Below are 115,799 nucleotides of genomic sequence, written 5' to 3'. Positions count from 1 at the left end.
GAGCGAAACACCGAGGTACAATGGCACCTACTGTATCCGTTGGCGTTCTTCTTCTGTTCTGGAGGTCTATGGCAGCCCAAAGATCCATTTATGGGAAAGTTATGAAAATTGGCATACAGTAAGAGGACAGTCTGATCTGTTACCATAGTTAGTTTGGAGTCTCTAATGCAATCCCTCTAGCACCACCAACTGGACAAAGTTGCACTTCTATTTATGCTAAGAACTTTTGAGCTGTAAAGTTTAGATTAAAAATTATTGTTTCCTCTGATTCCTTGGCTCATTCAGAATCGAATGCACACTAAATGTAAAAAATGTACAGGTCAAGATTTTAAGCAGATTTTAATAGTTTGAAAACTTTTTTGAACTTCGTCGAACTTGTCTGATTTTCACCTAAATTGACTCGGATCATTTTCAGACCATGCTGACAAAAACGTATGGAGTTCAAGTTCATTAGTTATACTGTTCTTGAATAACACACAAACGAAAAAAGAGCATGCCAAATTGATGTCAGGCTATATCTCCACATCACTTTAGCGCATTGAGACCAAACTTGGCCTGAGGCTACCTGCACCGTTTCTGCACAGCACCACCTAGTTGTCAGAAGAAAAACTATTTTTGTGTAAAACGTCCCATGTCGTTTTGGGCATTGTCCATTGTGCTATATTTTATGAACACATTGGCGTATCGTTATGAAACATATGGGTCTTCGTCACCATGGCCTGATGGTGCGCAAAAAGTTTCATTTCATGTTCAATAATATTGTTGCATTATATTGTTATTGTGTTGACACAAGGCAATTTATGAAAATGTAATATTTATTTATACATTAATTTGTGCAATGCCTTTCACTATAAATATGGTTACAAAGCAATTATACATTTAAACAATATTTCCCCCTCTCAAATCTTCCACAGACTCCCTACTATAACAATGGTGGCCACTGGGGCCCTGATCTAGAACCCTAACCCTGTTGGTGACAAAAAGCTTCCTGAAATAAACCATGCATCTGAAGCACAAGGAACTGCAGAGCAATCAAACACCTTTTACCGAATCTCTGCCGATAACTCCCACTTGTGTGCTGCATATCTCGGGTGAGGCGGCATTAATGTGCAAGGTGTGACCTTTTCCAATCAGACAGCCATTATCCTCTCATCACAGTGAGAGCTCCTCTTTCACAAGGCAGGATAAACAAGGCTTGCAAACTGCACTGTACACTCACTAGGAAAATTAAGCAAATGGCTGCATATTCAAGCCACACAAATGAATCCAATTAGGCATTTGCACTCCACTGAGTGGACTCTGCTGTCAGCTGCCCCCAAGGAGGAGAGAAAACAACCTGAATCTCACTTCAACATGCACACAGACTTCCATAATCACCTTCCTCTCAGCTCCAACACACCACTGACTCAGATAAAAAAAGACAGCGGCTTGAGGGACAGACAGATAGACCATGAGACGTGTCCAAAGAGCTGCGAGGCAGTGTCAGATCTTCAGACAGACAGATGGAAGCGGGGGATTCATTTCCAGGTGAGCAGCCCTTATCTCACTGATGGATTCTGAAGAACTCCCAGAAAACCACAGAGGTCATGATAAAACAGACTGTGTCTAAACTCCTGGACTTACTTTCATAGTATAGGCCTACATTGAAACTAATAAACAGCTCGTCTCTTGACCACTGATGAAGTTTTAGCCTTTTTCTAAGATTTTTGTTTGGTTTGATCACCGTTTCAAAAAAATAAAATAAAATAAAAAAGAAATAAAGCAGATGCAAATGCTATGAACATCCACATCTCTAAATAAATATTCATTAGCCACACTGATAACCTGCCAGCTTTGTGAAAATCATGGTGTACATCACTCCACCAATTAACATTCAATACACTGATACCTTGTCAGCTTTTTAACAGATCAGTTGTCACTATTGATTGAACACCACAACGCCTTTTTAATATTTATGAACCACGGTGACACAGGGCTTGTCACAGTACCCACACAGAAGATCTTTGTCAACTTCTACTGTATGAAGCCTTTCCTTTATTTGGCCAAAGTGTTAAAGCGGACATGAAGACTGCAGTTGTGTGTAGAATGTTTAATTCCCTGAAGGTACAACCTTTTCATTTTTACAAAGCTTTATTTAGACATTTATACTCCAAGCCCATTAACATTTATGAAAAAAATAAATTATTAAAAACACATAAACTGCAAGATATGAGCATAATGTCTTACAAATTTGTCTTTTGGGTTAATTCACCCAAAAATTACAATTCTGTCATCCTTTACTCACCCAACTGTATATTACCAATATTCTTCAAAATTATATTATTTTGTGTTCACAAGAAGAAAGAAATTCCTACAGGTTTAGTACATGAGAATGAGTGATGAGTTTTCATTTTTGGGCAAACAATCTCTATACAAACTTTATTTTAACAGATTGTATAGTATGATACCTAAAAAAGTCTGGGCAATAAATCAAAACATATTCTTGGGTATAACTCTGCCTTTGACTCCTGATTTTTGAGTTACGACAAACTAAAACCACAAAAATGTAAAATGTTAAAGTCAAATTTAACCTTGACGAACAACTTTCTAGGCACATACACTTTAAAAGAGTCCACCCATTTTTCCACCAACTTGTTTTTCAACAAGACCTGACAGTTCCTCAGCTCCTGTGGTCTTATGGGATAGCAAAGCATCCACTGGTTGCATCCTTCAAAATTTCAGCAGTACAGTACATCGGTCATCCGGGTTTTGTTTGCTTACTGTATGACATGAGACAGGGAAGTATGCACATTTAGATGACCAGTAAAAGGGCTTCTTGGACATTAGCATTGCAGGATGACTCCGGTATTGATTGTGGCTTATTTGAGACTCATGTATGCAGGAGGGACGTGTAGGACAACCCAATGGCCAGAATTACATAAAGCTTAGGAATATTTTGTGACACTATGGTATTACAGAGTGGCGAGACTAGACTGTGAATGTTCATATCTAATTCACAACTGTACCTACAGCCAGGTACATGCAAGGATACCAATGCTTTCCCTGAATACACGATAACCTTTTTAAACAGAGCTTTAACAGCTGGAAGGAACGTGCAATTATCTGGTGGCCTTCAGGGTTATAGTGATAAAAGACTAGCGAGAGAGAAAGAAACAGACAGCAAACCATGAAGCAGAGAGAAAAAAAAAAAAAAAAAAGATGATGAAAGCTGGGCAATAAAAATAGGATTGTGGGATTGACAGGCCCAGGCAGAGAACATTGATTCATACATCTGCTGATAAGACTGTCAAAGTGCCTCAATAACTGCAAAATGCCACAAGTTAAACTCTCTGCTCCCGAAGAGCAGCTAATAAAGACATAATCCACTGTTTTTTTTTTTTTCAAGGACATATGCCACATTCACACCTACAGTTGGGTCATATTGGTATGTCTCATAAAAAAAAATGAGATTTTATTTAATGCTTCCGAGTCATTCTTCCCCCAATTAAACACCCCTACTGTCAACATGAGATCCATCATATATGAGACTGACCAACACAAAAAAACAAACCCTGCAGAGTTTCATCCAATATCAATCCATCAGCTGAGCGAATCAACTCACCGCACACTCGCTGCCTGAACAGAATGAGCATATGGATGCACAGGGCTCCATCCATCTTTCCTACATTATCCCACAATCCTATACCGCGTTTTGCCACAAGCGCACCAATATGGAGCCATCAGTCAGCAGTATTGTTGGCAGGCTAACTATCCCTAATCAGAAGACTCTAAGAAGCTAATGAACATAATTATTCACATGATGGATCTTCCATTACAGATGGTTTCTTGAGCCACATGTAGCAGATAGACGGACAATCAATGGCATGTGATGTCATGAGATCACCTGATCACAGATATTGAGCTGAATGGAACCCACTCAAACAACGATTCATAAAAGCATCATGTCAAGCTATTTTTACATTGTGGTTTGCATAATCACATGTATATTGACTACTTGAGAGTGCAAATCGAACAATTGCATCACCACATGTTTTATTATTGATTTAGATGCACAAAATTCTAAAATATCAAACAGGACACTGGAGACAGACGGTTATATTCCTTTTATTTATATATATTTTCTCCAACATTTTTCAATGATAAAAGAACACACACAAGGGTATGGTGCATTAGTATTTGCATATGCTATATTTCTCATTATCAAAACAGATCGAAAGAGATGAACTTCACAGAAAAACCGGCATTCAAATGGAAAGATAACGAATGCCATTAAAGGCATCAGATCCGAAATGTCACACAAATTAGTTCCAATTCCCTTCAGAAGAATCCCAATTTCAAAAAAACAGTGACAATCTATGCACAGAAATATTTACCCTGTCGAAATTCAACTGTTTGAGTTAATGTCAAGTACCTATTCATCAGCAATGTACGATGCTATATTAAGACGCATGACCCATTTAACAACAACTTTGATAAATACTGAATTGTTGTATTGGTGGCATGAAACAAAGCCAAGCATCAACCACTTCTCGACTCAAAAACCCTCATGGAACCGCAGAGAGGGTTGCTGGCTTGACTGCGCTGTCAGAGCTGAACTACGAATGGTTCTCCAGAGATGACTTGATGTGGGAACCAAATAAAAGTCCAAAAGCCAACAGGAAGCTTCCCTCTCCCAACAAATCCTCTAGTTTTGTGCCTGTCACGATAAAGTCCTTTGTGCTGTGCTCGTGTAAACTGAGATGACTGCGGTGTAAAATCTACATCTAAAAAACATTAGCTCCATTTTAATGGCAACATCCATTTAAAGGGACGATCATCACATTTATGGGCCTGTATGGTTCACACGGATAAAACACCACGCTCTAGTCTCCACCTTGGGATGCTATGATGAACGATGAGAAGATATCCACGGTGCAGGCTATTGGTCCTCATGAAGAATTGGTCTACTTAGAGTCAAGACTGTTAAAACCATATCAGACGCAGCCCAATGGACCTCTTTTGCCCCAACAGCCGTGCGTCTCGTAGATTTCAGGCTGAGTGCTTTCAATTACTCGAATGCCGTTGAATTAAACCTCTCATTATCTATTATGAATTACATCAGTCGTGTTCAACAAGGGAAATTAGAGAAAGCTGGAGAATAAAGCCATTCGGTGTCACTACAGCAGCCACGAGGCATCTGCTGCAAAGGGGAATGTAACAGGACAGTGAAATAAATTCACATTAAGAGAGGAATTGGTACACAAGCAAGAGACGCGCCCTGGGAAAAGGACGTTCCCCTAAAGCCTGTGTTCCAACTCAATGTGAAGCTGCTGTGGAGTCTATAAGTGCTCTTGAATATAGAGTCATCGATCCTCGTCGGCCTCAGTGGAGCTCACTTCAGCCCAAACCACCTGGGTAACTATTCTCCACCTTTACATGATTCACAACTCAAGTGTAAGACTCAAGAGACGAGGTCGGATCCATTCTTGCATTTATTTTCCCAGCAACAAAGCAGGCCATTGGTCAGAATGTTGGGTACGAGTGACATAGCTATTTGTCTTGAAATAAATTGAATTTCACTTTGTAATTCAAGTAAGATAGTCTGCACCATAAGACTTTTAAGGGGAAGGGAAGGATTGTGCATGTTTTTTTTGTTTTTTTTTAAATACAATTTTTTCCAGTTATAGTGCTTTAGTTATAATTTATGTAAACGATCACGACCAAAGTTGTTACTTAATGTGACTAGGAATGCATCTAATTAATTATGTCTCTTTCTATCATTAATTTATTGCTTGTTATATTTTCAGTGTAAATCTTTTAGACTTGAACTACATTCATTAATACTAATTAAAGACTGACAAACATTTCTCGGACAACAGCATAAGACTAGCTCACATCCTCATCACGTCTAAAGTGACTGAGGATCACAAAAGCACATATGACACTAAAGTCAAAGTATTCAAGCTTGAAAGTTAAAATGTTTTCAGATTCATCCATCATTCTTTGAGATTCTGTAAAAATAAGCTCAATCTTTCTCCCTTAATATGCATGCTGCTTCAAAAAATTGACAGACTTTATATGTAACTGAGTGTGTGTGTGTGTTTAGCCTTGCAGGGATTGGCAGTGGTGATGTGTTATTCCCTGCTGTTGGACTTCATGATATCTATTCAGTGATCTCCAGAATAAGATCGTCTCCTTCCAGAGTGCTGTCGGTGGTCACGTAGATCTTGGCCACGGTGCCGGAAAGCGGCGAGTTCACCACCGTCTCCATTTTCATGGCACTGAGGACGCAGAGCGGTTGTCCTTTCTCCACCTGCTGACCCTGCTTCACTTTGACCTCCACTACCTTACCAGGCATGGGAGCCCCAATCTGGCCACGAACGTCCTTCAGCGCTTTAGGGTGGAAATGCATCTCCTACAAATACATGAAAATTGATTTAGCAGGGACATCGGTTTCGTTTACACAACTATTCCCAAGAAATATATCCATGCTGAATATAATAAGATAATTTGTGTGTGTGTTCTGGTAAATGGTTTATGAGGACACCAATGTGTATAGTGACATGGATACTACAATATAAACATTGTTTATGAGAACATCCATACAAATTTAAATACATTTTATATAAATTGATATAAATATTTATATACATTTATTATATTTATCCATTAAATCTGTGTTTGAGATATATATATATATACACACACACACACACACACACACACACACACACACACACACACACATATATATATATATATATATATACACACACATTACATTATTACATAACGCATTGGTTCAGTATTTATTTAGGAAACTTAAATTGAAAAGAAATAAAAAAATTAAAACATAACTGCGAAAACCTAAAAAAAAATATATATATATATATATATTAATTGTATTTTCCAAATGTTTCAAAACTTACCTAAATTATATAATGTCCACAATAATAATAATTTAATTACTTTTATGCATGGTGTATTAGAAAACAAAAATTAAAATGCCACTAGACAGCAATTACACTAATTTGAAAGTGAAATTTAACACATACATACTGTATGGAGATACATATGAAGGCTACACAATCAATTTTTTATTAACAAATATCAGTTAGCACATTAATTATGGCCGCCTAAATCGCCAAAACAAGCTAAATAAACTGAAACAAAAACTGAAAACTGAAATAAAAACTACATTTAAAAAATCAGAAACTTTAATAACATAACTAAAACTAATGGCTGGTTTCATGCGATAGTAAAATGTGTACAGAAAAATCTCAATTTTACAGTAATGCTGTCTGGACGCTAGACGTGACATATAAAATCATGAACGTACCAGTTTTATTTACATTGTTTACATAAATGACCTTTTGTCAGTCGACCCTCAAGCAGTTGGAGCAAAACTGCCAAAAATAAAACAAGAAAACCCACCTTCATTGCCACAGTGTCTTTGACCAGAACAGATCTCAGCTGACCATTGAGCTCGAAGAACACCTCTCTCTGACCAGCTTTATTAAGGTCTCCTAGAGCCAGAGCCTTGATATGAAGCGTCTTGCCTCGCTCCAGCTCCACCTGAGACAGACAGCAGACATACGAGGAGAGGAAATAAGGAACTTATGGCTGGAATGTAGGAATGACACATACAATCATGGATGACAGGAAGATTTATGGCACAGCAACAGCAAATAAAAATGTGATGCTACTTTGGTTTAATAATAGAAAACGTTATATATATATATATATATATATCCTTCCACCTCGAACTCTTCAGCAATCTTGGGACCATCCAGGAAGAGTCTAGTGTCCAGACAATCCACAGGGCCAAAGGTTCTGGTGAATTCTTTGAACTCCTGGAACACTTTGGGGTACATGGCCGCAGACATCATATCCTCCGGGGTGATTTCATCACCGTGAGCGTCTCGCAGCTGCTTCTCCAAGACCTGGAAATCCATGGGGGGCAGGGAGGCTCCAGGACGCCCTTCCACACGGGGAAGAGACTTCAAAACCTATGCCAAAAACAAGTGATGAGAACCTGAGAAAAGAGCAGGTGCCTGAACACACAATAAACGTATATTTCCTCGTTGTATTTTCAATCTGCTTGTAAGTGGATGATGTAGAGTGCTGGCAATCCCCCTGAGCCCCGCAATGAATCTGCGAATATTTATAACCGATCCTTATCAGGAGCAGGATTAATCTCTCCCTACTGCTTCATTTAAATGAATTTAAGCGGATGAAGAATCAAGTGCAAGTAGCGTAGAAAAATCTAACTTGAAATGGCAAAATGTACATTTTTATTCATCAAAACAAAGGCTACACCGCAGACCTAAATAAAACACTTTTTATGCAATCAAACGAAAGCTTGCATAATGATGAACAATATTAATGTTACAAAACAGATGGGAAAAAAAAAATAAGGCCACTTTGCTCAAATGTTTGTTATCTGAATTATATGCAAAGCAGATGGCCTACTAATTCTGAAAAAGAGAGGTTGTAAATAAATTAGCTGCATACACACGCATGCACGGAGAGGCTTTAACGCAAGCATTGTTCATTTCTGATGTGAGACGCATTTGTCAGGGAAACGGCTAATCTTGCACTGGAATGGCTGCAGGGTAATTGGGGCGTTCAAGACAAAAGGAATGACACGGTTTTGCCATGCGTATCTCTGACAAGCACAACACAGCGTTAATGCACTCTAGAGACCGTAGGGAAACCCTCTCAAGGCAGACTTCACTGCGATCAACCGAATATCTTCAGCGAGAGAGCTAAAGCTTATTTTGCTCACCGCAGAGATGTTCAATAACTCGTATTAATGCAATACTGTACAAAACAGGTCCTTCTCTTTTTTCTTTAAACTTAAGTTCAACTTTAGTCATTTAAATAATCAATTCTTAATCCTTCATCTGACCCTTTGATATTCATCCCAACCCCATACAAGACATTCATTCCATATTTCTAACCCTGGGGCAGTATTACAGTATTATTAACTTGAACCCTAAACACTATTCCTACTATCAAAATGTTTGTATTAAAAAACAAAACACTGGACCCCATTAACTTTCATTGTATAGACAAAAAATATTTAAAATATCTTGACATGAGGATGAGTAAATGCTGACCGAATAATTTGCCCACTGTTAGACCCTGTACAACATTTAATTGTAGTAACTGTATTTCAGCAGCACTGTGCGGGTTGTACCTTTGACCTGAAGGGCTCCGGGAAACCTCCATGGGGGATGCCGATGTGTCCTTGCAGGAACTCCACCACGGAGAGGGGAAAAGACAACTCGTCCGCTCTCTCCTCCACCTCTGCCCGAGTCAGAGCGTTCTGCACCATGAACTGCGCCAGATCGCCCACAATCTTAGACGAGGGTGTCACCTGAAGAAAGGGGAAGAGAAGAGAAGGACAGATAAGCAAGATAGGAAAGACATGCTTGCTTAGGCCTCCATCGATACATCTCAGCTCTCCGCCAGGCTTATCCACCCTCAGGCCGTCTGGCCAATATAAACTAGGAATTAGAGAGGAGACCGAGTGCAGTGGCAAACAGAAACACAGCTAAGGGAGAAGATAACATTTGTCGTAAGGACAAAAGGGAAAAAGAATGGGAGAAAGAGAGAACGGAGAGGCGCTGATGAAACCCAGCGCTAACTGTTAGCTCGGCCTACGATATTGACAATATTAACAGCGAGGGGACTCTGAGAACAGAAAGCCAACTATCTCCGATCATTTAATTAAGCCCAGGGAAATGAAAAGCAGCAAGGCGAGACCAAACGCTCACAGACGCCTTTGATTGCAGGAGATCAGTCAGAGCCTCTCTGAAACACAACAGATAAGCTTTGCTTAAAGCTCTTCCCAGTTGATCTGTCTCTGGGCCATATGAGACGGGGACAGGATTATTTATTCGCTCCCTCTTTCTGCCCCTCTTTTTTGGCAAGTTATTTTTATTAAATTTCATCTGGAGATTGAGACGGTTGCAACGGAATAAGAGGGATGAGGAGGTGGAAGGAGAAAAGAGAGAGGAAAGCAGGCAATTAAATCTGCGGTTCAGAGAGGAGCTCTCGGGTCCACGGTGCTCATGATCTTGTGAGCGTGAGCAGATTTCAAGAGTGAGGGTGAGACCCTTCTGAAGGCAGGGGGTGATAATTAAGCCCTATTTAACCTGGGAGAATGCTGCATATGAGCGATTTAAACTGTGTTGATCGTGGTGGTCACGTGACGTGATTACAGTGTATGAACAATCTTAAACGTTCCATTCATTGATGGAAAAACGGGGAAAAAACCCAGCACTTCTGCATGAATCTAAGGAATAACACATATTTGCTCATCTCAAATGACTGGCTTCCAACCTTGAATGCAATGAAGGGGTGAAATGTGTTTTAAATCTCTGAAAGGACTGATTATAGACATCTAAAAAAGATTTCACATTATACAGGAAGTACAGAATATGAAATTGGATTTCAAGTCAAGAGAGCCAGCCTGAATGCTGCTTAACCACTTAGTTCCACTATCTAGTATCTAGCTGAATAGCCGTGGTCGCACATCACATTATTTGTGATCAGATCTTCCAATGCAGTTAATATTCGAAACAGTTATTCCTAGAGTTTTTACATTTTATGAATAAAGCTAAAAAGCTGAATTATTTTGTAATTATAATACATGCAGTGTTTATGAGCTTATGAGCTCATATTAAACAAGAGACTATATGAAATACTTTAAAAAAAAAAAAAATTATAATACGCAAGGCAATATTTATTAGTAGAAAACAACATTTCTGAAAGTCATATTAAGTGTTAAAAAGGTGCTATATAAATAAAACACTTCTCTATTATCATCATCATCATCATCATTCAAATTTTAATTTGCCACATCAAAGAAACATTTAAAATAACCTAGTAAAGGATAAAATAATTCAAATGGGGGACAGATTGAAGAAAAACTGTGAAATTAAAAATATATATTGCATATGAAATATATATATTTTTTCATGGACATGAAACTATCTTTTCTTTATATTTTACTTTATCAGTTTCTACCTACTAAAGGCTTGAGTGGATTCTATGCTGTTAATGATATCTTATGACAGATTTCTCAGATGACTGATTTTTTTTAAAGCTATAAGCCATGTTTTGAAGCGATTATGTGCCAGGAACTGATGTTTCAAATGAACTAGTATGGACAGAAAAAAATAAAAATAAATTCAAGTAAAATGAATCTATTCCAGTGCAAAATTATAGGAAAACAACTGCAAAACTCTCGGACAAAATCATCTATATTTTATATCCTCCAAGGGAGTTCAAAGTGGTAGCTGTCCAACGCAGTCTTTGAATAAATGACCTTTGATGAAAGTGTAATAAGAACTGAATATTTTGTATGATAGAGGAAGTGATGTTACATGTCTGCACGTTACATTTGACATAAAATAAATCTAATTATAACAAAATACTTTTGAAGAATTCTAACATCAGATTAATATCAGCAAACTGGGAAATGGACATGCTTGACAATAAAAGGAATGACTCATAAAACGTGAGCATTTGACAACATCACGACTCGACGAAGCGTGGGAAACAACATCTGAGGAAGAGACGTCAACCTAATTAGTTAAAATGTGTGATGTCTGATTACATATAAAGACACCAGACTACAGAAATGTAAATGTCTGTGTGATTTCAGAGAGACTGAAGATCTGGATTAATATCAGCAATAACAGACATGAAGGGTTGAAGGAGTTTATCAGAACAGTTTGCACATTATTATTTTTCTATTTGAGTCATCATGTCTAAAACCTTTTAAGTATTATAACATTTCATAAGAAATGAGCTGACCTGATTTCTCATTTGGCAATCACTGAATAGTGTAAAAGGGACTGCATATTTTTAAGGATCCTTGGTTCGGACAGCTTTTTTTAAATTAATTTTCTCTAAATTCAATTCCTATTAAAGAATTCTATGCAAATCCAACTCAGAGAAGAATTACAAAGAATTCAGAGGGGAATTATAAAATTGCTAATTTTGATTTAAAGTAAAAAAAAAAAAAAAATTAGCAAAATACAATGTTCGACAAAGTATTCAAAATGATATAAACAAATACATTTGCAATGCTTCATAGGAGTCAATCTTTGCCCATTTTTTGCTGTAATTTCTAACCCATCTCTTATTAATCAATCCAAGATTATGGCTGTAGTTTGTCACAAATGGGACAACTTGACTGTTGCATTATGGGCACGAGTGAATCCCTATAAAACAGAGCTCAAGTCTACAAAGCCCATCACAAATAACTAAAAATAGGATTAAATTGCTCACTTTGATGAGGTCACCGAGCAGCTTGTTGGCCTCTACATAGGCTTTCTTCACCTCCTTAAACTTGTTCCCCAGCCCCATACTGTGTGCTTGAAAGTGGAGATTGGTATACTGGCCGCCTGGGATCTCGTTCTCATAGACATCAGCATTCCCAGACTTCATGGTGGCAGTGCAGTCAAACGGAGCATAAAGGCCTCGGGTCACCTCCCAATACTCACTGTAGTCAAATACCTTCTCAAGAGAGATGCCTGAGAAAGAGACAAAAGTGGGTGGAGAAAAAATGAAACATCATTAGTCTACCAAGAGGAATAAGCAATTGGAGAACAAGTAGCTCAACAAATGACTATCTGACTAATATTTAATCAAAAATAATGAAAGTCCTTGTCTCTTAAACAGACTGCAACAGCTAATCAGGCATTCTTCCAAAGCTTTTAATCAGTCATCAACAGCTCAGCACACAGAGGCCTGTATGTGGTAGAAGCAGGGAATTGGTGGCGGAGCATAGATTGCTTCCTGCCACTCACGGCTTCGTCGTTTACCAGCAGCAGTCAGTCAATTAATCAATCAATGAAGCGCGCCACTTGCAACAGAGTTTATATGCTCATTTGGCTCCCTCAATCTCACTAATTGCACATCACTGTGATCACAATAGTTTTACACGCGCACAAATCTGTTCAAACGTGCGTGCACATATTCATTATACCAGAGAACAACTGTGGAAATCACAATAACACTCACAAAACTAGCTTGCATGCATTTTTCTTCTCCTACTCGCTGCGACCCTGACTACAGGCTATTAGGCGCTATTGATGTTACGATGTTAAAAAACGGAGCGTCCAGCTCGCCCCATGCAGACCAATCTATCAGAGCACGTCAGTCAGTCCAGGAATTGATCTCTGGCCACACAGCCTTTATCGTGATGAACTAGCTTGAAGAAAATAGAGAAAGAGAGATACTCTGGGAGGGACCTGAGCAGGACAACGAGAGATTGATAGAGTGAGCGAGAAAGGCAGATTAAATAATGACAAGGTGAAACAGAAAGTTGAAGGACAATCGGGAAGATGACAGGATTCTGTATCTATCTATCCGTCCATCCATCCATCTAGATGGACTGATAAGCAAACTGGCTTGGTATCTCTCATTTCACAATAAATCCTCACTCACGTCTTGGTATGTTTTATAAGGGCACTTTTAACCTTCATTTTCTCCTTTTTATTCACTTTAATTCTCTATTATGGAAATTAATCTAAAATAGGGAAACAATAGATTTATTTTAGTTGTCAAAATGATGGTTAAATGATGGAAAAGTTCAAAGATGGATGAAAAATATTATGGATGGGTGAGGACGGGTGGAAAGAGAAATTCATAAATGGATGATGGGAAGAAATTCATGGAAGGATGGTTAGAAAAATACAGTAAATGATACAATGATAGAAAGAAAGATACAACAATACAAAGAATTACACAAAACGATACGATACGATACAATACAAAGAATGATACAACAATACAAAAAGCGAAACAATGATAAATAATTATAGAAAGAAAGAAAGAAACTATAGGATGTTATTCAGTTAACAAACTTTTGCGTTTAGTAGATTTGCAACAAATAGTTTCTGTTTGATTTTGAACAAAGTGCCACAGAGTAAATTTGCAGGTTGTCAAAACACTCAGCAGTTCTTGTTTTTGTCAGCTGTGCATGAGAATCAACACAAAATGTGATACTTGTTGCTGTGTAAAGGTGGCTGAAGGGTTAAATAGAAGCATGAAAGAAAACACCAATCACAATACGGCACGCAAACAGATGAAAGAAACAAGACCAATCGGAACTCAGTGTACAACTCGTTATCGCCTTTGGTTATATTTTAAATGTTAAACATTCCATCAATGCAAGTTCATTTGATTTTTGGTAAGTATGTTGAGAGGTTCGGAGGTTCAGGAGGAGGAGAGAACAAATGGAATGCTTGGGGAATATTAATACAGTGCCGGCTTGCGAGTGCTGTAAAAAGTATTAAGCGTTTGTCAGCACTGTCTCTTTCTCTTCACATCAACACATACAGCAGCTTGTTTTAAAAAGCTGTAAACAGGTGATTAATACTGGATGTTGCATATGGCAACAAAACAGTGCACAGAGACTGCAATAACACTGCCACAGGAAACCCGACAGCCTCCAAACAATTCAATTACCTAGGCAACACCTCCAGGAGCGAAAACCAAAGAAACGCAGGGCACCGAGAGCGAGGGGGGTACGGCTGAATCTTGTGGGAATAAAACCAACTGAATCAACAAAGGTGTGAACACCTCCTCATCATGTGAGCTCTGATGCATCGCGTACCGCCAAAGTCACACACCCACACCATGTGGAGCTCCAGAGGAGGGGGTTGTATTTATACATAAAAGATGGACTTTCATAGAAACAACAACCAGGGTTTTCCGGTATTTTAGTGCCACAGCTCACATCTCTGTGATTCATCAATGTGATGTTTGGTGGCTTAATTAAAAAGTCTAGTGTGTAAATGATATAAGCTTACACAGCCAGAATTTTAATAGCCGCTTTCTATATTTGCCAATTTCAAGATATTCCTTTTTCTGCCATGAGTTCAACATTTAACGCCATGACTTCATTAATTTAAGACGTTCTGCTCTGATTTCAGACATTTTTAGCCCTTAATTTGTGCCATATGAAAACTTTATAAGAGCTCTATAAGGCTCTTGACTGGACTTTTTAATCTATCAGTATTGGTCGATATTGAAAACGATATTGTAATAATCCATTAGTTGTAGAGAAACAATATCCACAAATGAATGTCAATATTCAGCACAACAGCACTTTAACTTAAGTGATGTTAATTATACAGTCAACAAGGATGTCAGAAGTGTTGACATTTGCTGTGGCAGTATGAAGCATCCTTAATGAAGTAGATTTTCACGCCACTGGTCACTACAGCTGCAGGTGACACAGTGACCCAGGGTTGGACAGATGGTCTCCCACACGTCTGGCCACAAACACACACACCCTACTGCGAGAAGGCCCAACGGGGCACAAGACTCATCAGTGAAGGTTAAGCACCAGCAGACACAGTAATGTCACAATTAAGGAAAGGTCTAGGGGTCAGCCACCAACATCCAAATGATGCCTGTCCGCTCTGACCCTTCTCTCTACTCTTTTCATTCGCCCCAACATCAATTTATTTCTCTTCTCCTTCTTTCCAGAGCTGACTGGCCATGCAGTTATCATTTTTTTCCAATTTCTTTCATTACTACTCCTGCCCTGCTTTGTTTGCTTTTATTCTTCTTTTAGCTGACTTTATGAAAAAGGGAAAATAAATATTATTAGTATAAAAACGTGGGAGAATTTGCTTAAATTGAGCTACAGCAGGTGAAAAAATAGTGTAAAACAGGTGTGTTGAATATTAAATACTGCGAAGAGCATTTTGGGTTGCAGTAAGAGCTTCACAACTGCAGAAGGATGAGAAGTAATTGTTCATGAAAATAGTTTTTATAATAGAAGAATGTTTATATCATGTTCCCTTTAACATACGACCTGGAAAATGAGTGATGGGCTGTATCATGGAAACTCAGGAAAACTAAAATAAACGAGGAACTGTTTCATATGCACAGAGAACAACTGAAAACAAAACAACCAATTAATCACTCTAACATAATGTCCTAACTAGGATGAGACAAAGTTGCCAGAAACAATTTTGCTTTCTACAATTAATTAACCTGTCAATCACAGTCATCAGGACATATGCTATTATTGAATATATCTATATATCTGTCGACACTTACATCTATCTATTTAACTGTTCATCCACCCAACTGTTTGACTATCTACCTGTCCATCCATCTATACAACTGTCTACATATTCATTCATCCATCTGTCCATCTATCAGTCTATCATAACTACATATTTACATACATACATGCACACGTATGTATATATATATATATATATATATATATATATATATATATATATATATATATATATACACACACACACACACACACACACACACACACACACAAACACAAACACAAACACACACACACAAACACAAACACACACACATTACAATAAATGTCATATTTAGGCCTACCTGTGCCCTTCAGCAGAAACATACAGAAATTGAAATTGAAGTTATCAATCAGGTTGTGAGGTCGAGTCTAGGGCCGGCAGGGATTGTAGATGGGGGAGTGAATGTGCTCTCTCCACCCTCAATACCACGACTGAGGTGCTCTTGAGCAAGGCACCAATCCCCCAACTGCTCCCCGGGATCCACAGCAAAAATGGCAGCCCACTGCTCGGGGTCTGTGTTCACTGAGTGTGTTCACGGAGTGTGTTCAACACCTGTGTGTGTGGACTTTGGACGGGTTAAATGCAGAGAATGAATTCCGAGTATGGGTCACTATACTTGGTTGTATGTCACGTCACTTTCACTTTTATCTCTTTCATCAATCACTAAATTCTAAATTAAAGATAAATGAAAGCTGCCGCTCCTGTACATCATGCGGATCTGACACGCATCATATTTTCTCACAACTCTCATTACTGTTTCTGACTCACCTCAGGTCTTAAAGTCTCAATAATGAACTGACTAGTTGAATCGAGTGTATTAGATGAGTGAGACAGTGCTGGGCTGTTCCAGGACAGTTTTGCAAACCATTTCAGAGACATATTCCTAAATGTGACTCATATAAAATATATTACATGCAAAGCTCAGTTTTAAGGCAGCTTTAATCGTCTTTTTGGTAACTTCATGACTTAGCTGACCACAACATAGCATGCATTACTCTTTGATATGAAATGATAAAGGCTACCGTGTGCACAGGCATCTTTGTGCGATTGAAGAGAACGCTGCAAGAACAGTACTGTTTCTGCACTCATTTGACTCATGCCTAAGTGGAGCGCGTGTCTGAAACATCTCCGGTTTGATGTGATTGTAAGGTCGTTCTGTGACTGAATAAATGCACTTATTGTCAAGACAAAAATGACAGAAACAGCAGTTGTGAGTGGAATTGCGAACCCTGGCCCCACCCCTGCGTTAACTGCGTTAAATATTTTTAAAGTGTTAAACTGAAAAATGAATCCCCTGCGTTAACGTGCTAATTTTGACAGCACTAATATAAATATAATACATATAAATAATATAGTGTCTATAAGCTCAGTTTTACAGCCCTCACCAGTATTGAGTTTGGTGCCTTTGGCACATGCCACAATGGCACCCATGCTGGGCTGTGATGTCATTCCCGCCATGGAGTCAACTGCCACATCCACAATGTCTGCTCCTGCCTCTGCACACGCCAGCATGGCAGCCACTCCGGCCCCTGCGGTGTCATGAGTGTGCACATGGATCGGCACGGTTGGGAAACGGTCCCTCAATGCACCCACCAGCAAACGGCCAGAGTCCGGCTTTAGGAGACCCGCCATGTCCTGCAGAGAAGAGAGACAGAGGGAGAACGTAAAGAAAAGTGAGAGAAGTGCACTAGAAACATACAGAGACAGTGATGCAGAGGTATTTTATGTGTGGGTGGAGGCAGAGTGGGAGCAGCAGTTGAGATGAAAGAGTGAGCAAGAGTTGAGGTTAACAAAACAGACAAATGGACAAAATAAAAAAAAGGAAAAAAAAAAACCCACACAAAAATAAACAAACAACCACCTTGATACAAAGGATGTGCGTTCCAGCCTTGACCAGTTCATCTGCTAGTTTGAGATAGTAGTCTAAAGAGTATTTCTGCCTCGTGGGGTCAGAAACGTCGCCGGTGTAGGAGATGGCCGCCTCCACCACTCCTCCTGCTGCACCGGCTGCCTCCATCCCCAAGAACATGTTTGGAAGATAGTTCAACGAGTCAAACACGCGGAAGATATCCATACCGTTTTCTTTGGCCACCTCACAGAACCTAACAAAAACAGAGGAAATGATGGAATGAGTATCGATATATCACAGAGCTGTTTGATTCGGTGTTATATATTGTAATAAATAGATCTATTTTATATAATAAGATTAAAAACTTAAACTACACTGGGTACTTGACTGACAAATTAAAGCTGAAGTATCATAAAATGTCACTAAAATGACAAATTATACTGAAATAAAAAATAAACTGAAATAGCACTTTTATAAAAAACAAATAAAATGACAAAAGCACATTACAAAATTGATTAAAAAGAAATTCAAACCAAACGAAACGACAAAAAAGCTAATTCAAAATATTCACATATAAATACTATTAAAGATTCCTGTTAGCTTTGCTCTCCGACCTGATTTAAGCAAGTATTAGCGCCCATCAAAATGTCAGTTGCTTATGTTGCCTACAATTTTATGCGAGATGTTTGGGCCATAAGACTGAAACAAAACCATTAAATGAGCACAAATGCTCCCAGTTCCTCATTCTAATATGAATTCAAAGCCATCTGAATGGTGCTTGGGGCCAGAGTCAGTGGCAGCAAGAAACAAATGGAGAAGACAAAAGCTAGTGAAGACAAAGGGTTTTTCTAACAAATAGTGGAACTGAATGATTTTTCAGTTTGTTCGTTAATGTCTACATTCTTCCGCTGAAGTGGGCGGGAAACCATATTAAAATACTGTTTCATGTGGCACTATTCAGCAGCAGCATTGTGCTGTTCCTGAATCTACAGTGTAATGGCTAAATCATTTACTATTCAATGCAACACAAAGTCATAGTAAGCAATTCATGAACAAATTACTCTAATGAGCCGGTTCTTTTTAATATTGGCAAAAAACTAAAAGAGTAATTTTCAATTTGATTCCTCACGTGCTTCCTTGAAGGTATGAAAATAATCGTTACTGTAAGTGGAATCTGAATCAGAACATTTACATGCAATGTAAAAAGATTAACATTTGAGAAGTTCATTCAGACTGTGAGCAGGTTGAGCTGTAAGATGCCACATGACTCACTTGAAGACGGCATTGTCGGGGTAGTTGGTGTATCCAACGGCGTTGGCACCTCTCAGAAGCATCTGAAAAGGCACATTTGGCATCAGAGCCCTCAACTCTTGAAGCCTTTTCCAGGGACACTCACATAGGAAACGCATTGCCACATCAAAAGTAGCGCCTGGTGAAGACGAAAAAAAAACAGAGGATCAGTTTAAAGGTGGAACAGATGTGGAAAACTCAAAAGAAGTGTGTAAAGCACCTTCCTACTGGAATCATGATGCAATCCCACACTTTGATTCCAGAAATGAATTTAACACACAGTTTAAGAAATTTGTTCATATTTGATTTATTTAAAGTTTGGTTTTATTATTAGTTTTATTTTATTTGCCAAATCGACATTCCGCATTTTCATTTACTTTTTCATTTCAGTTTAGGTTTCTCGTCTAATATTTATATTTTCTTTCACTGAAAATTTGTAATAGTTTCATGTATCCATAATTCATATGCCAACATGTATCTAAAAATTACATTGTGTTTTGCCAGTAGTAGTTGCTTACTATTTCGGTTTTATTTGATTTATGATACAAAGGAAAAGGCTGTGAAAACACACCTTTTGAAAAAATGGTTTTAAACGTATTAATTAGTGAAATGATCAAACAATTTAACAGTGGAATTGCATTTTTTTTTTAAATAAACATTTATACCTTAAAAGTACTAAAACATCCAGTGCTACTAAGAGCAATTAAAACCAGACCCTGGAGAATAGCATACTGGAGAATAGTATGCTGGGTTTGCTGCCAGAATGCATGAGAGCGATAAAGCAAAAAATAGTGAGGGAGGAAGAGAAAGAGAAAGAATGAGAGGGAAAGAAAACAACAGTGTCGAACTAGTACCACACCTCCCCAGTTTTCCACACTGAAGAGGTTACTGAAGCTGTGAGCCACAAAAGGTGCGATCCGTTTGAGGTCGTGAGTGCGTACGCGAGTGGCCAGGAGGGACTGGTGGGCGTCTCTGAACGTAGTGTCCATAAGCAGCAGACCCTGGTGGGAACGTACCGCCTTCGCAAAACCATCTGGACCCTCTCTCAGCAACACATCCCTGAAACCCACTGGTGGCTCACCTGCAGAGTGCATTCAAACAAACTGCCAATTAATAACACGGAGATCATTAACACCAAGCTGCGTAGGACTACAAACGGCAATTATTCACAGAAGACTGTGCATCTTAAAAGACAAAGTTTTACAACAGAAAAAAAAATGAAGTAGTTTTTCTAGAACACAACGATTGATTTTCGCTCTTGGCACATGTCCAAACAAATCCATACATCTCGTATGGATTTGTTTGGACATGTGCCAAGAGCGAAAAGAGAAGTAAAGTAAAAAAGTGAATGAAAATGTGATGGAGGGGCTCTTTTGCAAACAAACGTCTTAATGTTATGTTCCTCCTGATGTAGATTATAATATAATATAGTCAAGGGTAACTTCATGATACGCTCAGGGGGAAGGATGAATTATGACCACCTTGAAAGATGTAAACATACTCTACATCATGCTTTCTGCAATGCATCAATGAAATATCACAGCAACCAAGTGAAAAGGCAGCTTATATTGAGTTTGTAGTGTGAGAAACTGACAGCATGTGAATTTCAGATAAGGAAAGTGTGTGTGTTTCTCACCGAGGGGTACTGGTGGGATGACCGGATCGATGGGGGAAGGCTTAGCCTTGACAGGTATCGGAGTAGTCGGGCCGTTCACCATAACATGCCCTGAATGACGAGCAAACGCAATCACACACAAACAGTCCAAACTGCTTCAAATCCACCTCTGCTGGTATAATACACTGAGTGGATGGGTCAAGTGGACTGGAGACTGCACAGCCCACGTTACCTAAAAGGTTTTGGCTCTTGGCTTGATTTAAACTTTGTAAAGGGCTGCTGAGAAAGAGCAGGGATGGTGAAAAGTACACTTTTTTGTTCATATGCACAATACCTTTCAATTTCTTTCATTTTATTATTCTTATTTTTTAAATAAATATCTTCTCATCTTTCAGAAATCGTTCTAATATTGTGCTTTTCTAATATTTTTTTTCCAGAGTCCACTGCTAAATAGAAACTTCAAAAAATGTCTTTACTCTTTTTTTTACTCTCTCACTTTTGATCAAACTTAGTTGAGTATTGTATTTCTTTCAAAAAAGTCTTACTGATGCCAAGCTTTTAAATGGTTAAAATCTCTCTGCACTGCACTGATGTTAAGCATTCATAATAAAAACCCAGAGCGGTTTATAATCTGTAATAAGATAACTGATGCATTAAACATGCATTCAGTCATTTTACTGCACCTCAATAAAATTAAATAAATAAAACGTTTTACACAGTGAAAGTGATAACAATTTCCCAGATGTTATCAATGTGGGGTCAAAAATGTCCTGTGATATATTCTATGGACTTTAATTTTACCTGCTGTCTGACCTTCTGTTCTGTAATATTCTATTTAATAATGTGTTTAGTTGAAATTAGTGCAATAAAGGCTTATTGTTTCATGACATCTTGTGTATTATTTAAAGCTACTTGATTAGATTTTTTATATTTAGCAGCCATACCTGGTCATACTGAAAATTAACTAACTCAACTGAGTTTTTGTCATAAATGGACAACATGCTGTGTTTTATGGCTTGCAATAAATATCCTCATTAAGTTATAAATGCCTCTGATAAAAAAAAGTTAATTTCTGACTCTAAAAGTAACTAAATGCACTTAAGAAATGAATCAAATATAAAATATGAAATAAACATAAGAAAACAAATTTGGACATTCAAATTCAGTCAAACAAAGTGTGAATTACGTTCACTGAATCAACTGTTCAACAAAGGGTTACCCAGGTAGTGAAGCAGTTTCTGGGCTCGGTTCTGCACCGGTTTGAGGTTGAAGAGATCTGGATTCTCGTCGATGAACTGAGTATCTACCGTCCCATTCAGGAACTGATTATTACTCAGCACGTTCTGGAGGAACGGGATGTTTGTCTGGGGAGAGAAAAGAGAATAGATAAATACATTTTTAACTAGTTCTGTGCAACCGATGAGCTGAAAACTGGAGAGAGCCTAAAGTGGGTAGCTCTTGAGAGAGGAAGACTGTGCTCTCATATGATCTGAGCTTAGGTGCTAATGGTCCTACACGGGGCAGATGGGACCATTCGGTAGGCAGCTCTAAAATCAATACCATTATCTAAACACTCAATACTCCCTTCCATCACCATCAAACCTGCCTTTGAGTGTGTGCAAATTGGGCTCGGGTCACTGAGGAAACTGTGCTCACTGTTACAGCATTAAGAAACAACTCAATATTCTGAGCTGACATACAATACATTAAGTCCTGTATTCTTGATATAGTCTGCTACATGCGTTCCTGTACTGCTCTGAGCTGAAACCAATGGCTGAACATGAGGGATTTTTCCAGAATCCATTATCCTGACTGTTGATAATGGACTCCAATGGTAGCCAGAGAAGGGGAGATAATAAAGGTTCAGACAGGGTATGAAATCAGAAGGTTGAAGAGATCGAGCTGAAGGGGGAGCAGATGTGAGAGACTAACAGAATAAGCCAAGTGTTAATTGAAACGCAATAGTTTTAGCACTTGGCTTTTGCACCCTTGCCACTTACATACATACACATCACACATCGATTCTCTCAGGAAGAGTTTAACAAAGACCTTAAGAGAAGAAGGAGAGATTGAGGATGAGGAAGAAAAGAAGCCAAAAGACAGGCCAAGTCCAATTCTTCTCCCGAGAATTGAGAGTATGAAGGAGTTGGCTCTAATCCGCCAGCACTCTGACCCAGATTCTTCTAACTGCAGGATTCCTCCTCATTCCAAACGTTTGCATTATTTCTCTCAAAAAAACTAACTAAGCATTTCAAACCCAAAGCACACTGTGTGCACCTTATTTTTAATGTAAAGCAGATAGAGTAATTTTTACTTCGAATGCACAAGACTTCTGGTGTCAGTTAGCTGTACAAAACCTCTGTTATGCTGCTTGATGTTGGTATGTTACATTTTCATTTGTTCCAAAAAGAATGGGCGCAATTTGCAAATTGTTTTACTGTATACGGTACTGTGTTATTCTTCAGTAATCACAATATTTACAGAGAATAGTTTGCTTTCATCTTGAAAAATAGGGCCGATACTACTAATGAAAAAGTTTACACATTTACTTATTCTTATTACGGTTTTCAACATTTTAGAATAATAGTGAAGTCATCAAAACCATGAACTGAAAATGTGAAATATGTAGAGAAAAAAAAATATTTTACAACAAGAGTTACAAATCTTACAGTGCTGCTTGAATGTTTGTAAACTCTTAAGACTTTTCTGTTTTTCTGCATAAATATGACCCAAAAGATAATCAGATTTTCACACAAGTCCAAAGAAAATCCAATGAAACAAAAATATATACTTTATATTTTTTATAAATGTATTTATTGAGAAAAAATACCCAGTGTTATATATCTGTCAGTGGCAAAATTATTTGATTCTTTTGTTTCAGCATCAGGTCTGACCCCACTTTGAAGTCAGAGAGTTCCATTTTTTTCAAATTTTATTGTACAATTCTGCCTTAAGAAAACACAATTCAAAGAGAAATAAAATTAAGAAAGTATTTATTTTAGATCTAAGTAAAAAAACAACGCTTTTGTGTTTGTTTTATTTCCATTGGTATAATAATTCATAAAAGAGGCCTAATGATTTTTGTGAAAGCACAGCAAACAAGGGACTTTCAATAACATGATTCTGCAACCACATCCTGTCCATAATATGGTTATGTTCAATACAAAACAACCATGTTCGTGAAGAGCACAAGCATGCACATAAATCCACAATAATCAAGAGCTTCTCTTGGCTGGTAAAGGAAATATCTTTTTACAGCTTTGCTTGGATAGTGTTGTTTAGTGATAAACCACTGGGTATTGCTGGAAACAACTTATTGCCCACAATCTTTCCACAGCGGCTGGATAAAGTCAGGGAAGAAAGAGAATAAGAGAGAGCGGGAGAGAGAAAGCACTGGAGTTTAAACATTTAAGCACAGACAGGCTGTGAATATATCGTATTCACGGCTACCTGTCTGGATTTTTACATTTAGAATAAAGACCTGCCACATTGAAGAATACAGGGTTAAGATGAGCAGTTACTGTACAATGCCAACCATCCAGCCACGCGACCTGTATAACAAGACAGATGGAAGTACAGATGGTGATATCAAAACTTGGTCTCTCAGATTTAACCAGTTTGACTAGCTCAGAGTTTAGAGCTGTCCAGGGTGCTGAAATATCTCAAGTGCTTTCCTCTGTTTCCAAACCTTCTGTGCCTCCACAGCCTCATCAGAAAGGCTCAAATATGGCTTAAACAACACCAAACTAGAAATGTTTTCCTCTTAATTCATATTATATTCAACTGATAGCAAATTATTACTATAAAAGCTACCATTATTATAATGAAGTCTTCCACACATTTTGACAATTCTGAGGGCAATCGACTGAGAAAGACCTAGGAGCAAATTTATTCGTAAGTAAAATCCACATGGGATGTTTAATTAAATTCAAGACATTATTTTTTATTTTCATCTTTCAAACCTCAACAAGATACGAAATATCACCCATCAGCAAAATGCTGATGTGAATGAGAAAGGCACCAGCAGCAAAAACATCTTTCAGAAATAGTACATCAGATTAAGTCTTCAAATTGTGTGGAAACGGTGATTGTTATATTTAAATATTGCAGATTTGCATTGTTTATGTAAGCACATACCCTACTGTTCAAACATTTGGGGTCCGTACAATTCTTTAAAATGTTTTTGAATGTAGACTTTTGCTTTAGTTGAAATTATTTGAAAAACCGTAACTGCTAAATATACTAAAATACTATTACAGTAAAATATTATTACAATTTAAAGTAACAGTTTTCTATTTTAATATACTTAAAAGTATATTTTTATAAATAATAATGATCCTTCAGAATTTATTACATTATGCTGATTTGATGCTCAACAAACATTTCTTATTATTATCATTAACACGGTTTAAAACAGTTGTGTTGCTTAATTTTGTGGAAACCAGGATGAATTTATTCCAGGATTCTTTGAATAACAGAAAACTCATTGTTTAAAATTTTTTATTTTTTTGCACAGTGTACAAGTGTTTAACATTACTTTTGAACAATTTAAGCCATCCTTGTTGAATAAAAGTGTCTTTGCAAAAAAAAAAACAACAACAAAAAAAAGAATTTAACTCTAAATTTTTGAACAGTTGTGCATATTTTACTACAAAATAATTGTCCCAATTAATTCTCAAACCACACATATTATTTAGTTACCTTAAAAAGGAGATGAATTAATTACAGAACCCAATATTTTAAGTTATTACTTCTCTTCTACAAGTTCAAGAACCCCTGCATACCCCTGCTTGGGAATCACTCTTTCACAGCAATTAGTTGTGGCTTGGATCCAGCAGATGCAGTCTCTTTCTTTATGCAGGCACAATGTACACACACACACATGAATCATTCATATTTGTCTCATGGTACTTAAATGTTTTATTCATGACTTGTCATTTTCGGAAACATGACTTAACTGAACCCAAGATTTTGGCTCTCTTGCTAAATCTAGAGTCTGCTACGTCAGCTGCAGCGAGGTTTAGCGAGGTCTCTGAGCCCATCGGTTACATGCTCCAAGTGTGTGGAGCTGGGCTACAGCAGGCTGTTGGCAATGCTGTGTGTCGTCCGCTTAGCTGTGCTTCCATGCAGTTAGGCCTCTATATATAGACCTGCATAAAGACTGAGTGACTCATGCTCACCTAAAAATCACAGAGCCCAGAAAAAGATTATGGGAATCAGAGATAGAACATGAGAAACGAAGGGAAAGTGTAACTTGGCCTGAACATTTTTGGCTTCTTCTCTACTTCTCAACTTTGCTGGCCGTGTAAAGCTGTATTAGCCTCACACTCATGAGATGATGATTATACAGCTCAGCTTATAAGAGCAGCTCTCTCATGATTTAGATTTGAACCTGTGACCGCCTGCATCAACAGCAAGAAGAACCACTGGACCAAGACATTGTTTTTAGGCTAACACTTTACAACAAGATTCAATTTGTTAACTTTATTTAACCAATAGGTACAATGAGCAATTCATTTTCAGCATTTATTAATGGTTTCTACTTTTACTTTCTTTAAAAACGTTTGGATCAGTAGGATTTTGTTTGGTTGTTTTTTGGCAGAAATTTATGATCAAAAATGTCAGTAAAGACATTTGTAATGTTGCAAAAGATTTCTACTTTGAATAAATGCAGTACTTTTGAACTTTTTCTATTCATCAAAGAAACCTTTCTTTAAGCAGCACATCTGTTTTCAATGGTTTGAACTGTTTCTTGAGCACAAAAGCAGCATATAATGATTACTGAAAGATTATGTGACACTAAAGCCTGGAGTAATTTAGTCTTTCAGTAAAATTCAGCTTTGCCATTATGAATAAATTACATTTTAAAATATATTATAAAATTATTATTATTGTTTTTTAAATGTATGAATATTTCCCTGTATTGCTGTTTTTTATGTGTTTTTTAATCAAATAAATCCAACCTTGGTGAGCATGAGACCTTGAAAAACATCTTTTAAAAATTCTAACAGACCAAAAACTATTATACTAACACATTTTGACATTTCAAGTTAACATTAGTTATGCATTATGAATATTAACCAATTAACAACATACAGTAGCACATAGCATGTTTTCAACTTATGAATAAAAATCATTAGTTCAGAAAACCTACTGAAATACATTCATGTTAACAAATTGAACATTAGTGTTAAAGGTGTTACTGTTTTCCTTGTTATTTAAAAGTTCATGCATATATGCATTTCATTTTTAAATTTTTAACTCATTTCAATTGTTTCAATTGTTGTCAGTTGTTGTTTTTTTTTCACTTAAAAAGCAAAAAATACAGTCAATGATGGTATTTTATGGATGGGAGTGGACCCATGTCATGTCCTCTCAAGGGCATCAGAATGCCATTGTTGCACACCTCCAATAACTCATGCACCTCTAAAAACAGTTCTGAAAATCAGCTGCCGCTATCAATTTTTACAGATATATAATGAATTGCCATTTACAGGTGGTGAAAATCAGCTCTATGGGAAAATTGGTAACAAAAGTTCTTCGTGTGTCTGCTTTCCGATGGTGCTCTGCTGTTAAAAATGTACTGTCAGAGGGACAAAGCTTTGGGCAATTCCTCTCCAGATCCAACCTCACACCCCAGGTCACCCAATGAACTCTCAATATGCCATTTTTACCCTTGCATTTCATCTCCCCACTCATACAGAGAGCCAAGACTGCTTTAGGATCTGCCACCCGCCCCCCTCCCTCTTGTTTTCTCTTCCCTCCCTCCTGCTCACTCTGCCCTTGCTGTAGCAGACACATTGCAGTCGCAAACGCTTGCGCTCACATCGACTTGCTCTCTGCATCAGAACCAACAAATCCCAGACTCACGCAGTTCAAGAATACAGAGCAGGAACGGAAAGGCAAAAAACGAGGCATTGATTGAAGGCAATAAGCGACATCAGTGGGGATTCAACCGCACGGTTATATGAAGATTCTTCGTGCCTATAGGTGATGGTTTCCTACTTTGAAGGCAGGATTTCCCTGGACCGTTTGGAAAAGTAAAAACAAAAAAGCTGTGGGGAGAGAAAACGAGGGGTGAGGATGCTACCCAAAATCCCTCCTTGAGGAACCTGAGAGGATGTAGAGGGAAAGGGACCCCTGGAGAGGGCAGCAGTTCTCTTGGATGGACATAAGCAGGAATTTGGAAATAAAAAAGGTTGGTAATATGTTTGCCTTCACCCTATAGGTTTTAAGGAGAGGCTGAGGATTAGTGGAGACAAGGAGATAGTTAAGACAGAGTATAAAGACTACAACAGTTCAGGGTGGATTAAATGAGGAGGAAAACAATAAGGTGGGAATCATGCAGTAAAAATGAGTGTATAGACTTCAAGTCCATCTAGACAAGAGTGTGCACACGCACACACACACACACACACACACACACACACATATTTGGCTCAGTCAGACCCACAGGGTCTGCTTGAAAGCAGGTCTAATTGGATTATTTGCTTTAATGCACCAATTTACAGGAAGAATCAATTAATTTAGGGTCCTCAATAGTCTAAGACGCTGACATCAGCAAACAGACATGAAAAATACACAACAAGCTTTCCACTTTAAGATGTGGCATCTGGGCTAAAGGTCTATATAAGAGAAATGAGAGACTGACTATAAAAAAAGGAATGTGAGCTTTTAATATTAGTTAAATATTTATTAAGAGGGATTTTTGTTTCTTTCAGCAGTTCACTCTGAGTACAAGCATGGATTGGAAGCCACTTGCTACTGAAAGAGTCTCTGCAAATAAAAGAAGATTTGAATAAAACAAGCTTTCACTGGATTTTGACTAATGCTGTGAAATAAAGGAGAATTTTGGATGAATTTCCTAATGAAAATCAAGGTGGAATAAACAATCCAGACATACACAATTCCATTTAATTGAGGTTCACTGAGGATTATGGAAACAGGGCAGTGACTCATGGCGAAGAAAAGAACGACTAGGCACTGAGGATGTGACTGTCAGTAAGTCATCAATTTGACCACAGATCAATTAACTATGAGGAACAATTCGACCCTCAGCCCACCTGAATATTTCCACAGTGTTTCACTCTGGATTTTATTCTGAAGCAATGATGGGACTAGCTGGGCAGTTTGTCAATAAAAGAACTGAAATGATTGGAAACCATTTTAAATCTTGATGAAATAGACACAAGCAGGTATGAAAAATTACTTTTCTCCTTTCCCTTCCATGCATAAAATATCCTACTGCTGGCAGGTAGACGCTCATGAGGTTTGTCAAATGTTTGCAGAATATTTACAGTGTATATAATTCCAGATTCAGCACAATGAATATGAAATCCACTTGGTATTCATTCTTTATTGCAAATTTGCACACATACAGCTTTGAGCCAATTGCACATGGTTATTTATAGGATATAACTACTCTCTACAATGCCCCATCTTATCTCTCCCTTTCTCACTTGCATACACACACTTGTTTTAAAAACTGCTTTGAGAGTGTGACACTGGAGCCATTACGTAAGACTGAAATTAACAGGCCAATATCATGTAAACAACAAATAGAAGCATCAGCATAACACTTTACTAATGGCCACTGATGGACTAATTAAACCAAGTCAAGCATTTGCAAATGTTTAGGGACAGTTGTTAATTACACATCACAAGGGTTTTCGTCTTGTGAAATCAATTAAACTTAATTTGTACACTCATTGCAGCTTGTGTCTTTTCCTACCGTCCTTGCACTAGTTGGTTGGAGCATGTCTGTCAATACAGTATGTGCGACAAACCAGACACACACAGACAGTTATGTATCAGGTTAATGGAGTAATCAGACCCCTGTAGAAGAGCAGGCAGCAGCAGGGAGGAGAACAAGCAGAAGGACATAAGACTTGGGTAAATAGATACACTTTGTCTGCACACACAGCCACAACAACAGCCACATAATCTCACATCTGCGATGAGAAGACAGCCAAGGCATTCATCACTTAGAATGTGACTGATCATCTTGGTGCTTGTCCCTGGCAGCCAAATCGAGTCTCTTTTTCACCCACAAACCAGGGGAAAAGTTTAAGGATCTTGCTGCACTTGCTGGATACATGATAAATGCCTTGAAATCTAAACAGCTGACAAAGGATTCCAGGTAGACCATTAATCTGAAGCAATGGACACTGGTAGATTAGCTCACGATTATCTTATACTGTATGAATGACTAGGCATAACACCAAGACTTAGTAGCAATTAATGAATAACAGCATTTGTGTAGGAGCTTAGTGAATGAACAAGCAGGCTTGGGACTGAGCGAGATAGGGATCAACTTTTCCAAATTCTTAAGAAGTTATGAGTTGAAGCCACTAATGTCTGCTCTCTTTACACAGGTCTGTGGACAACCTGGTTACCATGCCACGCATAGAACCAGGGAGTCCATCCAGAGGAACCAATCTGTTGCAAGAACAGGAGAGCTCGAAATGGATCCAATCAAGGAGATATCCTGCTTCATCTATCCCTGTCAGCACAATAAGTGTCCAACAATGTCCAGTTCCACAATCAACAATTTTCTGGCTGGGTCTCATTGGCTTCATACTGCTGCGAAGCGGAGAAGGTGTGTCGGCCGGAGAGACATGGGGCATGGTGTCCATCTGCCCCATCCATTGTGTGTGTCGAAACTTATCAGAGTCTCTGAGCACATTGTGTGTTAATAAAGGTCTGCTTTTCGTGCCACCAAACATTGATCGCCGCACTGTGGAGCTGCGTCTTGCTGACAACTACATCCTGGAAGTGGGAGGTGCAGACTTTGCCAATATGACGGGACTAGTTGAACTAACATTGTCACGCAATACCATACATGCTCTGAAACCACTGGCCTTTGCTGATCTGGAGAGTCTGCGTTCACTTCACCTGGACACCAATCGTCTCACAGTGGTGGGACCACAGGATCTGACAGGTCTTATTAACCTTCAGCATCTCATCATCAACAACAATCAGCTCACAGATGTTTCAGTGGATGCTTTTGATGATTTCCTATTAACGCTGGAGGATCTGGACCTTTCCTACAACAACCTTCGTAGAGTTCCTTGGGAATCCATTCAGAATATGGCTAGCCTGCATACCTTAAATCTAGATCACAATCTAATAGACCAGATTGCTGAGGGTTCTTTCAGTGAGCTCTACAAACTGTCCCGACTGGATATGACCTCAAACAGACTGCAGACTCTTCCCCCTGATCCACTGTTTTCCAGATCCCAAATTGGTGTGGTCAGTCCAACACCGTATAATTCCATCACCAGCCTTAACTTTGGAGGAAATCCCCTGCACTGCAACTGTGAGCTTTTGTGGCTACGACGACTGATTCGGGAAGACGACATGGAGACATGTGCCACACCTGTTCATCTGGCTGGTCGCTATTTCTGGTCCATCCCAGAGGAAGAGTTCACATGTGAGCCTCCACTGATCACCCGTAATACCAATAAGCTTTGGGTGTTGGAGGGCCAACGAGCCACACTTAAATGTAGAGCCATTGGTGACCCTGAGCCAGTCATTCATTGGGTGTCACCAGATGAACGTATTGTTTCCAACTCCAGTCGTATTCACTCACACTACAATGGCACACTGGACTTTTTGGTGACCCGTGCCAGAGATGATGGCACCTATACATGCATTGCCATCAATGCTGCAGGGGAATCCACAGCTCTGGTAGACTTGAAGATCATCCCTCTTCCTCATAGAGGGAATGGTACGATAACTCTTATCAACCACAGAGACCCTGGATCCTCCGATATTAGTAGTGGCCGTGGAGGGGTTGAAGGAGCAGGGACTGGTGTGGTGACCGTACGGAATGTGACTGGAGGCAAAGTAGATACTGGAGAAAGAGGAAGTGGAAGCAGTAATGGAGGAGCAGAAACCTTGGTAGGAGTTCTAGGTGTGACATCCAATACAGCTCAGATTCGCTGGAAAATGGGTCGATCTTCAACACCTTTTTTGGTGTGGATGTATCAGATCCAGTACAACAGCACAGCTGATGACGCACTTGTTTACAGGTAAGGGAATCTTATTTCTATATTACGGAAGCACTTTTGACAAAACAAAAAAGGAGACTATGATGTGTTGTTTGGTTTTCATGCGTTTCCAGTGAAAGCATGTTAACATCCTTGGTGCTCATGTTCATGGATTATAGGCTCCAGATATTGATGGAAGGATAAGGCCAAAGGAAACAAACACAGCACAAAGTGGAAGGAAGATTCTAGTTGAGCCATGAGGCTAAAAGACATACAGGGATCTATTTATAGCCAGGGAGGGGTAAAGAAAGCAGAGCAGTGGAGTGAGAGGACATCCTGACTCTGGGGAAAACAGGATGGACCCTTTAAAAGGTGCAAAACCTACACATTTGAAGATGGTGTCACAATGAATCTGGAAGAGTGAAATGGATCTAAATGGAGAGAGAAAGGGGACAGAGACATGGGGCATCTCACAAGGGAGTTGCTTACATTGACTCTTCTTAGACAGACTGGAGAAGTCAGTAGTAGTCTGTATAAATTCCCATACTTTTATATGATGTTCTAAATTCTGTGAAGAACTTTTCAACATTTGATGTTCTTCTGGCATTCAGCTTTGTAGTATAAATACATTTCTGTGTATATTACATGTTTATTTATACATTTCTGACCATTTAAATGAGAAGAAACTTTCTCTGTACCAAAAGTACTTAAACTAAAATAAGCCACCTGGCTGACAGCTTTCTGACATTTTAACGACTTTGACTTTATATCATCTAAAGTCTAATAGTTCTTCAGCGTCTGTTCTCTCGTGGGATAGTGAAATGTCCACTGTTTGCACACTTCAGCTTCAGAATTTCAGCAGATGCAGTACATCATCTGAGTAGTTCAACTACTTGTGAATACTGATACTTTTTGAATATGGTGCAGCATTATATTGATGCACAAACAACACGGCTTGCATTACAATATTCCTACTACTGACATGAAAAAAGAAATTCCTCCATGGTAGCCTTTTTATTTTAAGATTTGATTTATCTTACTCTTCTTTCTCATTAACTTTTCCTTTACAACCTTACTAGAGCTCTTCAGTCATTTAGACTCAATAACTGGGAGCTGCAAAATATTCACTGCACAATGTAAGAACACATCTTGAGTGGCTTATGAAAAGGAAGGAGCAGTGGTATTTCCAGGGATTGGGATAAATAATAAATGGTGAAGGTGAGGGGCATGTTTGGATGACAAGGAGAGAATATATATATATAGTAGAAGTATAAAAGTATTAGCAGTTGCTGAGTGATGGCAGGCAGAGAAACGGATGAGTAGGAGGCCAGGCATCTTCATAACAGACCTGTTACTACAGCTATTCCAATCAACAAGAAGAAAACTGTAAGAATAAACACAGTAAGCTACTCTAGGCCAAAAGACAGACATTAATGCACATTGACTGGCCATCTTGAGTGCACTGCTAAATAGATAAAGTTTTTCCTAGATATTTTTGCACATTAAAGAGAATGCTCCACATTCAATGCAAGTTAAACTCTATTGATAGTACTTGCAGCAAAATGTCAATAACCACAGAAAACAATTTTGTTTCTCAGTTTAAAAAATTTAAATATAGGCAAAACTCATAGTTGCAGAAAGTAATGCACTACGCTATGTGTGTCAACATGCAAAGTTATATCCAGTGTTTCCAATTCCTGCCACGGCCATGTAGAGATCTGAACTGGTCTAAAAATGCAAACCATCCTATGAAATTAATAGGAGAATTTTGCATAATTTTCAAAATCACTGGCCAACACAATTCATAGAGAAACATCTAAGGCTTCATTAACATCAGATCATTAAGACAAGTTTCCTGTAAGGCTTGTAATTCAAATCATCCATAAGATTTTGAAATTTAATATGCATTTAAGTATGCAAATGTCTCATTTACATGCAGTGACACACTGAGCTCAAAAACAGTTCAAAAACAAGTCTACATGAATGTGAATTCAAATGTCTTGGATTGCTTACAGTGTAGCATTTATTCAATAACACTACAGTTCTTTTTACTGAGGTGGATACTCAAGGAAAGACACAGTTTAGTGAAGAATAAATTAATGAAATTTACAAATCTGAATGAAAGATTCTTGAATCTGAAAAGGAGGCAAACAGCTTAATGAAACTAAAGCAACGGAGATTAAAAATTGTTCAAGGTCCTTCTGCTGTAACTGCCAATTACCTTTCAAAGTAAAGTGAATTAAAGGCCTTGAATCAGGTGTAGCCTTCCAAAGCATTTTCATTACTGACATACATACCAAGCTGCCAAAGCAAATGCACTGGACACAGTCAATGAAGTATATTAAAGAGCACTGTACAGACACAGTTTCTGCCAGAGATGGCAGATTGTAAAGACTAGTGTGGGCAGGAGTCCTTCAGGCAAGAAGCATGTCAGAACCATCTTAGCTTTAATGTAAAAATGCCTCATTGCCACATCTACAACATCTACAGTTTATTCTTAATTTTCTCATTTCTAGATCCCCCTTCATAGCAGGGTATTGATTTAAGCAATTTTCACTACAAAACTGAGCTTCTAAATCTCACCTTGTTGTGCTTGATGTATTTCTGGCTGGATTAGTCCTTGACATAATGTTTAATTTCTCATAAATTGTCTCTTCTTTTTCTATTTGGTGTCAGAATTCTGCCTCCAACCAGTAATAGTTTCCTGCTGAAAAACTTGGTGTCAGGAGCAGACTATAGCCTGTGCGTCTTGGCCATATTCGATGATGGTATCTCCTCCTTGGCTACTACAAAGGTGCTGGGCTGCATCCAGTTCAGCACTAAAGAGGATTATCCAGAATGTCGTTCTCTGCACGCTCACTTCCTGGGCGGCACGTTGACCGTGATGGTGGGAGGCGTGGTGGTAGTAACCCTTCTGGTCTTCACTGTGGCCATGATGGTGCGCCATCGCGTCTGTGGAGAGTGTCGGGATGATGCCAATAGGCCAGGCAAGCTCTTTCCAGCCAAAGGGGTGGATGTTTATGCCCAAACGAACGGAAACAACAGTACGATGATGGTGACATTGCCAAATGGACTCTTGGCCAAAAGAACAAAAGACAAACACAAGCCCAGCTCTCACCCAAAGCCTAAACAGAGCCCGGAGCCACACCATGGCACACGCAATAGAGGTGAGCGGGCAGTGAGGGAGAAATGTTTTACTCCTCTCACACCAGAAAGTGAGAGATTGACACTCTATTACTCCCCAAGTAACACACTGCCAACGCCGACACAAAATCGAGCAGGTAGGCTCAAGTTACGAAAGTCTCTGGAGACAGACCGAGACATGGACAGACACGTCTTGGACTCGCTTGCACCGACAAAAGATGGAGATGACGAAAGGGAAGGAGGCTCAGACTTGAAACAAGCACTCAAATCCAAGCGTAGCTGCTCTTTTGATGTGGGTGAAATCACCACCACCACATGTTACAGCTACGCTAAGCGACTGAGCGTTATCTGGCCCCGACGTAGCCAGTCTCTACACGGCATGCTTGTCCACTGTGCCTCCACCAGCACGTCCAGCAAGGGTAGCAGCGACCAGTACGGCCACGGCCTAACACAGAACAACCTACATGCCTTTGCTTCCAGCAACTCCTCCAACTCCAACTCCAACTCAACTTCAAACAGTAGCATGACCTTCAATCCAAGAGACCTAGAGGAAAGCGTGGTGTAGACAGTGAAAGAAAGAATCCGCAGGCAGAGGGGGAAGTGACATCTAGGAAAGGCCAATCCTAACAAACTAGGTAACGAAAGAACTATAAAAATGATAAGAAAACAAATTATCAGGGGAGGGCAGGATTGATGAGAAGTAATGCTCCTGACACAAAGGATTGGCTATTATTTGATGACCGCCATTATTTCGTGAAGACAAAGAATGACAAGGCTTGCTTTTTTTTACGGCAGACCCAAGGCATGGAGGATTATAACCTAAAGTGTCTGTTTCAACAAGATTAATTAACCAATTAATAAATGATTGAATAAATCAGCCGCTATTTTTGCAGAAGAAACACTACTCGAATGTTAATGAGGTGCTGAAAGGGGTAAATACAACACAAAAAATAATAACAATAAATAAATAAAAAATTCAAACCCCAAAAGGGGAATGCATTATTTGTTGAAATTCACTGCTGCGAAAAAGCACAACATGACTGGGTCCTCTAATGAGGGAAAGTATATAAATATTCTGTAAAGGTTTTTTTTTTTGTTTTTTTTGTTTTTTTGGTGGATATGTTTTTCTATTAATTGTAAAGATGGAGGGACTCACAGAACACTTCAACACACTGGTGTTTAAAATGGGGGAACCATTTGTTCAAATGTCATTGAAAAGTGATCTGAATTGTCAATTGTTCTTGTCTGATCAGCCTTTTTACAGAGTCATAAAAAGAATAAAAAGCTGTTCTGTAAAAATGATATTGTGTATTGTGGAATGAAGCTGTAATGAAGCTCTAATTGAGATCAATCTGATAGCTCCATACTTAAGAGAAGCTGGAATAAAAAGCCATATGGCACATAATGCTTTAAAAAAAAAAAAAAAAAAAAGAGCACCGCAGTTGACTGGCCACGCAGCACACATCCCTAAAAAAATACCTGATTAAAATATCAGATAGTATAATCATCATAAATGTCTCTAATGTACTAATTCTAGCTCTGCTAACTTAACTGGAGATTTAATTGAAGATAATAAGCAACAACAAGGTCTGTTAATCCGCAAGACCACAAAATAAGTAACATGTTATTGTGAGCGAAGGCTTCAAGATGAAGCTTGTTATTTCCAGTTATGTTTCTTCATCAAGACCACTTTATATAACAGCTGACAGAAGAGGAGGAGGAAAACAGGACGGAGATGAAAGGGAAAAGGTGGGGTGAAGGTTTGGACCAGAAAAAAGAGGACATGTGCGCAGTTGGAGGTTTCCTTTCTGCCTTGACGGTGTATAACGCTGAGCGCTTTGTTACAATGTGCACTGCAAAATGGTCTTTGAAGCTCAGGTTGTAGCCAAGACATTAAGAAATAAATTACATGCATACTGTTTTTTTTTTTTTTTATACATGCTCTTTTCTAAAACCTAGTGTGCGTACTGAAGAGTGCTTACTAAAGATGCATTTACTTGACAAAATATACAGTAAAAACAGTCATGTAAAATGTTATTACAACTTAAAATGTTTTTTTTATTATTACTTTAATTTACTGTAATGGCAGAGCTGATTTTTTAGCTGCCATTACTCCAGTGTCACATGATCCTTCAGAAATCCTTCATATATACTGATTTGGTGTCAAGAAAAATTTCTTTTTATCATCAATGTTGAAAACAGTTATGTTGCGTAATTTTTTTGTGTGGAAACTGTGCACTACCATTTAAATGTTAGCTAAGATAGATAAAAAAAAAAAGACAGGCAAGGCATTTATGGTGTTATAAATATTATTATTTCAAATAAACACTGTTTCTATTCATCAAAGAATCCTGAAAATATCTATTACAGTTTCCACAAATATATTAAAGCAAAAAAAACTGTTTTTTACACTGAAGATAAGAACCTTACTATTCTGGCCATCACAGGAATAAATTACATTTGAAAATATATTAAAATAGAAAACAATTATTTTAAATTTGAATAATTTTACACTGATTTTTTTACTGTATTTCTGATAAATCCAGCCTTGGCGAGCATAAGACACTTCTTTCAAAATCATTGATAAATAATTTTAGTACTTTACATGAGCCAAATTTTAAATCTGGCTCCTGAAGCAGAATTAGTTGGGAACCACTGGTTTTGCACGTTTCCCAGCCTGGCCCAAGATAAGGTTTAGCTGGGTGACCAGCCGTTCTACCACCCTGACCAGCTAAGACCAGCTTAGGGCTGCTTTAAATGGGTTTTTCCAGTAGGGTCTATAGATACAGAAGCTCACTAGAGTTTGGAACAGAGCTACACATTATGCTGAGGTCCTCCCTAAAGAAAAACTGAAAAAAATAAATCATAATCATAGGGAAAAATTGACTGCAAAGACTGCAACAACTACCAGAGAAAATCATGGCCACAGATGTTTGTTCCAGTCAGGAATAGCATGTACTAATCACATGGTCTCATTTGTACGGGTGCTTTTGTTGTCAGAGTGTGATGTCTAAAATCATCAGCATGCTTTTTATTTCCAAAGCACCCCTAGAGTGCATAAATGTCTTTACACACTCCAAGACGACCACAAAACTCAGACTGCATGAAAGACAAGTGTGGGGAGCACGGGGAGAAGGAGGGTGGAGGAGATGATGGGATGGTTCCTTATGATTGCTACAGGCAACATTCTGCCCTCTTTTACCCAATTAAAATCTACTGATTGGCACATAGGTGGTTAGCTGATCATGCATGCAGGAGCAGTGATGCAGACAGAGCTGGCCTGTTCTCTCTCTGGCTGTGATGACTCCACTGCAGCTGCAGCCACTGTGCTTTACCGCCCCTCTCTCTCTTTCCTGTGAGTCTTGACAAGGCGATAGCTAGTGTAATGCACAAAAACAAATGCTGCCTAAGCAACTTCAGTCCTTTGAGAGTCAAACTTACTGTACTATGGGCTTCCACCACAAAGCACATGATGGTTCACATTTACAGTATTCACCGTGAGGGTTAGATATAGTCCTCATACAGATTAAGTTCTTAAAGGGATAGTCCACCCAAAAATTTAAATGCAGTTCATTATTAATTGGGACAGCTTATAATTTATTGATTTGTTCGATTTATTCATATGGCAGGCATTTTTATATAAAGCGACTTACAATGCATTTAACACCACATTTTTTATAACAGCATGCGCCTTTACCGGTCTTATTGCAAGACTCTACATAAAAATGTTTTGGAAAAAAATGACACATTATGGAAAAAAAATGGTTGCTGATGTAGTTTCATTTTGACAAAAACAAGTAAACCTCACATCCAAAGGAAAGAAGACAAAACTAAAGCTTTAATTGAAAAATAAAATGCAAATAAAATCATTCTTGCGATTCAGCTGCAAAAATTGGTTGCACCCAAAATGCTGCACAAAAAAATATATATATAAATAATAATAATTATAATAATAAACTAAAGACTAAATGAAAGCAAAGCAAGAAAAAACACATGCTCGATCATTTGTTCCATAAAAGTACAGAAATAAAATGGTTGCAAAGTTGTTTGATAATGCTGGGGATAAGGACCAGCTCATGGCAAGTTGCGGCATAAAACAGACAAAGGATTCAATCTCGAAAGTACAGTGTGTTCCTCTGATTTTCCCCTGCTGTCTGGGCTCTTTTCTCAGAATCCTAACACCAAGCACAAAAGGAGTGCATTTTGACCTACTCACCGCTATCTCTTCCTGTAGGTCAAGAGGTCATTCCTGCTTTTCCTTCAATTTAAGCACGGCGGAGAAGTGTGAGAAGAAAAGGGGACATAAGAGACACAGCTTTCAGAAGAGCACCACCTCGGTGACTTTTCAACCACCCCTTCTCTTATCCCTCATGCCAGCAAAAATTACCCAGTAACCCCTGCCTGCTCTTTCTTTCATTTCTTCCCTTCCCAATCTTTTCCAGGCCCACCCCTCTTCCCATCGGGACAGGGCGAGTGTGGGAGTCTGACAGGAGCTTTTCTGTTGGAGGTTGGAGCTGTCAGCTCCCTCAGCCCTCCCGGGTTCCCCCAGGGTGCATTCACTCTCACTATTAGTAACTCTCTCTTCATCAGTAGCAAGATTTCTCATTCATAACAGGCCTCAGCTGCCAGTGCCGCTAGCCAGGACTTTGAAAAAGCATTAGCTAATATCTCTTAGGTTGTGAGGTGCTGTGTTCTATTTACACAGACTCTTTGTTCACCAACCTTTGATTCTGTTCTCCTGTGAGCGCCTCCTTTATGTTTGATGGAGTTGTGGGAGATTGAACGTGCCGCAGATTTTTAGATCCACTTGAATACATACTCTGAGCTAGTCTAATAAGAACTTGGGGCATGTGGCATCATCAACCGAGCACCTCTGCTTTTGTATCTAGCTGATATACTGGTCTTGCTTTCTCGTGATCCATAATAGCATGCATTCTGGATTCTTTAGACATAGCTTTGGTAACAAATTACTTTACTATTATTTGATCAATTTAAGGCATCCTTGCTGAATAATTAGTATTCATTTATTTTAAAAAAAAAATTATAATCTTATAAACTTTTAAACAGTAGTGTATATTATTTTACCCAGCTGGCCAGCAGTTTAAGCATAATTCTGACAAAAATATTTTGATTTTCTTCTGCTAAAATTGTTTTGACCTGGTTTAAAAGTCCATTTGAAAAATATTTCAGAGTGCACCTGTCCGCCCCAGTTTCCAAGGATGAACCAATAATAACCAGCAATTTTGAGGAAAAAGTGTCAAAACTTCCAAGTTCCTGCTTTCCAAAACCTGATACCAGAAACAGCATCCTCGTGGGAGAACTGCAGCATCTAGCTTTAAGCACCTGGCTGGTTCTGACGAGAACACCTCTAGGCTGTTAAAGAATTGCTGGTTCAGCAGTAATGATGAGAGAAGCTGACAGAGATGACACTTGCGCTACATGGCCTGTGATCTATTAGACAACTGCACTGCCTCACAATCAACTACAAGCTTAAACTGACACAGACACATTGAGATTGGCTGCACAAGTCCTCTGGTGATCATAAATGCTGCAGTGATCATGAAACTATTGTCTTCAACTAAGTAAGGCTAGATATCGAGTCTATGGTGGCATGATGCACAGACAAGGGTCACGTGATGCTGTAGGTAAAGATCAATTCCTCTCATTGGCTTTGGAACCATTCGACTGCAGAGTAATAACAGAGTATAAAGGAGCTCTCACAGATCTCATGGAATTAAATTTAAAAAAAAGATTTAATGGATCCATTTCTTCACCTTCAACACTTTTTTAACATTGCTACACCCACAAATTTGGACCCTTTCTACATCATGACAGTAAAAAGTGGTAAAGTAGTAAATAATCTCGTCAAATTGTGGGACTGACTCAATTCATCAAGATGAACAGCTCGAGCCTGTTACCCAATTGTAAAAATAAAATGATCAAACTATTATTTTCCTTTAACTTATGGTAATCTGTGCTATTAAGTTCATCAACAACTACGAAGTAACATTTGGTCCCAGACGAGCCAATTGCTATTTAGCAACAGCTTCATTTACGCTTGATGTTTATTTCATGCATATTTCTAGTTAATAAGGATAATTACACGAATAAGGCATTTGGAACGCATTTAAAAACATCTCCGATTTTGGTAACAGGGCTGCAAAAATGGCAAACTTCAAAGAAATCAATTAGAAAATGAAACGGCTCCTCTGACATTCGGTTTGAACTCTTGATGTTAACAATTTGTTGACAAAGACAAAAACATGTTTTTGAGAGTTTACGGTCCTTATTTTGTACCATATTCATAGAAAGTGCCTGGTACTAAAGAAGTACAACTCTACAGGGATGGAAGGAGAAAAGGTCATGATGACTGTGAACGGACAAACGCACGTCAGACTCATGACTGGGACTCTCCAGGGAGAATAGGATGGCGTATTTGAGTTTGGTCCTCATTCAATTTCGTGTATTTACTTAGAGCGAGAAAGCTTCTCCTGTTTTTTTTTTCTTACTGCATACACCCTCCTTCTCTCTAGGGTTCTTAATGTTTGTCAGCTTCCATCAGTCTTCTTGTGATGCCTTCATGCAGACACACTCTCCCCTATTCTCACAATGTCTTTCACTCTCTGCAGCTTCTACCCTCATTCGATACGGCCTCCAGGCTCTTGACACGGATCAACTTCCTGACAGTGATGAACATATCCTGGTATCATATAAAAGCAGCCCTCACAGAGAGGAGGCACTGCAAATTCAAGATAGAAAGAAATACTGAAAATAAAAGACAGAAAAAACAGACAAAAAGCAAACCACAAACCAATGGAGGATGATGCTAAAAGAACTAAATGTTCAGCGAACATGACGACTTCTTTTAGATCTACATAAAGCTTGGCTTGCTCAGCAGGGGCCTTTATAAGCCAGCAGGACAGCGCTAGAAAACATAATGAAACATTCAGGCTTTTATTTAATCACAGAGAACTGTTCGAACCAGGAACGTAGCCTTGGCTCCAAACGTTTCGCCTCTTGCTACGCACTGCGGTTTCTAATTGAGATTATTTCTAAAAGAAACTGCCTGTTTCTTTAAACATCTGTCCAGAATTCTGTTCTCAGCATTTAAAGCTTTGCACAATGGCCAACAAAGCAATTCACAACATGCAAGAGCTACCCACTGTGTTAAAGAGCATGAATTTAAGGTTTTTTTTAATAGACCAAGACCATGGCAGACCACTAATTGTACAAGCCTAGGAATATATGATTTAAACGCATAATGTTTACAGAACAACAACTTAAGACATTAACTTATTAAGATTAATGACCAAAATACAGTTTAACATTTCAGAGGTAAAGATAAAAAATCATTTTGCTGAAATTGAGTAATGCTAAAAGCTTACATGGAGACAAGTGAGTTTGAGGTTCAAAAAGAAAGGAAAGTGAAAGAACAGGAGTGAAAAAAAAAAAAAAAGATTTCCTTATAATATTGCATGCTCTACTAAATTATTTTACCTCGCTCTTGCCACAGGAGAAAATGTTCAAGGAAAAATACTGGTTCTGTACGTCTGATTTACACTTGTTCACTATATTTCAACAATACTGTATAGTGTATAGTATGGGTAATAGTTTAAAGGACTAAAACATGAAAATATTCACTCTAATCATATGCCTAATATGCTTAAATAGCGCTGTTAATGAGTTTAGCTCATCACATCCAATTATGAACTACAAGATTCACAATTATTTTCTATATTTTTTTCTGTTTCACTTACATAGTTTCAAAAGTCTAATTTTTGTAATTAAAAAAAAAGCAGGTTTTGCCTCTCATTACTTTTGCATTTGTTAAATGTTTCACCTAAAGTGATAAAGAAAGCACTTGTTTTTTCATGCACCATCTGAAACTGATCCTAACAAAACCTGCTCAAGCAGTCTGCTGTTGCTATGGTAACCTCCTCAGGTGAACACGTCTAGTCTAATTCTAACAAACTTATAATCTAACTTTGGAAACCTTGTTTGAAACTGCTGTATGTTGTTGAAACATACATAAACCCAGACTTTTAAGATTCATTGAACATCTTGTCTTCCATTGGACCTTAACTGTTAGGGTTAGACTTCCCAAAACACCCCGTAATTCACCCCTTTACCCTGCCAATGCAACAAGTGCACTAGTAAATAGCGGTGGATAAAAGAATCCCCCAAAATAGTAATTAGTAGTTGTCTTCCATTACTACTTCTGATGTCCACTAGTCCTGATCCAGATCTTTGGCAAACAATAAACCCAATGAGCCAGAGAGATACTGGTTTCTCCATTCTACCTCTGCAAATGGATGCATAACCACACTCCATTATTTGAAGGGTTAATTAAATCTTGTGGTGGCGGTACTAGATGCCTAATAAAAACAAGGGAGCTCCCATGCCCGAAAGGAGAAGAGCGACCTCCCTCCCGCCGCGCACAGCGATGGGAACATGTGAGCAAGGGAGAAAGCAATTAAAAAAAAAATAAATAGAGAGAGAGAAATTGTGCAAGCGATCATGCGAATAAACCATGTTGAGTTAATGCGGCGAAGACGAGAAAGCAAGCTTAATCAAACGTGGAAGGAAGAGGAAGCCTGTAAATTAAGGCAGCAGGAGAGGTTTGAACTTCGCGCATATCCTGGAGCGCACTTCATCAGTCTTCATTAAAAGCAGACGGGCCGCGGCACAGCTCAAGCTCCGGCCATGACGCCTAGCAGCTTGAAGGGACTCTCTGAGTTCTTCTGAGGCCAGGTTCTCTAGTCACACTTGGGAATGCATTCTACAGGGTAATCGAGGACGTTCCTGATTGTAGAGAGCACAAGTTGCAGAGAGGTGGAAAGCGAAATATTGGGGTGGAATGACAGAGTTGGTGCAAGGCAATTTTTGGAGATGTTCTGTCACAAACTTTACTCTGGCTGTGGGGAAATTTAGATAAGAGAAACTCAAGCAAATGGACAGCAGATCTTTCCCTGGGAGGAAAAAAAAATCATCTTGAAAGGTATTTAAAGCCATGTTGGAGCAATTTTTAAGATTTGTGCACAGGGCAAGATGGGAGGGAGATTAGGCAGAGAGAGAGAGAGAGAGAGAGAATGTGTGAGGAGGAAACGCGAAGAGGTAAAAAAAATGATGCCGAGCTCTAAAAGCTTCCCTGATGGCTGACTTTTCAAAGCTTAGCTGCACCAGGACACATCTGTCTCGCCACACACACACACACACCACACACACACACACACAAACACACAAAACCTACCGAGCTGCCTCACTACCTACATAAGCAGCATCCAAACTGAAAACCAACCTTATAATTAAGTCTGTTAACATGCACAGTACAATTTCAGTCAGACTAACCAAACAAAATTATTTTTTAAATGTCAGTGTCAGGTACACTGAAAAAAAAAAGTGCAAAAATCGTACAACAGCTGGTCACTGGAGCAACTTTGTATCTTACATACCCTTATATTGTGTAAATTACTCATATGTACAGTACAGACCAAAAGTTTGGACACACCTTCTCATTCAAAGAGTTTTCTTTATTTTCACGACTATGAAAATTGTTGAGTCACACTGAAGGCATCAAGGGCTATTTGACCGAGAAGGAGAGTGATGGGGTGCTGCTCCAGATGACCTGGCCTCCACAGTCACCGGACCTGAACCCAATCGAGATGGTTTAGGGGTGAGCTGGACCGCAGACAGAAGGCAAAAGGGCCAACAAGTGCTAAGCATCTCTCGGGGAACTCCTTCAAGACTGTTGGAAGACCATTTCAGGTGACTACCTCTTGAAGCTCATCAAGAGAAGGCCAAGAGTGTGCAAAGCAGTAATCAAAGCAAAAGGTGGCTACTTTGAAGAACCTAGAATATGACATATTTTCAGTTGTTTCACACTTTTTTGTTATGTATATAATTCCACATGTGTTAATTCATAGTTTTGATGCCTTCAGTGTGAATCTACAATTTTCATAGTCATGAAAATAAAGAAAACTCTTTGAATGAGAAGGTGTGTCCAAACTTTTGCACTGTACCTTTATCTTACAAATATGAATCTTTCAGGATTATATTAAAATACAATTTCTTTCATCTCGATCACCTTCTTTTTCTTTCATTCTCTTTATCTTGGCCTATTTCTCTTCCCTTCCCATAGCTGGACTTTGATTTATAGAGTCTTTTCATTTTCATCTGCCAGTGAAGAAAGTAAACATTGGGTCAGCTGATTTCTACATTTGTGTTTTATGAATAATTTTATTGGAATATTAGAAGTGAATTTGCTAAAGGCTACCAAAAAAGCTATGGAACTACAGTTTATTAAATTCATTCACAATATGTGCACATTCATTACTAATCTTAAACCTAATATGCTGAAAACAGCTATTAATGTTTCGTGTTTTATCACATTGACAATTACAAATTACTTGAATCAGAAGTTATATTTTTTCAGTTCAAAATAGGGAAATTAGACAGTGTCTCATTTTGAATCCCTGATGAATTCTGTCAGTCATTTACCATTTATATTGTAAAACAGCTGCCAAACATTAAATGTTTAGCAACTTTAATCTTATCTGGCACATTATAACCAACTAATTTGGTCAAATGAAGCATCGCTCTGGAATTCATGCTTAACCCACCTACTTTAATTTGATTGGACAGTTTCAAGTTTTCATTTTGACAATGACTTGCACTTAGGCATGTTAATAATCTTGGTGTCACGTAATCTGCAATTGTTCATAACTATTATTATGTACATCTCAGAAAAATACAGAGGTCTGGATCTCAGGGACCTCAATGCCATGCATGATTGTGAGTAAATGCTGACAATTTACAGTTTACAGTCTATATCCTCGTTTCATCCCAAATAATATTCAGATTTCTGAATACTCTTTGACTAAAGTAGGCAAAACAAAGACAGATTCTCTTCATAGTCTCCAAAACTAATTTCTGAAGATGCTTCGAGGAAAAGCTCCTTCCCTAATGGTTTATGTAAACACATTTATTTTATTCAGGCTGATTAAGTGCAGACACTCCATGACAACTTCTCTCATCTACACCCCTCCCGTCCCCCGAAAGCGGCACATCAGAAAACGGTGAGGTCTGCACTCTTTATCCGAGAGTGCCATTAGTGCCATTACTTCAACTCTGATCACATTATGCTGATAAATACATATTATATGTGCATACTCCGTCTATGGTCTAATGTGACTCACCCAGTGTGTTCAGGTTTATGTGTGGGAGATTGAAAAAAAAAAGAAAGGGGAAAAAAAAACTCAAGATCTTCAAAATGGAAATGTTTTAGCTCCAGCTCGCTCAAGATCTGATCGGAGCCTCAGATGGCAGCAAGCATGATGGGTGACAAGAACGTGAAGTGTCAGCTGCTCAGATGTGCTTCAAAAGAACAACACATTTAACAGGGGAAAGGGAATCCATAGGTTCTATCACGGAAATAAGCCACTTCTCGTCTGATCACTTACTCGGTCTCAGTTAGTCATGTCAGGCGTCCCGTGCTCCTTTCACGCTTGCCTTTCCTGAGAAAGTTCTCATTTTTGGCATTGTGCACTCTGATCAGGAGCTTAGTTGGTATTATATGATGGTGAGGACATGGAACTACTGAGCCTACTGAATATTAATTAGATTATGTCATCATTAATATTCATGAAGTTTCATCACTTCCTTTTATCTAAAGGAATTGAATGAAAGTATGACATTTGCTTAAAAAAAAAAAAAAAAAAAAAAAAACGATTTGACCAACACACTATAATAATGACACACAATTTCAGATCATTTTTGACACCACTGATGTTCAAAGGTCCTCACTGATCGCACTCATGCTGCCCCTGATCATTTATGCAGGCAATGTTGTCGAGACAAGCCTTACCTTGACCCCCCGGACACGGAACTCCGCTAAAGCTCGGCTCATTTTGGCAGAAGCCGCCGGCAGATCCTTTCCACTGGCAATGACTTTCACCAGGAGGGAATCGTAATGAGGGGAGATGACAGCACCCTGGAAAGCAGACGCGCTGTCCAGCCTGATACCCATGCCCTCTCCACTGCGAAAGACCTGCCCGAGAGGAAAGAAGAGGATGGTCAGAATACAGATTTAGTTTAATCGTTGTGTGCTAGAGGGACTTCACTTGAAAGAGTCACGATTTTAGACTTTAGACATCATTTTAAATAGTACACTGTAAAATGTTTAGCATAACTGAAAAGTTATCTGTAGGTAATTTATAGGTTACTTACACTAAATGCAACACATTATTTACTGACTAAATTAATCACACCCATTATAATCAATATAGTTTGCAACACTGAAAGAATTAAAATCGTGGCCTAATGGTTAGAGGGTTGGACTCCCAATCGAAGGGTTGTGGGTTCTAGTCTTGGGTTCTAGTCTCGGGCCGGACGGAATTGTGGGTGGGGGGAGTGCATGTACAGATATCTCTCCACCTTCAATACCCCGACTTAGGTGCCCTTGAGCAAGGCATCGAACCCCCAACTGCTCCCCGGGCGCCGCAGCATAAATGGCTGCCCACTGCTCCGGGTGTGTGCTCACAGTGTGTGTGTGTGTTCACTGCTCTGTGTGTGTGCATTTCGGATGGGTTAAATGCAGAGCACAAATTCTGAGTATGGGTCACCATACTTGGCTGAATGTCACTTCACTTTTTCACTTTTAATTTCACTTTATTAGTTGTTTTCTGGGTTTTTTTCCTGTCATGTTTCACAGCCTCTCCAGCTACTTCCATTTTCCTTGCACCTTTTAAAATAAAGATTGTTTAAAATAATATATACACTTAACCATGAAAATTACATAAAGGCCAGCTCATCATTTTCTGTTCTTTAAAATCTACGAATTTAAAAATCATCCTTTTAACCAATTTCAAATTTTCTCTAAAATTATCTTTATATTACATGCATTTCTGCTAAAATAAAACTGGACACTATTGTCTAACTAATTTCAAATTTTCTCTAAAAGTATCATTATATAACACATGCATTTCAGCTGAAATTAAAGTTTGATTCTATTTTAGTTTCATTTGACTTCTACTAATACATGGCCTCCAGCTTACACCTGCTTGGTTCATGTTGGTGAACATTCTAAGAAGTATTAAAACTTAATTAGGGTAGTCTTAGAAGTGATTTCTGTGAAATGCATTTAAATGCGGCAGATTTTGTTCAGTGGCACTCCAAGTTGACAACTGTTCTCAGAAACCACATCAAATGAAGCAAAATATTATGGAAATACACATACAAGGCAGGGGCAGACGATTTGGCATGAGTGGCACTGATAGGAGCAGTTACTCAAAGGTGAACAGGTAAAAATGGCTGTTGAAATGCTTTGCGCATGATCTCAAAATATGCTGTGAAGATTGAAGGGTTTGAATGCAGTGTTTAAAGGTGCAATTGAGCGATTTAACAAAACGGCTCTCCAGGGCGAGGCACAGGAGGCGGCCCTCAGCCGCTTACCTAAGCGTGAGGTTAAAAATAAAAAAAGAAATAATTTTAAAATCTAACATTTCGCAGAGAGCTGCCCGCTTGAACTGTACAAACATTCATCCTGCAAAAATAGAGCAACAGTCGACACAAGTACCTCAGGGGAGTGTGCAGGCAATAAGAACAAATTGATGGGAAAAAAAAACACTGAGACACACAAACATGGACAAAAACACTCACAATGCAGCCAACTGCCAGCAGTCATTTGCTGTTGCAATTGTGCTTCGTCTCAGCCACTGGCGTCCACATTACAATCATCAGCACAGTAAAATTGATTTGCGCAGCTGAGAGATGGCACCAACAGAGGTATTGTAAGGGTGGGGTCTTACAGAGAAATTTAATGAGAAGAGCGAAACAAGCCAAAACGGAAAAAGAAGCTGAGGCCTTGGCTTCATTACAGTCACTCTTTGGGTAATGGCTAAGATTGCTCAACATCAATTATGACGCTACTTATGACATAAGACATGCTAATGAACAGTAAATCCACTGGATATTATACAAGTGTCGCCACAGCAATTCAAAAAGAGTAATTTGATATCACTTAAATTGAGTGGAAACTTGATTTGACGTCATTAATGGCATCTGCCACCCAGTGAGATGACTGTCAGCATTTCTCTGTCATTTACACCGTGAATGCCTCTAATAAGTGATTCAACTCAAATAATTTTATTAATTATCGAATAAGTCAATGTGAAACCAAAATGGATGCCACTTTTCTTAAAAATGCATTCAGAAATAAAAAAATAAAAAAGTTTTGAAACTAAAGATATGGAATGGGGGTAAAATCCCACATTTTTTGTTGAATATTTTGACATATTGTAAACTGGGATTCATGCTGACTTTTCATAAACTAGTGTTCATTTCAATTACAGTCAAAAAACACGAGAAATGCCATGGCATCATATCATTATCCGACAAACTCCATGCTGATCCATCCGGCTCAGCTTTGCTTAGAAAAATGAGACAGGGCAGCCATAACAGCGATCCAAAGCTGTGTACTTGGCTTTTCATCATCAGACAGATGCTTTAGGACAGGATTTCTGTTGAAGCGCCACTGATCTGGGTCACAGCAAGAATTCTGGAGGAAGTGCGTCTCACAAAGAGATCTGAAAAGGAAGGCAGGCAAGCCAAAGCTCTGCATGGGTCAGTCTTATTCTCCTCATCTCTTATTCCATGTTTTTTTTCCTTTTTTTCCTCGAGCTGGTTGTAATTGGGAGCAGGGCTGAAGTAGATGCTGAAACTGATGGATGTCTTCTTCACCACCATGGGCTTGAGTCAAATGAGAGCTTTAAATACAATTACAAACCTCTACCTCTCATGCCGAGAGAAGACAGGAAGAAAAGGAATATAGGGCCTTGGACTTAACTACTATGTATTTTCATTTTAATTCATCATTTAGTACAATCCTCTTATTGTGTATGTTTTTACATTTTACTTATCTTTGAAAAATATGACAATACCCGACAATTCTGGGTATGATGACATATAAATAATTAACAGAAACAACAAAACTCATTCATATTAATGTATACATTATAATGCACCCAACTGTATTTATGTGTTTTGCTTGAAATAAATAAATACTTATATTTAGCAAGGATGCATTGATTAAAAGTAAAGACATTTATAATCTGGGTGCACAATTTTTTCAGCCTGGTTTTCATACGAGAACCTGGAGATTTGGATTGGTCCTCACACCACACATAGTGTGACCCATCAAATATAACTATAAAAAAATTAATTAATAATAGTGAAAATATTATTGCAATTTTTTTTATTTTAATCGTTTTATTTTTAAATAAAAAGGGAGTATTAAATACAAATACAATTATTGTATAGCAAACTTAAAAAATATATTTATATTATTATTATTATTATTTTCATAATTTTTAAACTGAAAATCAGCAATCTTTTATTTTGGCAGGTTAGCAGCATGTAAGTTTATGTGCTTCCGGCTTAAGGGCTGGAAATGTCATAGTTGTCAGAAATGTCACAGTTTTGCATTGTACTTTGAAAACTGTAGTGGGTAGCCTAGATTCATGCTTTCAGTTTGAATAGAAATCTTAAACAGTACAGTTTGTCGTTCTTAAATGGTAATTGTTCATTAACAGCGGTCAACCATGTCAGTACGCAAACGCACGCTCTGAACTTATTTACACAGCACATTTCTTATTTTGGTTGCACATGCGGACCACTTATGTTCACCAGTTTATAATGTTACAAAATATTTATATTTCAAATAAACTCTGTTCTTTTAAACTTTCTATTTATCGAAATAACACAAAACATGTTTTACGTATACACAAAAATCTTAAGCAACACAACTGATATTACTGATAATAAGAAGAAATGTTTCTTGAGCATCAAATCAGTATATCAGAATGATTTCTGAAGGATCATGTGACACTGAAGACTGTAATGATGCTGAAAATTCAGCTTTGCATCACAAGAACAAATTACATTTTAAAATTAATATTAAAACTGAATTTTTTTTTCATACAATTACTCTTTTTATTCAAAAACTAATTGAAAGAAAACTTACCAAGCCCAGACTTTTTAAATTATAGCAAAATTATAATTCAAAAATTTAAATTAATATTAATTTCCATATCCAACTTTTGTGCTGTATGATTTTCGCAAGGTTTAATTTAAAACTATGTGATTTGGTTCAATTACAATGTGTAAGTATCTTAACAGCAAAGTGCCCATATGGATTATAATGTTCAATCTGACTTTTACAACATTAACACCACATGAAACAACATTTACCGTAACTTTAAATAAAATGCTTAAAAAAAAAACAGTTAGAAATAATAATACAGCAAAACATTTAAGAACAATAACACTGAGCCAATTATACTTCCAAAGAGACAATATCCAGTTGCTCCCTACAACTTTTGCAGTGAATAAATATATACACTTCCTACAATTTGGAAACTAGTTTGAGGTGGTCAAATACCCTGTGAAGTCTTTGCACAGGACTTTTGGGTAGCTGGAACATGCCCATGGAGTTTTACAAGTTACTTCCTGAATGCAAGAGAACAACAGGGAGACTTCTGACTGTGCATTAGAGAGAGAGAGATAGAGCGAGAGAGATTTCAGCAGGTGAAGGGTAGAGTTTCAGAGACAGCAAGAGAGAAATGGTAACAGAGGGAAGAGATCCCACGGTTTCTGAGCTCCTAGCAACCCTGCATGCTCTAACAGGCAGAAAACCATCACAGCAACCAAGGAGAGATGAGCAAGAAACATTCATCCGATTGTTTTATCTCGGAGGGAATATGAAATTTGATGCATGGAAGATCGTGTCTCGGAGCATGTCAACCTAATCAAAATGGTTTCTTTTTTAAAAAGTTTTGATTTAGCTTGAAAGATTGTCTCATCTAAAAGAAGATGCAGGATATGGAGTTCAGAGCAGCACTTATTTCCCTTCTGGCAAAAGATGGACTGGGAATAAAACATCCCACTGCATCATATGGGTGTGTGTAATACCCATCTAGTTGATAAATATTAATATTCACTGTAATTTGACTTATAAAATAACTTTAATATTACAAACAGCAATTACATAAAAGCTTCAGTGGTCAAATGTTTATAATGTTACAATAATATATCAGACTCCAGGGTTTGATTTTACTGACTTGATTAACAGGACACATACCGTACAATGATATTACAACATTCACTTCACATCATGTTTGGTTCGAAGCATGTGAAGGAGACTCATGCAGATGGTTAACAGCAGAAACATGACGGGCAGCTATAAAATGTTACCTGCTAGGACGCAAATCATTTTCAGAAAGTGGAAACTAGAATTAAAAGCAGACTCAATTCCATAAAACTGAGTTTCAGAGTTACAGGGTGTTGGAGAAGCCGCTTTGAAACTTTAGCTGGCTAAATTATGTATAATAATAAGCTCCCAAAAAAAAGGAATTCATTAAAGCTACTAAATAATATTTTTAAATATACTGTTTAACTACTTAAGATATTATTTATAATTTAATTAGGGCAGTTTTTCTGACAAACCAACAATGTGGAATAAAACTGCTTAATTATGAAACTGCAAACTTGAACAAACATTTGGTCCGTTTGCCACGGGTGTGTGCCACACCAGTTGCACTGCCCCCCTAAGGATGGTACACTATAGGCATCAGAAGCGGTAAACACCACAATCTCGGTTTACTTCTCATTCAGACTTAAAAAATTTAGGGCCATCCATGCTTTAACATCAAAAAGACAAGCAACCACAGGATCTAACCATTCTTATGTTTCAGAGAAAGATAAATTTCTCATCTGCATAAAAATGGAAACTTACAGCATTACTTCTCAAAGACAGAACCAAGTGGAAGCATATAGAGAGAAAATAACAATGGAGCAAAAGTAGAACCTTGGGGGACTCCACAAGTCAAAGGTACAGATCCAGAGTGAAATAGGCCAATATTAATTTCGAAACTGCTTTTAGTAAGATAGGATTGAAACCAATTAGAACAGTTTTATGCCCATCACTTATTATAAGAGGGACAGAAGAACATTGTTGTATACAGTGTCAAAGGCAGCACTCATGTCTAATAGTACCAGTGCTACAGAATACCCAAAGTTGGTAGCTAAAATAACATCAAGCACTTTTAAAAGAGCCTTCTCAGTGGAATGAAATTTCCTAAAACCTGATTGAAACATATCAAATATTTTTAAATCAACCAAAAAACTTTGGAGTTGGAGAAGAAATACTTTCCCTAGAATTATAGCTAAAAATGGAAGGCTAGAAATGGGTCTTAAATTTGATAAATCAAAAGAATTTAAATTAGGTCTTATAAGTCTGTGTTGTACTAATGCCTGTTTTAAATAGTCAGGAACAACTCTTAACTCAAGGCATGTTTTAATCAAATTTAAGTGAGTTGGATCCACTACATTCAACACTTGTTTAAGTAACAGTGGGGGAATTATATCTAATGGTGAACCAGTTGGTTTGAGTTGTAATTTAAATGTAATGTAATTATGTAATGTAATTTAAAAACGAAAGAGAAATTTATGTAAACTGGCTTAAGACACCTGTATATTTTAAATGGACTGCAGGGTCTTCAGCAACAGTTTGAATGGTATGCCTAATCTCAGAATATCTTATTCATAAAAAAACTGTCAGAAACACTCAAACATAGCTACCAACTCTGTAGGATAAACACAGACAACCAGGTTTAACACAGCATTGATGGTACTGAAAAGAGTTCTAGGATTTGTATGATTTTTGGTTGCCTGGTGAGACTGAAATCTATCAGGGTAAATGCAGTCTGTGTGTGAGCCGCAGATGTGCTTTTGTGTGCGAGTGTGCAGTGACATTTCCACATTACAGTGAGTAATGCCACAGGCTCCTTCTCATCATCATGCAGGTGTGTGTGTGTGTGTGTGTGTGTGTGTGCTTGGGCACATGTATCTCACTCCATCTGGAGATCGAACCAATCAGAGTTGTGAAGTGTCGTGATCTGGGAGTGCCTGTGCATTAAGTGACACGTACATACAGTAGTCAACATTTAAAGTGGATCAAAAAATGTTCATAAAAGTTAAACAGTATTGTTTTGGTTTTAGGACAACTTTCATGAAAGGTTTTGATCAACTTCAAATGTTGTCTACTGTACATGCATATAAATAAACAGGGCACAGTTTGCGTGGTTTTCTGTGTGCATTACTTCCTCCTCCAAGTTGCTACAGCAATTGGGCGAACTCAAAATGGCCACATGCCAATCTGGTCTTTTCCTGCCCACCCCATCTTTCCCTCGTGTTTACACAGCATCCCTTCTCTGTTAAATAGGTCACTTCACCTCCCCCGTTTCTCCAACAGCCTCAGATCTGTTTACTCTGAGTCTATGTTAGCATCGCTATTCTGTGGGCTTTAACCTGAACATGTTTGTCCTGAGGTCTGCCCAGAATCCCACCGCTAGGCAAACACTAATTGTGGTAGAACATTCTGGCAGGAAAAAAGCCAAACAGTATTATGTACATCAATATCTAGGAATCGACAACTCCACTATGACAACTACCACCATATGTATCATTAACTAGTCATTAACTTGTTTGAAAACAGTAATAATGTGCTCAGGAAGAACCCAGACAGAAAAAGCCCACAAATTTTTAGAGAAAATTTTAGGGATGTACCTGTATTAAAAACGTGGCTCATACCAATAAGTTATTTTGATGTTGTGGCCAATAATTACAGTAGGGGTGACCCTGAATAGTCGACGAATCGATGCTTTGATGGAGCTCAAATGATTTCACATAGAACTTGCGGTTTTCTATAATATTCTTAATATGCAGCCTATTATGATAAAGCTGTGAATAAGTATCTGAAAAGAAAGAAGCTTCAAATAAATATTTTAAAGTGCGTGAATTAATCCAACCACCCCTATAGAGTTATGTTTCACTTTCCATCATCCGTGACCGACAGAGCAGCATCTTGGCGGCAGGGACTTAAAACTTTACCAAAACTCAAACTGACACAGGCAGAGACTGGATTTATTCCATCAGGAAGGGTACAAGGGATTTCAAAACATTTCAGCTGGTGTATATATACCTTGGATATATTATTTACCTGCTTTAAAATGCATTTTGAGTCAAGCGCTTCATTGCATCACTACGGTGATATCTCTTCAGGTCAAACTACAATGCAGAATATTAATACCGTATTTTTCGGACTATAAGTTGCACCTAAGTATAATTCGCATCAGTCCAAAAATACGTCATGACCAGGAAAAAAAACATAAGTAGCATTTATTTAGAACCAAGAGAAAGCATTTCCGTCTACAGCCATGAGAGGGCACTCTACGCTGCTCAGTGGTAGGCTACTGGAGTACTGAGCAGCATAGAGTGTCCTCTGGCGGCTGTAGATGGTAATGTTTTCTCTTGGTTCATATCAAATTAATTTTGATAAGTCGCACCTGACTATAAATCGCAGGATCAGCCAAACTATGAAAAAAAAAAAAGTGTGATTTATAGTTTGGAAAATACAGTAACCATGACTGGGACTGTTATATACATACTATTATAATGAGAAGGCCATTATACAAAAACGCTGTAAATTTTTAGAGTTTAGCTGCTGTTTCTGCACATTGTTTCATGAAGAATGTGTCCACAAAATGAGTTCATTCAGAGGCCCTCAGATATGTTCATTTGGGCTCTTTTTGCACATAGCCTATAAGTCTTAATATTAACGCTATGTTGTATAAATAACAAATTGTATTCTATATGCAATTATGAGTTGAATCCCATTGATTAAAAACTTGCTATCAAATGCGACACTCTTCTGGTCATCTTCAGCGCGCGCATCTCAAAACAGAAATGCAGAACATTAACTGCTGATGTTTAAGACTAATGTTATAATGAGAGCTATCGTATATTATTACACTATTATATACTATTGTAAAAATAATAATAATAATACAATTGTTAAGGTTTTTCCGACATTAATCTATTAATCAAAAAATGTAAACAATTTACCCCATTTATATCTGCAAGGTGTTCGTTACACATTTTCCCTGTGTGTTAACATCAGTAATTATGTTAGTCAAATGTCTGACTTGACTCTTGTTACTGTATTTTGCCCTGCCCCCAAACATATGATTCAACTATCAGTCGAATATCTGCAAGCTTCGAAAATTCTGATTCGACTATGAAAATCCTTAGTCGGGTACACCCCTAAATTACAGTAATTAATGGCAGGTATTTATTAATTCTGTACTATTTAGCCTAAATAAATTAAAATTAAATACTATTTTTTTTTTTTGGCATCACAAAATTATAATGTACAATATGAAAAAAAATATTTATATAGAAATTTGACAGATTATATCAAATAATGTAATTGAATATAATAATTAAAGTTTTAAAGATTTCAAGTGAGAAATGGATGATAGCAATGTTTATCTATAAACGAGGTTTGCGAATAAGTCTTATGCTCACCAAGGCTGCATTTATTTGATTAAAAAAAACAGTTAAAACCACAATATAGTCAAATATCATTACAATTTAAAATAACAGTTTTCTATATTAATATATTTTAAAATGTAATTTCTGTAATGCCAAAGCCAAATTTTCAGTGTCATTACTCCAGTCTTCAGTGTCACATGATTCTTCAGAAATCATACTAATATGCTGATTCAGTGCTAAAGAAACATTTAATTTTAGCAGTGTAAATAAACTTAATTTTCAAAGTAATCATTATCAGAAATAAACATGATATAATAATAAAAATAATCACAATTGATTAATCAGCATTTTAAAAAAGTCCCAAATACTTTCTAAAATCTGATACATTATGCATCCTTATTAAAATAATTTAGCAGAAGCTGAAAGCATAACCAAAACACCAAAATTATACAGTACGTGTGACTAACCGCAATATGAATTTGTCTTTGAACCAACTGACATAAATAATCCAAACAAGCTGATCTACTAACACTTTTGTATTAGAATTCTCAAATTCTACCCCTTATAAACATTTGATTACCAACTATACCATTATCCATCATGACTCCGCAGTCAAATTCAACACCGTGAACACGCATCAGAATGAAACAAAATTCTGTTTTAACATGCCCTTAACCCCGTCCTGTCAGTCTCGCTAGCCGTTTTTCCCAAAATAGGGGCCAAGAAGAAACACACCAGCACTTTGACAAGTCCAAAAGGAGCACGAGCGAGATTCACCGTGCTGAAAAATACATCACACGGTCTTGTCGGCCTCATCTGTAAGCGCTCCTGGGCTCTCTGGAGGAAGGAAGCACAGAGCATTGAAAGGGTCATGACCTCCAGGGCCTCCAAGGTCCGACTAAAGAGCGCTCGCTCAAAGCAGTCTCATGCAGCGCAGGAGAAATATGCCCTGCTTCAATCACAAGGGCTCCATTTTTCCCCTAAGACACAGGATCAGTCAGATTGGAAGTCATGAAGCAAAAAATGAAAGTGATTTCTATTATTGCACATGAGGTTATGGATGATCCACACTGAACTGGTGATAAAGAACATATGAAGGTAGTTTAAATTCTTTATTAGAAAACAAAATGTTCAGGTTAATTAACCCTTATTAACGAGTATACGCGTTATGAGGCATTTTCTCCTGATAACCCCGAAAAGAACTTAAATTACACTTTCAGTTTTGATTGTACAGATAAGAGTAATACATCAATCGAATCTGTAAAGGGTCTACTTTTTTGTATACAGACATAATAAACAACAAAACTTTGTGCATTTATAAAATAAAAATAACATACGTAACATAACATAATAACATAAGGTGTGCTGTCTGCAGCCTTTGTCTACGCTGATCTTAATTTAGACACGCGTCATTAAAATGAACTTTAACTTCGTGAATACTCAACAAAGAGACATGAGAGAGATTTCAATAGAAAGCCTGATATGTCTACTTTTAAAATAAGCAAGTGCTGCCGAAAATAAACATTCTGTGATAAAGTAATCCATATGAAAACAACGCGATGTCCGTTTTTCATGTCTCTCTTCATTATCTTCTAATGTGACCACTCCCCGCGCTGAACGCTCTATTCAGTTATTTATATACTTGTACTAGTTTTCATATAACGTGTGATCTTTTTTCTAGTTTTTCTATTTTTTTACTTTGTTTGTTTGAAGAAAATCAGATTGTTAAAATGATTTCTGAAGGATTGTGTAAATGGAGTAATGATGCAAAAAAATCAGCTTTGAAAATCATCTTTGATTTTTCCAAATTTTTCCTAAAATGGTTTAACTGCACTCGCAAGTGAATATTAAATTATGTTGTGGGATAATTAAATCTATTCTAAAACTACAAACATAAAATGTATACATTTATTTTGCCCTCACATTCTTTCTTGTAACTCTTCCCTCTCAGTGACACACAGATGACTGAAAGGCTCATTATGCAGGCCTTTGTCTTCTCAGGTGTAAATCACAATGATATTCATGATAGTTGACACCTACTTGCATATGACGTTTACAAACATTTTTTTTTATTATTTTCTGTGAGTGAGTAAACAAGATGATTTTCACCATTTAGAAAGAAAAATTCTAGTCTACAAGCTCCAGTTCTCAAAAATCCCTGGAACCATTGTTCTTTATGTGTTTTATGGCCTTATACCATCTAAATGGTTAAAGTCTAATCTAACTGTAATCAGCTAGTTTAGTTTTTTCACTAACCACACATTACTTTTTTTTTTCTCAAAAACACAATCATGTACATACATGCTGCTCACATATTATAGCCCAGTTTGTGCTTATTACAGTTACATTAGACTTTAACCATTTAGATGTTATAAGCAACTGAAAAAAGCAGAAATGTCAGGGCATGACAACACTTCTCCAGGCCCCAAAAATACCCTTAGACTCCAGAGGGTTAAGAGTTTTGCCATGTTTGTTTGGCACCATTTAAACAAGCCCTGTTCAGCTGCAAGCAATATTTTTTTATTTGTGTTTGATTTAACTGAGTCACACACACTCGCAAACAAACATTTGGCATCTACAACAAAAAACTGGCCCTTAATACTCTCAAGCTCTCACAGATCGAACAAATCACAGTGACATGGCAGCAGCCCAAACCAGCTGTGACTGCCACTGAGCAATTAGAGCATCAGGGGACTACGCCATCCCTTCTTGACTCGCCTCCATTATCCCTCCGTCGGCACACAGTTCACGTCATGGACACATGTGAGGCAAGTGCTGCCAGCTTTACAGCAGCGTCATAATTACACATTCGTAGACGTCATGAAATAAAGATGCGACAAAGGACCCTGTGTGAAATGAGACTTGCAATGGCACGTGCACATACACATGAAAGAGCCATGAAACATCACGCTCAAGTATGCATGTTATCACACCTCCACTCATAGTCTTGCACACCCTGCTGACTTGTGCTGAGGAAATAATGAGTCAAAAGAGGCACAAAAATACTAATTTTAATAGATTTTCTGGAAGAAAAAAAACATGGAGTTGTGTGTGCTTGTGTAAAATTCATCACCACAGTACTCAATAAAGCCATTGTGTGTTGCCAGAGCATTGCTAATCAGTTGCTAAGGTGTTTTTACTGGCTGTTACATGTTGCTAAGGCGTTCCAGGGTGATTGCTAGGGTGGTTCTTTCTAACCCATGTCAACAGAGTTCACCGCTTGAATACAAAACTCACTGACAAAACACTAGGCTTTTGTTTGGTAACCAGGGTGTTGCTACAGGGTTACTAACCCTACTTTAAAAACAGCTAAAAGCAGCCCTAAGCTGGTTAGCTGATCTTACCTGGTTTAAGCTGGAAGCAACAGAATTCAGCTGGTCTCCAAGACTGGCCAAGCTGGTTTTAGCATGTTGGTCAGCAGGTATCCCAGCCTGAACAAAACACCTCGAAAACAGCAAGCAGACCAGCTATGACCAACTGAAAGACCAGCTAAAACAAGCCTACCAGTTTACCAGGGGGGTGGGTTCAGCAGGGAGGTGTTTGTACTGGATTTTAGTACTTTGTTAAGGTGTTCTGGGTAGTTTCTAGGGGACTGTCTGCTCGCCTAACAGACTGTTAGCTGGTTCCATAAAGACATAGCCAGTAATATAAGAAAGCCAGCAAGATGAGAGAAGGAATGTTTTTTGGGTCTGAATGCAAAGAAAAATGAAAAAGATTGCATGCTAACTCAGAAACAAAGAGAGAGGGAGAGTAATCACAACAATTGAAAAAAAGGTGAACCCATGAATTAAAATAGCCAAAGGAGGTTGAACCGAGCATATATTGTACGTTTGTATGTTTTCCATGTGACAATCCTGCACATGACCAACGGCTTCTCCCATGAAAACAGTCCTTAACAAAGTAACAATACGCCAAAGAATGAGAGAGAGAAGTAATTCCAGCAGTCAAGATTATGTAAAATTGCAAATACTGAAACAGTGATGTGTAGAGAACTACTCACAAAATAGAATAGAACAACAGAAGTTAGGGAAAAAAAACCTGAAGAATGTGATATAGATTGTGAAGAGGGAAAACAATAAATTTTTCAGATTGAAGAAGCAGTGAGAAGAAAAAAAGCAGACAGAAAAGGAGCGCAAACAAAAAATTGAAAATTAGAAAGCACAAACACACCAAAAGAAACAAGGAGAGGTGGGAGAAATGAGTAACAGAAAAAAAAACACAGAAAAACAACAAGAGGAGGGGGGGTTAACAGAGATAGTAGCTGGAGGGAAAACGAAGAAATAAGTAAAGAAAATCTTAGGATGTGCCAGAAAGTAGGATTTCATTACTTTCACAAATGGACTGTGATTTTGCAGCATATTTTATTCAGAATAAAATGCCAATAATAGTTAAATTCCAGCCCTGCCTATAGGGCCTCCTGGCAGGAAAGAAGGGGAGACGAAAAGGAAGTCATGTTCATTTCAACACAATTCAGTAAAGGGAAAATTATCAATTTCATTTCAGGGGCAGACTGAAATATACAGTTTCAGCGAGGTGATGGCACACTGGAACCACCGAAATGGAGGTCTCCACAAACGTATTACCAGAGGACACAAAATATCCGCTGTATGACAGGCAGCCCAACCAAGGCAATCTGCCGAGATGCTCTGGAATATACAGGGATATAAATGAAGACGTACATAGAATTTTAAGAAGCTATAGAGAGGAAGACAGACAAAACTTAATTGTCCTCGGCTGAGAATAAATTTCTCTGTCGTGCATGATGCTCAAACCATCCCAGATCAATGTGAGAGTCTGAATTTAAGATCAATAGAAAGAGCAGGTGCATAAAAGAGGAGAGGAACAAGGTAATTTATGGAGCAACAATGAGGGATTTGAGCTTTAGAGATTCATGTAAACTGCAGGCTTCCTCTGGATGCATCCAATTTGTCTCCGCGTATATCATATGAATAACATTCACTCCTCATTATTTCCAGCATGATCAAAGGCAGCAGTTTTATCAAAATTAATAATGTGAAGAAAAAAAAAGTGGACGGACCATTTTTGAAGCCTTATCCTCAGATCTCCCACAGTTTGTTCAGTAAGCTCTGATGCATTTTTATCTATCTATCTATCTATCTATCTATCTATCTATCTATCTATCTATCTATCTATCTATCTATCTATCTATCGCCAAAACCATTAAAGGAAACCATTCAATAAGCCAACATTCAACATTTGTAAATAACTTTTTTTTTCCCAATTTACTTTACAAACTGCAATTCTGTCCCTTGTTCCTTCGATTCAATTTCAAAAGCACATAAAAACGTATTAAAGTGTTTCTTTTTTTTACCTCCTATGAGCAAGGGAACCAGCTAGGAAAAAGATATCTGGAAATAATTTAGAATGTGAATTAAGTGCTCAAAATAGGCTCATCAGTTAGCCCTACTGAGATAAACACAGGCCAACAGCATTCCAGCAGTATCAGAGGATGAAGCACAGCATGTACACCACATATCTCCCAGAATCCCAGCAACACCTGTTGTCCCCATACCAGCATTACATGACGGCATGAACGGAGAGGAGCGGCACCCGGAGGCATTGAGACACTTTCATCTTATTTAGCTGCAGCTATGAATATTGCAGCCAACATGCACAACAGGCAAACAGTTTAATGTTTTATTAAAATGTATATATTTTAGTTAAAAGCTGGAGATTCCAAAGCATTTTTAATCTCAACCTTAAAAAGATAATAGAAAATCAACATGAAATCTAAGTATTTACACAATCCTGGTCTTGTTTTGCATGATTCACTGGATCACTTAAAAAGTTTTGTAAGAAAAACAAAGCTTGTAATTCTTTGTATCTTCGAAATTGCAATCAAACTGAAAAACCTAGTATGAGAACCTTTTGCCAATCCAATCAACTCCCAATGGACATAATCAAGTCTTGACTTTCACTTTGAAATATGACACATTTTGGAAGTAACATGTTTAATGTTGACTGTCATTAAAATAAATATTCACAACATTCAGACGTTTATACTAGGGGTGAGTGGAAAATATTGCCAATTGCATGCTGATTATTTCATAAATTCAAGTTACTGCACCAACTTAAGTTGGCGTGAGAAAACCAACTTACTGATCTACGATTTAAGCTGCTGCTGCTGCTGCTGCTTCTTCTTCTGAGACTACATTTTTAAATGCATCTCCTCCTAAAGCTTGTAAAGGTACAACCCCCAAACTCGGGTCAGACCTTCAGACTAGTCTGATTTGGATTGCTTTATCTTTTCTAATTGATTGGATTTATGATTTATCGATAAAATCTACAAAAAAATCTCAGACTTTCATTGAGCCGGGTCAAAACTTTTTGTACTTTTGTTGAGTGTTTAACACAGTCCCTTTAAGGCAAGTCATTTTACTCCGCAAGCCATCTTTAAAATGCCTCTTGGGCATACAAGTGCAGCTCCTAACTCTTTGAATGGGAAAACATCAAATTCTCCAAAACTGTTTGCCAAGCATATGATTAAATTTCATATTTGAAATCACCAATGAAATCTGACCACAACGGTCTCATAAATGTTGTTTCTTTTGCTCAAATAGCATTAAAAAAAATTTCTTTTTCAGGCTAGACCAGCCAATGTGCATGCACAGTCCTAAGTACGTTTCAAATCATGCTAAAAATATGCTATCTACATGCCACGCTCATGTGATCCTTTCATCTGATCGATTTTTGAAGGCAGCATTGATGCTGTGAATCCTGTGTTCCATTCTGTGATGATTGAGCAGTTTTAAGTGTGTAAATGTATATATTTGACTGTTTTGCACTTTTGATGTTAGTTCTAATGTGAAATCAGTATTATAGTAATTAAATATTAGTTTAGTTATCACCAAAACTATTTTCTTGTTCTATTTTGTTGTAGATAATTAAACTTTTACACTGCCTAAGAAGCCTGTCTGAAATCAGTTTCATGAGGTGCCATCGTAAAAAAAAAACGCTGCCTGCAAAGTCACTTCTTGATAATGCAGTGAGCCAGCTGCCTGGGTTTTCGGATGCAGCTAATGTGTTAATCATGCTTAAAACACGTTAGCAACATGCTAATCATGTTCTAAACATGATTACCAACATGTTATCAAAATGCTAATCATGCTAACAACATACTAGTCAAGCTAGAAACATAACAAAATGCTAATCATGCTAAGATCATGTTAAAAAACATGCTGCCAACATGTTAATCGGTCCCACTTTATATTAGGCGGCCTTAACTACTATGTATTTACATAAACAAATAAGTACAATGTACTTATTGTGTTCATATTGTATTGTAAAACACTTTTGCTGCTATTGAGGTGGGATAGGGGTAAGCTTAGGGAGAGGGTTGGAGGTATGGGTAAGTTTAAGGGTGGGTTAAGGTGTAAAGTATGGGTCAACAGTGTAATTATAAATGTAATTACAGAAATTAAATACAGATGTAATTACATGTCATTTTTTTAAATATAAGTACAATGTTAAAACATGTACACAATAAGTACATTGTACTAAATTATTAATTAAAATGTTAGTACATAGTAGTTAAGGCCACTTAATATAAAGTGGGTCCTGTTAATCTTGCTAACAACATGCTAATCATGCTACAAACGTTATCTACATACTTAAATCACGCTAGAAGCATGCTAACAACATGCTAAATCACACAAACTTTTAATAGCATGCTAAAACCATGCTAGCAACATGTTAAATCATGTTAGCAATGTGTTAAATAATTTATAACTGCTTCAAACTTTCTGGCTAGGCTTTCTCAAGCCAACTTCAAAGTTTGTTCACAAACTTTACGCATATAGTTCAGTTTCTAATCAGAAGCAGACGCATTTTTGTTTTTATTCTAAATGTATACACATTCCCTTAACTCACCAAAAGACATACATTTTTAAGTGTGGCTTAAGTGTCCAAATACTTTTGAACCCAACTATATCCTAATATGATATAACCTGCAGGAAGAAATTTCAATGGCATTTTATAAGCCATTTTTATCTGTAGGGGAAGTCAGCTGTCTCGTATTGGTATGGACATGACAAAAACTGCTCCACATAAAAGAGAAAAAGAACTGAGGAGTGATTTTTTGAGGCAACTCAAGGGTGCAGACAGTGCATTGGGGGTCAAACTAGTATAATTAAGAAATCTTGCAGGCATTCGTACTCCGAGAAGTGCTTCAGGCTAACCAGGCATCAACAAACGTGATCCTTCAAAAACCTTTTCTTGTAGACATATCTGTGCAATTGTTCTTACACACACATATGTGGCACAGGAGACCATATCCTATGCTGTATACCTGCCTGAGGTATTGAACTTAATTTTGTGATCGATTTAGTTGTTACACTTGGTGTCATCATGAAGCTAGAAGGGTTTTAGTGCCCCTTGAGCCATTAACTGCTGACAAGAGCAAAAGGAGAAAAACCCTCAAGGAAAATGCAGCTCTTTACTTACAGCAAACTGCTCGTGGAGCTGCTCTCAATGGCCATGATTTTACGTCAAGACGTATGTCTCTCACGGCCGTGCAGATGTCTAAAGGCCATTCGGGAACTCTCAGGTTCTGCTGAATCAGATGAATTAGTAAACACATTTGGGAGGATGTGGGGAACTCTCTTTACTTAAGGGCAGCTCAGTTGAATCGATTGGTCTCAAAAGGGATTCTGCTGCTCAGTTTAAACTGGGTAGACAGTCATTCTTATCGAACAAGGAGCTCATTAGGTGGGTAGGAGATCGGCAAACCTTTTTGGCATTATCTGGATTTATAGATAAATGGATCCAACACCATGGTTTTTTCTTGACATGGGGTGGGCGATATGTTTTTTTTTTTTTTTAGAAAGATCAAGATTTTAGTTACAATTTTTTGTCATGTTGATTTTACTATTTTGCAAGTTGTCTGAGCATTACAGCCAAACTAATTTCCCTATTATAAAGACAAAACCTTTCAAGGTAATAAAAAAAAAAGGCAGATATTTAGGCCAAGGAGGGCGAAGAAAAATCTTTTTTCTAATTTTTTAATAACAAAGCTAAAAGAATGACAAAGAAACACATTACAACTACACATAATATTCAAATAAAACAAAGCGATTTATTTTCAGGTACAATAGGTGTATCTATCAGGAGCATTCAATTCTGTCCCTTTAAGACCTGGATGCATCTAAAATACATGCAAGTATGCATTTTTCTCTCATCTGTTTACTTTCATTTTAGACATAACCGAGTCTACATGTCTATGTGTTTTGGCAGTATTAGCGCAAAAGATAACTTTCAAAGTTCAATAACCAGGTGCTATTTGACAGGCTTTAGAGCGTGCTTCGGGTGTATGTGGCGCTCAGAAAAAGAGCAACGTGGAAATGAAACATTTAAAAGCACATGCAAATAATGAGAGAGTAACTCTACTGCTGAGTTAACACTGTTGTGAATGCATGTGGTGTTGTACAGTATATGACGTAGGCGCCAGAACTGCAGCTGATAGAATGTGTTCTGTGGCACGATACTACAATATTTCTTCAAAAGCAGATCGTGGAGACATTTATATCGTCCACAAACAAAAATCGACATATCGCACACCCCTTACATTGACAAGAGTCAAAATAAGGATTAAAAAGGGAAAAAAACTTTTAAATTCATATAGCAGCAGTTCATGAAGCATTTAAATTTATACTGAACAATTAATTATTATACTTCCAAACTTTTTCACGTGTTTAAAAATGTACTAGTATTTATTTTCATAAAGTTAAAATACTGTAGAATGAAAGGGAAGCAGGTTCAAATCGAGACCCAATATATAGTTTTTTAAACAAAGAAACAATGCAGTTGAGCTTTTTGTTGCATAGAAAAGAGCAGTTTGGACATCCTGTTTTACACAGAAGGAAAAAAAAAAAGTGTGATTTAGACAAGTGAAGGAACAATTTTCAGACAAACAGCTTTACCAGCAAAAATTTTGCATATTTTAGTTCTCAAAAGATACAAAAATTTCAGAAATCACATTTAAAATCCTTTCAAATATCTGAAAAAAATCAATTGTTTCCCCCAGAGAAATAAAGGCTTTCTCTGGCTTCTAAACACATTTGTGAAGATTAAAAAGACCATTCAGTTTGCATAAATATAATTCTGGAATGCACTGTCCTCTTTGGCCTCACACAGATGAAACCATGTGAAAATTTTGACCTCCGCTAGTTTTTTAACCACTTTTTTACCCCGAAATTCTGGGTCACTGCTGACTCATCGCCAGTTTTAGAAAACTCCAAGTTAGCTTTATATTCAGAATAAAACACAGATTGTGTCCTTGAACCGCTAAGAACTCTTTCGTAATTTAGATATACAGACCCCGAGGCAGCAAACACAGCTCCACCTCATTACATCGTTTCAGTTCTTCAGTTGGTATGAGATTTGGGTGTTGGTATTGAGCATTTTAGACCACTGAGCACTGCGCCAGCAGTGTTGCTGAACAATCAGCCGGTCTTTAGCTGGATGCCTGAGGCTTCAGAACTCCTGTTGGATCCATTTCCAGTCTTTTGAGCTTTAAGTGTTCCTCTGAGGTCCTATATAAATCACTGTTCATCAGTACTGCATTGAACTGAATAATACTGCAAAGAGCCTGTAGCCAAAATGATGCATTCATTTTGTATTGCAGGGCAGGTTGAACCAGTACCCAACATTATTGTAGCCTCTTGATTCCCATGACCCTTCTTAAGCCCTATGGTTATTTAAAGAGATAGTTCACCTTAAAATTTAAGTTCTGTCAATCATTTCCTCACCCTTACTAAATACTACTACCTGTATGATATACTAAACCTGTATGAATCTCATCCTTCTTTGAAACGAAAAAGATATTTAGAAAAACGCCTTGGGTTTTTTGCCTATACAGTGAAAGTCAATTGGGGACCAAACAAATTTTGGGCTTCAATATTTTTCTAAATATCTTATTTTGTGTTCCACAAAACACAAAAAGTCATACAGGTTTGGAAAGACTTGATGGTGGTTAAATAATGACAGAACTTAAATTATTGGGAAACTTTCCCATTAAAGTGCTGAAAATTTAATTACCTCATGATTTAGTCACCCTCGTGCCATCCTATGTATATGACTTTCTTATGTCAAACAAATACAATTGGAGTTTTGTAAAAAAAAAAAAAGAAAAAAAAATTGTCCTGGCTCTTCCCAGCTTTATAATAGCAGTGAATGGTGATTGAGATTTTGAAGCAAAATAAAGTGCATCCATCCATCATAAAAAAAGCACTAGCATATACTCACCAGAGCTTACACTACTTCTGCATTAACCACTGAAATGCCATTCGCTCATGAACGCACATATGACAGTAACATTTTTATGACTTTTTTTTTATATAACTCTGATAGTATTGGTCTGAAAGAAGAAAGTCATATTCACCTAGGATGGCTTGGAGAGGAGTAAATCATGGGGTAATTTTCATTTTTGGATGAATTATCCCTTAAAGAATGTTAGATAACCCTCTGAGGTCGGCTGAGGTCGGCAAACACAGGAACGCTTTGTGGCATAATAATGCTGAATAGAACTTAAATTCTACTTTTATTTGTATACACTCATAATAACAACAAAATGCTGTGCTTTTGTCAAATAAAACAAACAAACAGGGAGCGCTTTCTGCTGTCTCCATGAACTACTTTCTCAGACGCATCGCAAAAAGTAACCAAAACTCAGTGAATATTTGGCACACAGACATGAGAGATGTATCTATAGTAAGCTTAAAGTAAAAGGAAATAAAAGTATAATGTTGAAAACAAATATTCTCTGAAAAGTTATTAAACCAACACAAGGTCCAGTCTTTCCCATCTGAGCTCTTTATCTGTAATGTGATCACACCCACACACACATCACAAGCTATTCATATGGTAATCATCCACGTTAGATACGCAAACCTGTAAGAACGTTTAGACCAATGTTTACTGTGAAATACTCTGTATATGTAGATATTTATGACGTGCTTAATAATAACAATTTATTTTTTGTATTATATACTGCATACAAAGCATACTTGCATTTATGACTACAAATTCATGTTATTAGTGGGCAATATAAGGTGATTGCTAATGTAATAATACAGTTGTTCCTGGTAAACTATTTTTTTTTTGGGGGGGGGAGACCAGATACCTTAAAAACTTCATTTCAAACTGTTTTCCTTTTGACTAGTCGTCCATATTGAACTTCTCCAAGACCAAATAGCCTGTGGCACACCGAATGTGTGTAGCATATTTCTACAACATCAGGTTGTGACAAAGAGCATATCTTCAAACATGTCTAGACTCCAAACCATGCGCTGACATTCTTAAGGGAGTTTTGCCACCTCTCCAATAAATGTTTGTAAATGGCCGCTGCTGCATCCAGAATACCAATGCAACCTCCGCCGTAATACCCAGTCCCCAGGCTTTCCTGTGCACACAAGTCTGGAAATGACAGCTTGGCAATGTGACTCTTGACGGAGCTGCATTGTTTCAAATTGTGTGGTGGCAGAAGGAGTTTGCATATCTGAATAAAATGACAGCATACTCCTACGGAGCTGTGGCAAGGGAACGATAGCATACGTTTGGTCTCAGATTCATACCTCGGGTGAAGGGCAGCGAGGAAATGCACCATCATCAGTTACAATCTACAAAAGAGGAGCATGTCAAGTAAACAAGAGGAGACAAGTCTCGCGCCAGCCATCTGGAGGAGAAAACAATATTTTCTCATTCCCTCTCTAATAAAGCAAGACGCAAGATGGCTCTTTCTCAGGGTGCGCTGTGTGTATTATTGGCAGGCAGGATGAAAGATGAAAGGCTTGTGGTCATGGAGATCAGCTCCAGAGATGCCCACTGAGCCAGAGAGCTAATGTCACACAAATCAACATATGCTGTACACCTACCTAGGAGGCATGAATCTTTCCCAGAAATTTTTCAGCATGGCATTTCATCCTCCATTTGTTTTCTTTAATTGGAAGCTCTAAGAACAATGACTGGAGGGCTCCTGGTGGACTTTCGTAAGCAAGCAATATCATATTAACTAGAGATGCATCGATGTATTGACTGGTAATCGTATTGGCCAATAAAGCAAAACAATTTTTGTGCTATCGGCCATCGGCTGATCGTTTAAAAAAAGATTTCTTGATGTGGAACTTCCCTTAAAAATCTTAACAACTAATTTGACTACTGACCCTGCATGGCTCATTCCCTCCAGTGGAGTTTTCTAGAATTTGTTAGTGTGTGCCGAAAGATTGTAGGCCATTTTAAAAACTTAACTTGCTTCTTCACGTCTAGTCCATTCAAACAAAGATGGATCTTCCAATAAAGAGATGTAAATACGTGGTGGAATAGCGCCTTCTATAAGATGGAAAGTCTTTTTGAACAGAAACGAGTGCTTGCTGCATCAGCTGCAGTTAATGAGCTCCCCGTCACACTTACTGAGCAGCAGTGGGCACTGATGGAAAGCATAACCACACTTCTATCTCCTTTTGAACTAATAACCAGAGAGATTAGCAAAGAAGATGCATCTGCTGCTCACATTATACCATTCATAACTCTAAAAAGGTTACTCAGCAAAGAATCTGACAGTGACCACGGAGTTAAAACAACAACATAAAAAACATTACTAGAAGCACCACTTCTAACCATATGCACTTTATCTCAACGGTCCTTTATCTGCGATATGAAGACAAGTTTTTTGATGCTTACATAAAACGGCAAATGCACAAAATGCTAGTTGTGGAGATTCAGACACCCTGCAGACAGAGATGATGTGCAGGATCTAGAAGGTAAGTTTCTATATGAAGAAATAAAATATTCAATATAATAGGCTATTCAATAATGTAGAATTCTGCTTTTAGTCGTTATAAAAACACATATGCCTTGTTGATTTATTGCTTTGTTTTAAGATATCATACAACAAAAGAAGGCTTGCATTTTTACAAGAGAATCAACAACAACATCTTTCTCTGCCATTTTCAGCAAAATCGCTCAAGAAAATGGGACTGTGACAGAGAAAGTGCGAGTGTGTAAACAGAAGTTGATGGTTATCTAGCAGACCCCATGATTCCCAGGCATGAGAGCGCACTTACACACTGGGCCGCTAATCAATGCCGTCTGCCTGTGCTTGTGCAAGTGGCGAAAAAAATACCTGTCTGCACCTTGTATAAGCGTAGATGGTGAAAGGACCTTTAGCTCTGCATCTAATGTCAGAAATGAAAAAATAAATTGACTAAGCTGTGATACAGCAGAAATGCTTTAGCCTAGGAGTTCAGAATCATTTTTCAGATTCTTTTTTGTATCCAGGTAATGTTGGTAGGAGTTAATTTCATCATCAACAAATAGAAAAGTTTAGATTCAAAATAACCAGTTTGATGTTCAATGATAAAGCAGAAATGCTTGTTTGAAGAAAGTTTTATATCCAGTTAATGTTAATACAAGGTAATATCATTAAAACTCTACTTTATATTAAATATTACCAGTTTGATGTTAAATGATAGAGCAGCCATGCTTTTGCTTGAAGTGAGTGAATTTGAGCCTAACAGAAGGTCTTTTAGAATTAAAAAAAATGTAAATATGAATAACTTTCAAAAAGTAAAAAAATAATAATAATAATAATAATAATAATTGAATCCTCAGAATTTATGTAATGTGTTAATGTTAACTTGAGTAAGTGTTTTCTGTTTGTGTGTGTGTGTGTGTGTGTGTTTTAAGTTCCTGTAAATATATATATATTTTTAAAGGAGAGAATAAAGTTTTTGCATTGATTTCTGGAATTAATTTTAATTATGGAATACAGAACCACCAAACTATCGATCTTAGCAGATATCAATCTGAATAATCGACTATCGGTATCAGCTGAGAAATTTAGTTTCAGGCACCCATTACAAGAACATCTAACACTGCTTGAGGTAACATAATTTTGACCCCTTTTTTAACAGCATTCTGAAAGCATAACAGGTAAATCATTGTATTTCTCAATTTGTCATTTTGGTTCAATGTCAGGTTCAACTATCCAAATGTTACGGATTTGGTGTGGAAGAACAAAAAGATCCCCCCCCCCCCAAAAAAAAAAATCTAAATCCTTGACCAACTGATTGACAGCTTAGTTTAGACTAAATCTGAAATCCTGCTACCTATTTTGAGTTTTGATTACAGAGAACACTCTTCAGACAACAGTCATATTTTTCTTTTATCCCTCAGAAACAAAAGCGCTGAAGAGCTCTCAGTGCTTGTTCCCTGCACGCTCTCTTCCCAGCACTTCACTTCATCCATTGTGCACTCATTTTCCCTGCAAAACAAGAGCTTGGCCAAGCCCGCACACCCCCCGTCCTCTTTCCCCTCTGAAGCACGACATCAGACACGTCAGAAAGTGAGGAGAAACTTCCAAGCAGACAGAGGAATCGAGAGAGCGACTCTTTTCTCTTTACTCCCGGCCTTATTTTCACATCTGTCGCCGTGCACACAAACATATGAGAGCTTGTGTTGACATACTGAAATCATACAAGATCTAACGTGAGGCTGATTATACTTTCACAGCGCAGCCTTCATCCATCTCGGTTTCTACCCACAAGTTTCTATCCCTTGCCACAAGAAACAATCACCTTAGAGTACAGATGTTCAATTTTAATCACATTTGGCAATTAGACCCGGCTGACATAGCTGAAAAAAAAACGTTTATAGTATTTTGCGGACTATAAGTCACACTTTTTTCACATTTTGCCTGATCCTGCGACTTAGTCAGGTGCGACTTATTTATCAAAATTGATTTGACATGAACCAAGAGAAATGAACCAAGAGAAAACATTACTGTCTACAGCCGCAAGAGGGCGCTCTATGCTGCTCAGTGCTCCTGTAGTCTACACTGAAAACATAGAGCGCCCTCTCGCAGCTGTGGACGATAATGTTTTCTCTCAGTTCTTGGTTCTAAATAAATGCGACTTATAGTCCAGTGTGACTTATATATGTTTTTTCCCTCGTCATGACGTATTTTTTGGACTGATGCGACTTATACTCAGGTGCGACTTATAGTCCGAAAAATACGGTATATATATTATATATTTTCATTCAAAAGTTTTGGCTTGGTAAGATTTTTGAATGTTTGGAAATAAGTTGATAGGAAAAAAACAGCAAAAACTATTATACTGTAAATATATTATCACTATTTAAAACCTCTATTGTCCATAAAAACATTTTAAAATGTAATTTAATCCTGCGATGGCAAAGCTGAAAAATTGAAATGATGAAAACACTTCTGCTGCTGAATATTTTTGCTGAAACTAATTTTTCAGTTTAAAAGAACATTTATTAATATTTATTATATTTATTTATAATGTCTTTACTGTAAGTGTTGCTCAACTTACTGCATTCTTGCTGAATAAAAATATGAATTTCAAAAAAAAAAAAAAAATCTACCCTCAAACTTCTAAACAGTGTAATAAAAAAGATTCTAAATGTTTATAAGCAAGAATTTTAACACAATGGAAATCTGTTACATGAAAATGTCTTGTACTCGCAAGTCAATTAAGGAATAATTGTGAAATGTAACAGCTAATGATGTGTTTATTAGGAAATTGAAAAAGTTCAGTTCAGGAACAAGTTTTTAAACATTTCAATATTTAAATGTTGTGCTTAGTTTTAGATCGTTAGCAAAATTATTGTGAATATATTGTGAATATTCAATATTGTTCACCTCACAGCCAGTTGTGGGTGTCATACTACAAAATGATTTAGCCATGTTTCCTTTGACCAGGAGCACAGATCATTGCGTGCTTGCAGAAAATGCATATATTACACTAAAATAAATAGTCACACAAATCATATACATATGAGCCAGGAAACATTTCTCAATGAAACGGGACAGCTTACAAAAACATGAAGACATATCATCAAAAAACAGATATTTTTTTAAGACCATATAAAATTAAGCAAACTTTCTCAACTGTTAGCGATCAAAAACATGAAGATTTATTGAGAATTTCATGTTTTAATGATCTGATGAAAGAAATGGGCTCTTTCACAGAGCAAAAAAAATAGGCCTTCCATATAAACTTAAATAAATTTCCACTGAAATAAAGCCGTTGGAAGTCATCTCAACATTTGCAGGAAGTTGCAACAGAGGTTTTCTGTTGTAAGCCGATTTAAATGGTCAGTCCATCATTCATACAATTTGATTATACTGTATTATTTGCAGGTTTTAATAATGCTACAGACTAACTGGATTTTATTGGTGTTATTTAATTGTCAAAGCCTATTTTGATTCTTGCATGGTGAGTGTTCATTTTGAACACTGGTTTATCATCTTTCCCAACCACACTCCTAGACTAAAATTATGTATTTGTCAATAAATACCCATAATGCCCCACTACATTCAATCGGATGGATCCGATTCAGACTCTCATCTCCTGGATCAGGGAAGCTCATTCAAATTCTTTTTCCCCTCTTACAACCATCTCATATTCTCTCTCACACTCCGTTGCGTAAATTATCGCTCACTTTCTTTACATTTTTACCTCTGGCAATGCAAAGACTCAGTCCGACAGGTTGAGGGAATCTCTCCACAATAACATTTGAACTTCACCCAAGTTCTCTGCATCTCCTGCCCCTCTCCCTTCATCTCTAAATCTACATGGATCCTAATTTTCTCTTAAGTAGAAACTTTCTTCCAACATCACAGGATGTCCACATCAGTCTTTGAAGCAGAGCGCAAACCAGTTTTCTAAAGGTAATGGAGGAACATCCTTATCAGAGAGATCCAGCTTTCTTTTGATACAGCCAAGCCCCTGTGGCTGGACGGAAGAACAAAGAATTTAGCCAGGCATGGCACATCCGAGGATGCATATGGACCATACAGGGTTGCCTAGCCAATGAGCTGGTGGAGTGAGGACATGACTGGATGATTATAGCATGTGGCTTGTGGGCTAGTCATATCCTCGGGGCATCTCTATGTGTATGTATACACATCTAGCCTGTAAGATCTCGAACAGAGACCCTCAGAGATCCCAGTTAACCTTGTGGCTCAAAACCAGATAACCGCACGAGTTGCATCTGTGAGATATACGGACAGATGTAAGGCTTGCAGCTCAACACTGACTGGGCACAGAAATCTGATATCAATATTTGTTCAATTATTCATCCACAAATAAATTATTTCTATACAGCCTCAAAAGGTAAAAGCTTCCGTTAGCAACATCTCAGATAATTTCACACCTCCACGATATCACCATATGCAGGTACACACTTCAGAAGGACGCAGCTACAGAGTGTGTGTGGGACTTGTTTGCATTGGTCAGTGTTTGATTTACACCGAAGCTTTTGGCAATGTCCAATATTTGGAAGAGCAGTCCTCATCCCTTGTGGTGGTTCCAGGCATTTACACTTAACCAGTCATCAAAAAATACTCTTCAAGGGCACATAGCAGTCCAATAAGAGGGTGTTTGTGAGCACCCTCCTGAATCATGGACATATCCTACTGTATATCATTTAAGACACAGCCCAGGACTTACAAAGTGGCCTGTACTGATATTTAGGGCTGCAACAACTAATCGATAAAATCAATAATAATAAAAAAAAAAAAATCAATCATGTTGTGTAGATTCTGTGCGTTTCACTGTGAAAGTGAAACTACCTTGTTTGGCCTTCCAAAAGAGGACACGACTAGAAATCATGTTTATATCACCTTTATAATGGGTCTTAAGTAGTGGTGGGCTGTTATCGGCGTTAATGTGCTGCGTTAACGTGAGACTTATCGGGCAATAAAAAAAAATATCGCCGTTAATCTATTCTCAATGTTGGGTTGGGAGCTGGGTGTACGCGAGCTATGATGACTTTCACCTTTATATTTTAGCACAGATGTATACCTAGCCGAATCTGTAGGGGGCGAGAACGAGTCTTTAAACCTGTGTGTATGCCTACTGTGAAATTACCACATCAAACGTGACGTGCTAACAGAGATGCAGCCGGGTTTGCTTCAGGGAATTTTTTTTTTTTTTTAAGGAAACTTCCCAATGGAAACAGGAGATGAGCCCCTGGTCTAATGCACCACCTGGCTAGAGAAACCCCTTCTCAAAGACTTAATGTTACTTTTAGTCATTATTTTATTTGGGTAGCACACATATTCTGAATGCCTCCGGCAGAATTCAAATGAGCCATTTTAATCTAGATTAATCTAGATCAATTCCAAGATTATAGTGGGATTAATCTAGATTGAAAAAAATGTATCTATGCCCACCGCTAGTTTTATGTTTATGTCTCATCGCTCCGGCCGGACAGGGCATCACAGTATGTTAAGGGCCGTAACATTTCCATCACACGCTTGAGGTATTTGGCCAATCACAGTGCACTGAATAGCTGGCCAAACAGAGCACACCTCGATTTTCAGACCGATGAGCCTTGTAAAAATTGGCACATTTCAGAAGGCAGGGCATAGAGAAACAATAATGTACAGTATGTGGAAAATAACTAGCTTTTTTAACCTTAAACCGCATAAACATATTTCATTACACCAAATAATGTTCTTTTTAGCAGCATCATATGACCCCTTTAATGTGTTCTTCTCTGGAAACATTGCTGAGGGCAGATGTGCGTTAGCCCAGCTGTTGAATGTAGGACGTTAACCTACCTCCAGTCTTCCTGTGTCAGGCTGGAAGCCACGTGCCGGGTCCTCTGTGGTCACACGGCACTGGATGGCATACCCATTGATCCGTATCTTATCCTGTTTCAAGCCCAGCTCTGGCAGGCTGCGACCTTCACACACTCTCAGCTGAGCATGTACTAGATCCACACTGAATGACAGAGAGAGAGAGAAACAGAGACAGTGGTTATATAGCATTTGGTAAACAACAAAAACACACCCTGCCACGGGCTCCACAGCCACAAAGATCACATCCAACCACAGACACTTTATCACTCTAGACGAGTACACGTCATCAGGCCAGACCCGTTCAGTGGTCTGGAATCACAACAGATTCACTCAAACTATTTTCGGCCGCTTGACATTCCAGCAGGTGCAACACGTCGAGGCAGCGTTCACACCAGTGAGGCGAGAAAGCGTGAGATGCCTGCTTGCTCCAATAACTTCTATTAGACAGGCTTGACAACTAGCAATCCGCTTCATAGCGCTGCACTCGTTTGACAAGGAGTGGGATGAGGGGATTGTAGAAAGGAAACGAGTGAGTCACTCAGTGACATACAAACAGGAAATGCTTGCTAGATTCATGGCTAACAGCTAGTGCCTGCTCCACTCCGGCCTCAATAGCTTCACAATGAAATCACTCCCTCAGCTCAATTGAATGAACCAGGCTTTTCCGGGGCTGATTGGCTACATTTGGCTGAATATGCCATCTTATTGGATAAGTGCTTTCCCCAGTGTAAAGTTGGATTTATTAAGAGCCATATAAATCACACTGATATATTTACTCACCCTAGATTCACCGAACTCATTCCTCATGTCCCACAATTCCTCATCCTCATATATCAGGTCAATTTTATTCTTAAAGGCGCAAAGAGGATTGAACCGGATTGACTCTAACGAGGGAAAAGATTCATATACTAGCAAACAGAAACACTAGAAAACCTGCAGCCTTTTCTCGGAAATCAATGTCAGCATGTAAGGGAACGCTAAAAGGTATTTATTCCCCATTACAAATAATTTTTTCCATCATATATCAGAAGGAATAAACGAAATTCAACAGGCTAAAACTTCACATTTCAACCTCTTTAAGATGAAGGAATAATCAAATAACAAAGTGTTGAAGTGTGTGCGAGACAAACCATGAAAGCACCAGTGGGTCCGAAAATATTTTCTACCAATTAAAGAAGAGCGAGATAGTATTTGCTTTCATGCTGTGCATCAATAATTGATGCTACAAAGTGTCTGCTTTTTTTATCTCCAGCATGGAGGTATTTAGAAAATGTAGGATTTCTCAAAGGCCGACATATATAACCACACAGCATGCTTTTGATAACACTGCGGCAATGCATTTATAGGCACATACACACATGCTGAAGGCAAAGGCAATATGTTTGCACAGCTCTCAGCATTATCTTGCTAGGCCTCATTAATTTTTTAACAACGTTACAAACAGGCTCTGAATATTGCACGTATATGTCTTTATGACACTGGCGTCTAATGAGAACTCTGGTCGTAATAGCTGCAAGCTGAAATTACCAATTGATACATCAAAATCAGCTTAATGGATTATCCCGATTACTTTTGTCATGTGAATACTCCACCAGATCTGGAATTGTTAAAATTACATTTATCAGATATTTGGGAACAGAGTGGCAAACCGTAAATTTAATCCAAACTAGGAGAAACAATTCTGCATTTTTTTATTTAATGGACCCTGATCAAGACACATAACTAAAGTTTATATGTACTTCAATGTATTTATTTTTTGGATTCAGAGGCATTCACTGTTTTCATGCAAACTATTTATTCCCAACATTTTTCTCTATTTGCCCATCACACAGTGTCAACACAATCTGATGTATAAATAATAGAACCATCATATCAAATATTTAATATAAACTGAGAAATCTAGCACCGAATTTAAATTAAGAATGAACTGAGGATACAGAATGTGACTTATCTGACGTTTTTGACAAAAAAGCTTTGAAACCTTGTAAAATGATTCTCTTTGTATTGTCAGGAAGAAATCTTCCTTTTAGAGAAACAAACACACTTAATCAAATTTCCCTTTCTCTACTGTGACATACATCCAAACTTTCTCTCCCCTGGGATGAAATCAAACATTACTTTCTCATTGTTGGACTGGCGCACGCGTCAACAGAGCAGAGATTTCACAGCAAGGTGGACGGGACATTAACAATTTAGCTTTGCAAGTATAATGTCAAAGTTTAATTAATTTATGATAAACACTGCAATATTCCATAAAAAAAGATAAGTTAAGCCAATAACTAAGGAGTTTGTAAGCCTTCATTTAACAAAAAACAGCTCATAAAAGTTCTTTATTCAAGACCCAAGAGTGTATGATCAATGTATGATCTATTTAGCAGTTTGGTTTTTCAGAGCTGGACAGGAATAATAATTTGCAGCAGTGAGAACATATTCTGGGATTCAATGTACTCATAAAATCACAGCTATAATGGGCCGCTGGTCCAGTCTCAAGGGCACAATGTTCACTTCCACACTCCCTCACGCTTCTCCTGACTATATGCATCTATACCATTCCCATATCAATACTAACACCAAGCAATCCATGCCCAGAAAGCTACATTGACTTCTGTAATAATGTGAAGCTATAACTTAAAAAGGATTACTGCAGTATTATAAGAACATGCTTTGATTCAGCAAACATGCATCACCCACCAAACTTGCCAAAATATACAATATCCAGAATTTCATAATTGTTTCATGACTAACCTGCATCAAAATGAGATGAGAATACACACATAGTTTCATTTTAAGCAGTGACTCATCTGTCGGTGACTCTTTTTCCTGGCATGCATTAAAATCGCGGGCAATTGTGCATTATGTGGGATAATACAATAGACTGTGGCTGATAAATGAACCATTTCTTAAAAGGGTGTCATCAGTTTCTTCAGTCTTCAACTGTATGGCAATCTGAACTGTTTTTTAAGCCGAAGAGGTAATGGGTGGTTGTGGTATGTCTTTTGCATTACAAGTTAGTCATATTAATTAATATAAATATATTAGCTACATTGTCAGACAAATTAGTTTAATCATGTCACTACTTTCTTCAAAGTCCACCAAATATTTCAATATATTTGCCAAAATGACCTGGTAATTCAAAGAATCCATATAATCTTTCATATAATCAAGATTTCCACTACCTGCAACAGCAAAACACCCCCATAACAAGACCAATCCACCTCTATGTTTGACCATAGGGACGGGGTTTTCCCATTGTTCCATGAGTCCAAAAAGTTCCAGTTTGGTCACATCACTCCATAAAGCATTCTGGTTGCACTTTATTTTACAGTACGTGTACTTACATCTACTTATAGTGTACTTTAGTGTATTTATCTAAGAAAGTTCTGGTAATACAAGGTAACTAACATGGGTTAGGGTTAAGTTTAGGGGTAGGTTCAGGGTTAGTACCTAGTTATTACATAGTTATTGTAATTACTATAATAAGTACATAGCATGTACACGGGGAACAGGACTGTAAAATAAAGTGCTACCAGCATTCTTCCAGAACTCCACAGGTCTATTTAAATAAATGTCAGCATATTCAAGTCTGCCTTTTGTGTTCTTTTTTGGTTAAGAACAGCATTCAGCTGTAGGTGTACTGACACGAAGGCCATTCTTGTTCAGCATTCTTCTAATAGTTTGCATTGAAATGTATTTTGCTCCTCTCATCAGATCGTCTTGCAATTATATCAGTAATTGAGGGTTGCCTGGATCAAACATTGTATAAAATTGTGATTTTTCTTCCAGGGTTTCTAATACAACACATTTTAAACAAAGCCGCCAGCTGTGTCTCTACGAATTTTAGTGTCTTCTTGTAGTCCATAGACTTCCTAATGTACAATTTACATTAGAACAAATTCTAATGCGCAATAAAACAATTTCTCTAAATATTTGGTATAAAGTTTCCAAAGGCTTGCGTTTCCCTACCTTACAAATAAAGAACTTAAAAACAGCAAATCTGAATAGGAGTTCAATGATGACAACTTTATTTAAAAAAAAACTAACTTACAAACATTGCACTATATATTGCCATTAGAGATACACCAATGTTTCAGATAATAATTTGTGTTCTGTCGATAAAAGCAATTATCTTATCAATTGTTTAAACGCAGTCAAAGATCAGGGCGATTATTTGCTGTCAATCAAAAGGCAGTGGAAAAGCGTTTCAGACAGCAACTTGCATTAAGAAAATTTTTCTTGTGTTGAATTTAGGGCTGTCCAGGTTAATGCAATAACAAAAAGTCTCAGCTTTCAAATCGTAGACATTTTACCACAAACTCAAACAATAAATGCCATTTTGATGCTTTTAAATGGTTACTTGACAGATCGCTGTAGAGCCTCAGTTCAAGCGGCAGCACGGAGCATGAGTCTCTTCTACTTTAATACGCATTTTAGTGCAAAATAAATATGAATGAACATCAGAACATGTTGAAAGATACAGTACCACTTACTAAAATGTATCATGTCTCATATAATCACTCATTTCAACCGAAAGAAAGACTTCAAATAAAACCGCTAATGAAAAATGTCACCTAACATGGGGGGTGAGTCATTTTAATTGCAATTTTATTTATCTTCTCTTTTTTGTTCCGATTACTAAGCTATGATTGTTTGTTAGGTCTGTTGTTCGATGATCAACAAACGAATGAGACACAGTGCTGGTCAATACCTTCTGATAAAGAAAATTTCACATTAACAGGCAAAAAAACCCCACCAACACCACACACTTGCTACCCCCTAACTGCTATCGTGTACTCTTCAAATCACCAGACATCACAGCATTTACAGCAGCATACAGTTAGACGGATGAGAGAGAGTGACAAACAATGAAGACTGGGAGCATCAGACACACAAAACGAGAGCAGAGAGAAAAGGAGGACAGCAGAACCGAGCGATTACAGCAAGCAGCATGAGAATGGTGATGGGAGCAGCTCAGTCATGAGGGGCCATGTTCATATATTCAGTCTGATTCACGATTGCATTTTAATTGCCAAAGCCAGGCAGCAGCATATGCAAAAATGATGTGGGAGTGGAGCAATCCCAGTCAGTCATACAACACAGACTGAGCTGTCATGTGATTGACTGTGTGTGTGCGTGTGTGTTCTCCCACAATGTTTAATATCGGTCAATGCTGCGGAATAGGATCATACCAGAATTTAAAGTAATCAACATACGGTGACACTTGAGTGTCCAAGCCAAAAGAAAGTCAAAGTCTGTAGTGTGGCAATATTCCCTCAACAATATCTCCTCTAATTTTAGCTGACCCATTTCTATACATGTATACACACACACACACACTTTTTAATTTCAACATAATAGAAAGATTGAAAACATGACTGAAATGTTCTGCTTTCTCTCTAACCATGTGTAAAAGTTCAGGGGTAGACAATAAGTTGTCTTTTTTTTTCTTTTATTGTAAATAATAAGGAGTTAACAACTGTAAATAGCTACACATTTACTATAAACTATATACAATAATATTAATAAAAAACTCTTGATAATACTACAATAATAATAATAATAATAATTATTATTATTATTATTATTATTATTATTATAAACACTAATAATAACAGAAACATGTTAATTTTAATATAATATACTGATTGAACACATTACTGATAGTTTCTATACTATAAAGTTAAGGATAGAAAATGGAACAAATAAAAAAAACTTTAGTATCTATAGCTAGAAAGAATGACAGATCGATAGAACAACAAAAAGATAGACAGGCAGACATATGGACATACAAAGTATTTTTCCATAATCATATCATCCTATCGTCAGCCTGTGAGATCAGCGATAACTAACATTATCATGCTAATTTATTACCTCGTTTCATAGACAGAGAGTGGACCAACTCCAGGGTAAGGCTAAAAGCAGCCCAATGTTACTGTAATTGTTAATTCCAGATTATATATTTTTTCTTCAAGTAGCACATAGATGTCATTTCAAAAGAAAAAAAATATTATAGAATTTGTATTTAACATGATAACAATTTTATAGAACCACTGTAAGTTGCCACAAAACCTGCCTCAACTGAAGGCAACTCCCATATCATACAAAGATTTCACTCCCTCTCCACAAATGTTTGGTTCTGCTTTATGGAGGAATAGCATCAGAAGAGCACAGACGAGCCCCTGTGCAGATTAATGAAAACACTGTCTCTCAGCATCTTATCTCTGGTCATAAGTGTGTGCAGGTGTCTGGTCCAACCAGCCTGTTTAAACAGCATCATTACACACCGCTGTTGACAAAGCGCTTGAGCCAATCAGCCTGTGGTTACCTGCTGCTAAGGAAACACACACAAACACACCTGGAAAGGGATGCTGGCACGGATCAAGTCTCGGTCATCACAGAGGCCTCTCAAGGGCCCCCTAGGAGCGGTTGTTTTTATCTCCTCCATTCAGAGCCAAATCAGAAAGCACAGAAGCTTTACACATCAATACCACAACAAATCCAAACAACTAAAATCTTGTTGACAGTAACCAGTGCTCCATTATCTGATGCAACACTATACAGGGGAAAAAGGTCACGACCGAACCCACAAAGGAATGAAATCCCCCCAGGAGAGAGAGCAATGGGTTTGTGTGGGTAGTCCACATTCAGCTTCAATAACCTCACGTCAATCAGTTTCTTCCCTCCTACACCATTACCCTCAAATTCATGTTTTACCTTTAATTACCAAGTGTTCTCTCCAGCTAACTTTCGCCCTTAAAACTTTTGGCACCTCGAACATCCCATAATGATCTATACCATTAGCCGGCGGTCCATTAAATGTAAATCAATACGCTTGCAGAAAACTCACTACAACAATGCACTAATGTCTCAGCCCGTTCCCCTGTTAGGTGAGAAAGGTTCATCCGCCTCATTCATCTTTCTTCTCTCAGTGTCTTTTTCCTCGCTCTCTCCTGCACCTCCATCACTCCATCTTCCCAAGCCCCCTAATGCCCTTGTCCAATCTCTTCTCTGCAAAAATGGACCAATACAAATGAGCAGCTGCAATTTAGCAACAAACCAAAGTAATTAGAAACCCATTACCAGGGTCACCCAGAGACAGTGCACCCACACACACACCAACACAAAGAACATACTCTCTCACACAAACACAGACACACACACAGAAAACAAACATGAATAGAGAATGAGCATGAAAAGTCATGGCGTAACCGCGCAGCTGTGAGGCGTGGAAGGAGGCAGTGAGTGCTGTACTGAAGCACTCCGTCAACGCTTTGCCATGCACTTGCAGGCTTCTGCATAACTGAGGAGAAAGGGGGAGAGGAGACTTACGAAAGCAGAATTCTGAGCATCAGCATTAAGTCTTGTTATTTGACATTAATATATCATAATTTAATGTGTACCGCACTGCGTTTTCAGAGGGCTGTGGGACATGATCGAGCCCATTCACTTGTCTAATATCTTCAAAACAGAATACGGATGACTTAAACCAACATATGACATTACATTTATGGGCTCATGTATACCGCTCTCATTCAGCCCTGATATATTATACTATAACGGATGTCATTATACCGTAATAAATGTTGTTACCAGTCCCAGATTTTCTTCTGGCGTGAAATGACTTATTTTTTCCGGTCTGCTGCCTCTCATGTCACAGCTTCGGATAGTTGCTAATGAAAAGAGCCAATTGGATGGAATCTTGCCATTTTTGTGGGCAATATTCATTAGAAACTAGACGGATTGTAAACGGTCCAAGAGAATGACAGTGAAACAATAATCCAGAACGGACAGGGACAGATTAGTACTAAACAACTGTATTTTTTCCACCAACTCAGCCGTCTTTTTACTGTCCTAAGACTTTCTGACCCGAAGCAATGACAGAAAGATGAAGGAGATATCAAATTATAAAAACATGATGGGTAATTATGGGCAGCTGGCATATTTTATTACCTTGCCAGTGGCAGAGGGTAATTGATCTTAATTACTGTGCCCAAATGAAGGTCATATCACCGACACAGAGAACAGAAGACCAGGACAGAGGAAAGACCGCCTGCATACAAATACACAGCTGAATATGATTGACTCAGGATCAGAAATACACACTCCAGGGTTTAAAGCGAGAGTAATTGGCAGGAAGGGTCAGGAGGAATGAGGCTGTTTCTGCAGGAGTCTGAAACAGCCTGGCACAAAAGAAAACACATTTTTCCTGCCCTTTTGTCTTGCTTTAGAGGCCTACACTAATAAAGGAAACAACCTAAAAAGCACTCATGTCATTTGCATGCTTTAATAAATCATTATGAAAATACAGACTGTTTCAAAAGCAAAACACAAGCCAGATGATAATACAAATTCTATTCACCTTAATGGAGGGCAACAGTGGGAAGTGTATTATTAGTAAAAATACTGCAGCTGCTGTGACAAAAATGTATATTACAAATATAAACTATTGTTTAAAAATTGGGGTCAGTAAGTATTTCTTGGAAAAGAAATATCCTTTTATTTACCAAAAAAAAAAAAAACTCTTACAGACTCAAAACTTTTGGACAGCAGTTTATATTAAGCTCTTACACACAGCCATTTTAAAAGGTTTTTTTTTTCTTTTCTTTTTTTTGCTTGTTTTGTTTTGTTATTTGCACAGATTATTATTATTTATGTATTATACATTATATTTGTTTCTGGATAGTTTTTTCCTTTTCTTTTTTTAATAGACAAACTGCCTATTTGAACTTTCACTTTCACGTCACGAACAATCTATCCAGTATAATTAAAATATTTCAAATGATCCAGATTTCTCAATTTTGGATCATACAATTTATATAATAATTTAATATAATAGTACATATAACATAAAAACACATGCTGTAAAGAGTGAGAATGATTGGCATTGGACATAACATGAATGCACACCGTGTAATCGGGCTAGTCAAGTTTCAGAGCGTGAAGACTTGATCCCGGACAAGTGTAAGAGCCAGAGAGTTAGCAGAGCAGGTGTAGGGATGTAGAGTGACTCAGTATGAGGACCTGAAGGTGGCTGCTGGTGAAGGTCTTGGCATACAAGCTCAACTGCTGGCTGGAGAGCTGGAAATCAAGTTCATTACAATCATGCGTTTCCAAGGCCTTTCTCTCACAGCTGGGTTGCCACGCGATGCAAATTGCAAACTGACAGCTTCAATTTCAATTTAATAAATGGAACCCTGGTACATCAGCACAGTCACGCTCTATGAATTCACTAAGTCAGGACCAGCAGCAAAGATGGAAAATCGTCCAGAAAGGTCAGAATCACATGTACTCATTTTATCCAAGCATGCATGTGTATAAACTTAAAATTCTAACACATTAATTAATCCTTTGAGCTTTTAATAATTTTTTTTTTTTTTGGCACAATATGAATTCAGCCCATATAAAAAAAATCAAAAATAAATCAAGTTGGCATTGAAAATGGTGTTAGAAGAATCACTTTCCCCCCTCGATATTTAAACTAACACATTTCGCTCTCCTTCTGTGTGTCTTTAGCCTCTGGGATGGAAAAGAGAACAACAAACCACTTCCCTCCTCTCAAGATGCGCTTCTATCTGAGCTTTTGACTGAAATGAGGAAGGATGCGATTCAGATACAAGCCCACTGAGAATTTTACAGGTTTCAAGGGGTCTAAGATGATGATGTCGTGCACTTATTCTCATGTTTTTTTTTCTCGACACTGACATTTTAACAGCCGGAGTACAATACAAATTTTGAGTGTTAATTAGTGTTATGGGGCTGCTGAACATCGCCCCACAGTAATGCAAGTTTAATTGCATTTGGCCACACAAAATGTCTTCATAAAATGTCAACGAATATTTAGCCGAGTCATTATTTTGCAGAAAAAAAAAAAAGCATATCTTCTCAGAATCTAAATGTCAGACAGTCAGGTGGTCAAAAACGGAATCATTATGCATTTGATAAACACTCAGTTTTGTGTATATATATATATATATATATATATATATATATATATATATATATATATATATATATATATATGTATATATGTATATATGTATATATGTGTGTGTGTGTGTGTGTGTGTGTGTGTGTGTGTGTGTGTGTGTGTGTGTGTGTGTGCATGCATATACTCAAAATCACAGCAACATTACTGATTGATTTGTACTTTTCAACCCACTCTTTCTCAGGAACGGAGAGACACTTACTCTGTGATCTCCTCAGTAACTGTGTGCTCCACCTGCAGACGGGAGTTGACCTCGATGAAGTAATGTTTACCGTGTTTATCCACCAGGAACTCCACTGTGCCTGCATTCTCATATCCAACCTGAGGAAAGAAATGGAACGGCTATGAAAATTACAATGTTTTCAGAGACTTACATCCTAATGAAAAATAAAATAAATACTATGAAATATACATTTTTTTTGCACACCCTGTGATTCCCTAGTGTCACAGCAGATGTAAGTACTGTACATGTGTACTCTATTTGTGCAGATAAAGTTGGACATATAAAAGTCAAATTTTATATAAAGGTGATAATAAAGGTACATGTTGCCACCTTTTACCACACTCAGGACTAAATACAGTTTGAAAGATATGCATAATTTTGTTGATTACAAGTAATAAACATTAAATATTTTTTTAAAAATCCAATTAACCAAATAAATATTTGATTATCATACAATAACTTTAGTAACAGGGTGGAACGATTGAGCTTGATACAGTAAAATAGAGTACAACAAAACTACTGATTTTTGCAATAGTTTATCTAACAATCCTCTCTCCAAAGGAACCTGGATGTGTCTTTAATGGGACACTACATGTATGTAATGGGACACTAAGTGTATGTTATCCATAAAAACTGCAACCATAAATAATGCTAGTTAAATTGTTTAATGACAGTTGTGGCTAATATCAAGTTACCATATTTTTCTTGCAACAATAATAGTAACTATGGTATATTTTTGTGGAAATTATAGTACATTGTGCAAGGAAGGATTATTGGAAAGGCAGCAAGACAGCAGGTTGCCTCTTAGTGGGCCACGTCTTGACACACACCACATAAAGCCCAACAGGGACTCCACAATCCCGTCCCCAAATTTCGCAGAAGTGCAATCCAATTTGTCCTTAGGCCTTTCGCAGCTGCCAAATTTCCTAATGCAACACATTTGGATGCACACCGCCTCACACACACACAGCAGTGTTTGGAGCGTAAAGCATCCTTGATAAATGGCTGCCAACACACACTGAGATCAAACAAGCAACCCCTCAAATTCCTGGCCGATATTCACACTCGCACCCATTTGAAAATCTCGCAAGCCCTGCGAGACCACAAGACGACACGAAAGACTGTACAGTTAAGACTTGAGAACATCCATCATTCTCAGCGCTTTCTCAAACATGTGCTGAAATACAGCGAGCAGATTAGAATTATTAGACCGTCGCAATGAAACAGATGAAACTAAACAAGACAGAGCACAATGGCCATGAAAAGAAAGGTAGACAGGTAATTAAATGGGTAAAATGAAAGGAGAAAAGGATGGAGAGCAAGAGATGGGGACAGATGGCATTCCACCGAGAGGACTAAAGAGGGTGATAAAGAAGGAGGGAGAGAGATGAGCAATTATGAGTTTCACAGCTTGATACAATTTCTAATTACTGCAAAACATCCAAGGCATAAACAGGGTCTGCTAAAAACAGAAGAGGACAAAGAGTCAATATATGAAATTATGACCGACAGAAGAAGAGAGAAATAGAAGAGGAGCTTAAAAGAAAAGCTGTGAACACCATTCAAGGAAAATGGTCTCAAATTCAAATTCATGGTCAATTATTATGAACTAAATTATTCAACAAAAACTTTTTTTTTTCATCCCAATGGGACAATAAGATATAATTTCCATTAAGTTTCTATTAAAATTCTATATTTTCCTTAAACCTTTAAATACATGAATGCACAATCTTATTCCCTATTTACAAGAAGTCTAGCATGAGACATTTTATTATATAATTTTCTTTTATTGCGACAGTAAAAAAGACATTTATAATGTTAAACAAGATTCAGATTTCAAATAAAAGCTGCTTTATTTATCAAAGAATCCTGTAAACAAAATTATAATGGTTTCCACAAAAAAAACTAATAAAAAGGAAAAAACTGAAAAATCAAGTTACTTTAAATTGTTATATTATTATTATTATTATTATTATTATTATTATTATTATTATTTCACAAGATTATATTTTTACTGTTTTATCAAATACTATCAAATATAGTAGTGTTGATTACATTCACTTTTTCATTTTTATTTTATACATTTGTATATAGACATATCATATTAAACCCCAAATTATTTTCCATCATGAAACCTGAATAGAGGCAAGGAAAGTGGATTGTGATTTTATACTGCCAAGCTAAAAAAGGACAAAAAAGCAGCATAAAAATTTCATAATAGCAGCGTTTACCATTTGAGAGGCTACACTGAAGTCTTCTGAAGTCATTTGATGGCTTTGTGTGAGGAACGGTCTGATAAATGTGTCAGTGTTTACTAATAACGTCTCCTGTGGTGTAGCCATCAAACTCTCACTTTTGTCCATTTATTCATAGTTTGTCACATGACAAGAGAAAACCGGTGACATTTCACACCAGTGACATCAAACTTGGTGTAAACATTATTTGAAAGGTTTAAAAGGGAAAGACTGTCAGAAGATAATGGATTTTCTGTCTGGTTCTCATTCAAAGACATATGACTTCATAAGACTCTGAATAAGGGTTGTATGAGTCACATAGACTTGCTTTAATAACTCTTTTTTGAGTTTCAGTCTAAATCACTTCTCACATCATCATAGTGTCAAATCCATTTTCCATGTATTCAAAACAGAAGCCCTGACATTCATCTTAAAATCACTGCTGCGTTTGTGTTTTACATCAAAACGGAAATATGGGATTGGTATGAAAATTGACAATTTGCAATTTTATGTATTCCTTTTTTTTGCCATCCAATTTTGTTGTACCAAAAAGAGCAGCTCAGAAATTCTGCCTAACACTTTGAATAATATGAGGGATGAGATGATGTGCAAATGATATTCGGGTGAACCGTTCCTTAACACTTGTAGATTCGGTTAAATCGTTGCACGAAAGAGACCGAGACAGTAGTAAGAGTGAGAAAACCGATTCTGGCAGAAGAACGACATGCAATCACTGGAGTTAAACAGCGTTATGTAAATACCCTCATCTATTACTGATGATTAGCAGCGAAGATGCTTTCTGTTCACAATCAACCTCAGCATGCCTAAAACGCATGCAAACGGAGTTTATAACAGTGAGTGTTGAGTCAAGGCTGTGATCCCCAACCTGTGCTTCAGGCACTGTGGGTAGAGCAACCGTCTCCATGGCAACAGCTGACATGAAACAAAAAGGCATTAAAACAGGGGAGATGTTTCTGTCATGTTAATACCATTTAATTCCTTATTATATGTCTAACAAGCAGATAAAAAAAAGCTGCAACAGTGACCACAACATTAAGCGACCCCCCCAAGAAGAACAAGGTCAATGAAAGATGTGTAACATAATTGGTGAGGAGAGTCTTCTCACATATTCCTTCCTCCATGACAACACGGTTATCCATTTAACAGGGCTCCGGCAAAAATGAACAAATTACAAGGCTGCCCATCATCGGGTCAACACAGAGAAGTGTATGAACTATTGAGAGGAATCTGTGCTGACAAACATGCTTCAGGCCCACAGAGAACATAAAAGGAACAAAAAGACAGACATCCAGCACAGGAGAAGAAGAAAAAAGAGGGGAGCATGAAATGGCGATAGCTCTGAAGGTCAGACAGAACACCGCCACATTCACTCTTTTTATTAGTAAGGACATGGATGAGATGTATCTTAACTCTGTAGCACATGGTTGAGTAACCCTATAAACAGACGATATCCGTTACATGTACATATAAATAAAAACTATTTTGTCTATTTTGTTTTTCAACCTTTTTTTTGCAAGGGTTAATTTAATTAGGGTTAATTATATAATACAATGGAAATAAAACCTAACATTGTGTTTATTGTCTCGAAGTCGTTATCTTTTCAGTTGACAATGTATCATCAAAAAGATTTAAAGTTGTGTCCTTAGGTTGCATAATAAATCATTTCAAATAAACAAATTGTCAATCACATCATCCTTTACAAAGTAAACTACACTAATTAAGGTCGCATCATTTTATCTAATGTTTATGTTTGTGATTAGGGCATAATCTTAACTTTTCAGCTCTGTTACCAAGTATATATTTGTAAACATTATTATGAAATTATTCAAATAAATATCTTCGTAGCTTCAAAACTTTACACATAACTACCTGGCAAAACAATCAACCCTGTTACCATCAAGTTCAACTCTGTTATATTTCAAAAGACAATGAAATATTCAAATGGAACTAAAACCTAAAGCATGAACGTAGACTTACAAAGAAAAAAGTATTATTTAAAAGTCGTGTTTTTAAATCAACCCTATGACCATGATATTTCTGCTCTATTAAAGTAAATCATTCAAAAAAATTTATAAAAAAAACTCCACTCATTTTAATAATTGTATCATACGTTTAGTTTTGTCAGTGAGTAGGGCACAAGTTAACAGGTCAACTCTGTTACCAAGTGTATATTTGTAGACATTTAGTATTAAGTTCTCAAAAAAAAAAAAAAAAAAAAACTAAACAAAAAACAAATGCATTATAGTTTCACAACCGGAGGATAAATAACTGGCAAAAATCATCAACCCTGTTACCATCAAATCGGTTACCTTTCTAAAAGGATTATTATAAAGGATTTATGTATAGATTTGGGACAATGCAATTCATTAATGCTTATGCAAACTACTTATCTAATTAAATGTTTAAAACAATACCACATATCTAAGAGAAATATCATCAATCAGAAAAATCACCTGTCTCATGGAACACCACAGTTTATATTCTTACGGCAACTGTTGGAAACTGTGTTTAACTTCTGCTAAAGGTCAGTTCAAGTCATGTTTGCCCTAATATGAAGAACAGGAAACATTGTCACACATGACATTTACATTTCTGTGACACACAGTCCTAAACGTGATGGTGACAGGCCATTTCGTTCTTACAGAATCTCATGACACTTCTACCACGCTTCCAAAAACGGAATCAGACAATTAAAAGATCCAGGGAGAATTTTCTTTGACATTAAAGATGAAGCGTGAGAGAACAAAGGAATACATCCCACTGCCCTTAAAAAAAAAGCTGTAATCAGCAATAGGACATGAGACTGAGGGGAGCTTCGAGCGTCTAAGGGAACATGTTAAATGCTCAAATGAGGTTTTAAAGCTTGCTCTGAGAAATCTGAAAGCCTGGCCATCTTCTCCATTTCCCTCGTCCATATGATAGAACAGATGGAGGAGAGATTTTAGCTCGCTCACTCTCTTCATCTCTCTTGCTCTCCTCCTTCACCAAGTTCCCTCACTTCTTATACAGACACACACACACACACAGACAATACTCCAGATCTCTCTCGCTCACACACACACACATAAATGCTAATACATTCATATTCTCCAGAATGCCAGACAACTGACAGCAGAGAGTCCAGAAGGAGTGAAAGACGGGTGACCAGCACACTATTTTATCTGTAAGTGTCTGTTGAATTCAACAGGAACTCTGCACCAATAAATTAATCTTTTCAGTGTGGCAGGAGATTCCAGTCTATCCGAATGTAATCATGCATGTTTATTCAAGAACTCTTTATCTAAAATTGCTATGTATTAAAAAAAAAATGTAAATGTCTTCAACATTACTTGGAAAAATCCACCATGTGGAAGATCTTTCATGAACAGTCAGAAGCTTTATTAATACTATGCAAGAAATGTCATGTTTGTGATTCATCAGACTGACAAACTCTGCAAGGCAGGCTTGCAATTGCGCACATAGAGAGACGTGGTGTATCTGTGCGTGGACATGATTACACATGCTCGCACAAACAAGTCAACAGAAATTGCAAAAACTGCTGCCGACCATTAAATGAAATGAATTGCAAGTGGCTTAACAAATAAACATATGTGATGTTCTGAGTCCACTTGCTGAAACGGATATTTCATGTTCAAAAATGAAATTTTCTAAATTTACTTCCCTTGGTTGTTAAAGGGATAGTTCACTCAAAAGTGAATTTCTGTCATCTTTTTCTCACCCTCATGTCGTGCGTGACTTTCGTCTGCGGGACATAAAAGATGATATAAAAAAATATATATATTAAGTTCCAAAGTTACGTTGTACCCTATTAACACAAACACAGTTTCACAGAAGAAAGTCAGGCTCGGAACGACAAGAAGGTGAGTAGGGTTAACTCTCCTTTTAATGTGACTAAAATTGCAAAAGCATTAAACGCAAAAGATGAAACACTGAAGTTGAACAATTTCAAGCAATTCTTCTACTTCATAACAGAGAAGTCAATTAAATCTGCACCCAGTCTGAGAGTAATTAATCTTTTCCCTTCAGAAGCAGGCTTCAATATACTGAGTTCAGCATGACTCTCTCTCATGAGGTCAGATCATCGGCACAGGCACATGTCAATAATGTGCACGCTTCAAATACAGCTTTCAACTGTCACTCAAAAACGCTTCAGAACGTCAAATATAAACACATTGGAGCAGCACATTCAATGCCAATAATGATAGAGAACACAACAGAGGGCAATAGCTGGTTTCCATTTCAGTTTATGCATTTCTTCAGGCATTTTTATCCAAAATGACAGACTGAAAATCAGACATGCACATGTATCCTCATTGGCACTTGATCAAAGATGCAGCAAAAAGCACCGGTCAAGAAATACTGTAACTCTTTTGATGGCAAGCTAACTGTCAAGTGTGGCTTGAGTTTTCAGCTTGTATAAATGTCTTGCTTAAATCAGACTGAGAACTCTTCTTGGATTTACATGTGACACGAGTTGAATGGGGACAGTTCACTCCAAAATGAAAATTCTGTCATTTATTGTCGTTCCTAACCCGTAAAGCCTTAGTTCGTCTTCAGAACACAAATTAAGATATTTTTGATGAAATCCGAGAGCTTTCTGACCCTCCATAGACATCAATGCACCTGAAACGTTACCAGGCCTAGAAAGGTAGTAAGGACATTGTTAAACTAGTCCATGTAACATCAGTGATTTAACCGTGATACTTTTCTGTCCGCAAAGAAAAAAAAAAACATTATTTTTGTGTCCCTTCTGCACAAAAAGTATTCTCGTAGCTTCATAACATTGCTGTTAAACCAATGTCACATGGACCATTTTAACAATGTCCTTACAACCTTTCTGGGCCTGGTAATGTTTCAGGTGCATTGAGGTCTATGGAGGGTCAGAAAGCTCTCGGATTTCATCAAAAAAAATGTCATCATTTGTGTTCTGAAGACAAATGAAAGTCTTATGGGTTTGGAACGTCATGAGGGTTAGTAATTAATGAGCGGATACAATTTTTGGGGGGTGAACTGTCCCTTTAAGAGCAAAAACTGTTTAAATAGCGAACAGGGTCTGTAGTTTGTGTTACAAAAGAAAAACTCAGCCTCAAAAATTTTTAAATGATCAATATTATGTTAGCAGATGATGCCATCTGCAATAGTATCAGGCAAGCCTTTGCTCTTTTCTCCAGTACATGGAAGTCCTGTGTCTGTTCCTTTAAACTGAATTATTCAGAACTTATGCAAAAGTGTGTTAAATGTTGTTACCGGATCGGCCACAGAGGATAAAAACTGCATTTTTTTCCTCTTCCAAATCTTTAAATAAACCCTGACAGGTGCATGCTGTCATATGTCAGCCTTCATTCCCAAATGAACAAGTACAATTCAGTAAGGACACCAACATTTGCTCCAAGGTAAATAAAGCTTAGCAAGTTAACGTTAATTCATTTACTTATTGATTAGGGTCAAAGCAGAGTTCATAGTGCCGGTGAGCATGTTCTGTTCACTTAACACTAATGTTATCAGATTTCATTCTTTTCAAAAGCTACTTTTTTCCCATCAAATTTTTTGGCTTGATTCTGATCTGCAATCTGTGCGGTTTCTAATCACGTTATTTAACAATTTTTAAAAATAAAAATTGCTGATAAAAATTGCTGTAAAATGTCCTTATACATTTTGGCCTACTTAAAAATAATATCCAGTTCATTAGAACCTCTTTTTATTACTTAAAATCACGGTTTGTTTGAAAAATTCGTTTTTTCTCTGTTAGCAACAATGCCCAAGAGGGGAGGAGCTTATCAAAGGATAAACTGACTTGGGTTGCTGTGCAGCTTCAGATTAACCCATCATTTTTGTAAGCTGGTGCCAAAAATCTCTGCTAAAGAAAAAGCACCACTCGCTCTCATATCTCCAGCAGATAAAATATTAAAATCAGAATTGAGAGGTTCAAACCTCCCCACATGCCAGTGCAGGCTGTCCATATGCTCGCTCAGACTGGCATAAAGAGATGAGAGTCAGCCAGATGAACAACATATGAAGAAATAAAATAAAATAAATAAACTCCTGTAATAATAAACAGATATCAGTGTCAAGACCCATCTGGATAGGATTTGAAAAACACAGCACAAGTAGTTTTATGGAGGAAACTGGTTATCAATAAAAGTAATGGATTGCTATAGAGATATTCAGGAGCTTTGTTACTCCTTTTAAAGCAGATGTTAGTGTGTTTCTTTAACAGCTTGTGTGCTGCAGCAAAAACAGACATGTTTATGCAGTGAAATGGATGAATGGAAAAGTTTGATTATAATTGTTATCCATCCAAAGGCACCGCAGCGCCACCTGCTGTCTACTGCACTGTACTGCATCCTCAGGTACAGCAATCAACCTACATTTACATTCACACCATTTTGTTTTCTAAATGACTGCATCCTTACTAGCTGCCAATAAAAATAATAATAAAAAAATTCATGTAGTAAAAATTAACTAAACATACTTTAAACAGATATGACGAGAAAAAAAACAATGCCATATATTATAAAATACACTATAAATGTTTTCGAACAAGAACAATCTAGAAAGATATTACCTTTTTTTTTTTTTAAAACGGTCAGTAATCGGAGACTGACCCGCTTGACAAGCTTGTATAAGATGAAGCAGAACAGTGTAAACTACTAATAGTTACGGTGTAGTTAACATTGTGAATATGCTCCTTCTGTACCAATGAAAATAATGCATAAAGAAATGCGCACTTATTAATATAATGTTATTCTTTCAGGAGATTTGTGTTCATGAGTACAGTAGCCAAAAATTATTTTAATTATATAATGTTAATCATTCAATTTAATACATATTTTCATTTATTAAATAGTTTTAGAATTTAATCATTATTTCTACTACTACTACTACTATATTGCCATTATTATTATTCAATTACTAGTATTAAATAATATTAATTTATAATTAATATTAACATTTAGTTTAATTTTGCGCTTTAAACTAAAACGTCTGTTGGCTAAAATGTGTTCTTTCAGGACAATAAATTAAGTCAACTGACTAAAATAATTAATATATGTCAAGACAAAATATTTACTCAATTTAAAGGATGTCTACATATAAAGACAAAAACTGTTGAAATGAGCAGGTCTAGTCAGTGAGATTCTGTGGTAATATCAAGTTATTCAGATCAAGTTGTTTCGCTCAGAACATCCAGTAAAACTCAATGTTTGAGCACAGTTTATCCATACATTACTTTCAAACCATAAACTTCTGTAAATCAGCATTTGTATACAGTTTGGAAAAAAGCCAGCGCTACCATCTGTCAGATGTTTTCACTTGTACCTGTCGAGCGAGGTTGACGGAGTCAGCAGTGAGTCGGTCTCTGAGGTGTTGGTCCAGCTGTGTGGCCGGGGCGATCTCCACCACCTTCTGGTGTCTCCTCTGGATCGAGCAGTCCCTCTCGTACAGGTGAATGACATTGCCGTATTTATCGCCTACACACAGAGGACCGATCAACTCATTGAGCCTTACACAGAAGTCTTAAACCCATCTGGCACTGTAAACAAACCCATCTGCCAGTATTTCTCCAAAATATAATAACAAACAATCATATAACTAATCAATAAACACTATGCAAATCAGCAGGAAACAGAACTGCACAATTCTGTTCATTGTTGAGAACAGTGTGCTAATGTTTTAATTATATGCCAGACTAAAAAACCTGAGTGACTTTCTCTCCATGGGACACAAAAGGAAACATTTGAAAGAGTCCTTGTTGCTCTTTTACATTCAGTTGCAATAAATGAGGACTGAAGATTTTAGCCTCTAATAAGAAATATATTATAAAAGCTATACATGATTTGTGTATATCATTTCTTCTGAAGCTTGGAAATCTTGACATCACACCTTTGCTTTGCATGGTTTGTCCATGAGAGAAGTATGAATTGTGAGACATTCAATCTTTTAAACACATTTCTAAATGATTTATTCTTAGCTTGGACTGATAAGGTAAACCTACAAGCAAATGTGTGGTTTTAGTGTTGTGTTTTATGTTTTGATACGGTTTTATTTTGGGTTCACTTATTGTACAGCACTTTGGTCAAAGGTTGGTTGTGTAAAAGTGTTCAAATCAATAAAAAAACTAAGAAAAAAAAAAAAGAAATCATTTGTAATCAGTTTGAATCAGACTGAAGAGTCTTCATATAAAAATTTAATTTGAGCTCAATCTGAATGGAGTAGATCTTTCATAAGGAATATTTTTGTTTTTAATATTTCATGTTTAAAAAAAAAAAAAAAAAAAAAAAAAAAAGATTTTCTGAATTGAACATAGCAACCCAAAAATCTGGATTCATTCAGATTGACAAAAATGAGTGCATGTAAACATATCTACCGACTCAATGATCCAGTGAGAGTTTAATAACTAACTAAAGGGGGAAGATTTTTTGTGAATGAAGATTTAAATCTTAGTCTGTCCTCACACTAAGCTACTACACGGCTTCAAAAAACTGTAGCAAACAAGTCATGTGGGCCACTTTTATGGTGCTTTTGTGTCCTTTTTATAATTGAAGACTTCAAGAACAAAGATCAATGGTTTTCCTTTAGTGTTCCATAGTAGACGGAATGTAATACATGTTCGGAATGTCATGAGGGTGAGTAAATGATGACGGACCATTCCTTTAATATTAAAATACTTGATCTGCAGTTCACTTACCCAAGATCTGCACCTCGATGTGTCTGGGTTTCTCAATGAACTTTTCCACAAACAGAGCTCCATTGCCGAAGGCTGCCAGGGCCTCGGAGTACGCACGCTGATAGTTCTCCTCTAGTTCCTGATAACACACGAAGCCATAGAGTCACCCAGTGCAAACAGCCAACACACCAATTCATACAGCACAAGTAAATCAAGAGCAAAGTGCACACACTTTTGTGTTCATTTAAAAGTCCTCCGGTGTCAAAGCTCACAAATGTCTCTCAGAAGGAACCGAGCAAATATTAATGTCTTCCAAACCCACACAAATAGTGTTACTCTGGGCCATAGTACCTCATACTCCCTGACCACTCTCATTCCACGTCCTCCGCCTCCATAGGCAGCCTTGAAGATAATCGGGAATCCATAAGTGTTGGAAAACTCCTGAGCTTCCTGCAAAGATGAGATGGGAGCGTCTGTTCCAGGTACCACCGGCACACCTGCAGGATGACCAGACACATCTGCTTCATTACATGCGTTTTTCCTTTTTTCTTAGGAGAATGCTGGTAACCAAACAGTTGTAGGTAGCCATGATTTACTTCCATACTATGGAGGTCAATGGCTACCAGCAACTATTTGGTTACCAGCATTCTTCAACATATCTTCTTGTGTCCAAAACTATGAGCCAAGAGGTTGATAATCATTGGTAACAGGTTAGTAAGAATTTTTTCAACGTATTAATCAAATTAGTCATGTTAAACAGCATTATTCCTGATATAAAATATATATATATATTACTTTATAATAAAATGTATAAATATTATTATACTATATTAACACTTTAGCACTCGTCCACTCCCATGAAGCACTGTAAATGCTGTAGAGTCAGTCTCCCAAGATCTCAAATTATGAGAATGAATTATATATTATATATATATATATATATATATATATATACACACTTATTGTTTTGCATATTTTGCAATAAAGTTATATCTATAAGAGTTATATATCTCTGTTGTTTTTATTTTATGTCATTCATAATGCTTCCTGGGAAAACTATTCTTTCCCTCAAAGTTATTCCCTCATTAGTACACAGTCTTGTAACTTTCATTTGAAGAAAAAAATATTTGAAAATCTCACAAGAAGACAAATTTTGTCTCATTTTTGTTGGTATGGTTCACAGCTTAGAATTCCCTTAGCAAAGATTTTTTTAAAGCCCTTAGGGAAAAAAATACTTCAGGAAAGGCTCCTGGAAAGATGAATATAATGTGATAAGAGAGAAGACAGAATGGTGTTCCCCCGAGGAGACCCGTTGACGTATGCTTCACCTGCACTGATGGCAATGGAACGGGCCTCAACTTTGTCCCCCATCTTGCGCACCACGTCTGGGGTGGGGCCGATAAAACGGACCCCAGCATCCACGCACGCCTGAGCGAAATCTGCTCGTTCTGACAGGAAGCCGTAACCTGGGTGGATGGCATCCACGTCATTCTCCTGCCAGACACAGATTGCAAAATATCACCATTTGCCAGCACAAGTATTCAGTCACGGTGAAATCCTGTAATATCTATTCAAATGACTGTGATGCTGTCACCTTGTCGTTTATTTTTGAGAATGATAAGAGATGACACCAAAAGACCGAAATGCTGTACTGCTGAACTATCTATTCATTGAAAACTTCTTATGAAATGTTGTAGAAACAGCTTTCTGTAAGCAGATAAAAGTTTTGTTTATTAGCCTGTATTCAAGGTTAGCCGACTTAATTCTCTAAACAAGCCGAGGCAAGAGGTTAGGAATGTTACAGGTGCTTAACACAACATGGGTCATTTTCTAAGACACATAAGGCATTGTAAAACTGACAAGCTGCTGAAGCCATGGATTTATTCATTGATTAAGCCATTGACTGTCTGGTTGTCCATTGATTGAGGCATTTGAAATGTGAAAATGAAATGTGTGGCATCAGAAAATGAAATGTGGGAGAACGATTATTGTTTTACGGTTAAACTACCATCTCTTCTCAGTCGGACTCTGAACTCTTTGTCAGAAGGCATAATTATATACAATTACTGCTCTTCACAGACTTGTTTTTGCTCGGTCCGATAACTGCAGGCTGTGTGTGTATTTTACATGTCACGAGATCCTAATCTGCTGTTTTACCAACACAAACACTTCCAACAAAAGCTGCAGGTGTTAAAAACATGTGAATACACTCCACACCAAACACAGTTCTCACGCTGATTCAGGATCACGGTCATTTAGAGTGTTTTGGGCCAGATGATGGATCTGTCAGCTGTTGTGTCAATGCTATATCTTACATCTTCATGCATGCAAAACTCAAAAAAACATATGAAAAAAAATATGGTTTTCGGAGACATCTTTTTGCTGAGCATAAGAAACTGTTTGCAAACATTTTTCTTTCCACACACAACTTTTTAATGAAAAAAAAAAATAAATAAATTAGAAATGTCATATTATACGAAATTCTTGAAATGTATGTAATAGATAATGTATGTAATGTAATCTGGTGCAAAAGATTTACAGAAAAGCACTCGGGTGCAAAGTCTGACCTTGGCCACTTTGATGATGTCTGGTATATGCAGGTAGGCTGCTACAGGTGGCAGCCCCTTCCCGATGAGGTAAGCTTCATCTGCCTTTTGTCTGTGCATCTGGCCCGTGTCCTGCTCAGAGTAGACGGCCACGGTGCGGATCCCCAGCTCTGTGCAGGCCCTGAACACCCGGATGGCAATCTCTCCTGCAAAAAGCATTGAATTAAATACAATTAATTTATGCCATCATGTGTTTTTATACCCGAGGAGGACAGAGTGAGACTAAAAACTAATTTGTAATCCATACTGAACACTGACACACCTCGGTTGGCCACCATGACCTTTTTGATGGGTTTGTATTCCAGAGTGTGGGGTGCGGTATGGGCGGAGCGGGTCATACTCCACACCCTCCTGATGGCCAACAGGCCGAGGGCGAAGCGCTTTCCTCCCACCTGCAGCAGCATCTAGTAAGCAAGAGCAAAGATAGATGCATTACAAAAGCTTATTTTACTGTAGCGATATCTTCTGAGTGTTATCTGCATTTCTAAAGAACCAAAGTGTTTAGTAGCCTTTCTCACAGGAGCCAAGCTACTGCTTTTATGGAGATAATAACAAGAGTCAACACTCAAACTAAAGGGAAGGTGAGGTCCGAGATAAGAATGCATGAGACAAGAAGGCAAGCTTGATAGAGTACAAATGAGCAAATAAATAAACTATCAACAAGAAATACTGGCCTCCACTCTGTGGGAAGATACTCAAGGCTGTCTTTAAAAAAAAAAGGAAAAAAAGCTGTATTTCAAGCATATCCACATACCACTGCAAAACATGAATACAGTCCAGTGCCCACAGGGCCAAACTGAACAAAACACAATATCATATTGCCCAAGCGCACAGCTTAAAAAGCTGAGACTGAACACCTGAAACAACAGCAGTGCTGATTAATCTCAGCGGGAAACACTGGAGGACCAGACTATGAGGAGACAGGAGACAAGGGCAGAATAGTCTATAAAACAGACAATAAAAGGAGATTCACATTACAAATCGGATGAAAGAACATGACTGAATCAAAACATGATGTGTGTGCATTCAAAAAGTAAAATAGCTCACTTGGCTTATCTACTACTATTCAGGTGTCAAGAGGCAAAAACCATCAGTGCATCGAGTGTGCTCTCACTTACATTCAAAGAAAACTACCAACTAAACCGTAACTAAAACTCCATGGGTTAATTTCTTTTTTTTTTTTAAAGAAAATAAAATTGTTACGAACTAAAAACAACATGTTAAATGCAATTAAACAGCTAAACAGCATATTATACTGAATTGTGCCATTTAGACTAAATAAATAAAAAAAATACAACAATAAAAAAAATTAATCAGTCATTTTAGATACAACAAGGGAATTTAGGCACCCCAACTAGGCATGGACGGTTACCGGTTTTAAGATATACCGCTATTTGAAAGTTTAAAAACTACGCTAATATTTATTTTCCATTATACTGTTCCTGCGGTATGCGCTGTTTTCCATGTCTCCTCAAAGACTGAAAGAGTAGAATCCCTCAGGCTGAGAGCAGTGTAGAGAGTCACACTGAGCCCTCCTCCTCCTGTTGGTGCGAGCGAGCGGTCAGTCACGTGCGTGTAGGATGGCCCAGGTACACTTTTAGCATTCCTTTCACTCTGGTGCCCATGTTACCAATTTGGGGATTTTGTCACCAACTTTAGCTACTTTCTCATTGTTGCAGCGACTGTTTTTTTTTTTTTTTTTTTTTTTTGTGACAAGGAGCCATTTTAGCTATATTTAAAATAAAGCTAGCGATTTTTTATATTTTACTTGGTCACACCCTGCTGTAGGCCGTGACCGCTCACGTTTGCTCTCAATCATGCCAATGAGTCTGGACAGTGAACACACCAGTACTCCACGCTTGCCATGATGCACACCACAATTTCATTTATATCAGGACACCAACTACTCAGTGCATGAACATCTTATTTTAACCACGGACACAAAAGTTAAACCCCAATTCATGCACAGTCATATCAGCCAGATACTGAGAGACACAGTGCATCGTCGTGCTATGTGTGCTGGGATGCACTATTTTGCACTTACTTTGTAATAGAGTGTGTTGACTGAAATAAGTTAGTATGAATAAAGGTTTTGTTTTTGGAGAATCATAATATCTCTTATCTGTTGTATTTGAGCAGGACAGGGATGCACTTTGGTGACACATAAAATAAATTCCATCATATTGGGACATTCATCCGAGTGAAAGAGAGAAAAAAAATAAGATGCATTTAGGAAACAGATGTTTTTTCAGCTATTTGAACTCTCATTCTGATGGCACCCAATCGCTGCAGAGGATCCAGCGGTCAGCAAGTTATGTAATGCAAAATTTTTCTGTCTGTTCCAAAGAAGAAACAAACACATCTACATCTTGGATGGCCTGAGGGCAACTTTTAGTTTTTGGCTGAACTATTCCTTAAACATTGTTACTAAAATTATATAAATGTAAAATTAAGAAAACTGAACATGTACATTTAAATATCATAAGTCAGGAAATAGTGATATTGTAACAATATAACATGCATTCCTAAAACATCATTTGACCCAATGTTTGCACTTAATTTTATGTATTAGACATTTTTGATTTCTCTGATCAGTCCATGTCATGTTAAGAACTTTGCTTACTGTTTGAACTATGTGGTCCATGGTGATACTATTGAATTATTCTGTTTAGGAACATTATGTTATTTTTTTTTTTTAACCATCCTGGTACTCTGATGGGTCAAGTGTCATCCAATGCACTGACGCAAAACCAGTTGAAAAATCAATGCTTTAAATCAATTCATTAAAAGAAACACACCTTTGTTCATATTTGCCAACTTCCTAAAGAAAACATGCATTTGATAACTAAGGGGATATTGCAAAAACGTGCTCAAAGGTCTTCCTGCTTCAGAGGAAAGATATTTGCACAGCATATATGGCCCCTCAGAGGAAAGGGCAGAGAAAAAACATGCATTTATATCGAATCTGCAAAACACATAATTGCTTAAGAAACATTCAGGCTGATTTCTTCTGGGAGCACATTTAAGGGGTCTTATTTCACTCAAACTATTCTATGGTTACGGAGTGGTTCAACTGTTCCTTAAACTTGTCTGCTCTTAAATAAGGAACATCCCTCTGCCAAAATCACAACAATACAGTGTCTGTTGTCCTGGCTGAGAGAGAACATGACACGGTCACATGAGCTCCACGGCAGAGACACAAACTGAAGCTGCTGTAAACAATAGTGTGAGAGTTTAGGACAGTATGGAGATGGGGCAATGTACTTGTTGGCATTCTGCATGTGTAATGGGGCATGTAGAATAGTGGGGGGTGAGTTGGTTGCAAAATTATCACATCTTCCTGACTGGATGGAAGCAGGTGGCTTTGAGAGGGTTACTGAAGCATTCAGATTAAACTTTTAACTCAGAGTATGTTGGCACAGCCTGTGGTTTCCTATAAAAAAAAGAAAAGAAAAAAAAGAATTGTACTCCACTCAAAAGAAAACCTTAACAGATCCACTTACTAACTCACACACAGCCCGATTTTTGCTGTGAGAACACAAGGCCATTCATTTGCTTTTACAATGGGGGAAAAAAAACTGCCTCTTTTCGTATTCGATCTACTAAACCTTTATTACTCGTTAAAGCAACAAAGTGGATTCATTTGTCTTTTACACGCAAACATAAGGCCAATCCAATGTTTAAACTTTCTTCTGTTTGTTCTTCTGATTTAAATGTTTTAATCTACTAGATAGATAGATAGATAGATAGATAGATAGATAGATAGATAGATAGATAGATAGATAGATATTCCTGCTTTTGGCACTTCACAGGTTCTCACCACGTGGCTGATGATGACTCGGATATATCCCAGAGTTCAAGAGTCATCAGATTCCAGGAGATGATCATCGTGTCATATTATCAGACACCTGCTGCTTTTCATAAAGCAAGCTCAGTCTTATGTTACTGTGTTTAATATAACAAAAATCTGAGTCGGGGTGATTCTCTTACTATGATAATGTGACAAAGAGCAAATCCAAGAACTTCCAACTTCAGATTTTATTGCAGTGACAACACCATAGCTGTATTTTTTCAGTAGATCTTGTTGAATTTAGAGGGAAAAAATGGTTTATGGACATCGAGATTATTTACATAAGTGAAACTGTAGATCACTGTCATGTAAATGTAATGTGTATCATCATTTATTTTAAGGTATTTAAATCACCTTTCTGACTTCAATGGATCATTTTAAATGGAACTTCTGTGTGATATTCATTTTTAATCTTTCAATTTTAATTACTTTTTAAGTTTGTTTTTTATTAAAGCTCTCAATTATGAATAATTTCCGCTCAAGGCTCAACCCATCAAAAATATTTTTAAACTGGACATGAATTAACATACCAGCTGCAGAAGAACCTTTTATAAAAGAGATATGGTTTATGCTTATTTTTTATTTATTTTTTCCCTATGCATGACATTCAGGTAACCAATGCAACTTTGCCATAAACAAGAAAGGTTCCCCAGTATTTGTAATCTGGTTTGTAATCCTTCCGCAAATAAAAAGGCTCGTGGTTAACGTGTCAATAAAATAAATCAAAACAAACAAACAAACAAAAAAGTACCTTGATTACGTAGAACGCAAAACGACGCAAGTGTTCTAAATATTGGCTGTGCCCAAATAAACTGCACAAATAAAGACATATGGGCAACCCTAGACCGTTTTGACACTGTGGTGATTGGACTGGATTGGGCAAATGAACGTTAAAATGCCATCGACATCTGCCAACTTGAACCTGAAGTTGAATAATCACTTTCCCATTAGCAAGCTGCTTGCTGCTTTGCTTTTCAAACTGACTTGCAGTAATGAAATGTTTATGTTTGGCTATGTGTTAACGAATAGTTTATAGGTCAATCAAGTGAGCTAAACCCAACAGCTTGTCCAGTTTGATTCATTCAGTTGGCACATGGGTTAGCAAACAGGAAAGCATGCCTTTTGGTCGCATGCTGCACGACTTCAAAAAAACAAACTCTCCGTTTCATAAATATTTACTGCAGAAGACACGGCTGTCTATTCATTGAAAATAAATAGACTTATGATTAAGTTTACCCATAATGCAGCTAATGTTTAGTAGGACAGCAACTTGTACACATCATACATGTAATAAAGCAGTTTACGACAGCAGTCTAAAAAAACAGTGCATCATCGGATCTGATGAAGGGATTACATGCGAGAATGCAGTCTTACCTTCTTATTCTTGACTCAAATCTCTCGCGTTCTGGTGCCCAATCCTGTTCCTTGAATAAGGAACGTCCAGACGTAAAAAACTCAATGCGCAAGATCAGTGATTATCAATGTTACGTCGCAAGCGTGGATACGTAGTGAAGTAACTATGTGCAAGGTCCGACCCATAGACAGTAAAAGATCTCCCTTATTTACATCATCTGCCCGTGTGTTATACCGTTGGCGATGGGTCTGTGCGCAGTCATGTGTGTTCAGGTTGTCTAAGTTGGCTTGTCCTGCCCCAAATCACTTTACACTCTTTTATTATTTTATTTGGTCCGTTGCAATATTCTCCTTGAATCAATAATCCACAGGCGGCCCCGCCCACGTCTCCCTTTTCATTGATGTGATTGGTTGCCGCTAAAATCGGCAGTAAATAATTCGTTCTGCGTCACGTCAATCAGCAACAGCTCTGTACAGGCGCCGCTACTGGACATTTAAGGAAACCAAACAGGACTTGGGTGTTGTAGTTTCACGGCGGGATAAGACTACAAACGGATAATGGACTTACAATTTGACAAATTCAGAAATTATCTCTTAACGGTTGTAATATGTGCAGACCTTATACATTATGTAATGTGTTTGTTTTTTTTTAGATGATATGCTGTAGACACTGTGGTTCTTAAATGGACTAAAAATTCAATTCAAAATTAAAAAACAGCTGAATATTGCCTTGTGCAAACAAATGACAATAAACACAATAGATATACATTAAATACACTTTTCTGTCTCTCTTACACTATTTTTTAATATAAGCCCATGCAGGTTTACAGTTATATAGGCAACAGTGTTCTGAACAAAACGAGGTAATTTAGAAACAGAGGTCCAATACGTTTATTTCAAAAGAAAAACAGAGTTCTGCAATGGAATGCATAACCTTTCATGTTTTACTATATTCCCTTATAGGCAGAAGAAGAGAGAGGAAAAAAAGAACCAAACAGTTAACTTAGATCTCAGAACGAAAAAAAAACTGCATTTAAAGATCATTTTAAAAAAAAAAGAGAAAACACAACAGTAGAATAAATTAAGAACTGGGGCAGAAGATGCAACACCACCATCATAATGTATGTGATTCCACCATTAAGCGCTGTTTTGTTTAACCTTGGTCTATACAGTTACAAAAAATGGATTTCATTCAAAGCACCTGCATTCACAGGTTTCATGGCAGCAGTTGCTGCACCAACATGGCAAACACAGTCAAACTGGACGACAAGCATTTCGCACCATCCAAATTGCCACTGTGCATGAACCACAACGACAGGACCATGGAAGAGGAGAACATGCTGTTCAAACAGGTTTCTATGAGAAAAGATCCTAAAAAGATCATAATATGCAGGTGTTTTTGATGTATACAAATATATCGAACAGCCTGCAGGAAGAACCAACACACAGCTTAAATGTAATATTTTTCCCTAGACAGAAATTGTCCACTGATTAGGACATTAAGTGCAGCATCAAAATGTAAGACTGTATATTAAGGTGTTAACCATTTTACTTCTTCAGTACAAACTCCACACAAACAGAGCTCCAACCAAACATTAAAACTCTCTACACCAGTCTTGAACAAATAGGTGGCACTGCTTTGCGGTAGTGAAATTACTGAGGAAATGTGAGTTTGAAAGAAGGTCAAAGCCTTTCCACCATTTTTCTCTGAAAGAATACAAAAAGGGGGCAAACGAGCAAACTAACTGAAATAATTGGTCCCCAAATAACCATTTCCGGATTATTCTAAACAGGTTTGTCTAATTTTCTTTTTTATCTTACACGTTAGTTATGCAGTCCCTAAAGAACAAGCCCTATACCAAAACGTAAACTGTACTTCGTGGCTCCACTTTAAACCCAACTACAAGCACTCGCTCAGACACACAGATCTACACTTACAAAAACAATCACACTATGACATGGAAGTTTGAGCCATTTCGTTATATAAAGCCCCTGATTAACCATGAATGGTTATTCACCATACAGTTCTAAGACCACTGAGCAGAGGTTGCATGAGAAACATGCAGTTAAAGGAGAACTAGCAAGTTAGAAAAAGAGGCAAGCTGGGAAGAAGAAAAAAAAAACACAGAAACATGCCAAACGTAAATAAAGCATGCATTGCTCTTGTCCATATAGTATGTCACAATCTTTAAAATATTGATACATGTGTTACACTGCTGTTATCATCACCATCATATATGCAATGTTTGAACTTTGTTGTGCATGTAAATATTTTCTTCCAAAGAAAACCAGATAGTGTAGGGAAAAAGCTGACAGGAGATCATGTTGGAAAAACAAGCAGAGCAGAGGACTGATCAAATTAAGGGAAAGTGAAGGAGAGCAAAACTAAATGGACAGGAGTAAGAGACTGGGTTGTGAATGCTTGTTGAAGGTTGACAGTGAGAGTGCTGCCCTCTGTTTTGCTCCTTTTGGTTTCCAGTTTTTACTTTGCTGTCATCATCTGCACAAACTCTGTAGGGTAAAAAAAAAAAAATGTATGAGATCAACATGCAATTCTTCATAAACTGATTTCAGAATTACTCTGCAGTGAATAAACTACAACTAAAGCCTTTCTTGGTGTCTGTTTTAAGAAATGTTAAACACAAGCTCAGCGTTTCAGACAAAATATCAATTCACATAAAAAAAAAAAAAAAAAAGCATCAATGACATTAATATATGGAAATACCTTCATAGTTGACCTGACCGTCCCCATCAATATCTGCCTCCCGGATCATCTCATCCACTTCCTCATCTGTAAGCTTCTCCCCCAGATTTGTCATGACATGACGCAACTCAGCTGCACTGATATAGCCGTTTCCATCCTGTAAAGCATTAGTCATTGAGACAGGTGAACATTCTTCCACTTTTTTTTCTATAGAAATACCTTCAATAGGTGCAATTTATAAGCAAGTACACTTCCATACCTTATCAAAAACTCTGAATGCTTCTCTGATCTCCTCCTCGCTATCAGTGTCCTTCATCTTCCTGGCCATCATTGTAAGGAACTCTGGGAAATCAATTGTTCCATTGCCTGAAGGGTAGACAGATTTAGAAAAAGAGAAGAGCTATTCTAACATGGCATTATTTGTGGAAGGGCTTCCTCACCATCAGCATCAACTTCATTGATCATATCCTGAAGCTCTGCCTCTGTAGGATTCTGGCCCAAAGACCGCATGACAGTCCCCAACTCTTTAGTAGTGATGGTGCCATCACCGTCTTTGTCAAATAAGGAGAAGGCCTCCTTGAACTCTGAAAAATAATAATAAATTTATTGCACATCATCAAATTGCTGGTTTAAGATAAAGATTTGAAGCAAAGGTTAATCTCGCATACCAGCAATCTGCTCCTCTGTTAGCTGATCAGCCTATAGGAAGGACACAAAAAGAAAAAAGTTATTATTTTAATAGCACTGGCATGTCTTCAAATGTTTCCAATCAGTCTGAAGCTCAGTTGTATTGTTTGCGTGTTAAACTGAACGGAAGGTGTTTAACATCTGATACCTTGTGTTTCACTAGTTTGATGATGTCATTCATGACTACAACGCCTAGTTTTGGCGTTGTGAATTAGAAAATTGCAAAACGCTTTAAAAGGCAGACTGTCCTGTTGTATTTGAACACATTAATATAGTGTGTTGTTTAATTTGTCCATAATGAGGTTTACAGTTACTTAAAAGACCAGCTGAATGGATTAACGTGAGTGCGCATGCTGTAGGGAACTACAAGCACGTTGTGACAGATCAGATATGTTAGAAGCAAAGGCTATTTTTTTCACAAGGGACGATACGGGTTTTGTATAATGTAAATGAGGGCGATCTTCACATCCATCATCGATGCTTTTCAGGCTGTTGTCTGCATGAGGCGAGCTGGCAACAGAGAATCAGTCAAGGATGTGCTAGTATAGCGCATTTTATGCTATGAACATCTCACGCCCATTTGCGATTATAGGAAGCGCTCCAAAAACGCACAACGAAAGCTATAAAGCTGTTTATTGTACAACAAGAAAACTGTGTGTAACTCGTTTATGTGACGTTAGCTCGGGAGCTCGCGCGCTTTCAACTGAATGACGGTTAGCTCGCGAGGAGCTAGGCTAACAGTAGCCCATTCACACTCATCACTTCGCCATGGACGCTCAGCCATTTTTTGTAGCTACGCTGCACTTTAGCTATTAGGATAAAGAGTTATAAAGTAACTTACCATAGTATTTGAGTGTGAACCACGTTAGACTGTACGTACAGGAATTAAACGGAAACCCAAGCGTTTGCTTTCCACCCGTGCGATTGTCGAGCACTATCTTCTGCTGCTGTGCTCCCAAATGTCAATATCACTACGCCTTGGTACTTTGGTCCAAAGTGGGACGTCGCACTCCTTGACAACAACCTGTTACTATGGTCTTCCTCCGCCTTGTGGATGAAATGTGCGCACTCTAAATTGCACGGTGAACCTGTTCCGTTTTCGTTTAAAAAAACTTAACCGATATATTGTACGGCGTTGTTTAATTTTAAATTTTTGGATTATTCTTCTCATAAGCCATAGCACACAACAGTGGCTTTCAGAGTTGAATGAATGGTCCGGAGAGTTTATATATAGAAGTCTGATGGCGCTCGTCAGCTGACCTAGGAAACGTGTTTTGATTGGTTGACAGCCACCTGCAATGCGTCAGGGAGTCCTCGAAGAGAGCAGTTCTTAAAGAGACAGGCGCATCCTGCAGATGCAACACTAGCAGCATGTCACAGAAAGAGTCTGCTGGTGTAATTACGTCTTTTTTATGGTCAGTGCTATTAGGTTCTTGGTCAGGTTTGTGGTCCCAAATGAGTAATTGACCTAGAAAAGTTGAGTTATGAAAAGGTAGAGGACACAAAAAGGAAACTAATCAAATATGGATCTTTTTTTAGATCTAAAATTTAAAAAGATTATCTTTCATAAAAGAAGTTTTGTTTCTTGTGATCATTAGGTCAGTTTTTTCAGACATCATACACACTTGATATAATTTCCCTCATCACTCTTAGGCACTGAGCCGATCTCATTAGGGGTTCATAAATCTGTAATGAGTTAAAATAGCCAGGTGAGACTGTGCTCTCCATATGCATAATGAATAACTCTAAATAAAGAAGTCATCAGTAGAGACACCTGATATAATGCTATGCTGGAGACAATGAGAGGCGCTCCATTTTATGGCAGTAGATTTTAATAATTCAGCCATGTCTCCGTTACATCTCATTATGCTGGCAACACTTATGAAAACAGACGAGGGAACCCCACCTGAATACAATGACAGAACAAACAACAAAGATAAACTGCTTCACTTAATTTATTGTCAACAGCTTTCATTTTCATGCATCTTTTTACCCATTACATATCAGGAACAGCCACCGAGGTTTAGAACATTTTTTGTGTGTAGGATTGCGCTACATTTTAGAAACTAAAAAACATAAGGTTCCAAATAAAAACAAATAATTTTTCTTCCTATGGAATGTATTCCAAGTAACAGAACAAAATAAAACTAGCAACTCAACCAAATTTAGTAGTCATGTAGTGCATGTGATGCATGTAACAGTACAGTACAATGTGATAATATATGCCAGTGTTTTTGTACTAAAGGATAAATAACGTAACAGGATGGCCAAACAAACGCTTGTAAAATCAACATCCTCACACTAACTGCGGGTTTACAATGGGTCTTCAGGGAGTGTAAGGGAACTTCAGCATTATACCCTGTTCTGGCTTCAGCTTTAGTTGTGCAAGGTTAAGCACTTCATCAGCACGTTTATCATCACTAGTACTGAACACTACTGTAGCATGTTCAGGGATCTCAGCATGCTTAAGATGAAGAGTGACATTTTCTTCTGAGTGCCAGTTAATTGCAATGATGTAGCGCTCATTCTGGTCCCAGCTTCGCACATAGGCCATGGCGGAGGGCGAGCTGAACAAAGGCAAGTATTCTCCATGCTGCAAGGAGCGCTCTTTCGACCTTTTTTCACTCAAGGTTTTGAAGAACTTACGGAAAGTGGTTTTTTCATCCATCTTGCTCTGTAAAACAAAACATGAAAATGTAACTAAAGCTGCTGGTCACAACATTAAATAGGGTCACTCTGGAGATTCAGCACTGTGTACATATGCTCCTTACCTCTGTCAGATTGTCTTGAGAGTCTTCCCATACCATGGTCGGGTTTTTGGTCACCTAAATGGAAGGGTAACAGCATTTTAGGATCTGCTCTTGGAAAAAATATGGATCCGTGTAAATTCTCTTACGTCCACTCACCTCATCTTGCAGTCCAATCTCATCCCCATAATTAAACACTGGTGTGCCTGGCAGAGTGAGCAGCAGCAGGTAACTCAACTTGACTTTGACAATCCCCACCAGTGAAGCCAGGTGTCCAGCAACACGCCCACCTATGTTCCAAGCCAGTCTGGTCTGACCGTAAGTGGAATACAAGCGATCAACAGTACGGGCAACGTCCAGAGCAGATGTGTTTCTTAAAGCACCAGTGAGGAGCAGGTCCACACCAGTTTTGTTCAACACAGCAATGATATCATCAGGAGAGGACTGTTCCGTAACACCAATTAAGACCCTGGAAGGAAAAAAGCAAGAAAAGTCAGTGTAGAAATCGATATAATTAATATAAGCAGCATGTGGAGCTGTTTGGTTGGCAACACAATCTCAAAAAAAGAAACGGCCCACTAGTGTCCCCTTGACTGGAGTTCAGTTTGTAAAAGTCGCTCCTTTACCTCACAAAAGAGTCCACTGATAAAATGTAAAAGTTCAACTATGGATTGCTCACTTCTTTTTTTCCACTGATTCCGTCTGGTTGTGGATAAGGACTTCAACATCCTCCCAAAGGGACAGGGCTGCAGTGGAAACCTTCTCGACACCGTAGAAGAGGAATCCATCTACACCTTCTCCTAGCCAATGGACCAGAGCAGGCTGCAAAGACAGAAGTCACAATTATTACTCTGAAAACACAAGTGCACAAATCAATTTCAAGTGACAATGTCGATTAAGAAAATGAAGAAATTATCCAGATCTATTGCTCACAGTCAAGGACATACCTCAAGTTTGACCACAGTGCTGACAGCATCAGCAAACCAGGGCTCTTTGCCTTTATAGTTAGGGGTCAGGTCCAAAACAACAGAGATACCTAGAAGTGAACAAAAAAGAAATGCATTTAATAAAATATATATATATATATATATATATATATATATAGTGCTGGACTGCTAGTGCTGCTTTTTTGTGTAACTATCTATTGACAAAATGAAACAGCATATATTTGATTATACACTGCTTGGATCATTGCATCATTATTACAGTGATTAATACATTTCTGATAAACGTTTTGCAACATTTTGCTTATTTAAATCCAGACAGTGAGTCAGATTGCAAAAAAACAAGATGACTCAAGTAGAAGATGCCTCATTTTATAGTGCAAACTATAACTCACCTCGCTTGTGTGCAGCCTTAATGAGCTCTTGAAACTGTATCAGATTACCAGCCTCTTTAGAAATCTCAGTCAGTTTCAGTTCCTCAGGCTCGTCAGCACTGGACACATGGATCGGGCCAATGATCAGACCCTTCACCTTCAACTCATCCATCGCCTGAACCTTTTCAGCCAAACCTGAGAGGTAACCATTCAGAACGAAATAAATATGCGATATTGCAAAACATTACAGACAAAAAAATAAATGTGGAATGTTTCAGATCATGGACCACATTCATGTTAATACTGACTTCGTTGTACCTCACATAATTATTATTATTATTTTTTTAAATATATACACACATTACAAGAGGTTCTGCCACCCTTCCTTTAAAATCAATATGGTTTTCATTTAACATAGTCCACAGACTGATATATGAGCTGAGCAAACAGGATGGCATGGAAGTGGATAAGGGAGGAAACCAGATTTGTCGAATCAGCAGCATAAGGACAGAGCAATTAATGTGTTTGAACATGTTTAAAGCCTGACATCCGCCTTTAATCCCTTAACTAACCCATCCCTGCAAACCCATCCCTCCTATTTTGGTTGCTTGGATGTTGGTCCATTGAGTCATCTGTCTTTACCTTTCAGATCTGAAGACTTTGTAAAAGAGTTCACATCTCCAATCTGGTACAGTGGTCCATAGTTCCACCAGTTCATCTCAGGGAGGGGCTTGCATCGAGGAGCTTGAATAATAATGGCAATCGCACCAGCTAGCATGCCCAGCCAACCAAGCCAGAACAGGATAAGAAGTGCCCAACGAACCTTAACCCACCTATTCAAGAAAGAGAGAAAAAAAAGAAGAAAAAAACATAAGTGATTAAATCGTCAGTACCTACAAACTGCAAAATCCACACCAAGGTCTAACTGAAATAAAATAAGGTTTAGGGGCATTCCGTACCCTGGTGTTCCAGCTACTTTCATGAGCTCTTCTTTGGATAACCCGGTGAATTTGCTCTCCTCATCTGGAATCTTCACCTTTACAATGCCATTCTTCTCAGATACAGGAGAGATAGCGTAACTATTTCCAGCCTCCCCCTCTGTCATGGGCTGCTTCTCCTGCTCCACCTCATTGAGCTCCACATCTTTCATATCCACTTCAGAATTGTTGCTCATTTTGTCAGTTTATGTCGACAGTCCTGAAAACAAAAGGAATCAGCTTAGCTGCATGCACTAACTATTGGCACGTCACCAGAATTTTGGGTTCAGGAAACATACGTTTGATGTCAAGGACAAGCAGAGTTGCCAAGTAATTGGGCTTCTTTAACACTGCTGCCTCAGGTTGGACTGCATGTACGGGGTGAACCCCGTCAAAAAACGCGTATTTTACCACCTAACAGGTTTTTGATGGTTAATTTTGAGTAGCAATTGGGCGGGTTTTGCTGTAAAAACCGGCCAACCCTGTACAAGACACCAGGAGGCAAGATACGCTGAAGGTTGCATCACCAAAAAAATTCACGCGGAGGTGACTATTTAATAAAAAAAAGTTAAAACTGATGTACTAATATCCCAAACGTCGCTGGTATACGAGATGATTTTGGCTTTCTAAAAAGATTTGGGCTCTGTTATTAAAACCAACAGTTAATCCATCTTAAATCTCCAGCGACCGTAGACATAACAACCAAATGCCGGGTGCCAGACCACCAGATCTATTCTCATCGAATCTAACGTTATATATATTAAAATAATAATACGTTTAGACGAAGACCTAAAGGTTTTAAAGCATTAATTGTAAATCACAGTATAAAATCGTTTAAATCTGTAGTTTTTTTTTTTCAACGCTGACGTATGGTTGAAGTAACTGCAGTTTGTAACCGGATTGGTCCAGTTCTGTGTGCGCCTGTTTACTGACTCACTCAGGCTCAATGAATTAACAGCGTTAACCGAATCATAAACAAGTTAAATAAATACAATAAAATAAAATAAAAACATACTAATGTAAAAGTGCTTCTAAATATGAATAAACACAAAGTACGGCTCGTGATACCCGTAAATATCAGGACACCGGCAAATTGAGGAACTAACGTTACATACATTTATTTAAAACAAAACCAACCTTACCCAACTGCACTGGAATAATGAGGGGAAACCTCGTTTAAATGATCTGTGATGAGAAATATCCTGCTGGGATTCGGTGGTTTTGGTCGTGACAGTGATGCTCAATCCAGCTTTTATACGGCAAACGTGCTCCGAGTTTCTCCTCCCAGTTAAGGGCGGGCCACACACAAAACCTATTTCCAAGCTAGAAATTCCCTACAGCATTTCCGCGAATCGATTCTTTTGGACAATTCGTTTGAAACAACCTTCTTTGCATCATGATGAAACTGGCTCGCCAACACATGTCCAGTATGTTTTATTAGTTTAGTCTGCTACATTTCTGCTTTAGGTTCCTTTAAGTAATTTTATCTTAATCAGCCAAATCCTACGGTCACTCCTAAAGATCCGATTCAAAAGAACGATTCGCTCAGGAATCATCCACGACGTGAATCGAGTTCAACTTGCGCAATTATAAAACTGAACCAGTTATTCTTTTTGTCAGTCACGGGCATATTATTTCGCTGTGTTTCTTGCTTTAATGAGTGCTGTAGACTGAGTATGAATCTTCTCTCGATGGCCTAATTAAAGAAAACGAACAACTGAGGGGTACGCTGACCTGTTTTTCAGGCGGACAATCCAGTTTTGTAGCATTTAAGAGAGTCCACCTTAAGAGCCTGACAACACTGCCTTATTCTCTCTCCTCCCTGTTGTTTTCGTGACTGTACCAGACCTCCATAAACAAGTTTTGGGGGGTTGAGGGTATTTAGTTTCTTTCTTAGAAAGATCTTTATAGGAACAGAAGAGAACAGTTCAGTTATTTCCTCAATGCTCAAAACTATATTCAAATTCTACTGTTTACCAAAATATTTATACCATGTTGTATTTAAAGTAGTTTTCTACAAGTAAAGTGTAAAATTTAATGTATTAGAAAAAGACCAATAAGTGAAAAATAGCTTGATTTATATAGTGCTGGATGGACAAATATATTGGAATTATTTGACAAAAGAGTTGGTCAACCTTTGCCCTAATTTTGTTCACTGTTAAGCAGCTAAGCCTGATTAAATGCAGCTCAATGGCTCTTTTATTTGAATTTACAATAGACTCTGAAAGTTCTGTGAGACTGCTTTATTAATCAGGACTAAATGAAACAGCAAAAGAAATAGCACATATTCAAAATAATAAACAACAAATCCCTAAACAAATACAAACCTCAAGGTTTCAAACTATTCATTACCTTTTATTTCCCTTATGTGCTTGTCTTTTGCACTATAAAGTTCCATCTCCTAGTTCTAATGTCCATTGAATGTAGCACAGCAACCCATGCTT

At 37.7% G+C, this 115,799-nt stretch overlaps 4 protein-coding genes across 5 annotated transcripts; 1 reads left to right on the top strand and 3 right to left on the bottom strand.

Moving 5' to 3' along the window:
* Positions 1-4,088: 4,088 nt before the first annotated feature.
* On the bottom strand, positions 4,089-105,246 carry pcxa (pyruvate carboxylase a). The gene is made up of 21 exons (XM_052537745.1): positions 104,944-105,246; positions 99,982-100,123; positions 99,681-99,865; positions 98,442-98,607; positions 97,465-97,610; positions 97,135-97,252; positions 95,766-95,917; positions 86,173-86,291; positions 75,968-76,130; positions 46,838-47,020; positions 22,059-22,203; positions 20,861-20,950; positions 20,084-20,305; positions 19,207-19,363; positions 17,947-18,187; positions 17,471-17,720; positions 12,286-12,530; positions 9,182-9,361; positions 7,740-7,988; positions 7,414-7,554; positions 4,089-6,394 (listed from the first exon to the last, which is right to left on the bottom strand). The coding sequence occupies exons 2-21, from the start codon at positions 100,121-100,123 to the stop codon at positions 6,143-6,145; spliced, it is 3,546 nt and encodes a 1,181-aa protein (XP_052393705.1). The 5' UTR covers positions 104,944-105,246; the 3' UTR covers positions 4,089-6,142.
* On the top strand, positions 27,635-36,276 carry LOC127942140 (leucine-rich repeat and fibronectin type-III domain-containing protein 4-like). The gene is made up of 4 exons (XM_052537746.1): positions 27,635-28,037; positions 28,561-29,034; positions 30,214-31,872; positions 34,507-36,276. Exons 3-4 carry the CDS (start codon positions 30,236-30,238, stop codon positions 35,537-35,539), a joined length of 2,670 nt encoding a protein of 889 aa, XP_052393706.1. The 5' UTR covers positions 27,635-28,037; positions 28,561-29,034; positions 30,214-30,235; the 3' UTR covers positions 35,540-36,276.
* Positions 105,247-105,789: 543 nt separating the features above from the next.
* On the bottom strand, positions 105,790-109,470 carry calm3b (calmodulin 3b (phosphorylase kinase, delta)). Its single transcript, XM_052537750.1, has 6 exons — positions 109,155-109,470; positions 108,295-108,325; positions 108,067-108,210; positions 107,886-107,992; positions 107,648-107,783; positions 105,790-107,433 (listed from the first exon to the last, which is right to left on the bottom strand). The coding sequence occupies exons 1-6, from the start codon at positions 109,155-109,157 to the stop codon at positions 107,405-107,407; spliced, it is 450 nt and encodes a 149-aa protein (XP_052393710.1). The 5' UTR covers positions 109,158-109,470; the 3' UTR covers positions 105,790-107,404.
* A 780-nt stretch (positions 109,471-110,250) lies between these two features.
* slc3a2b (solute carrier family 3 member 2b) lies at positions 110,251-114,661 on the bottom strand. Of its 2 annotated transcripts, none has more exons than XM_052537747.1 (9): positions 114,498-114,661; positions 113,338-113,575; positions 113,021-113,211; positions 112,400-112,573; positions 112,008-112,096; positions 111,740-111,882; positions 111,220-111,529; positions 111,085-111,138; positions 110,251-110,987 (listed from the first exon to the last, which is right to left on the bottom strand). In XM_052537747.1, exons 2-9 carry the CDS (start codon positions 113,550-113,552, stop codon positions 110,640-110,642), a joined length of 1,524 nt encoding a protein of 507 aa, XP_052393707.1. In that variant the 5' UTR covers positions 113,553-113,575; positions 114,498-114,661; the 3' UTR covers positions 110,251-110,639. The 2 variants fall into 2 exon arrangements, with proteins under 2 accessions (XP_052393707.1, XP_052393709.1); XM_052537749.1 differs by lacking the exon at positions 114,498-114,661 and adding an exon at positions 113,655-113,676.
* Positions 114,662-115,799: the final 1,138 nt, after the last annotated feature.

The sequence above is a fragment of the Carassius gibelio genome, chromosome A21, assembly GCF_023724105.1.
Source record: "Carassius gibelio isolate Cgi1373 ecotype wild population from Czech Republic chromosome A21, carGib1.2-hapl.c, whole genome shotgun sequence".
Lineage (NCBI taxonomy): Eukaryota > Metazoa > Chordata > Actinopteri > Cypriniformes > Cyprinidae > Carassius > Carassius gibelio.
Note: the sequence above shows the minus strand (reverse complement) of the source record. Positions and strands in the feature narration are given on the sequence as shown.

Coding starts and splice junctions, on each gene's coding strand:
- calm3b (XM_052537750.1), bottom strand. Junction 107,784..107,885: donor CATTCAGAGTTTTTGATAAG/GTATGGAAGTGT, acceptor AATGCTTTACAG/GATGGAAACGGCTATATCAG. Junction 107,434..107,647: donor CGGTCAGGTCAACTATGAAG/GTATTTCCATAT, acceptor TTTACCCTACAG/AGTTTGTGCAGATGATGACA.
- pcxa (XM_052537745.1), bottom strand. CDS start 100,123: ATGCTGCTGCAGGTGGGAGGAAAGCGCTTCGCCCTCGGCCTGTTGGCC. Junction 47,021..75,967: donor CTGACACAGGAAGACTGGAG/GTAGGTTAACGT, acceptor CCTCTCGGGCAG/GTCTTTCGCAGTGGAGAGGG. Junction 22,204..46,837: donor TCCGTGTCCGGGGGGTCAAG/GTAAGGCTTGTC, acceptor TTCTCTCCCCAG/ACAAACATCCCGTTCCTCCA.
- slc3a2b (XM_052537747.1), bottom strand. CDS start 113,552: ATGAGCAACAATTCTGAAGTGGATATGAAAGATGTGGAGCTCAATGAG. Junction 112,574..113,020: donor AAAGTCTTCAGATCTGAAAG/GTAAAGACAGAT, acceptor GTTACCTCTCAG/GTTTGGCTGAAAAGGTTCAG. Junction 111,883..112,007: donor GCACTGTGGTCAAACTTGAG/GTATGTCCTTGA, acceptor CTGTCTTTGCAG/CCTGCTCTGGTCCATTGGCT.
- LOC127942140 (XM_052537746.1), top strand. CDS start 30,236: ATGCCACGCATAGAACCAGGGAGTCCATCCAGAGGAACCAATCTGTTG. Junction 31,873..34,506: donor GATGACGCACTTGTTTACAG/GTAAGGGAATCT, acceptor ATTTGGTGTCAG/AATTCTGCCTCCAACCAGTA.